Below are 121,896 nucleotides of genomic sequence, written 5' to 3'. Positions count from 1 at the left end.
CTTTCTGAAGTTCCAGGTCAAGGTGGTAACATTAACTTTGAGTCTCCCCTTTAAGAGCTGGGTACGGGGATTTAGGAGTCCTTTTGATTTGCTACTCGTCAGCCCTCATACGTGACTGAGAGGTGATCACATTTCACAAACATCTAACACACCTGGAGCCACCAGTAGTCTCTGGTTACCAGGTTTAAGGTTTTGTGGAAGCCATTGCTGGCATGGTGATGGTAAGGTGTTGTGACAAAGCCAGAGTTATTGGGTACATGTGATTTGCACCAGGATGTGAAGGCACACTCAAACATGCCAACATCCATCTGAGCGTACTTCCTTCCGAGGCCTGAGGTGTTTCTGTTGCAGGGGTTTTGCCTGCTCCTGGGGGAACCAGTCGAGCTGCTGCTCCTTGCGTCATGAAAGTGGAGTTTGAAGATGGTGAAGTTTCAAAGGGTGCAGCAAAAGAATCATGGAAGCCGTTTCACACTGCACCAATAATTGTGGCTTCCTTAATAAGGCCTCGGTCCTCCAAAGATTGTAAAGAGGAGTACCGAAACTGCAAGAAAAGTCATGTCCTCCTCCTCCTTGTCTCCCCCTCCATAAGAAAACAGCATTTCCTGTGTTTGCATCAGCTTCTCAGTAACTATTAAATGAGGAACCTGGCAGCCAATAATTAATATGGTGACAGAGGTTTCAGCAGGTAAAACCCAGGCTGCCAGGGTTCGCTGGGAAGTAAACTTATTACGAATTTAATTAGATTGGCAGTTAAGGTGAAAACAGAGATAATTTGTTGGTAAATATTTTGTCACTCCCACCAAACAGTGGAGGTCTGTTGGTGCTTTAGGATGTGCCCCAGTCCAGGGTGGCCCTGACCTTCTGTAGCCGTTTCAGAGAAAACCTGTGCCTCAGGTTGGTCTGAAGGTGCAATAGCCCAATTTAGCACGCAGTCACTGATTGAGAAGCTAAACAGGAGTTCATTTCGAGGGCAGAGATCCTGAAGGACATGATGCGTATTTACATGGTGCTGTAAGACGGCGGTGGCGGCGGCGGTGGGGGGTGGCGGCGGCGGCTGTGGCGGTGGGTACTGGGGCACCGGTGGCTTGGCGGTACAATGCGGATTCCAGGTGATCATCACAGGGACATAGAGCGATCGCCCCTGTCCATCTCGCCCCACGGGGGGTACCAGGCAAATCCTACTGGGTAGGTCGGGTACGTGGCATATGCAGGGTAGGTCGGATATCCTGGTATTTGAGGTACGTATTCAGTGTACGTCGCCAGGTGAGCTTGGTCTTCTAAATTTGGAATAGAGAGTCGAGGATACTGATTCTGGATGGTGAAATTGTTGGGAGCTCGGCAGTCGTAAGAAACTTGCAGTTTCCACCCCCCTTTTCACTTGGAGAACTTGGGCTCCGTTGGGTGCGACAGTGGGAGTAATGAGCCCATCTTTCACGTTTCGGGCCACAAAATCTCGCAGAGCTGCCATTTCGGGTTCCGACAGTGAGTACACGTGTCCGCTGGGAATACTGTGTGCTCCAGGGATCATTTCTATGCTGGGGTCAACCAGACGGTGGTCTGGGTAGACGTTTTCATCTACTGGAGTGTACACATTCTGGACGTAGTAATACCTCACGGGTTGGTAAACTCTGTATCCTTCCACCGGGTAATAGAATGATGGTTGTGCTGGTGGTGGGAGCTGGGGTGGTATCGGAGAGTACATCCGGCATGGTATCGGCAATATTCGGAATCGAAGACGATCGATCGGGTGCTCCACGTGATGTTGGGATCGTGTGTGCTCAGCCAGCGCACCCCTAGGACGATGGGGAAGAACGGAGACTGAGTCACATCGAATGACAGCACCTCACGGTGATCTCCCAAGTCGACGATCAGGTCGTGCGTTTCATGGACAACTGGGCCCGATGCTATGGGACGTCCATCAATCGCTTCTACAAGTATTGGCCAGTCCTTGACTCTCAGAGGAATGCCATTCTGGGCGACGTATTCGTGATCAATGAAGTTGCCGGAAGCACCAGAATCGATCATGGCTCGGACAAACAGGGTGTGTCTGCCCGGAAGATGAATCTGGAGCATCACTTGCAAGTGTGGCGATGAAGCAGCATCATCTTGTGGGGACCTTATTAATTCCGGCCCGGTCGCTGAAGGTCCCTCTACAGCGGGGCCGGGGAGTTTCCCGCCGGCGAAGCCTTGGAGGCCTTGGCAGGACAGTTGTCGGCGTAGTGACCTCCATTCCCACAGTAGAGGCACAGGTTCAGCTTTCGGCGTCTTTCTTTTTCTTCCTGGGTCAGGCGCATGCGGGCACCTCCCACGGGCTCGGTCGGATCTACCTGGTGGTGGCTGTTGACGTGAGGCATCACCAGCGCACGTGGCGGGGAGCGCGGTTTGCGGGCGGCAGCTGCCCGGGCCAGCCTTCTCTCGATGTGGATGCACTGGCCGATCAGTGCGGAGAGCGACTTGGCGACTTCGAGGCGCGACAGCTCCGATGAATGTGGTCGCTGAGGCCCTCGTGGTACTGGTCAATCAGGCAGGGCTCATTCCAATCCAGGTCCTGTGCGATCATCTGGAAAGCGTTGGAATAGTCGATGACTGACCCCATGGCCTTGGCGCAGACGTCTTGATCTTGCGTTTGGCAGCCTCGCGCCGCTGAGGGTCTTCAAAGACGTGCTTCATTTCGGTCATGAAGGCTGGGTAGTTGTGCATCAGGTAGTGGGATCGCTCGAGCTTGGCGGAGGCCCAGCGGGCAGCACGGCCGGTCATCATGCTTGTCACGAAGCAGACGCGCACGCGATCAACGGAGAAATCTCTGGTGCTCTTTTCCATGAAGAGCTGGCACTGGGCCATGAAGGCACCAGCATGTCTGGGTTTGCCGTCGAACTTCTCGGGAAGGTCTTCTGGGCTCTCCTCCTCGATCGGAGTGGCTGGGGGCGGCAGCGGCTGCAGCTCCGCAGAGCTCAATGTCATCTTCCTCCTCCTCAGGGGCGGGCTCCACCTGCTCGCGGAGGGAGGTGTTCTCCTCTGTGAGTTTCTGTACCTGGTTCTGCAGGTTGTTGTTCTCCTCAGACTGCTTCATGACCTTCTCTCTGAGGTTGTTGATCTCTTCAGAGAGATCCTCCCGCCTTCGCTCGGCCAGGTTGGGGTTGTACTGGCCCCTCTGGCCGCTGCAGGGGGAGCTGGAGGGGGAGGCAGGATCGTTGGGGGGAGGAGGAGGAGGAGGAGGTGGGCAGTCGGGCCCCAGGGTGAGAGGTGGGGTGGGAGGAGACCTCCCAGGTGTAGCTTCACTCCGGTGGGGATGGAGGCCTGGGTCCTGGCCTCCTCTTCCACCCTTTCGCCTTTTGGTTTTCAGAAGCTTTTTGTTTCTGTAAGTGAAGACAGAAGCATAAATTCAACATATACATTTAAAGCACCACAGTACGAAGAAGATTTTATCATTTAAAGTATCTACTAAAGTACTCTAAACACATGCGCATTTAAAGCATCTCTTTGTTCTACTTGCTCACATCAATAGTTAATAAACAGACAAAGCCCTGCAAAAAAGATATTAATCAATAGGACAGTAGATAATGAAAAGCAGCCTACTTTTTGATGTCCAAATGACTTTTTCCTCCTCAGAATCATCTGTTCATCATGATTCAACAACACACAACTGTATCAACAGCACTATTACCTTTACTGACAAATAAAGAATGAGGAGACACTCCAAACAAGAAGTTTATAAGGAGAGAGCAGAGCAAGAAACTTTCAAGCAAAGATTGATAGTGGAAAAGTTACACAAAATAAAGTCAAACTTATAACTGTTTATTATTAGAAAAGTTACCTGAAAAGTTGCTACTATTCCAGCCAATAGAAAACCAAGAAAAAGAAGGGGGGAGGTGAGTTAAAAATCACAATGCCTGTATTCATCAACCTTGGGGGAGAGGGCCACTCTGGCCCACTGTCACGACCCTGATCCACCTCTACAGAGAAGGTAATTAGTCATCAAAACAAACAACAACTGCCACCAAACCAGTGGGATTGTCTAAATTACTTTTCGGACCGTAATTTGATTTCCCAAAGAGAATTCCCTTTGGGACAGAAATGGCAATGAGTAGCAACCTGTGTATATCAGTTTCCCTCCTTATTATGAAGTCAATCAACAAATATCAATTGACGTCTCCTAGGAGTAGCTGGGCTGTAAAATGGGACATTCAAAGAAGCCCAATAATAGTATACCTCAAACTTATAATAAGGATTTAATTAAATAATGCAGGTAAAGCACATAGTGAGTATTCAATAACTGTTAGCTGATATTAATAAAGTTATTAATAAAGAACAGAAACTTTAAATTTCTGTGTGATGAGGCTGCGATTAAAACAGGGAGGGGCTGCAACTATGGCAACCTGGGTATGCAGATCCCACTAAAGATACTAATTTTTTTTTTTTTTTTTTTAAATACTGCGTTGGTCAGACAAATCCAGGGCCTCATTAGACTTTCAGGTCACCAGTGTGTAATCCCAGGTTTTTAAACAAGGTTTGTCAGTACAGCCCCACCCAAAAGTTTGTAATTTAGAGTGGGATAGGTCACTCCTAGCGGGGTGAGTGACTGTGTGTGTGTGGGGGGGAGGGGACGGGGGGTTAAATACCCTAATTATGGGTAGGGTGACAATAAATCACACATATAATAAATCAGCACACAGGGCCTGTGTACTTCCTGGAAATAGGGTTAAATTCATTTACAGTAATTATTTTAACACTGATGATTTTTTTAATGGGCATCAAATTCTCATATTTGGAAAACTCTAGGAAAGTGCTCAAAGTTTAAAATATAATATGTAAAGCAGGCAGACTGCCTATTCACTACATTTTAACTTGGCAGTCCTGGTCACCTGCTCCTCTCTGACCCATCAAGACAAAAAATGGACACCAAATTAATTACGTAAAATAAAGCCACAAAGATAAACGTGTTATTCAGAGAAGTTAGGTGAAAAATAGCTAATGTTTCAACCAATAGTGTACAAGGGAAAAAAAAAAAAAGGTGATGGTAATCAAACATGATGCCTGGTTGTAGAGAAATACCCCTTCCTCCTTCCTGCCTAAGACCCCTCCTCATTCTTTAGGCCCCTCCCCTGCCCCAGCCCTGCCATCCACAGCCATTTTCCCTTATGCCCTGGGCTGTTGGTATGGCCTCTTCAAGGAGTGGCTATACAGCAAGTAGAGTCCTTAAGGACAGAATTACTGTGCCATTTTAATAGTTTTAAATGCTACTTAATTACTTTAATAGCTTAGGCTATGGAAACAACTAATAGTTGACATGCAAGATAAAATCTTCAAGTTTAGAAAAAAATCAGAAGATGTAATTAACACATCATAGCCTGTGACATTGTTTCATTTCCAGCTGCTTAAAGACAATTAATTATATTGGTGACACTCAGAATATGAGGTCACAAAATAATGCAATTTTTATTAATTAAACTTAAAGAGTTTTAATGTCCCATTAAAAAGCAACTAATAAGCGCAGGTCAGCTGACTCAGGTGTCACTTCTGTCATCAAGACACTAATACTTTAAAACCTTAGAAACAAGACTTCTGAAAAGGCATTCACAGCATGGCCTGGAGCAGCGTGACCCAGGTCAGGAAGGTTAACAACCTATATGTCAATCACAGTCACTGGGGTGGGCTTTAATGAGGCCCAGGTCTGATGGTTTTCACATCTGCAAAACACAATAATAGGAGAGAAATAACAATACATTAGGAAATCAGCAAACAATCACTGTATTGTTTATGGAAACAGAAGATCAATAAGAGTTTAAAATTCAAATGCTTTTGGTGACAGGAAGGTAATATAAAGGTGAGAAGAGACTGGAGATAGGAAAACAGGAAGGGGCTGCTGCAACTATTTAACTTGGGGATGCATACCACACCCCTCCCCCCTCCCGCCCCACAATCTTTTAATTCTTGTAAATTTTAAATACAGTGCTGGTCAAAGAAATTCAGGGCCTTTTTTGACCTACGAGATCACCAGTTTGAGGCCCTTAACTTTTACCAATATCAGGCCTAAGGCCTCCACCCGCGGGGTTTGTAATTTTGGGGTGGGAGTCTAAGTCCTCTAAAAGAGTTAACTGCCCAGAACAGAGTCGTTTAACCATTAAAAGTGATAGGGCAGTGGGCAGGCAAGTCAACAGTGTAAGTAAAGTTTACAAATGTTTAAACAGCAATTGGAGCACCAGTTAACATGGGAACAGGAGAACGGTAACTTGATTTGAATATAGGACTACGGCTCCTTAAACAACCCCTTAGTAGAGGCTGGACTGGGGAGGTGGGTCAAGGGGCCCAGTGCCTAAAAGCTGTAAGGACACACAGCATAAAGCTAAGCTCCCTGGGACAGATGCCACCTTTACACATGAAAAAGAGTTCAGTATTACTCTATTTAAGAAGTAAAGACATTTGCTTCATCTTTGACTCTTCACAATGACTTTGAAACTTTCTATCCCCCGCAACCCCCCTACAAACACACCAAAGTGCAACAAAACCCACCATACATTAAACATCACACTAGTAAATGACACTTCATTAAACAGTGCTTAATTGTTTTACATTTGCAAATGTCCACATTTCTTTTTGAGAGCTATGAGTACTATTTGTGAAATGCAAATTCTAATAATATGCACATTTTTCAAACCATTGTTTTTGAACCTCTTTAAAATGCAGACACAAATTCCAAAGAGAAGAGGGGTCAGGGTGGCAAGGTGGGTAAAAGGGGCCTGGGGACTTACTGAATGGTGTAATTATGATTAGCACATGTTATCCATAGATTGTATACTTGTTGGGGGCTGGGGGGAGGGGTGATTGGTGGGGTGTGTGACAGGTTTTTGGGAGCCAGTGCTTCTAAATGCCCCTGTAACAGTCCTGGCTTATGGTTCTAATATATGGAACCAGGTTTTAAAATTTCTTCATTTAGTTAGAAACATAAATAGCGGATTGGCAGTTAGCTATAAATTTGTTTTATATAGATATTTTTAAATGCCAGCTAAAACCTTCAATCTATATTTTCTCATGTAACCACTCTGTTACGTTACACAAATTTTAAATGACAATTACGTACCATTAAATAATCCACTTGCCCCAAATTTAAATAATTAGCTTTTGCTTTTTAGTTTATAAAAAGCTAATTATTTGAGTGTTTTGAATTAATTTAGCTGTTTTGAATTATAATTACTGTTTACATTATTGGAGCTTAAAAATGCTTTTTTTTTTTTTTTCAAGATCCTGTTAAATGAGAGAGAGATAAGGCAAGCAATGTCTTGGACAACCCAGGACAGCAAAACACCATAGGAAATAGCCAGGAGCAAAAAACCAGAAAACAACTGCAGACACCAAGGAAGACACTGAATAAACCAGTTTACTCTGGTCATTTAACACTTATTTAATGAACAGGTGTTCATTAAATTGCGCCTACAATGTGTCAGGCACAATTATGTAGGCAAGTTAGCCAGGGCTAATCCCCTAAAATTCCAAGAAAAAAATCCAGATAAACACCTCATCCTCGCTCAGAGGCCAAGCCAGTAGCACCAACAAAGTCACTTAAAACTCCTGTGAAACAAAGTTCAAGTTGTTCTTTATTTTGTAGCCACCAAAGCATCTGATTCCAGTAGGTCCCACCAAAAAGGGCCACTAGTGTGTCAAAAGAAACTTGAGTTCTTTAGTTTTAAAAAATTAAACTTATTTTAATTTTTTAAGATTTAAAAAATCTTAAAATTTAATGATGTTAAAAGTATTTAAAATGTTTTATTTTTCATTTGCAGCAAAAACATTTAGCTAGATTGCCTTTAGAGGCGCCAGCCACGTCAGCTTGGAAGCACCCTTCATAAGCCACTATCAGGAGTTTAAATTGTGGGATTATGTTATTTAACATATGCAAAGTGCTTATTAATGCCATGTATAATTACTATTGTTGTTAATTGTTCTTATTTATTATTCTTATATTTATTAGACACTGGTGGATAAAAAGCAAAACCGGCGCAGAAGAGAAACCGCAGCAGCGAAACCGCAGGAGAGCTGGGCTGTGCAGCCAGGCGCAGGCAGCGAAGACGCAGGCGCAAAGGAGGGGTACCTGATGGGAGGGGGCTCACACTGCGCAGGCGCAGGTGGGCCCTGGAGAGGTGGGGCCATAGGCCAGCCCAGAAGAGGCTGGTTCAGGGCGGGGCCAAGTTTTGAGAGGTGTGGTCTGGAGGAGCCGCTCCAGAGAAGGGGGGCTCAGAGGGAGGAGGGGTCTAGGGGAACCGCCTCAGAGGAGGCGGGCTCGGGGAGACGCGAGGTCTGGGGAGGCAAGGTCTAGAAGGCGCGCTCCGGGAAGGCGCGCCGCAGAGGAGGCGCGCTCAGAGTAGGTGCTGGGAGGTGCTAAGCCTGTTCTGAGGAGATACTGCAGAGAAGGCGCGCTAGGATGGGCGGGGCAGGTCTGAGACTGGCTGCATGCCTCTCCCAGGATTCCCCCCTCCCCAAGCCCCTCCCACCAGCCTCCAACAGGCAGATTCATTTCATGCAACAAGAGCAATCACCCCCAGATCCAATCCCCCCACCACCACCCCGCGCCTTCCAAGACTAAGCAAACCAACAGTTTCCACAAACTGTTGCTGGACGCCAATTCGCGCCACCACTACAACTATACCGCCACTTCAATCAAGCGCAACTAGGCAAGGCAGCCCGTTCTGCCACCACCAAAAGATTTTTTACGCTCAAGTCAGCGCCCTTCCACTCCACTGCCATAGCAGGAATGGTGTGGGCAGAATGTTAAACACTAATTTTTGCCCAGGGCTCCATTTTGTCTAACAGCACCATCATGCAGAGAACCGTCCTGTAGAAAAACATAGTGGGAGCCATTCCAAAAGGTGTGTAAGAGACAAAGGGTGGGGTTCCTCCAAGAAGACAGAGTAATCTTACTCTTCAGTTCATGTGCGCTTCAGCTTTCTTTGTAGCGCAAAACAGTGCAGCTTGTGTACCTCTGCAGCTATTATTACTTTGTAGTGCATTTTAGGTGTAAATTGTTCCGCAGCTCATGTACCTCTGCGGTTCCTGTGTCTTGTAGCGCAATGAAGCGCTGTTGTGCTAATCGTTATCATTTTTGTAGCGCTGACCTTTCTACAGCTCAGATTTTGTAGCGCATTTAGAGCGCAAACCAGTCATCAGTCTGCGGCTCACATATCGTTGCAGTTCATACTGGTTTTAGCGCAAAGAAGCATCCATCAGTCTGTAGCGCATTGAAGCGCCCATCCGTCCGTAGCGCATTTGAAGCGCTCATCAGTTTGTAGCGCATTTGAAGCGCCAATTAGTTTGTAGTGCACATCACTTTGCAGCGCATTCGCAAATTGGTCTGTGGTTCATGTCCGTCTGCAGCTCATGTTTGTCCACAGCTCATATGTGTCTACAGTCCGTATCTGGACTTAGGTTCTGGAAATCAAAGCCCTGAAGGCTAGGTTTCTCTATGCAGTTTTGGGGCACAGCCAGTGAAGGCGTGACAAGGTGTGCGTGGAGACATTCCGGGCGCTGCTCCATCTCCCGCAGCTCCCAATTAGAAGGGGGAATGAATGTGATCTTAAAAAAAAGAAACATCCTCACCGCATACTCACCACGCGAGGACTCCTCTGCGAAGACACTAAGGACGAGGTCCCACACCTGTGCCAGGCGTGGGCTCCGCTGGGTGCTCGGCAGCCCGGAGTGGCTCCGGACGCGAGCCCGCTCAGCGGACCTTTCGCGAGGCTCGGTGGTCCCTCTTCGCTGGTCTCCTCAGGTCGTAGTCAGGTTTCTTCGACACACACCAACCGAAGTTGAAGCGCGTGTATCGAGAGCGCCGACTGGGAGCCTTATATAGGCTGAACCGAGGAGGGGGGCGCCAAATCCCAGCGTGCTCCGCGGGTTAGGGGGGCGGAGGGGGGGAGCGGGGGCGGAGGGGATGGGGGATGGGGGAGATGGGGGGTGGGGGCGATGGCCATGCTACACTGGCCGCCGCTAGAGGGAGCACGGGATTAAGGAGGGGGTGCAGGATGCTGATGCTGAACTGGCCAAGCTGGGAGGAAAGAAGAAAGGGAGGGGAGGGGAGAATCGAGGACGGCCGGCCTAGGCAGGCCAAGAATGCAATTGCCCTGGTGGTGGGAGCTGGGAGACCCTTGTGCTTGGACGGGACAGTGTCGGGGGACACGCAGGATGAGCCCCGCGACCACTGGCACCTTCTTGCTGACAGGTTAGTGGCCCGCGCGCGACGGGAGGTCCTGGGGCCAACAGGCCGCCGCCTCCCCATCCCCCGCCCGGGTTTTGGGTACCCGGGTGCATTTTCTGGGCATCAGCCCCTCTTGCTGCGGAATCCCCGGTGCACCCCTCCTCCAGGACGCCCCGCACCCCACTTCCCGGGCCCTGTGCGCCCCCTACCAGGCTTGACCCCTGGCCTTTTTTCTCCGCGCCCCCCGCGGGCCCCTCCCTGCCCAGAGGCGCCGAAATTCCATCTCTAATTTCAATTCCCGTTGCTCCCCACCCACCCCCAGCAGTCCTGGTGGTGAACCTCTCCCCATCCCTGCCTCAAAGAGCTGGGGGTCGTTGACCACTTGTGGGGGGGGGGTGGTGGCTCACCCCGCGAATGGGGCTCTGCAGCCCAGAGGCGAGCCGTAGGAAATGGGTGTCAAGCTGCGCCCCCCCTCTACACAAACGCATCTTTTTTTCCTTTTCTTGAATCCGATCTGGAGAGAACACAGAAATGTGCATTTGAAACGCCTAATTCTCCCCTCTTTCTAAGCGAATTTCTCGGCGATGGAAATCTCGTTTTTCTTAGGTTTTTTCCCTGCGGAGCAGGGAAACGGAATCATGAAACGCTAGGAGCCAAACAGGGTGTTGAGGTCAGGGTTAACCTCGGCTGGGGGCCAGAGATGCTGCAAACAGAACGGTTTGCCCCACCAAGTGCACTATTTCGAGAAAGCAAAAAACAATTAGAAACAGCTGTGGATGCCTCCAGTGTAGTTGGCGGGCTTCGGAGGCTCCCAGCTACGGCCTTGTGGTGGTGATTACGAGGTTTACGCAGAGACCTAGATCTCTCTGCAACATTACATTTTTCTAAATCTTGTAGGGTGAATGAATACATTTAGTCACGGTTACCGCACGTTTAATCCTTTGAAGCGTGTTGCCGAGATTCGGCCGCAAATATTTGTGTATATTTATACGTATAAACATTTATTTTACGTTAGAGAAAATTGCAGTGAGTTACAAGACTCTAAAATACTGATGAGGAAGGATGCTGGAAAAAAAGCCTTAACGTGGGTTTCCATTTAAGTGCCTCAAAGTGTTAGGCACTGAGAAAAGGGACAATCGGTTGATAATCTTAGTAAAAGAAGTTTAAAATGAAAAACCAATTGCGTACAACTGAGTGAGGTTCCTGAAACACAGATGAGACACATTTGTATATAAAGGCTAAAACTGAGCATATTTCAGTAACATTGCTACAGATTATTTATACATAGAGGATAGATAAGAATTTGACCCATTGTAGGAGGATAGATAAGAATTTGACCCATTGTAGATGATACGATGGCAGAGATCTCAGTTAAAGCGAGCCTTTCTAGGAGTAAACAAAACTGTAGCACATTTATTGAGATTCTACTTTTTAATCAGAAATAAAATGTTGACTATCAGATATGTGAATGAATGAAGTGCAGATTTCCAACACTGAAAGATATTTTTCTAGGAAGTTGGGTGAACATAATTATACTGTTTAGAAGTGCCTAGTGCCTTTTAATGTTTAGGATGTTCACTCTTTTCTGCAATGTAGAATAATTTCAGGATTTCTTATGTATGCTAGAGTACTGTTTTGGTGACCACCGGATTGTCAAATTCTTAGCATTTTTTAATCCAGGAAAGTTACTTCATCTACTTGTTTGTTAACTGATAGACATTCTTTTTTCTAAAAAATGAAATTAAAAAATAGTGTAGGTGATAGAGAAAATTCAGGTTTAAACATCTATCCCAAGACTTTAAAAGTTTGAACAAGTTTGAACCTATTTGAATTTTTATTTCAAAATGTTAGCCAGGATTTTTTTGGCGGGGGGGGGGGGGGGGTGAAAAAAACCCCAGCTTTAGTATTATCCTTATCATAATAAAAGTAATTCCTATTCGTTGTACAAAATTTAGGGAAGAAAAACTCCAGAAAACTGGAAAAAAAAAATCAAGATCACCTGTAATTTCTTCATCCGGTGATAACCCCAGTAAACATTATGGGCTCTACTTTATCTATGCATATATATGTGCCTAAATAATATACATTTTTCACAGAGTTGCACATGTATAATTTCTAAAAATTGAAAATGGGATCAAATTAATTTCCTCCTTTTTTTCTCTTCAAGGAGCCTTAACTATCTAAATAACATTAAATTTGCAGAGTTTTTTAAAAGGAAATAGTATTAATTACTTTTTCTAATTAAAATTTTAAATGAACAACATTAGTACGCAAATATTTAAAACCAAAGAATAGAGAGTTTTCTCTGATCTCACTATTCTAACATATACATAGTAATCATTTGGTATATTTCCTTGTGTTTTTTATTCTTCTACATATGAAATAATTTTTGCTCAGAAATAGATTTTTCTAAGGAAAAAACAACATCAGTAGATAAGTAGTTTTGATAAAACTTTAATCTAAAGCAACAAAACAATGTTAAACATTAAAACAAAAATACAATGTTAATAGATAAATACTTGAGATAACATGTTACCTAAAACAACAAAACTGCATTTAAAACCACCCCCCCCCAACTTAATAGACAGGCATTTAAAACACTTTCTTGACATTTGTTATCATAAGTGAATTTTGGATTTTCTCAGATATTTGTTTCCATTGTTGTTTGTTTCTTACCCGTTTTGCGCAAGATTACACGCAAAGCAAAAAGAGGTGCTAATGTGCATTATATACTTTATCAAATAATAACTGGGCGTTGTATCTGAACATTTTAATCCATTTTTATGAGAATTTCCTGTGGATCTATGAAGCTGTTGATTTACCACCTGTATTTTAACTTCTAGTGTAGTAGGAAAATTGTATTTCAAAACAAAGTGGGATTTTCACTTGTCAAATATAGCTAGAGTTTCTAATTGGACATTTTACTTATTTAAGACAATTTGCCATGTATCTGTGAAGCTGTTGATTTGCCTTATATGTTTAGCTGAATTTCTTGGGTGGTGGGAAAATGGTATTCCAAGAAAAAAAAGTGAATTTTCACTTGTCAAATAATAACTGGACTTTCTAGTCGGACATTTTATTTATTTTAGATGACAGTTTGCTGTGGCTTATGAATCTGCTGATTTACCACATGCATTTGGCTTACCTTTTAGTATATTAGGAAAAAATTTATTCTAAGCAAAGTAAAATTTTCAGCTGTCAAATATTACCCGGACTTAGTACTTGATCATTTATCCATTTATTATAAGAGTTTGCCATAAATCCAAAAACCTGTTGATTTACCTCATATATTTAGTTTAAATTCTAGTATGGTGGACAAATTGTTTTTCTAAGCAAAGCGGAATTTTCACTTGTCTCTCAGACATTGAAAATTAGCAAGGGACAGTGAGAAAACCGATGAGAGAGAAAAGTAACACGTATCCAGTTTCTAGCACTGGTTTTCACTGATAAAAACCATGCTCCAAACAAAGTGTTGAAGCATTGAAGAAACCCTGACATGTTAAAAAATTCTCAATCAGATATTCAGATTGGTTGGGATTGTAATAAGTGCAATATTTATGGATCACATTTTCTCCAAAATAACCAGCTACTTTGTTTCTTTTTCTTTTTTACTAACTGTCCACACTTACTCTATCTGATCCCTTTTCTTAGAACTTACCATTACATCAGTTCTAAACACCCAAGTGTAAATTCTATTGTTGGTCTTATTTCCTACTCTTAGTATAAAAAAGGACTCTAAATAAATAGATGACATGGGCTTATGTGTCCGTTAGAGATTCTTGGTCTGGAGCTCTGTTTAAGTCCAGAGCTTCACAGAAATATTAACATTGTGATTTTTTTCTTTCTATCCTTTCCAATCTCTCCATCAGAGACAGAGAGACAGGCACGATAGAAAGACAGATAGACATGGGTAGGCAGATAGACAGACGGACAAACATGGACAGATAGACACTTGGGCACACACACATGCATGACATCCAGGCTTTTTCTAAACTTTAGGATCCAGTTCTCCAGTTTGCTATCTCCCTGATTTCTAAAAATATTAAGCCAAAAGCATCAGTGCATAATTCAGAAAAAGAAGCTGGTGTTTCTAAAGATCAACAAGTATTTTTCAGGTTGGTAGAACCAGATAGAGTCTCAGTGCTCTTAAAGTTGTTCCACATGAACTGCTTCCGAACTGCTTCCAAGCAAAATTCTGTCTAAGCAAAATTCAGTTTTTTTAAACAACGTAACTATAGTAAAGACAGTATTGAATAAAAAAACAATCTCCACCGTCTGACACTAGAAGAAACATTTCCATTGATGTTCCTTCCGTTCTAGTCTTTGTTCCATGTGCATATATATTTTTACATGACTATAATTTTTAATATGTGTAGATTTTTTATACTTTGCTTTGAAAGATAAGGGAATCTTGCTTTCAGCTGAGCATTTGTCAAGGCTTTAGGATGCTCTGTGTGTGAGATGCTGTGTTAGACTAGCAGGATTGCTTTGTGAGCATGAGGCAGGCTGAACCAGTACCCACCAGGTGTGGGGTTTACTGGGTTGGGTCTGGAGTGGTCCCTAGTGAAGGATCACAAGCCTTTGCCCTGGGTCTTCTCTTTTCAACATTTTATGGATAACTGTGATGAAGATCTAAGATGCTTGCTTTAAAATCCATGGTTGACTTGAAAAAGGTTAACTGTTACAAATAGATAACAGAATTTAGAGTTAACAAGGTTTAAGTAGGCTGTAGTGCTATTCAAAAATAATATTTTATAGCAGTAAATGCATCATAATTCATTGGTGTGTAAGGAAGGAGGTGACTTTACGTGGTGCAGTTTTTGAGGAAAAGAACAGTTAGTATGAACTGTGGCATAACGTGGCTACAAAATATCAAATTTAGATTCCGATAATAGTGTAGTGTCCATATGTCACAAAAATTAACAGTACTCTGCTCTAATTAACCACATCTGTAGTATTGTGTCCATTTCTGGCTGTCACGTTTAAAGAGAGACATTGACAAAGTAGACAACTTCCAGAACAGTCCGTGGGGATGGTGAGGGGTCTGGCAATCCTGTCATAGGAGGTATCCTCCAAGGGTCTGGAAATGTTTAGCTTGAAGACTAAAAGTAGACAAACTCTCTTCTGTGCTTCAGAAAACAGATCTAGCTGCAGTGGGTGAAAGGTAGAGATGGATTTCAACTTGAGACCTTTCTAACAGTGCAGCTCAGGAAGGGAATCAACTTAACACCTTTACTTGGTCTCTTATTTTAAAGTATCAGAAATATTTACCTTTCTTGTAATGAATATTTAATTTGAAGACCGTGATAACATTTTAGTGTAGGATAGCAAAGATACTTGTGATGGAAACATTTTATATTTTCTGATCAACTATCTAAAAAGAATAGTCCTATGTGTTGCAGGTTGATTTCTTACAACTTGAAAATAGCTGCAACAGGACATTTTAACACATTCTTTCCTCCCTTCTCATTTCATTTCAAACATGAAAATCTGAGAAGTAAAGTTTTATCCCCCCCTGCAAATTATCCTGGCTTTAACTTGCTTCCTAGAGTTGTTCCTTTCCTGGTGTTTCTTGCTTGCTGAGAACGGGCTTCTCTGGCAGAGTGGCTGCAGATGCCTGGGGGGGCGCCCGGGGTTAAGGAGGAGTGGACCGCTGCTGGGCAGCTGAGACCTCAGCTGCTTTAGCCTCTTACTCAGGGGAAATGTGCAGCCATTCTCCCTTCTGCAGTCCCCGCCCCACCCCCACCCCCCCTTTATATGTCCTTGCAATACTTAACAGTTACAATTTTTAACTTTTCAACGAAAATAAAACCTTTCAATCAAAAATAGCTGCTGCTCCTGTGCTCTTTTAACTTCTCTTCCTTTCAAGTTAGCCTCGTTTCTGACCGCCACTCTTAAGTGTTTCAAACACGTCTCGGGACAGATTTTTCTTTCCTCTCCATCTGCCTATTGATTGTTTATTTTGATTATCATCTCTAACTTTGAAAATGTGATTGCTCAAAATTAATTTGTAGAGTATGCACACAGGACCCCACTTCTAAGAAGTGATAACCTGTAACACATCTGACTCCATAGCAACGATTTTTGTGCCCCTGACCCTTGAAAACTAAGACTCTTATGAGAAATGTGAAGAAAGAAGAGAACATTCTTCAGTCATCTTTTTCAACCAACTTTTTCCTGCCTCTTTTACTCCTGCCACTTCTCCCCACACCCAGAACTTTCTCCTCCACTCAAATTGTTAGGTCAGATATATGATCAAGCTAACGCTGACTATGTGAAGTGTATTTTTAATGTTGAACAAGTTTCTCCTCTTCTTATTTTCTCTACCTTTTATAAAAGTGTCGTGCACTTTTGTGGGATAGTAGTAATACACCGGGCAGCTTGTGATGGCTGGGTTCCCAGTTGTTGAAGATGCCACAGGCGTTCCTGAGCTAAGCTCCTATTTCCGAGAGAGAAATGCTCAACGATGAGCGTCTGCCTTGTCAGCGCTCACGCACCTGATCTTCAGGCGGCTACTTGCAATTCCTTGAATGCAATACTTGCTCCTGCTCCTGGGTTTGGGAAGCAAATGAACTCCAACGTTTAAAATTTAAAACTTCAAGAAGTTATCTTAGGAAGTAAATAGGTAGCCTCGAAACATGAGTTGCTGTGCTTAGTAATGTTATATTCTTGCACAAATCAACATATTAGTAAAGCTGAAGTGCTGTTTTCTTCTTGGGTCACTTTGGTAAAATTCTTATTTTTTGTGTCTTCATCTGAGAATTTCTATGCACTATTTATGCAATCGCGGTTTAAATGTGTCTTATCACTTAAAAAGCGCTCATCTTTAGCACGTCTCATTTTCTACTTAATTGCCTTGGGCTAATCAGATTTTTTAGACTAGCTCTTTGGCATTCTGTACCACGGGAATCGCCACGGCATCTGTTGTGACACGGAAGGCAGACTTTTTCTCTTCTGACAAATGAAGCCGCTCATTTCAAAAATGTTTAGGAGTTAGGCAGCTCCAGTGTAAATTCTTTCCCATTCTTTAGCTTTTCACTCATTCATCTGGTCACCACTTTGATTATTATGGAGATTTGGGGTTCACTGTGAATTTGAAAGAAGAGATCACAGTTAATTTTCCTATAGCAGTTAAAGTGAAATATTTTAGTTCCTGATTTCTTCAGCAATAGACGTAGAAGTAAAGCTGATTTTTTTACCTTGGAATGCAGAAGAAGAAAAAATTAGCCCCATGGTTTTTCTTTTTTTTTTTTTCTCCTTAGCAAATTGGTGTTTCTCACTGTGCGGTAAAATGTCAGTGGCTCTTCTGTCCTATGAAAGAGTTAATCAGTGTAGCACCTTTAACATCTTTCATTTTTTTGTAGTTATAGAATTCATTCTAATCAAAGGCCAGTACTGCAGAAGTGGAAACAGAACAGGTTGCTACATGTGTTTATCAAAATTTGAAATGTATGTTATTTTTTGTCTAGCTGTTTAAATTCTAGTTTAGTTTACAAATGTACTCCTTTAAGTGATGAAAAATAAAAATATAAGGACGTTTATTGTAGGATCGATAGTAATAATGAAAAACTAGAAAAAAAAATTGGGTCATCTTACTAATACTTTTTTTATTCATTTATTTTTTGAGTATTGACTGGTTTTGAGACTGTGTTAGGTGGTGGGGAATACACTTTCCTAGCCGTTAGGGAAGTTTTACATTAGCGGGGTTGACAAAGATTAATCAATTAATCACATATAAATGTGCCCTCAGAACTATGATAAGTGCTACAAACACTAGTAGAATTTCTAAGCAGGGGATTTGGCCAGACATGGGGATTAAGGAAGGCTTCTCTGAGAAGGTACTCAGATCTGAAGGTTGAGTAAACGTTACGTGAGGTGAAGAGGAAAGGTATATTTGAGGTCAAAGGAAGAGCTCTGTAGAGGCCCTGGGGCAGGTTGCCCTGGCAAATAGAAGGTGTTGGAAAAAGTCCAGTGATGTTGGAGCCGGGAGGGAAGGGGAACTACAATATGAAAGGAGGCTAGATAGGGGGTCAGGGAGCAAATTTTGCCGGGTCTGTTAGACTACCTTAAAGAGTGTAATCTTCATCCTAAAACCAACGGGAAGTCTTTGGAGGGGTTTAAGCAGGACTTGATCAAATTTGCATTTCAAAAAGAGCCCTTTGGCGGCATTGTGATGAAAGGATTGGAGGGGTCAGGATAGAAGCGGTAGTTCGAAGGCTACTTTAGTAACCCAGAATAGAGATGATGACCTCCCAGGCTAGGGTGGTGATGGGGAAATGAAGATAGGAGGGACATCTTGAGGGGTAAACAGCAATCAGAGTGGGTTGTGGATTGAATTTGGGGTGGAGAGTGACAGGAAATATCAAGGATGATTTCTAGATTTCTGTTGTATTCATGGGAATGAATGGTGATACCATTCTCTTGATGAAGAATGCCAGAAGAGGACCAAACTTTAAGGGAAAAATCAGGAGTCCTAGTTTGGACAGGCTGAGTTTGAGGTGATGATAAATAAATTATGATTGAGCCACACAGCATAAAGCTATGCAGTCTTAAAATGTGATATCATGTCACACGCTCAAGATATATGCTAAAGGAAAAAGTGTAATCACATTATGTAAAGAAAAGTGTGGTGTATGTGTGTGTTTATATGTGTATGTGTATAAACATACGTTTGCATATGCATATGCAGGGAATATGGAAAGATGCAGGGACTATTAAGAGTGGGTACCCTCGGCAGTGGCATTAGGAGGATGGCATTGGAGGGAACTTTTATATTTTATACCCTCCTGGTTATACTATTTGAATGTATTACAATGAAAATGTATGGCTTCTATAATAAAGAAAAATAATGACTGTTTCAAGTAAACACCCATTAGTATATTATTGTTATATTTTTTATTTTGAGCAGAATTTTTTCCTGCAGTTTTGCTTCCCTAACCCAGTAGCTCTTAACCGCTTTGCCTTTTAATCCTTTCCCACTAGATTGCACTATTAGGCTAGATTTCACCGTCTGCGCAGTATTTTGTATTCTACCTTTCGCTAATTTTATTAATTTCAAAACAGTCCAACGTTTTGCAGATGAGGACATTAAATTGTAATGGTGCATGTAACTACTGCATATATTATGTATCCCATTTTCAAGGGTCCCACTGGTGCTCCTTATGCATCTAGTGTTTCTGAGGTAGAATATAGATAGTACCATTTCCGGGCAGTGAAAACCCAGTACGTGCCTTGGTTGGGCTATTTGAGCAAAGGTGTAAAACTCCAAAGAGAAGTGGATAACCCTCCCTTCTCCATGAACTATTCTATCAAACCAACACTTCTTCTTTTATCAGACATTTAATTTTTCATCCAGTTTTGATATATGTAATGCGAAGTCGAATCTTGTGCCCATGCAGTTTTTGCTTTTGTTGCGTTATTTCCTCAGAATAAATACGTAAGAGTTTGTGAGAGTCAGAGAGTACAGATATCAATATAACTTGCTTCTTTTTATTTTATTTTATTTTTATTTTTATTTTATTTTTTTAACATCTCTATTGGAGTATACCTGCTTTACAATGGTGTGTTAGTTTCTGCTTTATAACAAAGTGAATCAGTTATACATATATCCCCATATCTCTTCCCTCTTGCCTCTCCCTCCCTCCCACCCTCCCTATCCCACCCCTCTAGGTGGTCACAGAGCACCGAGCTGATCTCCCTGTGCTATGCGGCTGCTTCCCACTAGCTATCTATTTTACGTTTGGTAGTGTATATATGTCCATGCCACTCTCTCACTTTGTCCCATCTTACCCTTCCCCCTCCCCGTATCCTCAATTATAACTTGCTTCTTATCACACCTGGCTTTTGCAGCTCTCAACCAGTCTGCCTTGGCCGGTACTGGGAATGAAGACGTGCTATGATGCCGTCTTCTTAGCCCTGTGAAGTTTGGGATGGTTGGAGCCCCTGGGCTTCTCCTTCCTCTGGTGAGCAGCTTCTAGCGTTTACTCCACTCTGCCATACAAATATCATTTTTTCATGTGTCTCATGACCGTGAAGAAAAAAAAAAAGGGTGCTATATTCTATAATGCCAACTGTAGTGACAATAGTTTTTTCATTTGAACATCTGTTTTTTTAAAAAAACACATTTAAAGAAATCTAAAATTTCCTTCATATTAAGTGAAGAATAAATGTAATAATAGCTTATATTTTTTGAGAACGTCATTGTGTGCTAAGCACTCTTCTAAGGGTTTTAAGTGTATTATCTCATTTAATACTCACAATGCCTCTATGAAGTGGGCACTGTTCTGGCCCTACCAGATGAGGAAACTGAGGTACAGAGACATTGAATAACTCGCCCAGTGGACAAAAACTGGGATTTTGAACCCAGGCACTCTGTCTCCAGAGATGCTGATTTAAACACTACCTTTCTGTGCTCCCGATTTTTATTTCACTCTAAAGTCTAAAATCTTACCTAGCTTGTGCTAAAATTATAAAATTCTAATAACTTTAAATTATATTAATTACTTACGTTCTGCCCTGCCAGGCTCTTCTGTTTTAACAAAGTTTAGAGGCTTCTCATTCTGGCATTTTCGGTTTGAAGTCTTGCTATTATACTTCTCTTAGGAATATTTTTTTCTGACTCCCTTTGAGGTTGGGGTGGACAGTTCTCCTCAGCAAAGCCATTTTTTTCTCCATAGGTTCCAACTAACCTTTTAGCTTTCCTCTTTTAATGAAGTGTGTGTGTGTGTGTACATACGTACATAACACATAGGATTAATTCCCATGGGTATTGCCTCCTTGCTAGCTGTTTCTAATCCAGCAGTCAGGGAAAACTTATTTTTTTCTAGAAAGAAAAGTAAGCTGAAGAGGACCTACTAGTAATAATAATAATATCTCAAATTACTTAAGAAATATATAGTTCACAGAGTGCTTTCCCATTTAACCATTTGGGGATCGTGTTGATGAGTAGATAACGGGGACTTTGAAGTCAATCAAGAAATGGGTTCAAAATCCAACTCTGCTACTTACTAAACATAATGACCTGGGATAAGCTACATAATTTCCTAAGACTTCTTATCCTCATTGTAAAATGGAAGTAATAATACCTGTTTCACGTAGCGATGATGTAAGGATTGGAATAGTTATGTATAAAACCTTTAGTGCCTTGTACTTACCACTCAAAACTTGGTAGCTAATGATAATGGCAGCTAACATTTTTTAGAGAGAAAAATATAAAAACAAGATTTCAGTATAAGAGACAATTTTAAAAGTATTAAGGAGAGTTGCCTAAAAAGGGGAAGAGAAAATGTAGAGGGCAAGGGAGAGACATAATGACACGGGGAATGATGAGAGAAGGGAAGAGATGTAGGCGACATGAGCTGTCTATCCTATTTATGAAAACAAAGTCTGTGTCCCCTTTGAGTGAAACAGGAAAAGAGACAGATGAAACAGTGGACAGAGAAAGACTTGACAGTTTGGTTCTAAGGTGAGTGTTAATCAGATTATATTTCATCTGGCAGATTCTGCTATTTACTTGGACAGTGATGTCAGACTAAATTATTATTTATTATTTCTATCCCTTGACATTTTGATTAGCTCATCAGCAATCAGTCACTATTCACAGCTCTTCAATTGCTTTTATTAAATAGCAAACCCTTCCCCACTAAGTCAGCAAATTATTCAGGTTTGGGAAAGAGTCATGTCTCTTCAGAGAGTGTTTGCCCCAGGCCAGATGAGATGCAGTCATGCTGCTACAAGACTCCGGATGAATCATGGAACCTTAAGACAAACTTTAAGTATTGAATGGTTTCTAGGGATTTTAAGGACATGCCAGTCACCACTGGATTAATTCAGGCTTTGATGAGTTTTGAGAGGGAGCCTTGAGGAATTGGTTAACTTGTATACCATGCTATGCTAGCTAATTGTGTGAATGTCTTCTTAGTCTGGGCTCTGTAAACACAAGATTCATATTATTCTTTGCTTTTGTGTTTATGAATTAGAGCAAAACTCATATCCAGGTACAACTGTAGCATAGGTATCATGAACCCAATGAGCACAGTGGAGTTCTTTCAGGATTTCTGAGGATGGTCCATTCTCTTTGGAAGGAGTCCAAGAATCAGTCTATACAGGCTGACTTTTTTTCTTTACACACTAGATTTAATCTTAAAAAGTAATGTATAGAATAAATAGTTTCAAAATTTGAGTCATGTTTTCCCATCCTAAGGAAATTTATTCTCATAGAAAAAAAATGGTGTGCTCCTTTTCTAATGAAAATCAAACTTATTAAAATACTACCTTTTTTTCCCAATGAGTATTCTGCATTTGTCAATGTACAGATTACAATAATTTTCATTACAAGAAGTTAGCTAAGTGGATCCATATCTTGGACACACAGTGAAAAATAGATATTTCAGTGTTACTGAGATTTCTCCCTCAAGGTGTGGGACTTGAATGTTTAAGCAGACACATTATCCGTGATGTTGTGTCTTGCCTTTATTGACATTGTCTGGTGAGTAGAGCAGTAAAAAGTTGTCTTTTTATTTAGATTTATTGGACTGTGGTCTTCTGTGGTCAAAGTAGGACTTTAGATGGATCAATATAAACTTTAAAAAAATGAATATCCTCAAAACAATGCCAGCCTTAAAATAGAGCTATATCTGTGAGATGTGTTTAAACTATTTTACCCTGCCTCTATTTTTTAACAACTGAGGCACCAATCAAATTTGCCTTTTGAATTTTGAAATTCTTGTCTGTAAAAGCCAAGTAGGCTGCACTTAACACAGGACCTGGAAAGCTTGAGCAATGATACGTTGGTTCACCCAGCAAGGATGTGCAGTGACATTAAATCTTATGGGTTAGTGAGGTTCTAAAAGCCAGAGTATAAGGAAAAAAATTCCATAGACTTAAGTTACCCTAGTAAATCCTTTAAATTACCGATGAAGTACATTATGTGTAGTTTTGTGTGTATAACTGAACAATAATTCTTATGCACAGCATGGTCTGAGAACCACTGGGCTAGAATAAAGGAAGGAACAAAAGGGGTGCTGTCTGGACACCCAAACCCTTCTTTCTCTATGGTAACTCCCCAGTCCATGGAAAAGTGGAGAATTCTGAAGCGTGCCTGCTTGCCTGCAGGGTTTATTACTCCATTCTGCTGTAGGATCAAGCCTCTATAACCTTCAGACATGTTAACAGATTCTCTTGGTTTTGTATGGATTGAACTAGACAATCTACGTGAAAGCACCTTGCCCAGGACCAGGTGATGTGATGGATTTAAATGTAAATGTTGCTTGTCAGGTCCACATATATACATTGTTTTTTGAAGAGTTGTAGAGAAGAATTTGGCCACTTGCTTCCTGTCTTTCTAGGTTGAGATTTCCCACTGTCCAGCAGTGACTTTCTTGTTCTTGCAAATTGGCTGCATCTGTGGGCCAGTTGGGGATAAGAGAGAGTAAAGTTTTCAGTTATAAGGTTAGCCCTACATTTGTCACATTTGATGTGACTTGGTTGAACATCCTATATACCCTTGGGTTCTGTAGGTCTTCTGTTGGTCTTCTAGAGTTCGTATTTGTGTGTGAGAATCACCTGATGAAACTGTGTAACCCAACTACCTAGATTCTCCATGGTGGAGTCATGAATATGTGTTTTAAATTTTTTTATTTTGTAGTTTTTGGGGTGTGTGAGAATATGTATTTTTAGAGAGCTGCCCAGGTGATTCTTATGTAACTAGCATATTGCCTTTGGAACCCAGCAATTAGGAAAACCCTTGGAGGTGGGATATTTTCCACAAGAGGCCATGAACATTTCTGATCCTATTTTAGCTTAAATTATTTAGGAAATGACTACTGTATTCTTCATCTAGATTTAAAAGGACATAACTTCAGTTCTTAGGTGAATCAACCATTTATTAGGTGAATCAGCCATAAGATTGGTCTTTTAATAGATATAAAATTAGTATACTTAGGTTTACATAATTTAAAAATTCAATACCAACCAAGTCATTTATTCACTTGGGGTGCTAAGGCCTTTGATTTCCACTCCCAGGTATCACTGAAATGATCACCTGAGGTTTTGTTTGATTGTTTATTTTTAATAACTTGGGTTTTGAATTGTATTCTTTTTTTCATTTTGGAAGGGGACTTGGTATTTCTCATAATTTAGTTTAAGTTCAGAATTTTACTCAAAATTCAGTTTGATAAGGAAATAACCATTTCATCTCTGATTTACTAGCGTGAGGAGCCCTTTCAACATTAAGTGTCCTGTACCCCAACAAATGTTTCTCTCTTCACTTGTCCTTACTCTCTGATTCATGAAGTATTTTCTTTATATGCTTGTATAAAGCATATATGCTTTGTATATGCTGTACAATATACAAGTATATGTATATTGTATGTTTCTGCTTGGTCCCACCCATTCTAGTTTTTCTGGGATTGTGTCTCATCATTTATGTTCCTTTTCGTTACACCTAGTCTCTCTCTCTCTCCTTTGTCTTTTCCTCAGCTTATAAACAAAATTTGTTTCCCTACACTAAAATAACCAACCTTTTTCTCTACCTTGCTGCTCCTCAGTCTGCCATATCATTTTATCTCTTTGCTTCCCTATTCTGGCCAGTGTTCTTAAAAGATTAACTCTGTTTGTTGCATCTACGTCTTGGCCTTTTGCTGTCTGGCTTCTACTCTTACCACTTTATTGGAACTCCACTTTCAAGGAGTCACCAATAACTTCTCCCCTTTCACATCTAGCAATCTTTTCTAAGCTCTCATCCTCTTTGACCTTTTTGCAGTAAGTGAGGATGTTGATCACACTCTCCTTTTTGACAACTCTTCCGTTGACATATGTATATGACACTTCAGGCTCAGTTGTCCAACCTCTCTGACCGCCTTGTCTCTTATTTCTTTGCTGAATTATCCTCTGTTTTTTGCTATGTAAATGTATTTATTAACATGTTCTTCTGCCTTTGTTGTCCCTCCCACTTTTTGTGCATTCCTTCTTGCTATATATTTCACCTCCAGAAGCTAGGACAAAACTACGGGGTACACCCTGGGGGATTTGGGAACTGAGCTGAACTCGAAGGGAACATATCTGAGATGGCTAGAGGAAGGGAGAATGAGATGTTGACCCAATGTTGTAGTTAGGAAAATGGTACCTAAATATCAAGTCTGGAAGATAAGGATGAAAAATGGGAGAGTAAGCAGTAAGATTGGTAGTTTGGATGATTGGAAATAGTATAGGCAAATAGGTCAAGAACGTGAATGTGTATCTTCTCCAGATCGTTTTGTACCTGACAGTCTAATGCATGTTACCTGAGAGCATGATCTCTTTAAGGAATTGCACTGGGACTTTGGCTTCAACAGTCATTTCTCTGGTGATGAACTTCAAATCTGCATCCTTGCCTTAGATTCTTCTGTGAACCAGAGTTCTATTTCCATCTTCTTCTTAGGTGGTTTCACCTGGATATCCAACTGGTACCCCACATTTAACATATCCCCAAATAAATTTGTCATCTTTCTCCTGAAATGGACTCCTTTTTGGCATTCCTAATATATCACTGTTCTGTGTCATCCTCGATCAAAACTTCAAAGCCATTATTGATTCTTTTTTTAGCCCACAACCAGCAATTTGAGAAGTACTGTCAGTATCTCTCCCATGATGTTTTGTAACTGGCCCCACCTTTACTCTTCCTTTCTTCAACCCCTGATTATGGGCTGACTGCTACTCTACACTCCAGAGATATCCCCCTATTTAGTATCCACTAACCCTGATTCTGGTCATTGCTGCCAGTGTAATGTTTCCAAAACTCAACTGTAATTTTAAAAGACGTTTTAAACTTATCACAGCATTCCTAGCCAGGGAAAATTGCTTCCCCTCTCAGTGTTATTGTAGCAGCTATGCTTTCTACCACTGTGTGTATATGTGTAATTGCTATACATATACACTATATTATATATTACATGTATATTTTGGTACATGAATTATCAATCCCTATAGATTGTAAGCTCCTTGGAGGGCAGGAACTGTGTCTTTACTTTGTATCCCCATATATTCCTTGTATTGACATGCAACAAATATTTATTGAATGGAATTAAACAGCTCGCTGGGGCTGGAAGGAATCTGATACCAGTTAATACGTAGTAGGTGATTTGTGATAGTCATTTTAATTTGACATTAATTTCATTTTTTGTGCATTTGTTTTATTCTGAAAAGCTTTTTTATTAAGCTGTGCTGATGGCATAAATGGAACAGTTAACTGGAAGACCAAACAGGCCAACAGTTTTATTATCAGCAGAAAAATGACTGCTGGGAAGAAAGATGGTGAGTTTAGGTTGTAAATCTAAATCCCTTTTGGGGAGTCAATTAAATGTCCACTTCCAATAGTCCTTTTGCTTTTTTAGTCATGTGTGGATTTTTTTTTTTTGATAAGTCAATCTGAAAAAAATCAAATTTTGTTTTCCTAATCTTCTAAAACTTCTGATCCTGTGTTCGTAATCCATTATTTTCCAAGTTTTTTTCCTTTGCTGTAGTTTTCCCTTTTTTTTAACCAAAAATAATTCTTGTTTTTAACCTAATGTTGCCCCTTATCCAGTCACTAGCTTGCCACTTATGAAAATTGTCCCAGTGTGGTTATTATAACAATTTATTTATAACATTGAAAAACATTAAGAAGTACATTTAACGTAAATTGTTTAAAAACAGTATTTACATAACCTTAGAAAAATGGTCATAAAATATTTTGGCTAGTTGTGGGTGATTTTTTGAATGATTTTTGTTGCAAAACCAAATTGGTATGTTTGCTATTAACTAATTAGATGGCGTTTGTTTTCTATTGAAAAGATGGCCTGACCCTTGAATGATTGATTGTCCTTCTGAATTTTTCTTCCCTATCTTTAATGTGTTCATTAGCAATATGTCAGGACCTTTGAAATAATGCATTTCATCAGGGAGAAAAAGACTTACTTAATAACCAAAAGATTAGTTGTTTTAAAAATATCAATTATCAATATGAGCTTTCACTTAATATTTCTGGATTATTTGTCTTTATAATCCCTCTTAACTGTACCCTCACCCCTCCCCCCCACACACACAATTTTGGCTATATGTGGTCATGAACAGAACATTAGCAGAACAGTAGCCTAGTTTCCATAACTTTGGGGTAACCAGAATATCTATTAAAAAAAACAACAATTTTAAAATATTTTGAAAAGAGCAGTAATTTTATGTGATAAAATGGCCTTACTGCCATATAAAACTTTCTAGGTATCTTGTAGGAGTGATTCCTGGCTTACCTCATTTTCTTCTTACATTTCTGAGTTGCGGGTCACTGACTTTTTTCCAGCTAGCATCAAATTATTCCTCAGCTAGAATCTTCTACTCCCAGATCTGTTTCACAGTAGGACCAAGGCTCCCAGCATCTCTTCTTCTCTGCTGTCTTTGAAACAAACCCACAAACACCTTTGCATTTTTAAGGAATTTTCATCTCTAATATCTAAAAGAAAACAGAGTTTTATAACAGTAAACTCTCATGAAAAGTTAACAAATAGTTGTTTTCAAAAGCACTAGACTCACTTGTTCTAGGATCTAAGCCCATCGTCCCACAGTCCTTTCCCCACACCCTCCTTAGATATTCTCAAAGGATTTTCTCTGTTTCCTTCAAGGGAATCACCCCTGACTACCTTATCTGGGCTGCTCCTTAATCAGGCTGAGGGCCTTTGGCTTCTTCGGCACATCCACTATTCCTGTTTTCTTTTTATTTTATTTTATTTATTTATGGCTGCGTTGGGTCTTCGTTGCTGCGCACGGGCTCTCTCTAGTTGCGGCGAGCGGGGGCTACTCTTCATTGCAGTGTGCAGGCTTCTCATTGCGGTGGCTCCTCTTGTTGCTGAGCCCCGGCTCTAGGCACATGGGCTTCAGTAGCTGTGGCACGCAGCCTCAGTAGTTGTGGCTCGCGGTCTCTAGAGCGCAGGCTCAGTAGTTGCGGCGCATGGGCTTAGTTGCTCCGTGGCATGTGGTATCTTCCCGGACCAGGGATCGAACCCGTGTCCCCTGCATTGGCAGGCGGATTCTTAACCACGGCACCACCAGGGAAGCCCCTTCCTGTTTTCTAATCTTACCAGTTATGGCCCCAGATGGCCCTCAGTATTGCCATCTGCAATTTACTTCTGTCATCTCCCAGGGATTTGGGACCTGCCCTGATTCCTGCTGCCTCACACGAGATCACTAAAGACCCTTCCTCTGGACTTCACACTATTTTGCACTAAATTGCAGTCTTTCCCTTTTCTTCAGTTTCTTCTTTTTAACGTTGATCCCTAGAATTTCTGTCCTCTTTAAGCGTGTCCCTCCATTCCTATTTGATTTTACATAAAGTTACTCTCTAACCGGCTATCAAGCTCAGCTGAGTCATTTACTATGGTGCTCTTCTTAGTGAAATGTACTATTCCAAGGCCTTTACCATAGCATTCTCTAGAATCTCCATCTCTTCCTTTTTCAAACTTCATGCTCCCTCTGGACCTCAAACTGATTTTCTCCTTGGAACCTGAGCCATAACTGTAGTTCTCAAAATCGAAATGATCAATACATCTTGAGGTAACCAGTTCAGATTATCGCATTCTCTTATTTCCTCAGTTTCTCTTGAACTCATTCTTTAGCTTCTCCCTTCCTGGTCTCCTCCTCTAATTTAAATCCTATCATTATAGTTCTGCATTATTAAAATATCTTACACAGAGTAATGAGTTTACTTAAGTGGGTTGTAATAATGTAATGGACAGCCACCAAATGTATTACCTCATGTTAGCAAATCAACAAAATACGTTAACTACCCTGGGTTCAAGTCCTGGCTCTTCCTCTTACTAGTCCTGTAAGCTTGAACCTGTCATTCAGCCTCTCTGGGTTCAATTTTGTTAACTATAAAATGAAGGACTGAACTTGGTTCTTTGCATGCAAACTCCGATTGATGTTATCTGTCAGGAGTCCTGGACTGAGTAGAATGCTGAGGCCATATCCAAGCAGGAAGTAATGCAATGATTTGTCTCTTAGTAGAGAAGGTTATTTGGCACGCCCTGACAGGATGACATCTAAAGCCCCTTTCAATTGCAGTGTTCTATGAGACCAAGTTTATTGATTACCAATTAAAAATGGTTTGCAACCACTTTCCAGCCGACATTTAAGAAAAAAAAACAACAAAACAAAACAAACACATGATCATTCTATGGAAAAATCAAGATATTTAACTCTAGTATAGAAAAATGGTTTTAGTAAGTGGCTTTGGTTGGGGGGAGGGGAATCTCACAAAGTAACCTTTCTGCTGCTTGTAGAAAAAGATCCAAGTAGTGGTTTCTTTTCTACCTCATGTAAAGAAAAGTGGTCCTATCTCTTAGAGGAGTGAAGTTTTAAAAGGCAATTTAATGCCTTCCCCATGATGAGCTCTACAGCCCAGGTGTGGACTATCTGTGACTGAAATAAAACAATAGCTGACCACTGCCCAATGAATGGCCTTCAGTACTTTGATGTTGAGTAAACTTAAGGGGTGAAGGGCAGACTGCCAAGAAAAGCTTTTGATTCTAAGCCAAGATTTATAAAGCTGGATTGATAAAACACAAGGTAAATTTTAAAGAGGAAAAAAAAAAACCAAAACCAAAACAGGTTGTGTACCTGGCTGCATATTGATGCCTTTCAAACTATTTTTCTACAGACATTATCTGGTTTAGTAATTAAATTTCAATTAGACTATAGAAATAACACATTGAAAAATAAATTAGGAAGGAAACCATAAATATATCAAGCTCTGAAAACGCTGAAATGAGTTCTCTTGGTGCAGAGATATCAAATGGAATTCATCTCTTATAATCAATTCCCATTAATTGGTAGCAGCTTCTTGGAGTGCTGTGTATACAGGGGCTCTGAGCCTCATAAAGAGCTTTTAGCTATTAAAACTATAAAAGAGAAGGCAAGTCTTATTTTTTTCTGTCTGTACTTACAGTTTCTAATTATCAGAGATGATCATATAGTAAAATAAGTTTTCAGCAATTGTATTTTTTGTGTAACTTTCTTTTTAATAATATTCCAGTTCTTTAGCAGGGACGTGGTGTCTCTTCTGTAAATAGGATTTTGAGGAATTGGGATACCTAGTTGCTTAGGCAAAAGTTTATCTTAAAAGCTGTACTAGATAAGTGGCTATTCAGTATTATCTTTGTATTTTAAACATATTTAAAAGTCTTCTTCATCATTCTTATCCAAATTATTTTTCAAATAATACTTACTATTAAGGCAATACTATGAACAGTTGGAAGATACGCACTGTCTTATTAAACTAATTTGCACTCAGTTAAAGCACCCTTGTCATGTTTCCCAATGAGTAGCTTACGTCTTAAAACTGAACATGAGAGGCAAATTAACAAAATTGAAATGCTTTTGGAAATAGGCTTCAGTTTCTTATTAATAAATTACTTATTTTAGTGTGTTATGTTCTTAGGCTGATTTAGCTATTGCTAAGGGTAATAGATCACTTAATCAATAGATCTCTTTGTTTAAATTATGCAGTATATTTCCCACACATCGAATATGTAAGAAATTATTTTATACAGCACATTAAATCCCCTCCTTTTGATTTGACAGTTTGTTTACGTAACATATGGGTTGAATTAAGACTTTCTGTGGTACACTTATTTATTTCTGAATACATTTAATACATAGAGTTTATGTTGCCACCTCCTCAAGTAATGGCTGTCTCCCAATTATAGTAAGATCATCTTTTCAGAAGTATACTGTGTCAACTAAGAGTCAGGAAATACACCACAAAAGGGTCTCTGGGTAGCCAAAATAGATGCAGCAAACGCAGGCTCCTGTTTTTCACACCTAGCAGAGCCCTGCGTGCGTTAAAACAGTACAAATTTGCTCTTACTTTAATACGCAATCCCACCTCACTTGGTAGCCTGGTTTCTAAACCTGCAGCAGATTAATAGCAGCAAATTAGAAGGGATAGAGGAGCTGTTACAGGAAACATATGGATAGCAATGAGAAGTGACAGCTGACAACATGTCTACAGATGAGAAAACAGAAAATCCATAAAACACACAGCCTTAAAAAGCATTAGCAGACGGTGACCCGCTAGTGTACTGGGATGACAAGGCAACCAAACAGTCCATAAGGGCATGATTGTAGTATAGAGGGGAGTGCAATAATTGATGCGCCAAATGATGATCTTATGCCATAGTGAAGAAGGATCGACCGCCGAGTACTTTAGAAAACTCAGCTCTCTAAAATGTTTCCTTCGTTGGGGTTCCTGCTAAACTGAGATTTTACTGTATTCTCTCAAACCGCAAAAATTAGAAAATGATGATGTAAGTGGACCTTTTAAAGTGATTAATTTGTTGATAAAGCATCTATGAGAGAGAGAGAGAGATCACCTTGATGTGAATACTGACAATCCTTTATGACTTCAGAGGAGAGGAGACTCTAAGACTTAAATCTAGCTGAGACTTGTAGGGTGTCACACTCAGCAGCCAGTTTATCTTTATAGTCATGTCCCTGTTCTTGATGCAGAAAAAGGGCTGGGAGGTGTTCTCCGGACTTTTTTGTAGAGAGTGGACTTTGTATGTGCCTGTGCACATGCATATGCTGTTAAAAAAATCATTGTGATAATTGTGGAGTGTTATGCTCTAGATTCGTTAGCAGTGCACCACCACAACCCTTTCAAAATTTGATGTTTACTAAACACATCCAGATTTGCTTTTGTTTTTAAGTAATTGTAAATAAGCACACAAATGTGCACCCTCATATTTTCATCTGTGTTGCTCCCATAGGGAGAGAATTTCAAATGGACTATTAATAAAGGAAGACAGGATGCTATTTAGCTAGCATGAGGTCCCCCACTTTATTGCTACCGCCATCACCTTCTGTTACTTGGTTCTTGGCTCTCTGCTGTCCCATAAGATACATTGTCGAAAATGGTTTGTAGTTTCTATGCCTTATGACTAAAACATACAGGGAACAGTTTTACAGAAAGATTTTGGTAGCATGTTAACAAGGAATATTGGACCTGCATTTAGGGAGGGTGAAATATAACCCCGACCACTTGCCCACATATCCTTTTGTTCTTCTCAACTCAGATATGTAATTTTTCCTTTAAAAAATTCTGTTATTTATGACTACCTGTCTTCAGTTTTTAATCTTTGCAAATCTAGCTACCCTTGAGGTTTGAAGGTGATGTTTTTGACCCCCTGTGGGTTGGACTTTTGGTTTAATTGTTTTGCCCATTAATGGTGATGGATTTGCACGGATTTAGCCACAGACTAGTTTCCAGTTTCATTTGTATCCGGTGGCATGTGTTTGCAGAGGTAATGGATTTGTAGCCCTAGAGGACTGGAGAGCCATGCAATACACAGAGCAGCCAGACCTTGTGACCTCAGCTTGATTAGCATGGCGCTGTTTGCTTGTATATTTCAGAGAATGTTCAGAGATTTTTTTTTTAGCGATGTGTATTTCAGAGATTCTTCAAGTGTTTCAATTTCGTTTTCAAGACTTTCTTTTAGGGAAAACAATATGCTTCAAGCTTACTGTTTGTGAGTACTACCTAGACATATGTGAGTGCAACATGTGTCCACTGTTAAGTAACAGCCTTTTTTGGTGTTAGTGCAAACCCTATCAGTATTGTTTATATCGCTCATGTTTAAAACAAGAGCCCATGACTCTGAATTCTCTGTGTCACTTGTTGCTTTTGAAAGGAAGCTAGGTGTAAATACTGCCCAAATAGCCTCTGTTGAAGAGCTATTTGTTTTGCAAGTAACAAATGGGAAAGGTAAGGTAAAGGGCACTTCTCTAAAATGTTGTATGGGTCCCCATAATTTAAACTGATGCTACAGAAAGGAAGTATTATTTTCACAAACAAAACATAGTGGCTTAGTCATTTTCCATTTCTAGATGATGACTATGTCATACATCGGTATCATGTTTTTCTCAAAGTGAATGGCATACTCTACTTACAGTGAAGCAGGCTTTACTGCAGAGTTGCCAAGGTAACTGACCAGCAAGTATGCAGTTCAGCAGATTGGAGAAAGGCAGTTGTACACATGAATAAAGAAATGTGCATGTCATCTTAAAACCCAGGAGGGCCATGGTAGATTGTGGTTTGGCTCTGTAGATTGTAGAAATGTTTTGTTTGTTTGTTTTTTTATGAAAGCAGAAAGTGAGATGTTCTACGCTAGTCCTTGAAGTGAGGTAATAAGCAGTGACAAGTACCCTCTTATGGTTCTATTTTAGGCCCTACCATTGGCCATATAGAAAATGGAATCATTTCAATATTATTAATATGAACAACCTTTCTTTTTGATTTATAAGCTAGCTTTTACCACCTTATGGCAGCAGAAGCTACGGGAGACTGTTAGTAGTTTATAATGTAAATGGAGGATGGTAACCCATAAACTGCTACACACGTATGAGAATTAATTTAAGTCACAAAACTGAAAATGAAGTAAGTATTATATATATTTAGTCCACAAACATAAGAACTGTGTTTCCCTCTACAGTGCTTTGTATTAGAATGTATTCATCCATTTATAAAATTATTCACATATGCCAGACACCTTCTAGGTGCCGAGAAAATAACAAAGGTAAATAAAGTTCAGTGCTGGACTTAAAGGTGTTTTTAATCTCTAGAAAGAATAAATTGGATAAGCTCCAAAGAGATTCCTTTGAATTATGCAAAACATTCCTGTGCCTTAGATGTAGGATTGTGATCTAGAATATAAACACCTTTCCGTATAGAATGAAATAACTACTCACCAGGAGTTCACAGTTCTCCATAATTTGACTCATCTTCCCAGTTTTCCTCCCCCCTACCAGGATCTAGCATTACTGGCTTAATTCCCTTTCTTGAAAGGGCCCTGCAGTATCCCACTTTTGTATCTTGCACATTTCACCACTGAAATTGCCCATCTCTGAGTTTCAGAATCTTGCTAGTACTTTAAAAGCCATATTGAATTCTACTTCTTATATAAACCTTTCCCAGGTCTTTCCAGCTTCCATTGCTCTTCACCATCTTTCCAGGTCTTGCCAGAGCAGTTTGTCTCTCTGGGGTCATACCTAGTTAGGGGGGTGTTGGTCTCCCAAACCAGATGGTAAGCTCATGAAAGGCAGGGACTGGGTCTCCTTCATCTTCACATTCTCCACAGCACCTAGCATTCAGCGGATGCCATGGAATCCAGCTGGTGAAAAATCTCTAATTCTCATCCTCGCTATTTTTCTGTGATTCACATATTCTTGTTTTTTTGGAACGGGACCATTTTCACAGGTGAGTAAATTCCTCTTGGGTGGAGAATGGGTACTCTAAATGCCATGGGAATGCTTACCAGTGCTAGTACAAAACAAGTCAGGAAAGAACGAGTCTCCCTATGTACCTAGTTTAAACCTAACTTGCCGCTTCCTTCCCTCCATTACCACAGCCTTTGAAGTTGTGTTTTTAGTAGTAAAGCTATGGATACATGAAGCTACAAGCCAAATATTTTAGTTCAGTTCCCCATTTTTGGCAGCCATCCACAGAACTGTAGGGGCAAGTTTTCACAGATAAAGAAACATTTTTGTGGGAGTTCCTATTTTTATGCTGAAAAATTCACTGTCAGTGATTTTGCCATCCAAGGGCTTTCAGTTAGCTGTGAGCCCGGGAGTGAGCGGCCTTGGGTTCTTAAGGTTAATTACTACATTTACAAATACATCAGTGACTAAGAGAAAGAACTTGCCTGATAGGGTTTATCTGTTTAAAAATTGCAGCCAGTAGCCAAACAGGAAGATAGAAAACCAAAAGAGATTGTAGAGGTGACAAGGGTAATGGCAGTAATGTGTTGGTGGAGATGATGATATCAGAGGAAAAGACGATAAGTTGAAACTAATCAAACCAATTTGGTCATTTAAATGTACTCACATCATGTATCGTAAGTAACCAGTAAATCATGAAATCTGCCCCATTTCACTTAAAGAAATGATTTGCGCTGAATTTTATTATATAATTGTTATTGCTTATTTAGGAGGTAGCATAATAGACTAGATTGTATGTGTGAATTATTAAATGTCGAGATTAGGTAAAGTGGAATAAATCACTTCCAGGAAAGATAGGGGGGGAATAACACTCAAAGAAAGAGTATCCAATGCATTTTTATAAGTATCAATATATATGAAAGTCCCCTTACATATATCAATGGTATCATGTAGTCCGATATGCTCTGTCTGGCAAACAGTTAATACGGTGGAGATTGTTACCATTTAAAAATACCTCTTTATACTTTGCTTTGAAAAAAGGAAAAAGAAAAAATATACTGTAGCAATTATATAGCTGGTCAGTTCTCATGATGTATTTTGTTGGTAATAATCTCCATAAAAATTACAAAAGAGATTTCATGGATGTCTTTATTGTTTAATAATAATTTAAAATATTAAATGTGCCTAATTCTGCCTACATAATATTTGAAAAGTCTATAAACACAGCAAGTTGAGAGTTGTTCCATGTTTTGTCCTAAAACCACTCCCCTTTAAAACAAACTTCTTAACCATCTTGCATGTTGCTTCAGTTTTCTCAGAAATTTCTACATAGTGAAACCCTTCTTTACAGTGTAAGTGAATTTTCAAAAGCAGAGCTCATTATTTGTCTTTCTGTCTCTTATCTTCCCTCTTTGTTTTCAGTGTACACTATTTTCTCCAAGGTGCACTCTGATCGGAATGTCTACCCATCTGCAGGTGTCCTCTTTGTTCATGTTTTGGAAAGAGAGTATTTTAAGGGGGAATTTCCACCTTACCCAAAACCTGGTATGTTCTGGTGGGAAAAAAAGTGGTTAATTTACTAAATTTTTCTTTTTGTTCGATGTGCATAATCTAGATGATACATGATCAGATATTACTGACATTATTTGACATGGTCTGGATATGTGATAAATTGATTGTTATAGAATATTTCCCATATTAAGATTAGAAATTTAATTACCGAAGGAAATAATTCATTTTTGAAATTTAAAGAAAGTGTATTTCTGATTTCCTAGTCTTGAGTTTTGTGCTTCTGACAAATGATCTACCTCTATTCTCAGAGAAATAATTATAGATGTACAATTACAGTTTTCCACATTAAGACTTAGAGTCTTACATAGTACATTGATTTTTGGAAAACTATACGTATGTTGTAGAAGAGAATGAAATATGGTATTAAGAAAGAGTTCTCAAAAAAACTTTTACAATATGAGATAATTTTATATAACTTCATAATCATATAATGGAGATTAATTTTTCTTCAAAGTAGTACCAGTTACGAAGTCCTATTTAATTTACTATTGGTTTAAATTACGTTATGTTGGATTGTCACAAATGCCATCAAATGAACGAAGATACAGAAAAAAATAGCAAGAGAAAATACATTGTTATTATGACTCTTACTTAAGTAACAAATAAAAATGAATTTCTGAAAATTACAGCATTAGAATTAATATAAATATTATTTTTGTGGATTATATGATGAATAGCATACCTGAAAACACTCATAAAATATAGTTAAGCATGTTCTCACCAGCATTCAAGAAACAAGGCAGTCTTTTCATCAATTACTTAAAAAATGTTTTCTCACGAGGGGCATTCTATTTTTGCAAAACTATATAGCTAAACCTTGTGAGCAGCAGATTCAACATTGGAGAAGAAAACGTAGTTAAGAGCATAGTTTCTGGAGTCAGCCAGGATTAAATTCTAGTTTCACCACTTAGTATGGCCATGAAGAATTAACATGGAAAATTACATATTTCATCAATAAAATTAGGGCTAATAAGAGTACTACTTTCATTGGTATGTTTGAAAATCAGATGAAATAGTGCCTGTAGAGGCCAGGCACATGCTAATAAAATGACACCATTATTACTGTTTATTATTAATAAATGTCATGTTATTGCAGTTCTTTTGGATTTGGATTTGGATTTTTTCAACTCATCCTCCATTGTTTTTGTTTTGTTTTGTTTTCTCCATTGTTTTTAAATTACATAATTTTTGTTTTGATGACGCTTTTATAATTTTGAAATATCCCTTAAGATGAGTTTGATAGTGCTCAGAGTTTCATGAAAGGAAGGTTTCTCAGAAGAATGAATACATCAACATGAGTAGGGGATTTTCCTGAAAGATAGTTGTCTCATTGGTAGAACTTTTCCACTGCTATGTGACCTCCTCCCCCCAAAAAAGAAAAGGAAATTTACCCCCAAATTGTATGAATATGCTTTCTTTGTTGAATCAGATTTCTAGACTAACTAAACAACCAAAAGGATTTTTTTCTTACATGAGGCCCTAATCCAAATTCCCAGATGGATTTTTTTTTTGGTGTGTATTTAATTTGCTACAAATGTTAAGAAAAAAAATTTTAGACAGACACATTTTTATTGAAACAATCAAAGCAACATGTGAAAATAACTGTCTTATATCTTACTTCTGTGTTTCTTACCTAGGCGAGATTAGTAATGATCCCATAACATTTAACACAAATTTAATGGGTTACCCAGACCGGCCTGGATGGCTTCGATATATCCAAAGGACACCATATAGTGATGGAGTCCTATATGGGTCTCCAACGGCTGAAAATGTGGGGAAACCAACAGTCATTGAGGTAATTTACTTAGAAAGAGCAAAATTATATTCTTGGTTTTTTGTAATTTGAGTTTCAAATGTTGTAATTAAAATTACATGGCAGTGGTTTTCAGTATTTTATGCATGAAAACACACTAGATAACATTTGGAAATGTACCATTCCTTTCTGTTCATCTACAGAGTTTTTTGTTTCAGCTTTTATGTAAAAAAGCGCCATCTAAATTAGTGAAAAAAATTAAAAGGTATTTAAAAGAAATAAATCACTGTGAATTCTATTTAAGAAAATGAACAAAAACTTAAAACACTTATTTTCTCCAAATTTTAATTTCAGATTTCATGTTCATTCAGTCATTAAGGAGACGTCTTTTGAGCCCCTACCATGTGCTGAACATTATGATAGGTGTCGGTGGTAGAAAGATGAGGAGTAGCTGTGCCCTGCCGTGTCTTACAGTTCAGGGGTTGAAGCACTGGAATGGAAACTCAAACTTAGCCAGCACTGACATAACTGTTATAATAAGAAGGTGCTGTTTGATGCAGAGTTACAAGAGGGTAAATAGAAATTCACTAAGTAGAAGGAAGGCTATTTTAGGCAGAAGATGCAGCACATCAAAATCTTGGAGGCATAACCATAACCACATAGTCTTAGAGAACTGCAAGTGTGGCTAGAGGACAGGATGCCCTCCAGAGGGCAAATGATGGGAACGGAGGTGTTGATGTTGGTAGGAGCAGATCTTTGAGGGCTCTGTAAGCCATGCGGATATGTTTGACCTTCACTTTGGGAGTGATGATGGTGCTATAATTAATCAGATTTTTACCAGTACCTAATATCATACCTGGAAGATATTAGAAATTGAAACAATAACAAAAACAATGATGACATCGAACCTTTAATGGGAATTAATTTTTTTTTAATGAATGGATATAAAAGCTAAAAGTGTTTCACTCTTTACTATACCTAACAAAATCAGAATTATAATGGAAATTAATGGCAGGAGAGGCCTACTATAGTTTTATGCTTATATGCCTCTAGGATCTTAAATTGGAATTTAACTCTTCAATTCCATAAAAGCTTACTGGTAGTGATCAGGGCACCAGCCTAGGAACTGCTAGTGGAATTGCCAGGAGTTTGTATATGTCCTGTGTGGCATGTGTTCTACCACCAAAAATTTGCAGAATTTCTGCAGATTCTCAGGAGATTACATGCTTTGAGTTTTTCTCCAAAGTTTTAGTCAGCCGTGGACTCTGGATATGAGCTTCCAGGCTGGCTGAGAGAAGGTGTTTCTTCATTTGAACTGAGGTTTGTATTAACATGACATTTCAGTGATTTCTATCTATAAATCTGCTTTCTTAAGGCAATGTTGATATAAGATAGAAATATATGTAGATATAAGAAAGAAAGTTATTTGGAGTTATTGTCAGAATAATTTTTAAAATATTCAGTAAAGTTATAAAAGAAATATATAAATGTAAGTCACCACCTTGCTAGATTAAAAAAGAAAAACACAATCACCTTGAAGATTCAGAGAAAGCATTTAATAAAATTCAACACCTATTCTTTTTTTCTTTTTTTAATTTTATTTATTTATTTATTTATTTTTGGCTGTGTTGGGTCTTCGTTTCTGTGCAAGGGCTTTCTCTAGTTGCGGCAAGTGGGGGCCACTCTTCATTATGGTGCACGGGCCTTTCCCTATCGCGGCCTCTCTTGTTGCGGAGCACAGGCTCCAGATGCGCAAGCTCAGTAATTGTGGCCTAGTTGCTCCGCGGCATGTGGGATCTTCCCAGACCAGGGCTTGAACCCGTGTCCTCTGCATTGGCAGGCAGATTCTCAACCACTGCTCCACCAGGGAAGCCCCAACACCTATTCTTGATAAGAAAAAAATAGCTCTTAGCAAACTAGGAATATAAGTGAACTTCCTTAACCTAATAGGTTATTTATCAAAAATAATAGCAAACATCATTTTTTAATGGGAAAACACTAGAGGAATTCCATTTAAATTCAGGAACAAAACAAGAATGACCCCCTGTATCACATCTATTACAGAATATATTAGAAGTCCTATCCAGTGCAGTAAAGAAAGAAAAAGAAATTTATAACTATTCGAAAGGAAGAAATGGAATAGTCAATGATATAAAGAGTCTATAGGCTATTAAAATCTTCAGAAAGCCTAGCAGTAAGCTATGGGATCAATATAAAAGATTTAGTTATATTTATTCATTAAATAACAAGTACTGAGAAAAATACATGATTTTAAAAGATACCATTTTTTTAGTAGCAACAAAATTATAATGTACTTGGAATAAATCTAACAGAAGGTATGCAAGTTCTGTATGGGAAAAATTATAAAACTTTGTTGATACTAAAGAATGCCTATATAAATGAAAAGATAGTTCATTCAGGGATAGGAGGACTGAAAATCATGAAAGCATCACTTTCCCCCTAATTGATCTATAGATTCAATGCAGTTCCAATAAAAAAATCTCAGTAGGTTATTTCATGGAACTTGGCAACTAATTCTAAAATTTATAAAGAAGATAGTAAAGCAAAATCAAGACATGCTTAAAGAAGAATAAAAAGGGGAAAGATTTCTTTCCTTTCCAGATAGCAAGATTTATTGTAAATATGTAGTAATCAATCGTAAGTTTGTATTGATACAGGGATAGACAAATTAACCAATGAATAAAATAGGGAGCCCAGAGACAGATCCATCTACATAAAGAACAATGATATATGTCTAAAGAGGTGGTGCCAGAGATCACAGATTAGGGAAAAGGAGGTCAATTTATTGACTGGTGCTCAGCCATATGGCAAACATAAAATTAGATTCTTACTTCACAGGAAATACAAAACTCATGTCTAGGTAGATTAAGGATTTAGCAAAAATTTAAACTATTATATAAAACTGTAGAGGAGTATCTTTCTGAGTTTTGGGGCGGGAAAGATACCTTAACACCTAAATTTTTTTATTTAAGAGAAAAGATTGATAAATTTTACCATATTAAACTTGTGAACTTCTGTTCATCAAAAGAAAACATTAAAGAAAAGACAACCCACAAGCTGGAAGATGATATTTTAAATATATATAGCTGACTAATGATAAGTATGTAAAATATAAAAAAGGACTTCTACAATTTCAATAAGAAAAAGACATGAACAGACATTTCACCAAAGAGGAGACATCAGTGCCATTTAAGTAAAGAAAATTACTCTCATCAGTAAGGAGGAATATTCAAATTAAAACCACAGTGAGAATTTTATCCTCAGTAAAGGTCATTGCAGTGGATGTGGGTTGGAAAACGGAATATTTCACATAGCTGAGTATCACCGTACCCTATGATCTAATAGTCCCACTTCCAGATATGCACTTAAACAAGTGCAGGGAATTCCCTTACGGTCCAGTGGTTTAAGACTTGGTGCTTTCACTGCTGTGGCCCGGGTTCAATCCCTGGTCGGGGAACTAGGATCCTGCAAGCCACGCAGCATGGCCAAAAAAAAAAAGAAAAAGAAAAAGAAACACTTGCAAATGTCCACCCAAAGGCATGCACAATCATGTTCATTGAGCAATGTTTGTATAGGAAAACACTGGAAACCCACAAACCAATTGAGATCCAGAAGTCCAGCAGCAAGAGAATAGATAAATTGTGGAGTATTCACACAGTGAACATTTATAGCAGCAATGAACTTAAGCTTGCCTGGCAACATGAATGAATGTTTTTAACGTAATGTTGAAAAAAACCAAACAAACCCCAGAAGACTGCATACAGTTTACTATTTTTGTAGGCGCTCAAAAAACAGAAAAATGGACAATATATTTTAAGCATATATGCATGGATAATAAAACTATATTTAAAATGGATGGGATGATAAACACAAAATCCAAAATGGTTACTCTGGTTGGAGAGAGGCAAGAGGCTAGGATAGGAGAGAAACACATGTGTTGAGCCAGGATTCACAGGGGTGCATTATACCTTACTACCAACATACAATGTTATGAATATGTATCAGATAGTATCTAAAAAGATGATGAGGGCTTCCCTGATGGCGCAGTGGTTGAGAATCTGCCTGCCAGTGCAGAGGACACGGGTTCAAGCCCTGGTCCAGGAAGATCCCACATGCCGAGGAGCAACTAAGCCCGTGCACCACAACTACTGAGCCCGAGCTCTAGAGCCCACGTGCCACGCCTACTGAAGCCTGTGCACCTAGAGCCCGTGCTCCACAACAAGAGAAGCCACCACAATGAGAAGCCCGCGCACTGCAACGAAGAGTAGCGCTCCCTCGCCACAACTAGAGAAAGCCCAAGTGCAGCAACAAAGACCCAATGCAGCCAATTAATTAATTAAAATTTAAAAAAAGATTATGAAAACTTAGCATCTCTTTCATCTAACACAAGTATTGATTTATCTGTAAATAACTCATTTCTACATCCATATATAGTAACATAACATTTTCAGTGTTTAAAAATATTCTATTAATAATATAGTCAAAAGATTTTGCATATCTTAAACTAATATTTAATCATATATATCCACTAATTAATTTATTCAGTAGCTACTTATTAAGCATCTAAAATAGATCAGCCACTATTTTAGAAATAAGGGATCAGAAAGTGCACAAACATGCATACCTCTTTGCTATGAAGGGCTTCACATCATCATGATAAGTAGAATTCTATTGAGGATATTACAGTATTTAAATATCTCATTAGAAGTCATAGAAGAATTGCATTCTGTTATAGCTGTTAAAATTAAGCATTAAATATAAATTCAGATAATAAAATTCTTCTTCCTGATTCATGAAAGGTTCTTCACTCTCTTGTGTAGCCTCTGATTTAAAAACACTTACTAGAATTTATGAAATTTACAATAATGAAATTTATGATAATTATGGGAAGGCTAGCCAGAAAAATATTGCCATTAATTTGAAAATGTTTAACCTTTTTTTCTGAGCATTAGCTTTGAGATATTATAACAAATAGTATCTAGTATTTTTTTTCCACTGAGAATATTACTAAATTTTTTGCAGGGTAAACTTTTAAAATCATGCGGATTCCCAAATGTTTTTGCATTTCTTCATTTGCTTGTGAACAATAATGCCTCGTTAATTTTAATGACTAGTCTTAATTTTAGTGTTCATTGTGAACCTAATTGACCACATGTCCCAACAGAGAGCAGCAAAGAAGTCATTAAATCCAAAAGAAATTTGACAAATTGTGGAGAGATAAGTGCTTTTATCTTTGTGGAATAATACACGTTTCAGAATATGTACTTTGAAATATTGTTAAAGGTTTGGAATTTTTTATTCCAAAATTCTGATTTTCACTGTTCTCTCAAATAATATTTCTGATGAGTGTAATGTATTTTATTTAAAGCTCATATGTGATGCTATTAAAATCTTTGATACTTGTTTTTAAATATGCAAGATATTTCTTTTCAGTTTGCGTCAGTTTTGTCTTTTTTGTCTCAGTGTCAACTACAGCTGCAGTTACTGCCAGAAGGCTAGTGCTGGGATGCTAAGACTTTTACACAATCATTTGGGGTTTTTTTGAGGTACTGCAGGCCTGTCTGAGTGATTTAATATCTGTTATAAAGTTAATTATTCCTTGATTTTTGAAGCCATATCCTGTTGTTGGCCTTTGCTTTGTTTGTTGTTTGCAGTGGCTGTTTCTGAATTGACTTTGATGTAAGTTCATTGGCTCTGCAAACATTTACTAATATTTGACTCTGCGAAGGGATTGATTTGTGTTTTTGAGCATTTGCCATCAGCTTCTCAGACTGTGATCCTCACTGCTATACTCCCATTGTGAGATATGATTTCCAAAGGGTTCGTGACATTTCTTGACTGGTTGGTGTGCAGTTTAGTACTGAATGCAAACAACACAGAGACGTGCTTGTTTTAAAGTGTACTTTCTGGTATGATCCTTAAGCTCCATTTAAAAGTACACAAATATATGGTTTTGGCTTTTTTGAAATTTTAGAACAGCTCTGGTAATTCGTAATGGTTAATCCATTTACTAATGATGCATCTGTGTTGCTACTGGCACTTAACAGTCTTCTATAAAAGGGTTTTTCTGATTTTAACTTGTTGTTTTAGCATGTTAAATAGACCTAATTATCTATTTTCCCACAATATTGCTAAAAGCTCTGAGTTCTTGTCCAGAGAAGGAATATTTTGTAAGTATATAAACAAATAATGAAAATGGAAAGAACGACAATTTGTTTTCATTTTGTCCTTAATGAATTTCGTTTTCCAAATAACATTTTACTTCTTTTTTTTTTTGTAACAAGATGAGTTTAATAGTTATTTCATATCAAAAAATAGAATTTTACTTCTTTAATATGACTTTCTTTTTCTAATAGATAACTGCCTACAATAGGCGTACCTTTGAGACTGCAAGGCATAATTTGATAATTAATATAATGTCAGCAGAAGGTAGGTATGGAAAAATATGTTGCTGATTGTTTCCTTATTTGCAAGAAGTATTTCATTATATTTTATATGTATGTAAAACATAGTTAAGGATTTTAAAGCACCACATACCTACTATAACTAATGAAATAGTAAAATGTAGAAAACTAAGCAATATTTAACTCATTATAAAATATCATGACGTGTTTTGGTGCTGAAAACCTGAGGATAGGGAGCCAAATATAGAGGCCACTTATTTTCTCCAGGCCTTGGTTAAATCATCTGTAAAGTGAGACTAAGAATACTATTTCTCTCATAAGTCTGAGGTAAGGATGCCATCATTTAAATCTCAAAATGTGCTTGACATAGGGCTGATCATAGAATGCATGATTGGTATTATTTTACTTTAAAACCTATCATCGGTGGTAGTGTAGTTGTATATGATGATAAAGAGTTGTTGATGGACAGAAATAAACCATAATTTGTGTCACAGTCTCCTTTCTAAATAGCTAATCATGCATCTGTAATTGCTGGAGTCCAACAACAATTTATCATTACACATGCTTGAATTGTAAGTGATGCCTAAGGGTTTAGAAGGTTAGGGACACAGGAGAGATTCCAAGAATTACACTCTCAAATATTCTGATCCTGTTTTGGCATTCAATGGGAAAAATACATACCACTAAACACTTTGTGGTTAAAGTTTATAAATCATGGGATACTATACCAGATATCATTTATGAGGGTGACAGGAGAAGAACTGATATAGCATTTTTCCCCCCAAAACAGTAAAACAGTTGTGCATCCTGGATAGGAAAATTCTTACTTCTATTTACTGGTACGATTGGAAACAAATAAGCAAACACAACACATTTTATCAGAGCCTACTAATTTGGAATTCGTAATAATTCAGTAAAGGCTGAGTTAAAAATTACCTTTACACTATATGAAAGAAAGCAATTTCGATAGAATTGATAATGCAGTACATAATTGGGGAGAAGATTGCTGGAAGGTTTTGAAACCCTTAACATGAGTTTTTTTCCCAGGCATTTTAGCTGTAATAATTGCAGACAACAAATGTGCTAGTTGAAAATTTAAAATGGCCTTCATATATGAAAAGAAAGTCCAAGTACCAGTTCCTTTGGCCTGGACAGAAGACTCTCTACCCACTTTTCCACTTCCCAAGGGCTTTTGGAAGGTATTCATGTTTGGATCAAGGAGATTTTTATTCTTGACTCCAGTTGTAATTGGGTACTTGCATCCAGTCCAAGCTGTCCTTGTAGAATTTGGAATACCTTTAATGAGCAGAATGGTTGCGAAGTTCTCTTTCTCCTTGGGAATCCATCAGTTTAGTTATATACTTCCATTGCAGTGGGCTCGGACCACTAACCTCACTATTATGCTCTCAGAGGGACTCAAAACCCTTTGTCAGGTATGGGAGCCCCTACAAACTGAAAGATAGCCTGGTCTACAGTTTTGAACCTCTTCCTTCTCAAGTCTGGTCTCAGTCCTGTCAATACAGAGTACACAGGCATCTGTCAGTACAGAGTACATGGGTCCACACACGTGTACTCAATAGGTAGTACACATGTGGGGACCCATGTTCAAGCAGATACTAATGTAAGACTGTTAGATGACTGAAGGATTGAAAGTTGGCATTAGGGACTATTCATTTAAATCAGGGTTGAGGGAGCACGAGTACGTGGGTTTTGAAAGCCTCCTTTTACATCAGGGTCAGTGGCCCAAACTCTGAAAATCAGTGCACCAAATGGCAGGCATGTTTCCTTGCTTGTGTCGATGGAATGCATGTGGACACTAGGACGTACATCTTTGAGCATGGCCTGTACACATGCCATTTCTCCCAGATAAGGTTAGGAAAGAAGTAACAAGGGTTGAATATCCGGAGAACCGTGCTCAGTGCAACTCCCTGCCCAGCAGTCTCCCTCTCTGGGAGACCTAATGGGAAATCTGTCATGTAGAATCGTACAGCATGGAGCTCAAGGAGAGTACATAGAGTGATTCTCTAAATTGGGTTTAGTGCCTCAGAGGCCTGCCACCAATCTGTTGGCCTACTGTTCCCTTGGCCTCTGTGATATCCAAATATAGCAGGCACGGGATTTCCCCAAAGTTAGAAAGCTACTGTGACTCATCTCTGGGAGGCCTGGCAGCAGCACTTGGCCCGGTAGACGGCAGGCAGCTGCACAGCCCGGAGCCTCGGAGGGCGTGGCAGCCGCAAGTCTCAGAAAGGAGCCACGGAGGGTCACATGGATTAGGGAAAGCCAAGTCACAGTTCTCCAAGGAGTGGCACTGATAATAAGGAAAAAGTTTTGCACGCTTTTTTTAGAAAAATTTCACTGAATGAAATTAATAGATGATAGACTTCTAGCATACCCAAAAACTATACTTGGTATTATTTATAAATATTATTTATTGCCAAGAAACTGTTCTTCATGACATTTTTCTGCATGACTGTTTCTCAGTGTGGGGAAAAAATGTAGCATGATTAAGCTCCTGTTTATCTGTATAAAACAGGAAATGTATCAGTATAAAACAGGAAACTTATCTACATAAAAGAGAATAAACATAGCATATTTTAGAAGATTGCAGATGGGCTATACATCAAACAAATCTAACAAAATCATAAGCAGAATAAATTACAGGGTAGGGGATGAGTAAAGAGCCTTCTGTGATTAGGGCTTTGAAAAACTTAGTCGTTAGGGAGAGACACCACACTCCAGAAAACTCGCCTGAAAACTCGAAAGCCAGAATATCTCCTTGACTTCATCTCTGGCATCAAATGTCCTTTAATATTAAAGAGGTTGAGAGCTTGATAATAAATGAAGTCATCAAGGTTTCAGTTATTTATCGTATAATTTTAGTTTTTTGTTTATTAAATAAGAATGGAATAGTATATGAGATAATAATAGTATAAGAAATAAGAACATATAGTACATGAGTTTTAATGAAATAAGTCAGAGGATATACATAATATAATTATTGTTGGGGACTTTAAATCTGTGTATAGTCCAGACATATTTTTTTTCCTTTTAAGTAAAGGGCAGAATCCAAGTAATTGTGCATATTATTGTAAGAATTGCTAAAGTTTACCATTTTCTCAGTTCTTACTCTATATTGGGAGCTCCACTGAACACTTTATATATACAGTCTCTTTTAGCTTAGATAAAAATCATATGAGGTAAATTCAAATGATCGAAAGATCAGCTTCCCTTTCTGAAAGTATGGAGAAAAATACAAGTCCCTGCTTACCTTCTGGTTGTGAGTGTTAAATACGGTAATTCACCTCTTTCCCTTAGGTTGGCCTGCCTCATAGTAAGTATTCAAAAAAAGTAGCCTTTATTCTTACAGAAGTATTACTAACAAAAAGAAAGCTATCCTCTGTCTTAACAGAACAACCAGAATACAGGAAATGATAGTTTGTAATTGAAGAGTAACATTTGAGAAGCTGAAATAAATTATATTTATTTAAAGTTTCTTATATTGAGAGTCTGAATGGGACATTGGGTTGGTATAAAATATTCATTTTGGCATCTTTAGAGGGAAATTACTGATGAGACATTGGGGAGGGAAAAAGCTAACTAAATCTCTAACAATGTGAGATATGGAATTTCATGAGAAATTTAAAATATTATTTCTCTAGAATATTTAATTATGGAGTGATCCAAAGAATGAAATAGCTATGATTTCAGAGTTCTCATTGAAAATACAATCAATATTTATTTTAGTAAAATGTGACATTTCAGCATGCTCCAAAAAGATCAGTAATACTGCAAATTAAAAATATGGTTTTCCATATCATGTATAAGCAACCCACAAGCAAGTATAGATATTTTGCCATGTCTTCTCTATTTAGAAAGGATGGTGCTGTGTTCTTCAGCTTCCTCCTTTGTTCAAATGGGAAATAGCACTACCTAGGATTGTAATGATTAAATTAAACAATGTATTTGAAGATCTGTCAGCTTGAAAACACTACAAGTACAAAATACTTTTCTAAGTTCTGGAAATGCTCCTTCTACCTGGGTACATTGACAGGACAAGGAGGCTGGCAGGTCACTGGCAAGTTAGCGACAGATTTGAGATTTGACATTTTTTTCTTTTCCTTTTTATTTTTTTTTCTCTAATTGTGAATTGCCCTGCTGTCCCTTAGATTTGATTGCATTGTAGATAAAATTCTGGGTCTAATGTACGTCGTGTTTTTAGATATATCTTCTGTTATATAGAAAGCCTTTAAAGTCAGTAATAATATTGTTCCCCAAAGCCAGGATTGTGACAGAAATCAACAAATCTCAAATTGTTCTTTTGTTTCCCTTTCAAAAGACTACTTCATTAAAGATATGCATACCCTTTTTCACCAAAATTAGACTTCCCGTTACCATATCAAGCAGAATTCTTCATTAAAAATATGAACGTAGAAGAAATGTTGGCCAGCGAGGTTCTCGGAGACTTTCTTGGGGCCGTGAAAAATGTGTGGCAGCCAGAGCGTCTGAACGCCATAAACATCACATCAGCTCTAGACAGGGGCGGCAGGGTTCCGCTTCCCATCAATGACATGAAGGAGGGGTAAGCAGACTTGCCTTAAGTATGGATTTTTAAATATGGTGATCTTATCAAACTTATTATAGATGGAAGGTGGCCTATTGCATTTTTCTTTTTAATAAGAAATAGTTATTGTAAAGATATGAAAAAACTAGCAATTTTCTGTATTGACAAAGAGATTGCATTAATGGTTCTTTACATCTGATGTTCCAGGTCCTGTGAAATCTAATTGTAGATCAGGATCCACATCATAAATTACAGCACTAAGTCTTTTGTACCTTCCATAGAGAAGCTGTTTATTTAGGGTCCTGAATTTCAAAGGAAATTGATGCCCCAGTTATCAGCTGCAGAAGGACGCACAGACTGCTGTAACTTTATTCTAGGAAACTATTTCTTCGCCTTTAACATTCTTTCCACCATGTGGCGGTGATTGATGGCTGGGGTGGATTTGAAACCCATTCCTAAAGCCTGGCCTTGTCACTCACAAGCTGGGTGACACTGGGCAAACTGCTGCACTCCTCTGGGCTTCAACTTCCTCATCTGCTCCAATGGGGACTATACTCTCTCCCTCATGGTTGTAATGATTAAACGAGACAATGCATTTGAAAGGGACTTGTCTATTCTCAAGCATTCCAGATACAGAGTATGACTTACGTTCTTCTTTTTTTTTTTTTTTAATTATTTATTTATGGCTGTGTTGGGTCTTCGTTTCTGTGCGAGGGCTTTCTCTAGTTGTGGCAAGCGGGGGCCACTCCTCATCGCGGTGCACGGGCCTCTCACTATCGCGGCCTCTTTTCTTGTGGAGCACAGGCTCCAGACGCGCAGGCTCAGTAATTGTGGCTCACGGGCCTAGCTGCTCCGCGGCATGTGGGATCTTCCCAGACCAGGGCTCGAACCCGTGTCCCCTGCATTGACAGTCAGATTCTTAACCACTGCGCCACCAGGGAAGCCCTGACTTACATTCTTGTAGAGGTTATGAAACACTCCTTATGCCTGGGTACATTGACAGATCGAATGTCAATGTCAAATGAAATTTTGCTGTTTAATTTCTGTTCTGTAAGTTGAGGCAGATCTGCCTTTTTTAAAAACCAATCCTATAGAAGTGCGAGATATGGAATAAATCACATTTTATGTAGCATGTCCTTTTCCAGCTCTTCCTTTATCCATATTCTTGGTAACATTTATAGAGATGATATCTGGAATTAACTGGAATATCTGGGTTAATAAGAATCAAATTTAAGGGGAACTTTAAAGGAGAACTTTGTTGGAGATAAGGGAAAAGATCACAAATGGACATAGATGAGGTATGAACGAGTAGTCCAAAGGGGGATAAAGGATAAGCAGTGAGCTGCAAAGTCCAAGTTACAAATTTCAGAATTAAATTGTACCTTGTACGGTACAATGATGGATTTTGAAGTCAGTCAAGCACACATAGAAGTGCTTGGAGGAAAATAGTTGCTTTATCGCTTGCCTATCTGCTGGTTGGCTTTCTCTATGAAAACATAATTCTGGAGCTTAAAATTTTACTTGAGAGGTACGACATGGATCTCTTTCCCAATGAGTAATTAAAGGAGGGCCATAGAAGGAGATGAACAGGGGTATCTCCCCTGAAGACATTCTCCAAATGTGGAATCTTTTCAACAGTTTTTTAAGGTAATGTGTTCCACAGTGATTGTTAAATCAATGACCAAAAGATGCTGGAGGAAACAACATGAAAACCAGGTATTGGTAGAGTTTCCCATAGTTGTGCTTTCTTCTGGGCTCACCGCTTCTCTAACCAGTAGTGTAGACCCCACCTGTAGAGGCACTTTAAGAAACAACTAGACTAAATTGAACTAACAACTCTCTAAACCAAACTCTGACCTAAAACAGTGCTGCACAACTATGTGTAGCCTGAGAATTGCCAGTAGAGCTTTATGAAAAATATACCTAGGTTCCTGGCCTCTGATTCCCCCTAGAGATTCTGGATCTTTGAGTCTAGGGCTGGGCCTGAGCATGTGACTCTAAATTAAGAACAGAATTTTTTGTCCTACAAGTACTTGTTGGAGAATTCAGTCATTAGCTGATTGACCCCCAACACCTGCTAGCAGGAGGCATGTGCTGTCAGTCCCATGGCATTTATTTGGACCCTGTTGTCTCAGATCCTTTCCCAACTTGAAATGCTTTCCATGAGTTTTAATTTAATGTTAAGCCGCAACCTTTACAGAGTATTCATATGATAAGTCTTTTAAAATAGAATTTCTATAAATTGTACCCAGTGCCAACTCTGTTACTCCAGTGTCCCTATATGTGCACCAATGAAATAAGATCCTACTTGAGTACGATTGCAGGAGAAAAATTTGTCCCTGGGAATGATTTTGCATATTTTCTTTGGTTGTTACATAATGTCAAGGTAACAAAAATAGGGGTTTTTTTTAACCCTGTTGCCTTAAATTTAGAAATAAATCCAGTGCTTAACTCATCTCTTGTGCCTTCCTTTCTTTTTAATGGTGTATTTCATGGTTCTTAATTCACTTAACAAAACTTTTTGCCTCTGTACTTTCTTTTGAAAATAACATGGACTATAAATCTCTTTAAAAATGAAATATTGAAAAGATTGAGGGTGGGATCAGAGATGCAGAGGAATTGCATCCCTTTATTTTCTAAAATTTTGTTTAAAAATATATTTATACACTTCAGAAGTATTAATTAAACACCTAATAACCGTGTTCTGCTTAATATTTTGCATCAGTCTCAGTCTCTGATTAAAAAAAAAAAAACTCCTTGAAAGTATTTCCTGTTACGCACGGCAGCCACAATTTACTAACTGCAAACTTTGCCATGTTACCCAAACCGACAGCAGAAGGCAAAGAGGAGCTCTCAGTAGTAGACCCTCAGAGTAAACCAACAGCCCTTCCACGGCCCAAAGTGCCATTAAATGTCAGTCATCAAGCACCCCCTCTACAGCCTCCCAGCTCCTCATCCTTCTTTTTTTTTTTTAAAAAAAAAAGCAAGATTTTTTTTAATACTTTTTTTTTTTAATTAATTTATTTATCTTTGGCTGTGTTGGGTATTCGTTTCTGTGTGAGGACTTTCTCCAGTTGCGGCGAGCGGGGGCCACTCTTCATCGCGGTGCGCGGGCCTCTTACTGTTGCGGCCTCTCCCGTTGCGGAGCACGGGCTCCAGACGCGCAGGCTCAGTAGTTGTGGCGCACGGGCTTCGTTGCTCCGTGGCATGTGGGATCTTCCCGGACCAGGGCTCGAACCCGTGTCCGTGCATCGGCAGGCAGACTCTCAACCACTGCGCCACCAGGGAAGCCCCTCCTCATCTTTCTTGATGTGCATTTTTTTCATCTCTGCCGACCTCACTGATAGCCTTTAAACTTCTTCTAAATCTAACAGAAAACAATTATAAAGATTTCCTTCAAAGTGAGTAAGCTCCTGCAAAGGAACCCTAAACCTCCTGAAAAGATTCCCTTTCGCTTTCCAGACCCATAACCTCAGGGCGACTGTGCTCTCTCTGGGTGTGGTCTTAGGGCTGTTTTGCTCTTGACACTGAGCCAGAGGCTAAGGACTCATGGATGCATTTAGCCTGGGATAAAGCTGGTGGAAAGAGGGGCAGGTTCATGTTTCATTCTGGGCATGGCGTAGCTGCCAGCTCAGGGTGAGTGATGCGGTGTAAATGGTAGTTATGAAGGGAATGATGGGGTGTGAGGATTAAAGAATATACTCACTTTTCATAAGAGATTGTCAAACCTACCACCGGTTCCTCTGGTTACCAAAGCCTGTGGATCTATCCTCAGTCAACAACAGAGGATCCTAGTTTATTCCCTAGACAATCTCACAAAGTACTCCCTCTAATGAATTGTCTGCTTTTTGCCCTGTAAAGGGCTCAGGGAGAAGTTACACTTGAAGAAGAGAATGTAAGTCAAAGGCTGCCAAAGACTGCTCTGATGCAAGGTCATGGTCCTAGGCCAGTCCGTAGTGCTCTGCTGAATCTGTCCCCATGTTTGGTGATTTACAAGATAGTCTTTAATTCTTAAATAACGTGCCTCCTATATTTTTGATGCAGCTATTCTTTCTTTTAGGGAATGATGGTGATATGAGATTGGAATTTTTGGAAAAAAGCCTTAATAAAGTAAAAATTGGAAGCCAATATTAGTCAATTTTTATAAGTATAAAAATAAATAAATTTTAAAAATCAATGCAACTCTACGTCTAAACTATATGTCTATAACTATATTTCTTTAATATCTATTCTTCTAAGTTCTAGGCATAGATTCATTTTTTTCTTTCATAGTTTAACATTTATTAAGTATTTTTTATGGGGGAATAATGTATTAGTCTCTAGGGTAGAGTGATTTTAAAGAATGCAGTCTATGCTCACATCTATTAGGGACCAGGCAAGTAATCAGATGGTTAGAAAGCAGTGTTACACCTATCACAGTTGAGGTATTCACGGAGATGGCTCCTCTCCCACTTCTGGTCCATGTCAAAGCGTTCATAGAGGAGATGAAGCCTGATCTGAGTTTAAAATACGAGTACAAATTAACCAGCTCAAAAAATGAGAGAGCGAGAGTATAGGCAGAGGGACAGCTTGGGCAAAATCCATTAGGTAGGAGGAAGCCTGGTCAATCTGGAAACCTACTTCGTGTGGAAATGGGGGACAGGGATCCAGAAATGATAATGACCAAAGAGGCAAAGACCAGACCATGTAAGGCCTTGTACACCTGGAAGAATTGTTTGGATTTTTATCTTGAAGCACTAGGGACCTTTGAAGAAAATGGTTTATATTAAAATTTTCATTTTAGCAAGTAGGCCTGCTAAGCCCTACCACATGGCTGAAAGAATAGACCAAACCTAAATGCCTCCTTTCTGCAAGCAGGAAAATCCTCCCACAAAAAACTCCAGAAAGGTCTGAGCCTTGTGTGCCAGTTCCCTCTTCTGTTAAGATAATTCATCCCTTCTCCAGTAAAGATGAGTAGCAAGCAGTAGAACTAGAGTCCAGAAGTGACCTTATTCTTTGTTTTATTTCTTATTCTGAATTAGATTCTTTAGTTTTATTTCTTGTTTATTTTTCATCTTATTTTTTGATGGACTGATATGCACAGAACAAAGAAACAGGGTGGAACAGAGAGGCAGGAATCATGAGGCATTTTCTTTTAAGAGCTCAAGAGTTCCCAGGCAGCATGTAGCATATGTGGACACTTTCTTCTCTAAACTGTCCCTTGTCTCCTATATACATAAAATAAGGAATAAAATACATTCATGACTTGGACAATTAGGTAAAAAAAATGCAATCATTGGATCTGTTTATCTGGCTGTTGCTGGAAAAAAACAGAGTTCTAACTTAAATTTTTTTTTTTTTATAAATTTATTTTATTTTATTTATTTTTATTTTTGGCTGTGTTGGGTCTTCGTTGCTGTGTGCGGGCTTTCTCTAGTTGCGGCGAGCGGGGGGCTACTCTTTGTTGCGGTGCGCGGGCTTCTCATTGTGATGGCTTCTCTTGTTGGGAGCACGGGCTCTACACACGCGGGCTTCAGTAGTTGTGGCACACGGGCTCAGCAGTTGTGGCTCGCGGGCTCTAGAGCACAGGCTCAGTAGTTGTGGCGCACGGGCTTAGTTGCTCCGTAGCATGTGGGATCTTCCCGGACCAGGGCTCAAACCCGTGTCTCCTGCATTGGCAGGCGGTTGCTTAACCACTGCGCCACCAGGGAAGCCCCTGACTTAAATTTTTTACCTGTAACGCAGTTCTCCACCTTGTATGTGTAAAGGACTCAGTAAATGCGTTTTACCTCAAGAGAAATTGAGTTGTTCAAATTGGAAGAAAAGATCCTTCGTAAGGAACAAATTTTATTCAGAGTACCCAATGCCTAAGATTGTGAGTCACCATGTTTTGTTAACATTGCTTGAGAGCCTTGAACTTGATAATATGCTCCCATCCCATCTGTTTACATATATTTGAAAGTTTGAAAACATGTGGCTATGGTCATAAAGGTAAAGATCATCCTCCTTTCACTTCATAAAAATTTTAAATTTCTGCCTATCAAAAAGCTAGCCTATCAAAAAAGCTGCAAATCAAAAAAAGCTGCATGTCAAAGATCTGGGAAAACAGCAGATTATGAAAAGTGTATTTTAGCATGTATAGCATAGAATTATAATTGTTATACATGGCCTCGTACAAAATTATTTTTTTAAAAAGCCAACATGTTGAAACTTACTGGCTGTATAAAAGAAACAATAAATACACTTTTTTTGACTTACAAGGCAAATCCAATATCTACTTCTCTTGAGTAGTGTGTTTGCATTTTATTTATTAACTTATTTATTTTTCCAGTTTTATTGTGATATAATTGACGATATAACATTGGATAAGTTTACGGTGTACAGCATCAAGATTTGATATAAGTATATACTGCAAAATGATCACCACAATAATTTTAGTTAACATCCATCACCCCACATAGATACAATTTTTTTTTCTTGTGATGAGAACTTTTAAGAACTACTCTCTTAGCAACTTTCAAACATACAGTTGCTTCTGTTTTTAAACTGGTATCATTCATTCTGCAGATAGGCTCCCTGAGAATGGTGAGAGAGACTGGGTTCAAGGAGAACAATCAAGGGGCTGTTGCTTCACTCGCTGTGGAAAGTGACAGTGACTAGAGCTGGGGTGGTAGCAGTGGGATGGAACAAAGTGGACAGGTGTGTATGAGAGTTCTTTCAGGGTAAATGTCAGAGACTGATGATAGATTGAATATGTAGGGAAAAGGACAGGAGTCAAAGATGATGGTGCTTGAGCATCTGGCCATGCCAATCACCAAGAGAGAAGATGATGGAAGGAGCAACAGGTGGAGGTGGGGTGGGGTGATGATGAGCTCAGTTCGGAACATATTAAGTTTGTGAAGCTTCTGGATCATCCAAGTAGAGAAGAAAGTAGTTTGGCAGTATGTGTCAACTGTCATAAAAATGTTTCCACTTCTAGGCATCTCTTTTAAGATAGTAACATTAAAGAATATGCACAGAGATAGTCTTTACAATATTATTTATAACATCAAAAAATGAGAAGCAACTTACGTGTCCAACTCTGAAATAATTACTGAATAAATCATGTGCACTTAAAAATTATACTTCTATAAAAATATAATTACAAAGACTGTACAATATGGTAAATGCTTATGACGCATTAAGTGAAAAAGCAGGATACAAAATTATATTTTAGAGGTTGATTGCAATTAGGCTAAAATATATGCACTTGAAAAGTATTCTGCAAGGTACATTGGAAAATGAAAATCGTGATCTTGGTAATAGAAATTAATTGTTTTTATATCCCATGTTTTATGTAATGTTTTTATATTGCTTTTATAATTTGAGGGAAAAAATAAAACATTTCAAAGCACCCAAAATGTATGCTTATGCCTATTTATGTTACCTTGAAGTGAATTAATTTAAAATCTTACTAATTATAAATGCAAATCAATGTTATGTAAAAGCAAGAGAACTTCTAACAGTTTTTAAAATATTTATTTTATTTCTGTATTTACAAATATATTTCACAGTTATCAAGGAAAAATATGGTCTTTGCTAAGCAGTTAATAAGGGGATAGAAATTGGCTTTATATGAAGCTTAAGAGTTAACAAATTGTTGTAAATGGAATATATTTCTTTTTTTAAAATTTTTATTGTAGTGTAGTTGATTTACAATGTTGTGTTAGTTTCTGCTGCACAGCAAAGTGAATCAGTTATACATATACATATATCCACTCTTTTTTAGATTCGTTTCCCACATAGGTCATTACAGAGTATTGAGAAGAGTTCCCTGTGCTATACAGTTGGCCCTTATTAGTTATCTACTTTTTATATACTAGTGTATATATGTCAATCCCAATCTCCCAGTTTATCCCTTCCCCCCACCCCATCCCCTTTCCCCCTTGGTAACCATAGCTTGTTTTCTACATCTGTGACTCTTTTTCCGTTTTGTAAATAAATTCATTTGTACCATTTTTTTAGATTCCACATATAAATGATATCATATGATATTTGTCTTTATCTGTATGACTTACTTCACTCAGTATGACAATCTCTAGGTCCATCCATGTTGCTGCAAATGGCATTATTTTGTTCTTTTTTATGGCTGAGTAATATTCCTGTAAATGGAATGTGTTTCTATTCACTAATCATCAAAATTCTTTACCAGTGGTTTCTTATATCTCCTTTTTCTGAACTTACAAATGTTTAACTTGATTTTAAATTTCAATCCATTATATACTATTTGTCTCCCAAAGACACCATAATTTTTAAAAAATCTTTCAAATTAAGTCCAAATATAAAATTGACATAAAGAGCAACCAAATGAATCTGTGTAATGGTACTCTGGGACACAGTTGTCAATTAAGGGTGTGACTTCATACTTACATACCTTTGAATTTTTGTGCCATACTTTTATTTCATTTCATATTTTTTAAAAAAACAGCTTTATTGAGATATACTTTACATACCATACAATTCACCTATTTAAAGTATATATAACTCAATGGATTTAGTTTATTGACAAAGTTGTACAGTCATTACCACAGTCAATTTTAGAGCATTTTTATCCTCCCAACACTCCCCTCTCACACCCATTAACAGTCACCACCACCACAATCCCCAGCCCTAGGCAACCACAATTTATTTACTTGCTATCTATAAATTTGCATATTCTGGACATTTCATATCAATGGAGTCATACAATATGTGGTCTTTTGTGACCAACTTCTGTCACTTAGCATATTGTTTTCAAGGTTCATCCATGTTGTAGCATGTACAGTACTTCATTCCATTTTATGGCTGAGTAAAGTATGGATATTTTACTTTTTATCCATTCATTAGTTGATGAGCATTTGGATTGTTTCCACTTTTTGACTATTAAGAAGAATGTTGCTGTGAACATTTATGTACAAGCTTTTTGATAGGCATATATTTAAGTTTCTCTTAGGGTATATACTTAGGAGTGGAATTGCTGAGATATATGGTAACTCTGTATTTAACCTCTTGAACTGCCAGGCTGTCTTCCAAGCAGTTGCACCATTTTCCATTCCCACCAGCAGAGTAGGAGAGTTCCAGTTTCTCCCCATCCTCGCTAGCACTTCCTATTGTCTGTCTTTTTCACTGTAGCCATTCTAATGGGTGTGAAGTGGTACTCATTGTGGTTTTGATTTCTATTTTGCTGATGGCTAATGATGTTGAGCATCTTTTCATGCACTTATTGGACATTTGTATATCTTCTTTGGAGAAATATCAGTTCAGATCCTTTGTCATTCTGAAATTGGATTATTTGTCTCTTTGTTATGGAATTGTTAGAGTCTTTTATATGTTATAGGTATAAGTCCCTTATTAGACATATGACTTGTAAAGATTTTCTTTTGTTCTTTGGGTTGCCTTTTCACTTTCTTGATGATGTCCTTTGAAGCACAAAATTTTAAAATTTGATAGAATCCAATGTATCTATTTTTTCCTGTTATTGCTGGAACTTTTGGTGTCATATCTAAGAAACTGTTGCCTAATTCACGGTCATTAAAATTTGTGTCTGCTTTCTTCTCAGAGTTTAATAGTTTTAGCTCATACATTTAAGTCTTTGATTTTTTTTTGAGTAAATTTTTATATGGTGTGAGATGGGGGTCCACCTTCTTTTTTTTGCCTGTGGATATCCAGTTTTTCTGGTACCATTTGTTGTAAAGACTATTCTTTCCCCCATTGAATTGTCTTGGCACCTGTGACAAAACCAATTTACTAAAGATTTTATTTTTGGACCCTGAATTCTGTTCCACTGATCTACATGCCAAGCCTTTACGGTAGTACCACACTGTCTTCATTACTATTGCTTTATAGTAAGTTTTGAAATTGGTAATTGTGAGTCTTCCAACTTTGTTTTTCTTTTTCAAGAATTTTGTGTGTTGGTGGGTCCCTTGAATTTCCATATGAATTTTAAGATCAGTTTGTCAATTTCTGCAAAGAAGACAGCTGGAATTTTGATGGGTTTATTCCATTTTGTAAGTAGTTATAGCATTGTCATTAGGAAAAGAAATAATATTTATTTAATTTCCTGGTTTTCCCTTTTCTTTTGAAAAAACCTATGAAATTCCTACCTTCTTAAGCTGCTCCAAGATTATTTCAATGCTATTATCACTGTCTTCACTTTTATTGTGAAACTCTTACTGGCAAATTGAATAGAGTTCTTTTCCCCTAGTTGCCAAGATACACATCAAGAAAATACATTTTGTTTGCCTAATTTGTATTTACCAAACAATAGTTTTTCTTTTATATTAGCTTCTTAAAGATTGAGGGACCTTATAATGAGGAACCTAACAGTAGGGGTCTCTGCAGTAGGAAAGCTGATGGACAAAGCTCTTAGGTAGAATAGAGAAGTCTGCCTACAGCTCCACACCTCCAGGATGTAATATCACAATCTTATTAAAATGAAATCAGATGAAGATTTATTACTGATAATTATTTTAGTGATAATGTTATTTTCTAAACAGTTTACTTTAAGAATATTTTTGAATGTAGTCTACCAAATATTGTAATCGAAATATGATACATGATTATTTTGAATTAAATAGGGTGAAAAAATTTTTAGAAATTAACAGAGAATCAAGAGAGTGTCTCGTACACCAAAGCACCCAGTAAATATTGGTTGAATAAAGGAAAGAATGAAAAGAAGCCCCTACATGAATCACTGCTTTAAAAGCCCAGGCCACTACCTTAGGGATGATTGTAGATAATCCCTCAATTCAAAAGGATAAATCCTGCTTTCAGGGTAGATTGTTTTTCAGTGTTTCCAATTTTCTTAAAGGATAACCTGAGTGTTTCACATTTTTGCAGCGTTTATGTCATGGTTGGTGCCGATGTCCCATTTTCTTCTTGTTTACGAGAAGTTGAAAATCCGCAGAATCAATTGAGATGCAGTCAAGAAATGGAGCCTGTAATAACATGTGATAAAAAATTTCGTACTCAATTTCACATCGACTGGTGCAAAATTTCGTTGGTGAGTTTTTATTTTGTTTTTGCAAATGTAATTAGAAGTGATGTGGCTGGAGATAGCATTTGACTAAAACCTGAATTACTTTTAGGAACAAATCCTGGGTTTACTTTGTTAACTGCCGTTGACTTCCCTTGACTTTAAGGATTTGGCAAGTCCGTTGAAAGTGCATCCATTTAAGAAATAGTACCTCCACTTTTGTACTCAGTCTACTCTTGATTAGTTGTGGGGGCCAGATTAGCTTGGCTGGTGGTCCAAGTGTTCCCCCTGGACATCCAGGTGGCTGCTAAGTCAAGATAGATTTTGGAGTCAGTGTGACATGTGCAGGAAGCCTCAGATACGCTGCCACTGTCCCACTTGGGAAGGGGAGACCGGAGTGCAATCACAAATCTGAAATAAAGCAATATTGTGCTATGATTCAATGTCCTAGAAACGCAGATGGGAGGGAGAGACCAAGGAATAAAAGGAAAAGCAGAGGAGAGTTAGACTCTTACCCCCAGCCCCATAAATATTAAATATTTCTTTCAAATCACTTTTTTAATAGCATGCTCAAAGACTTAGGAACATATGGGTAAGATTTCCTATATATGAAAGGTATATATGATATTTTATATTAATTTTTTTGATCCTCCTTTCTGGAAGATAGGGAAGTTGTTTCACTTCTTTAGCGACCTTTAGATTTAACTTCTGTCAACTCTTGATGATTGGTGGTGAGTGAATTAGGTCTAAGTTTAAAGTTGACATTTGAACAAATATCAACACATAAACACAACTGTCACTTCATGTCTTAGAGAACCAGCGGCAGGACTTTTCCCAGGTCCAGGACGGGAGAACATACCGCTTACACTGCGGCACTTAGCACCTGTGGCCCTTGGCCCCAGGCTCCTCTTTCCATGTCGCTCGTGTCTTAGGGAAATAATGCTCTTTCCCTGTCTTCTCAAATCAAGTAAAATTATTCAGATGCTGTGGTTTATGTGTACTGTCGATGAATATTGAATTTACAAAGCTCAATATTTCAGTCATCGTGCTAACCATACAAGGGTGCAAAAGACTGAGTGGCTGCAATCATGACTTAAATAGATGCCTCTCACCAGAGCCAGTAGACAGCGGGCCCTGACAACACCATTTTATTTGTGCTTGTGCTGTACAGTGTTCATGTTTAGGAAAATTATCTAATTTCTAAAGGTTTAAAAATGACTTCTGCTTTGAAGATTTTAATTTCTGTGGTAAGACTCCATAAAGAGAAAGGTTGGGAATTTTCGTTTTTTTCTTTTACTTGTATTTATTTATAGGTCACATCTTACCACAGAAGATTTCAGGAGGTTTAAATTAAAGGGTCAGACAATAAACATACTATATAAAATATAAAAGAACTGGAAAATCAGGACCTAAACTTTACCAAAACATAAGCCGAAGGGCAAGTTTGACAATAAGCCTCCTAATGTCCCGGATTAAATGAGGAAATTCATCTGTTATTTGGTTCTCATTCTTAAAGGAGGCAGAGCATCAATTCCTTGGCAGAAGATAGAGTTTTTACTAGCACTGTATCATTAACAAAATTCTTCAAGTGGAGGTGTATGGGAGAGGATACTGAGAAATGCCACAGATAATTCTCCCCCAACATTTTTTTAAGGGGCGAGCAAATGTAGTAACGAGTTTCACATGGCTATTTTTGTAGTGGCCTTCAGTAAAAACCTTAGCATAATTAAATACAACATAGTGAAAGCAGTTCAATTACTGTGGAGGTAAATTAATATAGTCCAAGTGTTGTACATTTTTTGAGCCTGGAATAGAATTTATTGAAACTGTAGCATTGGATGGGTTACCTGTTCCTTAAACTATCTTTCCTAAAAACTACTTCTGTCAGCTGGATGGCAGAAAGATCAAGGTTGTAGTCACTTAGAAATTGTCTCTCTCTCTCTTTTTTTTTTTCTCTTTTACTAACCTTAGAAACCATACTCACATACTGGTTGTCAGCCAGTTCACAGTTTGTAACATCTGCACTAGAGGTTTGTCACTAGGAAACAAGGAATATACAGAGTGGTGTGAAGGACTTCTGCTTTGGAGGAAGTAAACTGAAAAAGAACAACTGTACACACACACACCTACACATGCACACATATTTGTTATATTTGTATACATTTATGTATGTATATATGTTGTGGGAAGGACCTAGAAAGTAGGCCAATATACACCCTTTAATTTATTACTTTTATGCATTACTTCTTCCTAGTTTCCATAAATAATTGCAAGTTCAAGGTGATAAAGTAATTGGAAAAGGTTGCTTTTTAGAAATTAGTCAAAGACTGTCTTGATATGTCTAGATCTTAAACTCTCATAATGTTTGCAACTATTAATTTGATGTGTAATTGTCTTCTTTTGTGTCAGGTTGATAAAACAAAGCAAGTGTCCACCTATCAGGAAGTGATTCGTGGAGAAGGGATTTTACCTGATGGTGGAGAATACAAACCCCCTTCCGATTCTTTGAAAAGCAGAGACTATTACACGGATTTCCTAATTACACTGGCTGTGCCCTCGGCAGTAGCATTGGTCCTTTTTCTAATACTTGCTTATATCATGTGCTGCCGACGGGAAGGAGTGTGAGTACTTTAAAGCACTAATAAAAAAATTATAGAGCTACTAAGATAACGTATAAGATTCCATTAAATGCCAAGTTTCATTTAGTGCATAAAACACTTTATAAATGAATTGAAATTGTGTTCAAGTCAAACTACAGTACTTTATTCCTTTAAAATGAAGTAAAATAGTTTTGAGTCTAGTAAATTAAATTAGAGGTTATAATTACTTTATTCAAAAATTATTAAGGCTAGATGTAAATTCTTGCAGGCAAAACAGTCCCAAGAATAACTGAGGCTAGATATTTTGGTTATACAAGCCATCCTGTGTAAGCAGAGACTGCGGAATCTATTGACATGGTAATTGCACTTTAAATAAATAAATTGTCTCAGTCAGTTTGATCAGAAATGATGGTCAGAATTTTTCTTGAAATTGTTCTGCTATCAAACAGGGCGATACCACCTAAATGTTTAAAGGTATATATAGATATATTAAAACTTAGGAGTAAATTAATGAAAATAAGATGATAATTTGAGTAATGAGTCTTCAGTTCATGAATAGTTAGTACTTTCTGGATATCTATGTCAATTAAAATAATCTCCCGAGATTATCTGGAAGTCAGGGTAACAAAACAAAGGATAAAAAATTAATAAAGCAGCAAGTAACAAATTCTTCCATTTTTACATGTAGCCTGATTTCATTATGTCATAGAACTTATTTCCAAGAGCTTGATTCTTAATCTCCATTTTTTTTTTTTTCATTTTTTTCTGTGCGTTTCTCACCAGTATTCCATCTCTGTATGTGTACTCATCCAAGTAATGTCATAAACCTGGTGGCAAATGCTGCCTGGTTGCGTTTAATAGTAACAGTGTCAGCATTTCCACCTCATGCAAGATCCATGAGCATATAGTCTTAATGTTCCAAATATCAATGCTATTATTTAATTCATAAATTTTGTTTTGTTTCTAGGGAAAAGAGAAACATGCAAACACCAGAGTAAGTGTCTTCTTTCCTGTTATTTTCTTTATCATTTCTTTTTCATTTCTCAGTTGCTCGTCATGCCCCATACATGTGTGTCATGCTTTTTTTATTTTCCATTCATCATCTTTCATAGTTTATTTCATAAACGTGAAAGCTGCTTTCTAAATAGAGATATTTAGGAGGGGTGAGACTAAAAATAAAAAGCGTGTGGAAACTAAGATTCTATAGATAAAAATTAAAACTAAAATATTTCAGATTCAGAATATTAACTTGCCATTTATATTATGTGATTTCCCAATCTGCATTTCGATAAACCAGAGAACAGATGAAAAGACCTTTCATACACGTTTTCCTGAATCTACAGTAATAACCTACCATAAAATGAAACTTATGTGAGTATTTATAAATGCCCCATCAGAAGCAACAATATAAAAGCCATGGTAGTTTTATCTTAATCGTAGAAATTAAATAGAATAGTAGTTTGCTGCCTAGGGCTGTAATAGTAACACAATGCTTTATAGCTTAGTTTAATGAGAGATGCATTTATTTAAAAATTAGTTTCTAATTTTCAGTTTTGTTATGTTAAAAGTATATGAAATGTGTCTTTTTCTGAAATAACTTGTAGAATGCCCAAAGTTAAATAATGTCTTCTTATTTTAAAAAGAAAAAAAGATTTCGTAACTTTTTCAAACTGATGACCTGTGGGGCTAATATGTGATCTTAAATATATGTGGTTTTATTTCTTTTTGACCTAGCATCCAACTGGTCCATCATAGTGCTATTCAGAAATCTACCAAAGAACTTCGTGACATGTCCAAGAATAGAGAGATAGCATGGCCCCTGTCAACACTTCCTGTGTTTCACCCTGTGACTGGGGAAATCATACCTCCTCTACACGCAGACAGTTATGAGAGCACTAATATGCCGTTGATGCAAACACAGCAGTAAGTATCCACTTGGAACCGTAATTATTATTACCATTATTATTTTTAAAATTTTTATTTATTTTTGGCTGCGTTGGGTCTTCGTTGCTGCGCGTGGCATTTCTCTAGTTGTGGCGAGCTGGGGCTGCTCTTCATTGTGGTGTGCGGGCTTATTGTGGTGGCTTCTCTTGTTGCAGAGCACGGGCTCTAGGCATGCGGGCTTCAGTAGTTGTGGCACGTGGGCTCAGTAGTTGTGGCTCGTGGGCTGTAGAGCACAGGCTCAGTAGTTGTGGCGCATGGGCTTAGTTGCTCCGCGGCATGTGGGATCTTCCTGGACCAGGGCTCAAACCCGTGTCCCCTGCATTGGCAGGCAGATTCTTGACCACTGCGCCACCAGGGAAGCCCCTGGAACTGTAATTATTAATGCATGATTATATCTACTTAATGTCTTTCAAGACCAGACGTCTTCACTGTTGTTGCATTTGTTTATTTGTTTATAACTGGAGGAGAAAATAGCAAAATACTGGTAGTGTAGATCCCAACCCCATGGTGCTAATCCAAATAAATAGAATTACTTTCAGGAAATGCTTTTTTTCCGTCACTAATCCAAACAAGATGACATTCACCTTAATATTTAAGCAATTGGCACTGCTAATAAACTAACATGCTTGCTCAAAGATGAGTTAATTGTGAAAAGAGAGGCATGTCCTAAAGCATAACAAATGGATTATTTTTTAGAACTATTAGAATTGTTTGGTTCTGTTAACCTATTGTTTTTAATGTTATTACCACAGATCTATTTAATCTAAATTTTTTGCCTCAGGGTTTTCAGCATTTTTTTTGTTTGTTTGTTTGTTTTTTGTCATTTGCTTATATATCAAAATGAGTAGTTCCAATTTTGGCTAGAAACACAATTTATTAGTACAGACCTTCTCTGTAGTGCTAGAAGGACTATGGTTAGAAAGCCTGGAAGAGGCCTTTGTAAGGGGTAGGTGTGGAGGAGATTGGTTGAGGAGATTGGCCAGTTGCTCTTGAGAACCCATGTTATATGTCTAGAAGCTCGGTTTTGGTGTAAGGGAACTGTAGGTAAAAGTGTCATTTATTTCTAAGAACATGGCTGTTCTTTTCTTTTTTAACCATATGTTAAAATGGGTTAAATTCAGTTTCCCCAAGGAAGTCACAGTTTGCTTTTGAGACCCTCCTCCTTTTCAGTTTACTTTTGTAAATACAATGGATATACAAAACAATCTGGCCCTCTCACCCCAACACACACACACACACACACACACACACACACACACACACACACACACACAAATGTTAGGATATGATATAAAAGTAACCTCTTCCTGATTAAAGATTTATTTGGGAGCCATATCGGGTACATTTTCCCATTGCAAATGCTTATTTTGCAACTGTGTGAAGTGCGTGTGGTAATTTGAAGTTAAACAGTAATTAATATGAGTAGTATAGACAGACTATAAGTTTGTCCAAAATACTTTGGCAATCTAAAAATATTGTGAAGGCGCGCCCAGCTAGCTCGGTAGAGCATGAGACTCTTAAAAGTATTATGAATATTTTCCTGAAGTCCTCTAACAACACGTACTTACTGTTGGACAGACCAAGGTATGTGTTTGTGTGCATGTATGTGTGTGTGTGTTTGTGTGTAATTGATTCAAGTTCCATTAGCAGTAGGGAAAATTGCATACATTTAAAATTTTGAGTTTTCGAAACAATATTCTATCAGGGATGTAAATATTAAAGTCTCACAAAATTGAGTTGTACTGAATGGAACTGATGGATTTCTATGTCCTCTGATGGTTAGAGGGTCATCATGAAACCTACTTTACCAGGATTATTAGATACTGATGAGAAAAATCAGGAAAATTTCAAGAATATTGTAATAGTTCACAATTTAGCAATCTCTCCTGTCTTCTTTTAGATGAAAATTATGAACAGCCTTATCATTCATTTTCAAAATGAAAATAATTAAAGAATTCTTTAAGGCTTCCATTTCTTATATTCTTTACCCAAGAATGCTAGTGAAATGTCGATATTTATTCAAAGGTTGATATATATTTTCAAAAATGAAATGGTCAAATACATTTGAGAAACAGGATATTTTGGTTTTTGTGTTTAAACTACAAGAGTTCTCAGAGCCTTTAGTGTGTTGATATGCTCTGTGAAAAGCATGGAAAAGGTTAGAAGAGGTAACTCTATTTAAAGAACACAGTTTAGGAAATCTTCTATTGACAAAATAACAATGCTATCAAATTTTAGAGGAGAGGAATATTCATTATAATGAATAGGGGAACATGAATATGTTTTTAAGTCAATAAAACTTTAAGGGAGGAAAAAAAGCCTGGGTCACTTTTTAGATGTGCTTTCTAACCATATTTGTTGGGAATAAGGATAACTCTTTAAATTTTATTTTGACTCTATGTTACTGGGACTTTGCAGTTTTGCTACTAATATACAAGCAAAATAAAATTTCCTATCTAGTTTATAACTAAATGCATCTTCCTGGTCCTTCCATAACCCCATCAAGACTGTCCTTATGTTGATCAGATCTCTCTGTTTGCAAATGCAATAGGTTATTTTATTGAACTTACAATTTGACCATACATGTATTTTTAAGTCCAGAAAACCTTTATATTATTCAGATTTCTGCTAATGGAAAAAGTCCATTAACTAGCACTTCTATATAAATAGGGTACATAGATAATTGACGATGTTCACAATGATTATTCTGAGGCACTGCAAGATCATCAAGTGCGTCTAACTCATCAGAGGAAAATTAAATTACATTCAATGTAGTTTCAGTGTTGAGTGTATATTATCTTTCTTTTATTCTTGGAAATGGATAATATGTGCACGGTCTCTATGGTAACTCCCTATAAGCCAGAATATGTGATTAACCTCATTTTCCAACCATGCCAGGTAATAGAGAATTTATTGTTTCAGGTTCATTCACAAATGTCCTTTACGCAAATTCAGCTTTTACTCCTTCCCTGTTTTTGAAGGTTTATTTCAGCCCAAGTACACACATACATAAATATTTTGGTCATTTGGATCGAACTGAATTCTCAATGTTAAAATGAGATATTCGATGAGGTATCACAGTACTTGATAACCAGGTATATCCTTGGATAATGCTGCCTGTTATTTATTAAATAACCCTTTCTAAAAGGGCATGCATCTTCACATATTCATACTAACTGTACTGAATTTATCATTCATAAATAATGTGGCTAGCTACATTATTTTGTGTTTATTCTTCAGACTTGACATCAGAAATATTCAGGCATAATAGGGCTGAAAGTTTATGTTGGCTTCTAAGTAAGACTCAAGAACATTTAAAGCTTTCCTTCAAAGCTGCATAGAAATTTGTTTGGGTCTTTTAAACAAGTCAGTCCACGAGGTATAGTGAACCTCGTAACAGCGAGGTCTAGAGAACTCGTAACAGTTGTGTAATGGGAGGCTGCCACAGTTATTTATCAATTACACAGTAATCTTTTCTTTTTGGTAGAATGCTTCATAGGACTCCAGACTGGCACCTTAAATTAGACAGTAAAAAAATGTTTAATCATTTGCAGATGATAAAATCGAGATATGGATAAGAGACCTAAATTAGGTCAAAACTGAGATTAGGTTATTTACCAATCTTGATATCAAGTCAGGGATAGATAATGTGGTCATTGACCTCAAAGGATTTCTGGTTCAGGTTATGGGCAAGGTGATTGAACAGATAGTGGAAAGGGAAACTGGAGCAGGCCCAGGAGACGGGACACCTGCTTGAACAGATAGTGGAAAGGTAAACTGGAGCAGGCCCAGGAGACGGGACACCTGCTAGAAAGGGGGGATTTCATTTTGTACAGTGTTCCTTCTACTTTTCAGATTAGAGAGACAATATAGACAGACTTTTAAAATTATCACATAATATAAAAATATAAAGCAAATTTAGTTTGATCTTTGCTAACGTATTTATTGTTTCATAAACTTTTTAATTTTGGAATGATTTTCAAGCTACAGAAAAGTTACAAAGATAATACAGAGTTCCCAGAGATTCCCCCACCCCATTTCTCCCATCGTTAACATTGTACAGTCCCGGAGTACGTTTGTCACAACTAAGAAACCAACATTGGTGCTTTACTATCAACCAGACTTCAGATTTTTTTTTTTTTTTTCAGATTTCGCTAGTTTTCCCCCCCAATGTCCTTCTTCTGCTCCAAGATTCTGTCTAGGACACAATAATTGGCATATCTCTTTAGTCTCTTCTGCTCTAGGCAGTTTCTTAGACCGTCCTGCTTCCCGTGACCTTGACAGTCTTGAGGAACACTAGCCATGTCTTCTGTAGAGTGTCCCCCATCCCATAGTATAGTCAGGCTGTCTGCATCTGTACTTAATCTGTTATCTTTGTAGCTCAGTGAATACGTGTTACCATTAATAGGAAGAAGAATTTTTGCCTCTATAGGCAGTCCCCTGACTTATTGCAATTCATTGCTAGAAATCACATTCTAAAGTAATTCTTAAAAGTAAATTTGCTTTGCCCAAAGAATCACTGTTGTGATTAGAGGTTACATTTTTGACCAAAGATGTAACATCAAAAATATAATACAGATTTGACTGATGTACTTCAAAGATAAGCTTTTGTAATGATTTAAATTAAGAAAGTCAAATTTCAAGGCATAGAAGTTTAGGTCCTAAAAGGAATGTTGAGAGATAGTTAGTAGTCTAGCCTGGTTATTCCCAAACCAAGTTGCACGTTACACTCCCCTGTGAGGCTTTTGCAATACAGATCCCAGGGCCCTACTTCTGGGAGTTTGGAAGCTGGTGGACGTATGTATTATGGTGGAGCAGGAAAAAAACATTGGGAATCCCAGCTTTAAATACTTAAAGAACCTACGTTTTAGGATTCAGTATTTCTAGTATTTCTGTTGTGGAGGGAGGGGGGGAAGTTTTAAAAGGGGAACAGTTTCTCCTAATTCCCCCTGAGGGGTCTGTGCAAAAGAAAACGTGAAAGGGGACAGTCCAGAGTGTTGGGCTTTGTGCCTCTAGACTTTCACACTTCCTTAAACTGCCGAGGAGGATGGTGTGGAGAAGTGAGAGATTTGTGCTGATTAGAAAATGATATCTGAATGGGACAGAGAAACGGTAAACCTTGAAAAGATAAAAACCACCTGGAAACTGTGCTCATTTTGCGATTTCATGTGAAGCATTGACTGGAGGATCCCAAATATTCAATTTTCTAAAAAATAATTTATTCTTTAATTTGTAGTGTATTATGTGGTCTTTTAGGGGGTAGATCTGCCTGTTCATTATTCTTTTTTTTTAATCCCAACATCAGTATCAATTGATTTTTCCTGAGTGGGAGGCATCTTCAGTGAGGAATTTATATAAGGAATAATAGGGGAAAGTACCCAAACATTTTCTAGGAAGATTTTAATTGGCTATACAAAAATTTTCCTTGTTCATTATACTAAACATAACACTTAATCCAGGGTGATTGGGTCTCCCTCAAGACAGGAAGTAGGTTGTGTTTAATCTTTTGCAAATTAACAAGTATAAAAGTAGAGTTAAGTCTTCTAATTATAGATATTTAGTAACTAATCATTTTAGCTTTTATCTAAAGTATTTTTCCATTTGTCTTCCCTTGGGTAATAGTGAGAACCAGCTTCATGGTAAAATTCCATAAATAAAAAATTAGGTTTCAATGAAAGTTAGTATCAGTTGAAGAGACTGTTTTGGGAGATCAAGATAATGATTTCCTGTTGACAGGAAGTGTCAGTGGAGCAGCCAAGGATATTTCAGAGCCATTGACTTTTTTAAAAAATTCAGCGAGTATACACTAAAAGTGATAGATACAGTATCTCTCTGATGGATTTTGGTTCTAGAGATTTGGACTCCTTCAGTTTAAAGCTGTGGTAGGCTTGCTTTCAGCTTTATAAAAGTAGGGAAAAAAAACCTAAAATAAATTAATTTCTCCTTTCTTCTTTATATTCCATGTATATTCTACATTGATTTTAATTAAAATTAGATCTTGAAATTTAAAATTGTGGTGATGTTTCCAGTTTCTTTGTGTCCTTCCTTCCTTCTTTGAGCAAAATAATGGCCTGGTTCCTTAGTAAAAGTAGTCATAGGGTCCAAATCAGCATTTTTGTAGAAAAAATTTTGTAGAAAATTCAAGGTTTGGGTAATGTCAATTTTGCTGATAATTGAGAAGTTCCAAAAAGATATTACTATTTCTTATTGTTAAATGAATCCATACTAATTCAAAAGAAGTGTTTTGTGTTCCACATAACTAAACTAATGTCATTTGTTTTCAACTCTGGCACGGATTCTGTGGCCTTATACAAATCACTTAACCTTTCTTTGCTTTTGAGTCTTCAAGCAAGTAGGAATATAATGGGTTGATAATCATCAACCTTACTCATAGAATTACTCTACAGGATATCCAAGAATGTCAAATTACTTTAAAATGGTTGCACAAATAATAAATAATTGTGTACTCCCCCAAATCACTTATTTATTAATTTGCAAGTTATTACCTTTGCTTTCTTAAAGGATAGAGTTTGTGCAATAGCTAATTTACATAATTTTCTATTTAAATGCCTGTAGTTAATGGTAGTAAAAATAGAAAAAAATTAATGCTAATAATTTAGAGGATTATAGGTTTTGTAAATCTTTTTTCTACATAATTCAGTTTACGCATAATAATCTTTCCACCAGTCCACTAATAAGTTAATTATTCTAAATAGTTTGATGACTTTATAAAGGTCCTTTCTTTGAAGGATTATAGGACTTCTGTTTGAAGTCAACCCCGACTCTCCTGTCTAATTGCCTTTAGCAGCCTGCCTTCACCAAAGATAGAAGCGTTTCCATTTTCTTACTGCAGTTTCTGCTCAACTATAGCAAAGTCAGATGTGGGCATTTTTCCAGTATGCCTGAAGCAGCACTCTTATGAGGTACCTTCCTTCAACCTTTAAATGGAATACATGCTTCAAATATGCCCATCATAGGTATATTAACACTCACAGGCTCACTTGTAGCCACAAGTTTGGTCAACCGCAAAATCAGTCATGTGTGCGCACCTTGGAGACTCTGGGGATGTTGAATCTCCACATATTTTTTTGCTGAGCACCTTGTTGCGCACATTGTACTTGTATGTAACTCATCTGAGTTTCAGTTGAAGTTGTGAGGAGCACATGTACATTGTTCAAACTTAACAAACTTAATTGGGACACTCACTGCAGATACTTGTAAATCCCTAAACCAGTGTAATACACACAATTGCTCATACTTCTCCAGATTTCTTGCTCATTTGTGTGTGGCACTTTCTCAACTAACCATTTCTCTTCAAACCTAACCAAGGCCATTGCTGTTTAGAAAGTTGTAGCAAAAGAGGGGAAAAAAACAACGAAGGCTAGAGAAGAAATGACAGGGTGTAGATTGACTTTGATCCGTGGTTTTAAAACTGTGTTCCACAGAAGGGTCAGGTGGGCTGGCCAGTGAGAGAGGGGGGTCCAGCTACTTCATTCACAGATTGATTTTGAATTTGGTTATCCTGATCTAGGGCTTTTGAAAGGCTTTCTTTGTCCTCTTTGGTATCTTTATTTTGTCAAAATGTATTGATTTAATCCATTAATAAGCCAGGTAGAGCTAGAGATGATAGGAAATGAGGACGTGTGTGTGTGTGTGTGTGTGTGTGTGTGCATGCGTGCAAACGCAAGGTGTGCTGTATTCGTTTCTAATGTAGAATAGACCCAAAGTAGTTGTACCTGAGAAGTTAAAAGAAAACTCATATCTCCCTCCCAAATGTCCATGAAATTGCATTTTGACTTTGGTAGTAAAGATGTTTGTTCACCCGTCTTTAAATCTGTAACTTAATTTCCTTTCTGTGGTTTGTAAATTAATCTTTTTACTTTCGTGATCAAAAGCACTATAAATACATTGTGTGAAATACTGAAAGAATAAACAAACCAAGGAAAATACTCTCGGAGACCACACAAGGATAAGTAGGGCTGATAGGGAATAGCAAAAAAAGAATGTAATTATTGAGATGAATTATTAAGTAACTTCCTCAAATTGAATTAGAATTGATTTTATTTCCTTAACCATATATTTTAAAAGGAACTCAAACTTAAAAAAAAAATCACTTGAAGTCATTAACATTCCTATGGATTAGTTTAAGAGTTTGAACAGTATTTAGTATGTACTGTTTTCCAGTTTAGATCATTGTATTTGGAGCATAATATTTGCCTGGCTGAAATGATTCAGATCAACGGTTTTCAAACTTTGTTTCTTGGAGGTTTCTTACCAATGCCTTAGGGGCCAGCATGTGAGGCAAAGGAAACAAAGCAGGCGGGATTCCTGGCTCCCTTGTTTCAACCCGGGCAACCTCACATTTATCTCTTTTGTACATCAAGAGTTCTGCCTAAGATTTCAATTAAAAGGAATTCCACTGCTGAAGAGAAACAAAAAACCTTGAAAATCCCTGGCTTGGATCAAGCCCTACTCTGTTGCAAGTGGCTGACTCCTAGAATTTCTTCCACACAGAATCTAAATTGTATATTTTTGTAAACTAATTTTCATATCAAAATCTGAAAATGAATGGGTGAATATGAGTGTTAATAAACATGTGTATTATGTGAATCTTTGTAAGTATCTTCATTTTTGCATGTATTCATCCAAACATAATTTATTGCTTGCTTACTTCTAGGGATACTAAACAAAATAGGAAGGTTCTTACTGTTAAGGCCCTTTGGGGCAATTAACCATCATGTGAGGAGAAATACAATGACAGTCAGCTTGTGTATGAAAGCCTGCTCAGTGGTAACCTAATTGGGGAAGAGGTGCTTAGAGAGTGAGGAGGCATAGAAGAGGTGGTACTTGAGATGTTACTTTTTTAATTAAAAATAATAAGTTAAATATTTTAATTAACGTTCCTTGTGGGATATTTTTAAATTATAGGAGTAATATGAGTCCACTGTAACAAATTTTGGGTTGAGTTTGCAAGGATAACTGGGAGCTGGTTGGGGGCAAGAGATGATAGTGGCCATGGTGGCGGTGATTCTGTTTCAAGAAGTTCAGGGAGGGCTCCACATAGGAACCAGATACATTGATGGCCTTCCAGATCACACTAAGAAACTTGAAACTTAATTTGCAGTAGGTATAAGGAAATAATGAAATGTGTTCATTTGAATGACATAATCAGGTTTGTGTCTCAGAAGATCATCTGACAGCAATGTGCACAGTGGATTATAAGGGAGCAAGAATGGGAATGAGGAAATAATTCAGATCAGTTGCAGAGATCCAAATGAGAAATGATGATGGCTTCAACCAAGGTAGCAGTGGAGATGGGGAAGACGCAACAGATTCAAAGGAGATTGAGGAGAATCATGAAGGATTCCCAAGTGATTCATTGTAGAAACTGAACGAGAGGGAAGAGTCAATGATGACTTCCATATTTTGACTGGTGCAGTTGGGTGGATAGCCAGTGTCATTCCCTGGGATTTGGATGGAGGAGCACAGGTTTGGCACAGTGAATGAGGATGGTAATATATGTTGTTCTATGAGTGTGTATATGTGTTCTAGACCTGGATCTGAAAGTGTACAGGTTACAGACACAAGCCCTGGAGTCCTATGTTCTCATCTTTATCCACCACTTCCTGGCTACGTAGCCTTGGACTTCCAAGCCTATTTCCTCATCTGTCAATTGAGAAAAATAATACCTACCTCCTATGTTGTTGTGAGGTAGAGTATAACATGTAGTAGAAACTCCATGAATATTATCAAATATTGTTATTATTCATCTTCCTCAGACCTCAGTTTCCTCATCCATAAACTTATGAGAGGTGGGGGGCTGTGTTTGTGCTGGATCAGATGATTTCTGGGGTCTTTCCAGCTATAAAGTTTTTCATTCTAATGTGTCTGCTCTCTGTTAACATGTGTGTGGACAAATACAGTTTTACTAAAGGATGTTAATCATTTCTAGGAACTTGCCACATCAGACTCAGATTCCCCAACAGCAGACTACGGGTGAGTATGAAAAGTAATAAGTTCATGTTTATGAACGGAGCTAATAGATCAAAAGATAATTATACTACTAGATAATTTATGAAGCTTTAGCTTCACCAAGTAAGGCAAAACAGTTGTGTCATTCCTTAATCAGAGTTAGAACCTCAGAATAATAGCTTAGATCATTGTGTAGATTGGCATAAGAGTGATAAACACAGGGTAAATGATCTTACAGCAAAAGCATCCATGGAGGTCCTGGCTAATTAAGGAAGACTGAATAAAATCCCCTTCCTTCAGTGAAGCTCCCTATTCTTCCCCTTGGTATGAAAGATTCTTAGCTTGGATGCTTCCAGGATTTGTCTCAGTAAGTGAGCAGCTTGAAACTGACTCTTACAAAAGGAAACCATTGTGACTAATCACTGAGGCTTCAGGGGGATAAATGAGAAATGGTTGGTCTGGTTTTAATGCCGTTTAAAAAGCTCTTATAACATGACCGCTGACAACAAGATGGCGGGCAATTCTCCCTGGACTATTCTGTTTCCCTAAGACTTGCTTTCTTTAAGTTTATTTCTTTCAAGTGTCCCTAAAAAATTTCCACAGCCAATTATTTCATTCATCTCTGTACCAAGTAGATAACTTATTCATGATTGTTTTCTAATTAGTGGTTGATTCCTAGTTCTAATTGCCGAGCAACCAGTAATGCCTTTGTAGCTCTTTTGGAAAAGCCAGAGAAGTTTTAAAAATGTAAGTTGGATGTGGAATTCTGAGTATGAATAGTGGTATTGTGGTAGGGAAGCTATTAAGTAAGTCTCATAAAAACTTTAGGCACATATAGAAAATTACTGCATGTTTTCATTCAAAAAATTATCTTCTCTATTACTGCTTTCGGGAATTTAAGGAGATTTTCGTTTGACAACTTTTCAAAGATTTGAGGCAAGTATAATGAAGTTGTTCATCAGATTTTAATTATGAAAAAACGTATATAAGAATTTCCCCCACAATCTTGATTGCTTGTTTTAATTAAATGCTAACGTGTTTCAACAAGACTGTTCAGTATATTAATGCAGTGGTGCTACTGTGTGAGCATTCAGGAGATTAATGAAGGAACAAACTGCTGTAAATATGTGTTGTCTAAAGAGCAAAGAAATAAATGAATCCCTACTACCACTAATTTCATGACTTTTTTTAAAGAGGTAAAATTTTAAAAGAATATTTCTTCAATGGAAATGCTAGAACTTCTTCCTCATTAACCTCATAGACTTCCATTTCTCCTAAGATGTCTTACCTCTGATTCTTAATTATTTCAGACAAGGAGTGAAGGAAGACAATATCTAGAAAAATAGTAAATAGTTCTTTCGAATACTTAAAAAATCTAGATTTTACTTCTCCCCCCTCCCATTGGGAGAAATAAGGAAACCTAAGTAGATGATGTTAGGGAGATTTACCTAATAGTTGTATAAATTTTTAGCAAGTAGACTTGTTAGCTTGCTACAGTTTAGTAATAGGCACCGTTTCCAAATACAAAGACAATTTCTGCCTGAGCAAATGTTATAAGAGCCAAAGAATTTCCCTAGGGGGATTTTAGGTTGTTCAACATAATTTTCTAAGTTATTTTTCTAAGACAGGTTTTGGGGAAAAAGCATTTTGCTTGAGTCAGGAAAGCTTTCCTCTCCTTTTTAGTTAACACTTATAGCCTATTACCTTCTTGTTTTCTTATATTTTTCTGTAATTTTCTGTATTATTGACTAAAGTACACTGTATCTTCTTGGTTGTTTTCTTCTTGTTCTTGTTTTCGATGAGTCCCCAAAGTACCTAAGTGGTAAAGGGAGAGAGACCAGCCTGGCATCTTTTATAATTATGATATTAGATTTTTGTGTTTCTGCCTCTGATAAATGTAACACCAAATAGTCGTACCTCCTGAAGCGAAGAGCTAAATGGGCAGGTTACATTCCTTATTCTCATTCTGTTCATGTGAATGAAAAAATGAAGTTTGTTTCTCAATTTATAAGTTATTCCATTCTGTCTGTACATGCATGGATTCAGTGCTATGTATGTATTTTCATGGGCACAACAGCTTTGCTGTCCCTCTATCCTGGTTATCCTAGTATCGCAAAGAGGCAACAACATTTGTGCAGGATTTTCATAATTTGTTTTTTCCAAGTACCTCAAAGCACTATGCTAATGTCACAGTTTTCTTTATGAAGGTAATTTAAGCACAGGGTTTGTCCCATGGATATCAAGTCATTTTGTTTGCAGCTTGCTATATGGAATTTGTCAAGGGAGGGTATATTTTGAAGTTTGTTTTCTTTAGTTAGTTGTTTTCTTTTAAAAGATGATCAGAAGTTTAAGAAATGAACTAGCTGCTGGGCTTGTAATCCTGGACTTAAGCACTAGCTGAGATAATAGAGCAGTTAAGAGCTGACAATAGCACTACCGTTTGGACCAGGCCCAAGCCATTAGTTTTGATGCCCCTTCAGGTTTTCTCATTTTCTCTGCCCTTCCAAACCACATGATATTTTCTAAAGAGCCACGATTAAAAGGTACAGTCATACGTCCTGCAGTCAAACTCATTCTTTTTGTTTATTGTGGGAGGAATTTTCAGGCCGTGCCTTTTGAGAAATACAAAACATTGTAGCTTTGACCCAAGAAGGAGAGGACTAACTTAGAATTTCCTTTTTTTTTGAAAACCAAATGCAGAGAAATAATGCAACATAATTATTTTAAATTATGTTAAGAAGATAGAAAATTACGCCTTGCAGTAATTCGTTTTGCTCCAAATCTAAAAGTGTCCATGCTTAACTCATGCCCATATTCATTCTTACACATTGCAGGTAAATGGTATCCCTGAAGAAAGAAAACTAACCGAAGCAATGAATTTGTAATCAGACAATATAGCACTTATATCTTATTTTTTCTCTCTTCCAATAATGCATGAGCTTTTCTGACATATGGTATGCATGTTGACAGTATCAAGTATATACCAAATAATACAATATAACATTCATTTTACTAATGTATTTTTTTTGGTACTTAAGGCATTTTTGACAATTTGTAAAACATTGATGACTTTATATTTGTTACAATAAAAAGTGATCTTTAAAATAAATATTATTAATGAAGTCTGGCAAAATTTACTTCAGAAAGTATTTGATTGCCTCCTGTGTAGTAGGAATCTTTCATTGCTAGGAACATGTTCGCATGTTCATTCTTTATTTAATGAGATTTTTATTAGGCACTTCCTGTAATGTATAAAATGTCTATGCTTCTGTGTTCCAAGTGAGCTACCCATTTACTTAATACGTTTATCCTTGTGGCCTGTAAAGCTTGTTCTTTTATATACCACTTGTTGGAGTGCTTTAGAGTAAATGTGGCCCTTTGGATTGTGGATCTGATGATCCCCAGTTCATGAAGGGCAGCCCAGACTGCATACTTAACCTGACTCTATAATCAGATATTTGGTTTTAGAAGCACGCCAGGAGTTGTTACTCAAAAAGGGAATAGTTACCTGCTGATGGTGACATGAATTAGCTCCAAAACCCCAGGCTTCCCTGTGGTAACACTACTTTTAAGGCTTAGCAGAGTTTCCTTATACCATGTTGGTATACGTGCTTCATGCGTCTTGGACGCTACTGGATCAATGTGGTCATCAGGCCAAGTAGCAGGCCGCTTTTGTTGCAGACTAGAAAACCTTCTCTTAATCTGCTCTGGGCAGATTTCTGTGTTACCTATTAATTGGTCAGAGGATACACAAATGCTATGCAGATCTGATTCCAGAATCCAAGAAGGTTCCCTGTTAGTGTTGTGTACAACTTGTCTTCCACTTCGGGGAAATAGTCTACCATGTCCTTGACACTGAAACTCCCCCTCCCAGCCACACCTTCCTGGGACTTAACAGAGGATGTGGGATCTTTGATTTTTTAAAGATTTACCTCATATTCCTTTCCAAGACAGCTAGGGTATTGCCACTTGCCATTCTCCTGGATTGATCAGCTTGAGGTTATAAAAGTATTGGGTCAGGGCCGTGTGCTAGGAGAAAGGAAATGTTGCCACAACTCCCGGCGACTAGACTGTGGCACAGGGCGGAGAGTTAACAAACTGTTGCTCCTGCCAGATGAAATCAAACTATTCCTGGTAGTCCAAATGAGCAGGAACAAAGTAATACAGGATCCACAAATCAGGAACTGCAGATCAGGAGTCAGGAACTTTATTCATCTGTTCTAGGAAAGAGTCTACTGTGGGGATTGGAAAATGCAGTTGGACTTAGCATCAGTTTTCACACTGACCATATTGAGGAATTGAATGGGGATAAGAATCATTGGCCAGCATCTCACAAATCTTTGATAATTGCCTTAATCTCTGCAATTCCCTCCAAACAAGTGATTTTGCCTCTGACTTAATATTTCAATAGGGAAGAAGGTCCAAATAGCTTGCCCAGTGGTTGTTGCTACCTTAATAGCCCTTACTTTATGGGTAAAAATATGTGGAGATTCTGCCCCATGCTGAGGATTTCTGTCCCAGCTAAGCACCCTCATAGACGGCAAATGAGTACATGGTGAGTTTGGGGTCCCAATGGTGAACTTAAATTAGAACACCTTTTTTCAGTAAGCTGTTGCCCTAAAAAACCAGTTGCAATGGTTGTCTGCACTTTCAGGAACTCATGAAAACTCAGCTCTAGATTCCAAATATCCCCTAAAAGTTTGTGACTTTTCTTTTTTCCATGGCCCCTCAATAAATGATGACCTCTCTTTGGGGAAGTTCACATCTGTAGGTCTACACCAATGATAGAAGAGAGCATTAGGTTAAAATGTTAAGGCTAAATTTGAGGCTAAGAGAGTACTTAGAGAATAATTAAGTAGAAAACAACATCAAGGCTGGAGCCTCCGAGTACAGATATAGCATGTAGGTGGGGTGTGTGACCTCTGGGATCAGTGGTCCAAGATTTGAGCTCTTGCTTCCCATGTCCTGACTATACCCAATTGAGGGGATGGATCAAAACTTTCAAGCAAACCATTCTAAGATGAAGCAGCCTCACAAATTTGCATTTTGGCATTTCTTATGGAACACTCTTCTAGCTGCTTATCTATTGTACACCCAATATGTTAGTATGAGTCGTCATGTTCTGAGGACATTGTGGTGGACCAAACGAAACACAGGCTCTGCCTTCATGCAGTTTACATTCTAGTAGGAAAGACAGACATTCATTGAGTTGTCATACAAATAAATGTCAAATTGCAACTGTGATAAATACTATGAGGAAAAGTCATTGGTGCTATAAAAGCTTATCACAGGGGGATGTGACCTGGTCATCAGGGTCACAAAAGATTTCCTAAGGAAGTTTGCTAGCAAAAGGATGAGTAGAAATTGATAAGATGAAGTGGAGTAAAAAAGAGTATTTGAGGCAGAGAGAAGAGCATTGCTAAGTCCTTTTGGGAGAAGAGTTCCTGTTGAGTGTAGGAGTTTACCGGAAAGTTCAGTGCAGCCAGAGTATGGAGTATAGGGAGGAGGTGTTGGGAAAGTGAGACCCAAGATAACGGGTAGGACCAAACCATGCATGACTTTAAAGGCAAAAGCATTTTAAGAACGAAGGATGGTGATGTGGTCATACTTTGCATTTTTGTACAATCAATCCAGCTGTAATATAGAGAAGAGATAGAGGAGGTGGGCAGAGTGTGAGTGGATAGACCAGCTAGGAGGCTATTGTAGATATAACTGGAGAAATAACTTTGGTGGTAGAAGAGATGGAGAGAAATGGAGAGATTCAAGAGCTATTCAGAAACATAGGCAGAACACTCCATGACATAAATCACAGCAAGATCCTTTTTGACCCACCTCCTAGAGAAATGGAAATAAAAACAAACATACAAAAGAGCTATTTAGGAGGTGAAAAACAGCAGTTGTTGGTACATTGGATACTTTGGAAATGGTGTTAAGGAAAAGAAAGGGGCTAATTCTGATGGGAGGGTGTCAAATGGTAGTGCTGCCCATTGTTATAAGAGATACTGGATAAGAACCAGGATTGAGGAAAACAGTATGAGTTCAGTTGTACATAAGGTGAACTTGAAGTGCCCTTGAGAAAACCGAGAGACATAGGCTGTTGGATACATGAATTTGAAGCTCAGAGTAGAGGTCTGGGCTGGTGATATGATTGGTAAGTCATCTGGGTATACATAGTCATTGATGCCTTGAAAGTTGATGAGAAATCTGGTCCTTGGTATGTCACCTGAACACTCGTGAATCAGCTACATTTTGTGTTACAGTTATTCCTCCAATGGCTAGCAAAAGAGTAGGGTACGTAAAGTTGAGTGTTTGCCAGAATCTAATGGACAGAGAAAGGCAGGGATGGTATTTTATTCACATTTCACAAAATTAAAATGTAATATTACTTACATTTTTATTGAAACCTTACTATGTTATTAATAAATCTGAAGTTTTACAAGGTTGTTCATGGGCTGCAAGGGTTTCTGTGGTTAGATCATCTCACTTTACATTCCATTAGTAGGCTGCAGTTCATCTTAGGTAATTTATCATGTAGTTTTCATATTGGTGTTTATATTTTTTTAAACTGTGACAGCCATAGCAGCGTGCTGCTTAGATCTTCCTTCAGGAAAGAATTTGCCATTCAGCTGCAAGGAGAGCAGTTAACTGACAGCTTCCAGTCTTAGCACCTTCAGGATCTGCCTTTGGCCTCTGAACAGAGAAACTTCCTGGGCAGGCACCCTTCAGCCATGACTGAGCATGGTCTGAGTCCTAGGGTCTGGGACTCCTCTGATGGGAAATCTTTTCTCTGGACCTTTCTATTGGGTTGGCTGTGACTTTGTCAGATGTGCACTGTGGTCGGATGACCTTTTTGCTCAATCCAGCTTCCGCTCCACCCCTTTTCCTTTCAGAGGTGTCAGATCGCCATCATGGGTTGAAGATTTTCCTTGCTCAATTCTGCTTCCTTCCCCTCTTATCTTTCACAGCTTTGGCCCCAATAAACCTTTGCACTTGCAATTCCATTTCAGCATCTATTTTCCAGAGGCTCCAATGGATCTCTATAGTATTGCTTTACATTCCCAATCACAAATGTGGATCAATGGTTCAAAAATGGTTCACTGAAGAAGAAAACTGACAACAATAAGCACACTATACCAATAGGTACATGTACTATAATTCAAAATAATGCCATGAACATAAGGAATGATTAGGGCTCCGACTGCAAATATAGAATATATGTCTCTATGTATGAGAATACATGATTTTGAGTGAGGATTTTACATAAAAGAAGCCCAAACAGAAAAGTGCTTATCTTAAAAAAGTAGATTTTATTGGATCAGAAATCTGTTCCCTAGTACCTCAGTAACTAGTTTGCTGTCTGTTTTTGCATCATTTTCAAACAATATGTAATTCCTTTTTAATAAAACAATTGGGAATGAAATTGATTGCTTTTATAGATAAATTCATGAAAGGTAGCAGTACCACAGAAGTATTGAATTAGTTTGGGTCCCGCCAGAATAGCTCGTTCATTTGGGAGGTAACCCCAGGAAGCCAGAGTATAGAAGCAGAAAGAGTGAGGAGGTCAGAAGGAAAGACAGTGAAGGTTATGTCATGGATCTGGCTATTATTCTGGAAAGCAGAACTTGGTCCTACTGCGGATTCTGTAATGAACTATGTAGCATAAACCTCAGAATTTTCCCTCCATGTGACAGAAGGTTTACTCTTTCATTCACTGACTCACATACTTGTGGGCTCTGGCTGTGAGTAGGCTGGGTGAGATCTTGGTGCTCTGGAGAAAAACCAGGGGCAGAGAAGCTCAGAGATGCTATGGACACTTGAGATGAGAAAGAAAGAAAGAAAACGAAAGAAAGCTGAATAAGCTATTAGCAAAATATGTTGATCAAGGAGCAGTGCTGGATTTTGTATAGTATTGTTGACATACAATGTTTAAAGGCAATTACTATCACTTGTATTTATTAGCTGACATTTCAGTCTGCAGTGAGATGAAATCATTGACGTACAGCATACAAGTCGACTTGTGATATACGTGAGATTCATATATAAGGAAGAATGGCTTGATGACTTTTTTGCTCCATCATTGGAGTCTCATGCCGTGAGAGGACTGATTTTCATTTAGGGAAAAATTATGTTGTGAGCTGTGTTGATGCGAAAAATATATCCCTGAAATCACACTGGCTTAACACAATGAAAGTTTACTGCTCACTCATATCACAGTACAGTGCAACTATGTCAGCCTTCCTCCATCTTGTATGCTATATGATTTGGAATACATGATATCCAGGATTTCTATGGAAAAGGAAATTAAAGCTGAAAGGTCATGTTGGTTGTTTTTTTTTTTTTTAAATTAATTAATTTATTCTTGGCTGCGTTGGGTCTTTGTTGCTGCGTGTGGGCTTTCTCTAGTTGTGTTCTCTAGTTGCTGCGAACAGGGGCTACTCTTCGTTGTGGTGCACGGGCTTCTCATTGCAGTGGCTTCTCTTGTTGCGGATCACAGTCTCTAGGCGTGCGGGCTTCAGTAGTTGTGGCTTGCGGGCTCTGGAGTGCAGGCTCAGCAGCTGTGGCGCATGGGCTTAGTTGCTCCGTGGCATGTGAGATCTTCCCAGACAAGGGCTCGAACCCATGTTCCCTGCATTGGCAGGCGGTTTCTCAACCACTGCATCACCAGGGAAGCCCATGTTGGTTGTTTTTAAGAGATGGGCTTGGAAATGGCATCTCTCACTCTTATCTACGCTCTGGTGGTTGGTAATGTTTTATTACCCAGACATAATTGCCATGGACGCTAGGAAATGTAGTCTTCCTGTGTACTCAGGAAGAAAAAGTGGTGAACACAAGCATTGTCCCACAGATGTGGACTGGACAAAACATGTGATTGGTGCTTGTGGACTAATAGCTGTATGTGAAAATGAAGGACATAATTATGCAAATAAGTAGTTCTGTCATCCTCAATGACCTAAGTTGTCAGATAGAATTTTTAATTCAGTGGAATTAAAAACAAAAGAGAAAGTGCCTAGATATAATAATCGAGCTAAATAAACACATTTTGGAGAAATGCTGCATTGAATTCTTGTAGAAAAATATATGATTTTAAGGTTACAGTCCCTTGTCTGCTATTTCCAAATCCAAAGATCTCGAATTTTTTCACAGCTTCATAGAAAATCCATTTAATGATAGAACTTGACCTGAACAAAAATGAGGATACTTATATTATCTTTCTTAATCCTACTTGGTATGACTTTTTGCTATAGAAAGTTTAACATTTATTACAGGGTATTGCCCTTACCTTACTGAATACGTTATATAATATAAGGAACATACCTTACATTAATTGCACTTACAGAATCTTAAAACAATTGAGTATTAAAATATACCTGTTCTCAAGAGTTTTCAGTAATGTATTGTGGACTTATGTTAGTAATTTTATAAATAATATATTTAATGACTTTTATATGACAAGCTTCTTTTTATTTACCTAAATTTGGGCATCCATGTGTGTGCCAAAAGCAAATTAAGTGCTAAAACAATGAGGTAAGATTGAGATAAATTGGTCTAACAGAATAATATATCCCGGTTCCTTTTTTTTCCCCAAACCATCTCAAAATTTCTTATTGGATTTAGTATCAGGTCATTTTATTCATTCATGCAGTGAATATTTATTTAGAACCTGTTATGTTCTAGGCACTGAATTACGTTTGGTAAATAAAACAGACATAATGTGTTATGAAAGACAATAAACAAAGTCTAGTACAATGTCTGGCACTAGTTGGCGCTAAATAAATATTTGTTGAAGGAATTAATCTAATGTCAATAAGTAAAGGCTGTGAAGGTTAAAGGAGTGTTGTAATAGGGACTGGAGAAGGGAGCTGCTTAGATTAAATGATCAGAATAGGTCTATCTTAAGAGAAAACACTTAAGATAAAATTGGAAAGATGACCACATGTCAGTCACCCTTAGCAATTTTGTCAGATGGAATAGCATGAGCGTGGACCCAAAACACCTTCTTGTGCCAGAAAATTTTTAAATGTCCAAAGAATAATGGAGGTTTACCAAAAGAATTCAGGAGCCAGCTAGAAGGGGCTCACACTGGCCAAATATAAGACAATTTGGGTAACAAAATAAGTATAGTAATGTATTATAAACTGTAGATAAGAGTCCCTGAATCTATACTGATATAAATGAATGAATGCATGCATGCATGAATGAATAAATGCTTCCTTACAGTAGAATATCAACTAATGTAGAAGATATGATGGAATTAGCAAATCATCATTTTGCAACCACCATGGAGAAAACTGTTTAACACAAGAATCATAAATAGATAATTAAGTAGAAACTAAGATCTGGGTACTAGATATTCTAGAGTGTCATTGCTTCTAAGTCCTCCCAATGAACAGAGCTAGAAAATATATAGATGTATATATGTACACACACACATCTTCTATCTCTACAGTAATATAGGATATTTACATAGACTCAAAATATCTCTGTACAGTGTAATGATTAATTACTGTTTTAGTTTCCTAAAGCTGCTATAATAAGATATCATAATCTGGGTGGCTTAAAACAACAGAATTTACTGTCTCACAGTTCTGGAAGCTAGCAGTCTGAAATCAACATGTCAGCAGGGCCCTGCTTTCTCTGCAACCTTAGAGGAGAATCCTTCCTTGTCTTTTCCTAGTTTCTGGGGGTTTGCTGGGCATCTTGGCATTCCTTCGCTTGCAGTGGCAGCCCTTCTATCTCTGTCATCACATGGCCTTCTCTCCCTGTGTGTCTGTGTCTCTGTATCTCTTCTATTCTTCTCAGAAGGACACCAACCAAATTGGATTAAGGGCTGACTCTATTTCAGTGTGACTTCTTAACTATTACAACAACCTTATTTCCAAATAAATTAACTTCTGAGGTACTGGGAGTTAGGACTTCAACATATCCTTTTATTTCCCCATGTTTAATGTATTTATATTGCCAAAATACTTTCAAAGAAGGTAATGTTTTCAATTTACACCCTAACCTATGCAAAGACAGGTTGTCAAAGATGACAAAAGTAATAATATTCATTGCTGGTACTGGTGGTTCTATTTAATACTTCTTTGATTATCACTAAAGATGAACATTTTTTACATAGTGTTGTGGCCATCCTGTTTTTTTCTTCTTACTGCAGTAACAAAAACCACACATAACGTCAAATTTACCATCTTAACCATATTTAAGTGTACAGTTCAGTAATGTTAACTGTATTCACGTTGTTGTGCAACAGATCTCTAGAACTTTGTCATCTTGCAAAATTGAAACTGTATACTTGTTAAACACTAATTTCTCCTCCCCCTTGTCTCAGTCCTTGGCATCTACCTTTCTACTTTCTATGATTTTTGACTACTTCAGCTACTTCATGTGAGTGGAATCATATAGGATCTGTCCTTTTATAACTGGCTTATTTCAATTAGCATAATGTCCTTGAAGTTCATCCATGTGGTAGCATATGACAGGATTTCCTTTTTTTAAGGTGGCATAATATTTCATTGTGTATCTATATCACATTCCTTTATCCATTCATCTGTTGATAGACATTTGGTTTGCTTCTACCGCTTGGCTATTGTAAATAATGAAGCAGTGATCATGGGTGTGTAAATATCTCTTCAACATCCTGCTTTGATCAACATATCTTAACAATTACCTTGGCGAAAAACAGTAACTTTACTGTAAAGAAACCTGGAAAACACTACTTTAACCAAGCAATCAAAGGTACCATCAGTAATGGGACAAGTTGATGCTACATGCCTCCTGTTATAATGCATCAAACGAACCACCATTTCTGTGATATTTCTGCCAAAAATGCATATCCTAAATCAAACAAGAAGAAACATTTGATAATACCAAACTGAGAGACATTCTACAAAATAACTGGCCTTATTTTTCAAAAACATCAAGCTCATGGAGCTATAGACTGAGGAACTACAGATTAAAAGAAACTAGAGACATTACAACCAAATGCAATGTGTGATCTTGAGCTGGAATTCTCAGCTCTTTTAGAAATAAATTGTATACATAGAGAGATAGATATATAGATAGAAATAAAAAATCAAGTGTGATAAAATATTAACATTTGATAACTTTAAGTATATGGTACTAGTTGTACTATATTTAAAACGTTTTGCAAGTCTGAAATTATCTCAAAATAAAAATTCTTAAAAATAGCACTCTAACAAAAATATTAAGAATGGATAAAAGGGCAAGGAGTTAATGCAGAGGAAAGAAGAGCAACTTTTGAGAAATAGGATGAGGAAGAAAAAACGGATAGAACTATTTGTCTTTGAGAAATATTTTGTACATAAAATTGATAGGATTTGTTGATGGCTTGGAAATGTGGGGAAAGGAGGAATGAAAATAATTTCCAGAGTTATGGCCTTAGTTCCTGGGTATATTTTTGATCTATTTACTGAGTTTGAGAAGGCTGAGCAAAGAATATATATCAAGGATAAAACCAAGAGTTTAGTTCTGAACTTTTTTTTTCCTAGTTACAAAGGCCAACTCTTACTAGGGCAAAGAGCAAGGTAGACGTGCAATCTGAGGAATTTTCTATGCCATTTGCCAAATTTTCGTGTATATAAGTTTGTGGTAAGCCTCTGAAACAAATTTTATTGGCTCCAACAGACAGTATTAGTAAAACGTTAACTGGACATGTATACTAATGCACGGTAATGTCTATATCAGTGCAGAGTGTTCAAAGGTTCTGTCATGGATACAGATAATGAAGTCCAGGGTTCTTGTTTCAGGTGAATGTGTAACACAGGGCTATCTTAGACAAACCTAAAGGAGAACAAACACATTTCAAAATACAGTTATGGCCTAACTTACCTGTGGTGATTCCTCATCTCTGAAAATTATTGAAAAATTGAAATGAATAATTAAAATTGCTTCCTCCTGTGTTCAGAGATCTGAATGTTGAGATTGTGAACTCCCAGGCCAAGCCAAATAGTCAGGGTCATTGAGATAGAAGAATTCTTTATTGACTGCACATGGAATTTCTAGTGAGACATAACAGTGTCATTGGTGCTACATCTTTATAGTTGATAATCATGGATTAGACATGTGAGGTCTTTCTTAAAATAGCTTGGATCTATTTTGTTGACAAATTCTGCATCAGAGTGACTCACAAGCCTACTTGGTGAGAAATATTCTATTTTGTGAGAAATGCCAAGTGCCTAAAAATTTTTAAATTGGATGGAAGATGTATCCTTCAACTAGATTATGCTAAGCAGCTTATGTCTTGATGTGTCATTTATCTACTGCTACAGTTCTGCTGTGTAACAAATTACCCCCAAAATAATAAGCATTTTTTAGCTCACTTTGGGTCAACCATTTAAGCTGGGTTTTATTAGAAGTTTCTTTCAGTCTCAGTTAAATTTCCTCATGTGTCGTGGAGTTGACTACTGATCTAGGGTGGCCTCAACTGGTATGGTGGGAAAACGTGGTTTCCTCCAGGTTTATTTCATTTAATTGGGCTGGCATGGGCATGTTCTCATAGCATGGCAGAAACACAAAAGGGTTATCAGAAAATGTGCATCTTCTTTCAAGCCACTCTTTGTGACACCGTTGCTAATATGTCATTGATCAAAACAAGTAAACTGACTGAGCCCTAAATCAGAGTAGGAGAAGAATATAAGATTACAGGCATACTAAATATGGGGCAGCTATTAACTGGGGCCATTAATTCAATCAATCTACCATAGTCTGCACACTGGCCCTGATTGTTTATGTTCCTTCCACATGCAAAATACACTAAACCCCTTTCAAGACTCCAAATTCTCATCCAAACACAGCAACAGACTTAAAGTACAAGATTTTATGATCTACATCAGGTTCAGATGCTTCTCTTTGTGTATGGTCTCTCTTGATATGGAGACTTATACTAAACTATGAGTAATTTGCCTCATTCCCACAAATCCACATAGAATGATGAGATAGGTACTTGTTAAATAAATAGATACTTTTTTTTTTTTAATTATTTTATTTATTTATTTATTTTTGACTGTGTTGGGTTTTTCGTTTCTGTGCGAGGGCTCTCTCCAGTTGTGGCAAGTGGGGGCCACTCTTCATCGTGGTGCGCGGGCCTCTCACTATCGCGGCCCCCCCTGTTGCGGAGCACAGGCTCCAGACGCGCAGGCTCAGCAGTCGTGGCCCACGGGCCCAGCCGCTCCGCGGCACGTGGGATCCTCCCAGACCAGGGCTCGAACCCGTGTCCCCTGCATCGGCAGGCGGGCTCTCAACCACTGCGCCACCAGGGAAGCCCGATACTTTTTAAAAGAGGGAAGCATTGGAGATGTATAACAGTCATTGATTTGTTTTCAATTGCTATATAGAAATTATCACAAACTTAACAGCTTAGAACAACACAAATGTGTTATCTCACAGTTTCCATGGGTCAAGTGTCTGGGTATGGATTAAGTGAGTCCTCTGTGTAGGGTCTCACCAGGCTGAAGTCAAGGTGTTGTCCTGAGCTATGATCTCATTTGAGACTCAGAGTGCTATTCCAAGCTCACTGGTTGTTGGAAGAATTCAATTCCTTGTGGTTATAGTATTGAAGTCCCTGCTCTCTTGGTGGCTATAGGCTGGAGACAATTCTCACTTCCTAGACATTGCTCTCAGTTCCTTGCCGTGTAGCCTCTTGCATAGTTCACAGCGTGGTATCTCCTTTTTCAAGGTCAGCAGGAGAATCTCTCTCATTTTGAATCTCTCCCTTTAGGAATGGCTCAGTCACTCTTTTAAGGGTTTACTTAATTAGGCCAGACTTGGGGACAATCTCTTTTTAATGAACTCGAAGTCAACTGATTAATAACCTAATCACACCCTTTTCTTAGTCCCTTCTATACTCAATGAGAGGGCGTTATACAGGGTATAATTATACCAAAAGTTTGAATAGTGGAAGCTATCTCAGAATTCTGCCTATCACAGTCCTTCCTCTGATTCCCAAAGATTCACGTCCTTTCCAAACATTTGCCCCTTTCCTAGGGGCAATGTTCCCAGGAGTATCATCCTATTATGGCATCTGCTCAAAGTAAAAAAATCTCATCATCTAAGTTTGAATTTCATGATATTATCGGCTCAAAGTCCAAAACCTCATTGTCAAACATTACTTAAATCAGATGCAGATAGGCTCCTGGATGTCATCTGTTAAGTGAAGTTCATGAAGTCTGATTTCTCTTAACCTGTGAACCTGTGATACTAAAGAACAAGTTTTTCCCCCTAACATACCTTGGCTACAATGGTGAGAGAAGTATAGGATAATAGTTATAAACATTCTGGTTCAAAAGGGGGAGAAAATGGTAGATAAAAAGGAAACATTGATCCACAACAGCTCTGAAATCCAGTTGGGCAACTGTTTTTTTCCTAGATTAGGTTTCAGGGCTTGGGAATAATCTTACGTGACTCTTGGTTCCATCCTCTGAGTCATTCTTTCTTTTTCATGAAAGGTAGCATGTATTATCATCCTGCTTCCTGCCAGTAGATTTTGGGGGTGGGTGAGAGGTATTAAACAACTTCCTTTAATTTGTACGTTTGCCATCATTTTCAGTCCCAGCTGCCAGAGTTTCCATTGGAATGATTTTCTCAAGAACTTAATGGGCTTTCCATGGATCTCACTGAGATCAACTTCAGTAGACAAAAGCCACATCCCTAGATTTTTTGAAGATAATTCCTTCTCTATCTTTGCCTCCTGCTGAGATGGCAGAGGGACAGCACCTTTATGTTTCTTAGAGGCCCTCTGGTTTGATTGGGAAGATCTGGGAGGCACACCCTTAATCTCTTGCCATGGTCATTCATGTGACTGAATAAATTAAATTTAAAAAATTTTAATTATTTATTTATTTATTTTAGGATAGCAAAGGGAGGCGGTGTACTGTGTAGGAGAGCACAAGACTTGGAAGTAGACACATGAGTTTAACTCTTTTTGTTTTTGGCCCACCCCGTCACTAGCTGTGTGAGCTTCTGTGAAATAGGCTGTGGGTCTCTGTGTCCTCAGCTGTAAAAGGGGCAGGATGAGCATCCTCTAGGGTGAGGAGGGAGGATGATTTCATGTAGTGGTTAAGAGTATAGACATTGGAACCTGGTTCCCTGAGTTCATATCCCAGCTCAGCCACCTATTAGCCATGTGACTTCAGTTTTCTTACCTGAAGGGACAAATTCCAACAAACAAAAGCCCAGGACCAGATGGCTTCACAGGCAAAATCTATCAAACATTTAGAGAAGATCTAACACCTATCCTTCTCAAACTCTTCCAAAATATAGCAGAGGGAGGAACACTCCCAAACTCATTCTACGAGGCCACCATCACCCTGATACCAAAACCAGACAAAGATGTCACAAAAAAAGAAAACTGCAGGCCAATATCACTGATGAACATAGATGCAAAAATCCTCAACAAAATACTAGCAAACAGAATCCAACAGCACATTAAAAGGATCATACACCATGATCAAGTGGGGTTTATCCCAGGAATACAAGGATTCTTCAATATATGCAAATCAAATCAATCAATGTGATACACCATATTACCAAACTGAAGGAGAAAAACCATATGATCATCTCAATAGATGCAGAAAAAGCTTTCGACAAAATTCAACACCAATTTATGATAAAAACTCTCCAGAAAGTAGGCATAGAGGGAACTTACCTCAACATAATAAAGGCCATTTATGACAAACCCACAGCCAACATTGTTCTCAATGGTGAAAAACTGAAACAATTTCCTCTAAAATCAGTAACAAGACAAGGATGCCCACTCTCACCACTGTTATTCAACATAGTTTTGGAAGTTTTAGCCACAGCAATTAGAGAAGAAAAAGAAATAAAAGGAATCCAAATCAGAAAAGAAGAAGTAAAGCTGTCACTGTTTGCAGATGACATGATACTATACATACAGAATCCTAAAGATGCTACCAGAAAACTACTAGAGCTAATCAATGAATTTGGTGAAGTAGCAGGATACAAAATTAATGCACAGAAATCTCTTGCATTCCTATACACTAACGATGAAAAATCTGAAAGAGAAATTAAGGAAACACTGCTATTTACCATTGCAACAAAAAGAATAAAATACCTAAGAATAAACCTACCTAAGGAGACAAAAGACCTGTATGCAGAAAACCATAAGACACTGAGGAAGGAAATTAAAGATGATACAAGTAGATGGAGAGATATACCATGTTCTTGGATTGGAAGAATCAACATTGTGAAAATGACTATACTACCCAAAGCAATCTACAGATTCAATGCAATCCCTATCAAACTCCAATGGCATTTTTCACAGAACTAGAACAAAAAATCTCACAATTTGTATGGAAACACAAAAGACCCTGAATAGCCAAAGCAATCTTGAGAAAGAAAAACAGAGCTGGAGGAATCAGGCTCCCTGACTTCAGACTATCCTACAGACTACAGTGATCAAGACAGTATGGTACTAGCACAAAAACAGAAGTATAGATCAATGGAACAGGATAGAAAGCCCAGAGATAAACCCACACACATATGGTCACCTTATCTTTGATAAAGGAGGCAAGAATTATACAATGGAGAAAAGACAGCCTCTTCAATAAGTGGTGCTGGGAAAAATGGACAGCTACATGTAAAAGAATGAAATTAGAACACTTCCTAACACCATACACAAAAATAAACTCAAAATGGATTAAAGACCTAAATGTAAGGCCAGACACTATAAAACTCTTACAGGAAAACATAGGCAGAACACTCTTTGACATAAATCACTGCAAGATCCTTTTTGATCCACCTCCTAGAGAATTGGAAATAAAAACAAAAATAAACAATTGGGACCTAATGAAACTTAAAAGCTTTTGCACAGCAAAGGAAACCATAAACAAGATGAAAAGACAGCCCTCAGAATGGGAGAAAATATTTGCAAACGAAGCAACTGCCAAAGGATTAATGTCCAAAATATACAAGCAGCTCAAACAGCTCTATATCAAAAACACAAACAACCCAATCCAAAAAGTCAGAAGATCTAAATAGACATTTCTCCAAAGAAGATATACAGATTGCCAACAAACACATGAAAGGATGCTCAACATCACTAATCATTAGAGAAATGCAAATCAAAACTACAATGTGGTATCACCTCACACCAGTCAGAATGGCCATCAGCAAAAAATCTACAAATGATAAATGCTGGAGAGGGTATGGAGAAAAGGGAACTGTTGGTGGGAATGTAAATTGATACAGCCACTATGGAGAACAGTATGGAGGTTCCTTAAAAAACTAAAAATAGAACTACCATACTACCCAGCAATCCCACTACTGGGCATATACCCTGAGAAAACCATAATTCAAAAAGAGACATGCACCACAATGTTCATTGCAGTTCTATTTACAATATCCAGGACATGGAAGCAACCTAGGTGTCCATCGACAGATGAATGAATAAAGAAGATGTGGCACATATATACAATGGAATATTGCTGAGCCATAAAAAGAAACGAAATTGAGTTATTTGTAGTGACGTGGATAAACCTAGAGTCTGTCATACTGAGTGAAGGAAGTCAGAAAGAGAAAAACAAATATCGTATAGTAACACATATATATGTAATGTTAAAAAAAAAAAAAAAGGGTCTGATGAACCTAGGGGCAGGACAGGAATAAAGACGCAGATGTAGAGAATGGACCTGAGGACATGGGGAGGGGGAAGGGTAAGCTGGGATGAAGCGAGAGAGTAGCATTGACATATATACATTACCAAATGTAAAATAGATAGCTAGTGGGAAGCAGCTGCATAGCACAGGGAGATCAGCTCGGTACTTTGTGACCACCTAGAGGGGTGGGATAGGGAGGGTGGGAGGGAGACACAAGAGGGAGGGGATATGGGGATATAAGTATACGTATAGCTGATTCACTTTGTTATACAGCAGAAATGAACACAACATTATAAAGCAATTATACTCCAATAAAGATGTTAAAAAAAAATTCCAGAAGTCATAAAGGAAAAGACTGACAAAATCTTATATGTATATAAAACATCTACAAAGCAAAAACACCATAAGGAAAGCAAGAGACAGACTGAGAAAAAGTATCTGTATCTTATAGAAAAGGGCTACTCTCCCAAACGTGTAAAGAATTCCTTGAAGTCGGTAAGAAAAGGACCAACAATAGATAAATGAGCAAACAGTATAGGCAAAGTATTCACAGAAATGGAATTAGTAACTGCTTTTAAATATATGACAGGATGCAATCTGATAACACACTCCATCGGGGGTGTGGGCTGTAGGAGACAAGCACTGATGCATTGTTGGTTGGAAGTATAAATTGCTAGGATCCCTAAGGAAAGCAATCTTGCTGTAAATATGAAAATTAAAAATGCCTATACCCTATGACCCAGTAATCCCACATCTGGGAACTTATATATAGATTCATACTGGTGGAAAATGACCTTATAAATAAGTCTATTCACTGTAGTATTATTTGTAATAGCAATTGGTTGGAACAAATTAATAAGAATGGTGGATCAATATGGGAATCAATAAAGGAATGGTAGATTGCTGTTGCCATATAACCCTATGCAGGGGTAATAAGCAGTGGGGAAACTATACACTGATAGGGAAAGATCTCCAAGGAATATTGCTAAGTGAAAAAAAAAGTACAGAAACCTGGATAGGGTAGTATATTTTACGTTAAAGAAATGGGAATATATATTTCTTTGTGCTGTATAAAGGGACTTTGTAAGAATACATGAAAAGCTAGTGAAAGTGGTTACATATACTGGGGGAGTAGCAGTCATGAGAATTAGGCAGATGACAGACTGTGGAGGAAAAATAAAACTTTTAATATTTTTTGATTTTTGAACCATCTAAATATGTTCCCTATTCAAAAATAAATACATGAAAATAAATAATGAACGAAGTTGACCTTGAGAGAAGATGCTAGAGGACACGGCTGGCACCAGTATACATTCCTATTTCTGTTATCTCCACATATCTCCCCTGGTATTTTAAAGACGAGCAGAATGCTGAGAGAGAGGCTTACCAATCCTCTGGTGTCTTCTTTCTGATCTCTCCTTATAACTCCATTGGTATTTTCAAAGCTAGCACCTTGCCAAAAATGAAGTGTACACATGCTTCATGCGGGAAGTGATGGGCAATTTTAATTTTTGTTCCAATAATATGCCTGTTCCTTTTACATGTCCCCACTCAGATAAAATTAGAACTCTGAGGAAAGAAAGATAACCACGGGTCTGGTAAAAGCAGGATATCAAAGGTTTAAATCTGTAGAAAAGAAAAAAAATTGGACGACTGCAATATGTTAGAAAAGAAAAATCAATCACAACAATAAAGATTAATAAAATAATATAAAACAGGATAAAAGTAGTAAGACTAAAATTACAGTTAGCAGAATAAATAGGAAAGTGTAAAACCCCTCTGGCAATATCTGGCGTACAGCTATTCTGTCTGGTTAATTCAGAGTGCAAATTTAAATAGTAACTGGCAGGGGACAGTGGGTTAAGGGAAACATTCTCTCTGCATCTTGAAAACCAGAAGAACCATCGTCGTGCCGCACCAGGATGAGTGGTGTGTGAGGGGTAGAGACCGGCCAAGGTGCTCCTCAGGAACAAACTTGGAATTTGCTCTTAATCACAAACAGATGGGCCATTGAGGACCCAAGTTTCTGCTCCATATAGCACAGACTCAATAATTTTATTCTGTAGAATGTTTAAGGAAGGCGTAACCAAAAGCCCACTGTGGCACGTTGGAAAAAATACAAAAAGGAAAAACTCAATAAATCTCCCATAGAATGACCTGCTTTGAGCACTGTTGCTTCCTGATGTACCCTCCAAGTTAAACTATTTATGTAATGTAGCCAAAGTAACGGAATGTAGTGATGTGCCACATGAAATCATAAACTACAAACCAGCCATCAGTTGGAGAAAACCTTGCTTTAAAAAAATAAAATTGTAAAAGTTTTTTATATAAGAATATTAAAAACAGGTCTACTCATTTTTAAAATATTTTTTTCAATTTGCCTTTTAATTTATTTATGGCATTTCTTTTGACCAAGAGTTCTTTTTTATAAATGAGTATCCCAACCCTATGCATTTTGTTTTCTTCTTTTGGGTATATGTTTAAGCTATTCTTTCTGTATCAGAGATTAGATTAAAATTAAGTTGTATTTTTTCCCCTCCTTTCCTTGCTGATTTAAAATTCTGTGTTCACTATATTATGAATTGTCCTGTATATAAGACTCTATTCCCAACTTTTTCTTCTGCTCCTTTGATGTAGCCCGTGAATTTAGTTGTAATTTTCTGGGTTTCTTTATTACTGTTGAGTACAACTACTTCCCTCATTATTCTTTGTGGTGGCCACGGAGGTGTGCCGCTCAGATCTCCCCTCAAAACACATGAACCAGCATGTAAGAAGAGGAGTCACCATTTTGGAAGGGACAAAGGATCCGAATCAGCAATAGGAGGTGGGGCTGATTGTACACTATGGCGGATGGAAAGAATGTGTGTGCAACCCAGCCTAATAAGAGTATGATTACCAAGAACGCAGACCCTTCCAGAAGGAGAGTTTGGATCACAACTCCAGGTAAGCCACGGAGAGCTGCATGGCTGGGGGCAAAAGGGATTTAGAATTGGCAGTGGAGGAGGGAGGTGTGAGCACCAGTTGTGGCCCGAAGGCTAACTGCAGATGCAAGGACTGTATTTTGTCCTATTCACCTCTCTTTTGAAAATTTATCTTTAGAAAAAGTGGCCCGTGGAAATCATGTAGGACAAATTTCCTGGAAATGTGTGGATATGGAGTCATGTCCAACACCAGGGGTGAACTGTGATGGCTGTGGAGGTGCCCTGTTCACATCTCCCTTCAAGAGAGCCTGAGGTGAAGAAGGCCATAGTGGACAGTCTGCAGATACGGCACCTTTGCACCTGCCTCATTGTTCAGGCTGAGGTCTCCATCTCCCTGGGCTGCCCCCAGCCAACAACAAGCATGGTGGGTGTCCATTAGCCGAGCGATTCCCCTCTGACACAGGACTCCTCTGAATGGGTGATCCTTGCTCCTGGTCTCCTCAACAGCCTGCCTGAGACTTCTCAGGGTTTCATGCACTCCGCAGCTCCACTTACCCAAATTTCTATCCTTTCCCCTTTCCTTTCACAGGTATCACAAATGCATCATGGTTTGAGGGAAAGAGATTAATAAAAATGACATAAATTTTGAGCTTGAACATTTTTATGTAAAAAATTATAATCAGTCAAAATAGAAGACAAATGGCAACCAGGGAAAGTATTTGCAAAACTAGACAAAAGGTTGTCACCCTATTATACGATGAATGCTTACAGATTACCGAGAGAAAGGCAAGCTTTTAGTTCTATATGGTTAAAGGAAAAGAATAAGCACTTTATTAAGAAAAAAATTGAAAACTGAAAATAAATAATTATGACTTGATTCTCTTATCGGCCCAACCATCAAAAAAAAACACCCAACAAAAACACCTTCCCTCAAAGAATTCTTGAGCTATATATGAGTTTACCAGAGCTTAAATATGATCTTCTCAGAGAGGCCTTTTCTGACCTTTGTATGGAAGAGGCCTCTTTAACACTGACTCCTTTTAAAAAATATGGAAAAGGGAATAAGGAGGGAAGTAGTGTAACCTCCTATCTTGAGTGGTCTACTCAACACCTCCTCCAAGGGCCAGGTTCTTCTTACTCCTCTCTTCTCTGCCAAGGGTCACTCCTCACTTTGACACAGACTACAGATGGGGAATTCATGGGTTGGAGTTCCTCTAAAGATAATATTGCTATTTCTCTCAAGGCCCCTGTGTGTAGGGTGGGGGTTGAGCTTGGGGCAGACCTTACTCTCCTTTCAATCAACATCATATCAGGTCGTTAGGGGGTCTTAAAATTTTTCTGAAGGGCCAGGAAAACTAAAGCCACAAGAAACAGAGGAATCTTCCTGAATCCTCCAGCATCCTCTGGGATACAGGAAAAAGGGGGCAGTTGAGGCTACATTCTAGTGGGGAGACAGCATCTGATTTATGGTTTACACCTGGCCAGGGCCAGATGCCGTCAGAGCAGTAGCATAACGATGTTACAGTGAGTAGCAAGTATCCACAGAAGAGGTCAAGCAAGTATCCACAGAAGAGGTCAAGCAAGTACCCACAGAAGAGGTCGCTGCCCTTTCCTGAGGGCGAATGTATACCAACATCTTGAGGCTGTGGCCTGGCATCTGGTCCTCAGAGCAGTAACCTCCAGAAGGGAAACAGAACTGGGAGTTAGGAAAGGAACCAGCACAGATACCACTAGAATTTTTGGTAATTAAAAAAAAAAAGAAACAGTACTGGCTGAGGAGGAAGAAATAATGTAGAGGGAACAGGAGGAGAACTCTCAGCCTTGTTTTTATGAAGAGTTAGACGGAGAGCTGTGAACATTTTGTGGAACATTTTATGAGCTACACTGGGTATGCCTCTATTGCTATCCTGGGTGGTATGGTCTGAAGACAGTTATGACCACCACACTGCCTTGTTCGAAGAAAGGACATAGGATGGCTTACAGGGCTGGGCAAAGTATAGTCAGATAACATCATTTGAAGTAGATGAGAGGGAAAAAGGGGCCAAGAATGAGGCTAATATAGATAACGGAGACCAAAGTGCCCTGTATTCTGGGATGGAGCACAAATTTAGCTCTAGTTTTTTATCAGCATATTTGAAAAGCCAACTCACAGTGTCCATAAGATAGTAGCAAATGAACTAACTGTTCAGGAGAAGCACAAACATCCACTGCTGAGGCCAGAATGAAATAACTCTTGAGAGTCCATATAAAGGGGCCATTGTCTAACATAATCAACAACATTCTTACAGTGACATGATGATAAGTTTCATGTAATGGTTTTGTAGAGTGTCCTGCAATGCTGACCAAGGGCTTCAAACCAAAGACAAATCCTGGGGGTACAGAAGGAGGATACTGCACCGGTGGTCTTTGCTGGGTGCTTGCCTGACTTAATTCTGAGGTACATTTTAAAGGATCTGAGGAAGTGGTAAAAACCAAATCTTTAATATTCCTTTACACATTTGGCCCAAGCCAAACCCAGAGCTGATAGATATTAGATAGCTGAAAGTTCAAAACTGGATATCCTACACCTGGAGTTCTACTATTCCAGAGATCTAGGGAAAAAGTAGTAGCACAATAGGATATCGAGTAAGTGTAGGAGCGACACCTTTTGGGATAATTTAAGAGTCTAATAATCAGGAGTTTCTGAGGGAGTACTCTAAAGCTTGGCCAAGATTCTCTTGAGAAAAAAAGAATGGAATATGCACTCTCAGACAGATGGGCCATTTAGGTTCCAAATTTCTGCTCAATATAACCTAGTCTTAATTAATATTAGTCTGGAAAATGTGTAAGAAAGGCAAACTAAATATAGTGGCCATTAAAATTAATCCTGCCCTCCCTCAACTCCCAAAAAACATCCATAGAAAGCCTAGCTTTGAGTACTGTGATTTCCTGATGTTCTTCCAAGTTAAATTATTTGTGTAATGTACATCAAGGTATCTGAATGAAGTGACCTTCTGTCTAGAATTAATCAGGAACCAACTGAAATTTGGAAAATATCTTGGTTTTTCAAAACTTTAAGAGCTCTATATATACACAGGACATTAAATTTTTGTCAAATACTCATGTTCTAAAATTTTCTGGCTTGTATTTTTTCTATTAATATCCTTTGGCATATTGGTTTTAAATTTTTATGTAATGGGATGTAACAATTCTATTTTATCTTTTGTTTCGTTCTTAGTAGATCTTTTCTCATCTTGAAATATTTACTTGTAATAGGGAAGAACCTTTGTATTCTATTACAAGTGAATCACTAAAGGGATGTTGCCTATAAGCTTAAATTATACATAATGGCCCATATCTGGGAACCCTGCCTCCCAGGTAATACGCATTTAGCTAAAATACCTTTGTTTAGCTCAAAGGAAACATCCTGACCAGGCCCACCTGTGAACAGCTGCAGGAAGGAATAAATTAACACCTGCCCTCTGGGTTCTGACCAGAACCAGGACTTTAACCCCTCCCCTTTCAGTATAAAAGAAGCCTGAATTCTGACTTGGGGAAGATGGTTCTTTGGGACACTAGCCCACCATGTTCTCTGTCTGCTGGCGTTCCAAAAATTTCGCTATTCCTTGCCCCAAGAGCTCATCTCTTGACTTATTGGCCTGTCGTGCGGTGAGCAGCACAAGCTTGGACTTAGTTAACAAATTTTGACAAAGCTAGCCAGGAGCCTTGCTGCTGGTGGGCAGCAATCCCCAGTTGGGGAATTTTCAGGTAAGGCCCTAGCAGCTGCCAGGACCACTTGTCCTGAGGGTCTTCCCTTCAAAATTCCCCGAAATGGAACTGGCTGACCCAGGGCTTGGCAGTTGGAGCAAGGAATCGACATCTGGAAGCTGAGGGGCTCAGTACAGTAGGGTAAGTCACTCTGGTTTGTACAGCCGGAAACTCTTTTTCCTCTATTTGGGGCTTTTTCCTCTGGAATGAGCCAATTTGTTTTGTATTTGAGTGAAGTACCCTGTTGGAGAGAGAAAATAGTTCTTGGACTTTTACCCGATTTGTGAACAAGTTTGTTTGTTTCTTTGAATGCTAGCATCTGTGTGCACCGTTTGTGTTTTGTTTGTCTTGTATTTCTGTCTTTAAAAAATGGGGAATGTTTCAACTACTCCTAAAGCAGTTCTCTGAAGCATGTTTTGGATAAGTGATGTGATTACAGCTCTGAACCCATGACTGAGAGGAAGATTTTTTATTGTAATGATGTGTGGCCACAGTACCTGTTAGGATCTCTACAAGGGGTTTAGGCTGGGTTACCTTGGGACACTGTGCACCATGTACTGTCACCCTTGTTGTGTCAAGTACATCGTTTGTGGTCTCCTGTGTTGTTGGTCTGGATCCAACAGCTCTCCAAGGAGTCACATTGCCTTGGGATTAAGTTGATGTTTCTTGTGATATGTAAAACCCCGAGACCAAACTTGAGGGTTTGTTTAGGGTTTTCTGTTTGTTCTTCTGGTTTTTCATTTCATTTTGTCTTGGTACCGTTTCTCTATTTACAGACTGATGTCAATGGAGGAAAGGAACAACAACAACAAAAAACCTGTCTGTTCTTGTCTGAAAGCAGGATATTCTCAGGGAGAAAAAGTTTCCACTGGGTTCCTAAAATCACCAAAATCACCATTCCAAAATTCAGCCTGGTTGGCTAATGTCAAGGGAAAAGGGCATTCTTTTAACGGTTAGAGGTGATCAATTGCTATTTATGGTTTTACAGTGGGCTTTGAATGGCTCTATAGCTGTTCTGTGAGGGAGCGGGGAAGAATGATGATCCCCTGTGTGCAGCATTTGTGCTGTTACATCAGGGTGAGGAAAAGGCAGACAGTTGTCACCTTTATGGTAAAAGAAACCAAGGGAAAATCTGTCATACAGGACGAAAATAAAGGGAATGAGGCTGAGGATATGTTGCCCCAACCTCTGGCGGAGCTGACTGTCCCAGCTGCTCCAGCCGTTATACTAATATATCCACCCCTTCCACCGCCTCCTGTTCTGACCCAGCCCCAGTTCCCGATGCTGGGGATCAGGAAGTGGTCGGACTGGCTCCACCTCCTTACAGGGGCAACTAGAAAATCCTGTGTTAGTTCCTTGGGCACAGGGACCTAGTCTGGTGTTCCCATCTAAGACCTCCACAAGGCACTCAGTTTGAACCAGGAGCCACTTCTGGAGCAGGGCAATTTCCCTTGTGCCGATATCCTGTAGGAGGCCTTAATGCAGATGGCAACCAGCTGGGTTTCCATGGATCCGTAGTCCTTTCTCCACCTCAGACTTGTTTAACTGGAAAGATCGCAACCCTCCTTAGAGGGAGAATATGCTTACAGGAGATGAAAGAAGAATGGTCATTGATAAGACCAGGGAAGAAGAGTACCATCTCCACCTAATAGACTCAAATGGTACACCTGAAGCCCACTTGGCAGTACCCACAGCTGAGCCAAATTGGGACCCCAGTGAGTGAGGAATGCTCTTATATGAGCTCTACCGTAAGTGCATCTTGGCAGGGCTTTGAAAAGGGGTACCAAAGCAAGAGTTTGAACAAAACTCAAGAAATTCAGCAAAAACCAAATGAAGACTCCTCTTTTTTTTTTTTTTTTTTTTGAGAAAAGCCAGCATAAAAGCACTTGTATTGCAATAATAAAACTTGAAACATATGTAGTGCAGGGGGTGGGGATAGGGGTGGGGGAATAGGCATCAATTTCTCTCACCAAATCACCACACAGGGCAGCAAAGGTGAGAGGGGGGAGGGAGAAGCCAGGAAACTCTGAGATCAGCAGGGGGAGCTGAGCATCAAAAACCAGGAGATGCTGAAGCTGTGATGGCCAACATCACTTTCTTAAGACGATGGGACTTGTCATGATGGCTGGGCTTCCGTGGGTGTTAAGTGTCTACAAACAGCACCCTCAATTTAACTTTCAATTACAGTTTTTAAAATTTAGGAAGTGGACCTTGTATAGCTGTGAGATTACAAGAGTCCTGAATATCCATTAGAAAAATCACAGGATGGGGAAAAAAAAAAAAAAAAAACCAGGCCATGAAGAAGGTTTCAGAGGTCCCTGATGGCCTGGGGACAGATACCTGTAGTGTCCACCATCTCAGTGAAAACGATCTGCTGTCAAAAGGCAGAGGGTTTAAGGGGAGGGCAGGGGTGGGGCAGTGGAGGCATTGGGCATCCCATTTTAGTTTTGGGTAGGGCTTCTAATTCAACCCAAGGACATCTCTCAACTTGGAGAATAATTCGGCCCTTAAAAGCGCCTCAAATCTGGCATGGCTTTGCAGCGCAGGAGCAGCAAGAAGGTTTAATATATAATAGATAAAACTTTCATCCAAAAAAATAAAATAGATTCTTGCACACACCCCACCCCCACCCCATGCACCAATTCCTGTTCTAAAGTTAATCCATAACTTGTGCTGTTAATACTTGACAAATACTTAAGTGGAAACCTAGATCCAAATGACTGAAACTCAATCTTCACCCCAAAACAAAAACAAACTAAAATGAGTAACTTGAGGTTTATGGCATATAGTTCAGGTTAACGTACATGCGAGGAGAAAAGGGAAGAGCAAAGCTGGTGACAGAACACATTCAGTCAGGGAAGATGTTTATACAAAGAGTGTAGTGGAACATCAGGAAAAGCTCCCTGCAGACTCACTGTGTGCATCTGGAGGCACCAGATCCTTCCATGGCACATCCAAGGATGGGGAGCCATTCCTGTCATTCCAGTTTTAGAGGCTCCACTGGCACCGTAGGCATAGTCTGGGGAGATAGCTTGGCTCTGTGACCCACACTCACCTGGGCAACCCCTTCTTCCCAGCCTCAGACCACCTCCTGCTTGCCCAGCACAAACTTAAAGGGCTTGTTTCTGTCCCGGGAGGAATCGAATTTCTTTCCATCTTCAAGCATCCCTGTGTCATGCACCATGCAGGTCTGGCTGCACTTCAGGAAGGTGCGCCGGACCCTGGGGGAGATGGTCTCCACCTGCACTCCCATGGCAGCGGGGCGGCAGACACTTGGCAGGTGACCGGTGCCACAGGCTGTGTGGACCGAGTGAGATGGCAGCGGTTCCACTGGTCTGCCTCTCTGAATTTCTGGAAAGGATTTATCAGGCCTACGGACGCTATACTGATGCAGATCCCAAGGCCCCTGAAAATATGAGAATGGTAAATTTGATCTTTTTTTGGGCAAAGTGCCTCAGATATCAGGAGAAATTTGCAAAAATTAAATGGTGCATTTGGAGTGAACACTTCTCAATTGGTAGATGTTGCTTTTAAAGTGTTCAACAACAGGGAACAATGACAGAAAAAGGAAATCGCAAAGTGAAATGCCACTTTTCTTTTTCTTTTTTTCTGTTACTTTTTAAAATTGAAGTATACTTGGTTTACAGTGTTGTAAATGTTTTCAGGTGTACAGCAGTGATTCAGTTATACTTCTATATATCTATTCTTTTTCAGATTCTTTTCCCTTGTAGGTTATTACAAAATATTAAGTATAGTTCCCTGTGCTATACAGTAGGTCCTTGTTGGTTATCTTATATATAGTAGTGTGTATATGTTAATTCCATCCTCCTAATTTATCCCTCCCCCTCCCCTTTCCCTTTGGTAACCATAAGTTTGTTTTCTATGTCTGTGGGTCTATTTCTGTGTTGTATATAAGTCCATTTGCATCTTTTTTTTTCAGATTCTACATATAAGTGATATCATATGATATTTGTCTTTCTCTGTTTTACATCACGTAGTATGATGATCTCTAGGTCCTTCCATGTTGCCGCAAATGGCATTATTTCATTGTATTTTTATGGCTGAGTAACAGTCCATTGTGTATATATATCACAACTACTTTATTCATTCATCTGTCAATGGGCATTTAGGTTGCTTCCATGTCCTGGCTATTGTAAATAGTGCTGCAGTGAACACTGGGGTGCATGTATCTTTTCGAATTATAGTTTTCTCAGGATATATGCCCTGGAGTGGGATTGCAGAATCATATGGTAGTTCTATTTTTAGTTTTTTAAGGAACCTCCATACTGTTCTCTACAGTGGCTATACCAATTTGCATTCCCACCAACAGTTGTAGGAGGGTTCTTTTTTTCTCCACACCCTCTCCAGCATTTATTATTTGTAGACTTTTCAATGATGGCCATTCTGACCAGTGTGAGGTGATGCCTCATTATAGTTTTGATTTGCATTTCTCTAAGACTTAGCGAATTTGAGCATCTTTTCATGTGCCTTTTGGCCATCTGTATATCTTCTTTGGCAAAATGTCTTTTTAGGTCTTCTGCCCATTTTTTTTTTTTGCAATTGACAAAGAAATTTAGTTATTTCTGAGATATACATTTTAAAGTAATAACTAGAATTATGACTTATAACATTATACCAGAACATATAAGGTTTTTAGAAATTTCATGTAATGTCTGAAACATTTATATTAACATATTTCCATACAAATAACCCAATGAAAGTTTAGTATTAGTTGTTTGGTTTGTTTGTTTTTTTATACTGCAGGTTCTTATTAGTCATCAGTTTTATACACATCAGTGTATACATGTCAATCCCAATCGCCCAATTCAGCACACCACCATCCCCACCCCACCGCAGTTTTCCCCCCTTGGTGTCCATATGCCTGCTCTCTACATCTGTGTCTCAACTTCTGCCCTGCAAACCGGCTCATCTGTACCATTTTTCTAGGTTCCACATACATGCATTAATATACGATATTTGTTTTTCTCTTTCTGACTTACTTCACTCTGTATGACAGTCTCTAGATCCATCCACGTCTCAACAAATGACTCAATTTCATTCCTTTTTATGGCTGAGTAGTATTACATTGTATATATGTGCCACAACCTCTTTATCCATTCGTCTGTTGCTGGGCATTTAGGTTGCTTCCATGACCTGGCTATTGTAAATAGTGCTGCAGTGAACATTGGGGTGCATGTGTCTTTTTGAATTATCGTTTTCTCTGGGTATATGCCAAGTAGTGGGATTGCTGGGTCATATGGTAGTTCCATTTTTAGTTTTTTAAGGAACCTCCATACTGTTCTCCATAGTGGCTGTATCAATTTACATTCCCACCGACAGTGCAAGAGGGTTCCCTTTTCTCCACACCCTCTCCAGCATTTGTTGTCTGTAGATTTTCTGATGATGCCCATTCTAACGGGTGTGAGGTGATACCTCATTGTAGTTTTGATTTGCATTTCTCTAATGATTAGTGATGTTGAGCATCTTTTCATGTGCTTCTTGGCCATCTGTATGTCTTCTTTGGAGAAATGTCTATTTAGGTCTTCTGCCCATTTTTGGATTGGGTTGTTTGTTTCTTTAATATTGAGCTGAATGAGCTGTTTATATATTTTGGAGATTAATCCTTTGTCCGTTGATTCGTTTGCAAATATTTTCTCCCATTCTGAGGGTTGTCTTTTCGTCTTGTTTATGGTTTCCTTTGCTGTGCAAAAGCTTTGAAGTTTCATTAGGTCCCATTTGTTTATTTATTTATTTATTTTATTTTATTTATTTATGGCTGTGTTGGGTCTTCGTTTCTGTGCGAGGGCTTTCTCCAGCTGCGGCAAGCGGGGGCCACTCTTCATCGCGGTGCGCGGGCCTCTCACTATCGCAGCCTCTCTTGTTGCGGAGCACAGGCTCCAGACGCGCAGGCTCAGCAATTGTGGCTCATGGGCCCAGCCGCTCCGCGGCATGCGGGATCCTCCCAGACCAGGGCTCGAACTCGTGTCCCCTGCACTGGCAGGCAGACTCCCAACCACTGCACCACCAGGGAAGCCCCCATTTGTTTATTTTTGTTTTTATTTCCATTACTCTAGGAGGTGGATCAAAAAAGATCTTGCTGTGATTTATGTCAAAGAGTGTCCTTCCTATGTTTTCCTCTAATTTATAGTGTCCGGTCTTGCATTTAGGGCTCGAATCCATTTTGAGTTTATTTTTGTGTATGGTGTTAGGGAGTGTTCTGATTTCATTCTTTTACATGTAGCTGTCCAGTTTTCCCAGCACCACTTATTGAAGAGACTGTCTTTTCTGCATTGTATATCTTTGCCTCATTTGTCATAGATTAGTTGACATTTTTTGATTGGGTTTTCTTGTTTAGTTGTATGAGCTGCTTGTGTATTTTGGAAATATATCATTTGCAAATATTTTCTCCCAGTCCACAGGTTGTCTTTTAGTTGTGTTTGTAGTTTCCTTTGCTGTGCAAAAGCTTATAAGCTTGATTAGGTCCCATTTGTTTATTCTTACTTTTATTTTTATTGTCTTTGGAGACTGACTGACCTAAGAAAATATTGGTATGATTTATGTCATAATGTTTTGCCTATGTTCTCTTCTAGGAGTTTTATGGTGTCATGTCTTATATTTAAGTCTTTAAGCCATTTTGAGTTTATTTTTGTATATGGTGTGAGGGTGTGTTCTAACTTCATTGATTTACATGTGGCTGTCTAGCTTTTCCAACACTTGCTGAAGAGACCCTTTTTTCTCCATTGTCTATTCTTGCCACCTTTGTTGAAGGTTAGTTGATTGTAGGTGTGTTGGTTTATTTCTGGGCTCTCTATTCTGTTCCATTGATCCATATGTCTGTTTTTGTCCAGTACAATGCGGTTTTGATTACTGTAGCTTTGTGCTATTGTCTGAAGTCTGGGAGGGTTATGCCTCCTGCTTCTTTTCTTTTTCCTCAGGATTGCTTTGGTAGTTCTGGGTCTTTTACGGTTCCATGTAAATTTTAGTAACCTAGTTCTGTGAAAAACGTCATGGGTAATTTGCTAGAGCTCACATTAAATCTGTAGATTGCTTTGGGTAGTATGGCCAATTTAACAATATTATTTCTTCCAATCCAAGAGCATGGGATATCTTTCCATTTCTTGGAATCATCTTCAGTTTCCTTACTGTTTTACAGTTCTCAATATATAAATCTTTCCCCTCCTTGGTCAGGTTTATTCCTAAGTATTTTATTTTTTTGACGTGATTTTAAAAGGAATTTTTTTTTTTTGTTTGTTTGTTTTACTTTCCCTTTCTGATATTTCATTGTTAGTGTAAAGAAATGCAACCGATTTCTGTATGTTAATCTTGTATCCTGCTACCTTGCTGAATTTGTTTATCAGTTCTAGTAGTTTTTGTGTGGAGTCTTTAAGGTTTTCTATATATAATATCATGTCATCTGCATATAATGACAATTTTACCTCTTCTCTTCCAGTTTGGATATGTTTTTATTTCTTGTCTGTTTGCTGTGACTAGGACTTCCAATACTATGTTGAATAGAAGTGATGAGAGTGGGCATCCTTGTCTTGTTCCAGATTTTAGCAAGAAGGCTTTCAGCTTTCCACCACTGAGTATTATGTTGGCTGTGGGTTTGTTATAAATGGCCTTTATTATGTTGAGATATGTTCCCTCTATAAGGAGGGAAGAGCTTTTTTTTTTTTAACCATAAATCGATGTTGAATTTTATCAAATGCTTTTTCTGCATCTATTGAGATAATCATGTGGTTTTTTTGTCTTTTCTTTTGTTGATGTGGGGTAGCACATTGATTTGTGTTGAACCATCCTTGTGGCACTGGGATGAATCCAACTTGATTGTAGTGTATGATTTTTATGTGTTGTTGGATTTGGTCTGCTAATATTTTGTTGAGAATTTTTGCATCTATATTCATCAAAGATATTGGCTTGTAATTTTCTTTTTTGGTATTGTCTGTCTGTTTTTTGTATCAGGGTGATGGTGGCTTCATAGAATGACTTTGGGAGTGTTCCCTCTTCAATCTTTAGGAAGAGTTCGAGAAGGCTCAGAATAAGTTCTTTGTATGTTTAGTAGAATTCCCCAGTGAAGCCATCTGGTCCTGGACTTTTGTTTACAGGGAGTTTTTTTTTTTTTTTTTTTTTTTTTTTAATTACAGATTGTATTTCACTTCTAGTGATTGATCTGTTCAAATTATCTATTTCTTTTTGATTCACTTTTGATGAGCTGTGTGTTTCTAGAAACTTATCCATTTCTCCTAGACTGTCCAACTTCTTGGCATATAATTGTTCAAAATTTTTCATAGTATTCTGTTATTTTTTTATTTTTTTTGTATTTCTGTGGTATCGGTTATTTCTCCTCTTTCATTTCTTACTTTGTTTATTTGGGTCCTCTTTTCTTCTTGGTGAGTCTGGCCAGAGGTTTGTTGATTTTTGTTTACCCTTTCAAGGAACTAGCTCTTGATTTTATGGATTTTTTTTTCTATTTTTAAATCTCTATTTTATTTCCTCTCTGATCTTTATTTCCTTCCTTTTGTTTACTTTAGAAAAAGAGTGGCAAAACCTAATTACTTTAGGTGGTAGGTTAGGTTGTTTATTTGAGATTTTTCTTGTTTTTTGAAGAATGCCTGCATTGCTATTAACTTCCCTCTTAGGACTGCTTTTGCTACATCCCATAGATTTTGTATTGTTGTGTTTTCATTGTAATTTGTCTAAAGGTATTTTTAAATTTCCTCTTTGATTTCATCATTGAGCCATTGGTTTTTTTAGTAGCATGTTGTTTGGTTTCCATGTAATTATTTTTTTCCTCATTTCTCCTTCTGTGGTTTATTTCTAGTTTCATGCCATTGTGTTCAGAAAAGATGCTTGAAATAATTTCTATCCTTAAATTTGTTGAGGCTTGTTTTGTGTCCTAGTATGTGGTCAATCCTAGAGAATGTTTCTTATGCATTTGAAAAGAATGTGTATATATCCAAAAAAAATCTGAAATGTCTTAATTGATATTTTTAAGTCTAACTATTCTATTGTGTAATTTAATATCTTTGTTGCCCTATGGGTTTTCTGTCTGGAAGATCTGTCCATTGATGTGAGTAGGGTGTTAAAGTCTCCTATATTATTGTATTCCTGTCAACTTCTCCCTTTATGTTTGTTAATCTTGCTGAGTAGAGTATTAATAAATATTATCACTTAGAATAGAAAGTGAGAATTTCTCAGACAAGCAAGAACTAAAAGAATACAGCAATACTAAACATATCCTAAAGGAAATATTGAAAGGTCTTCTCTAAATAGAAAAGAAGCAAGAACCTATAGGAAAGAGAAAATAACAATTGGAAAGTAAATCACTTAAATAAGCCAGTATACAGATTTAAAAAGAAAATCAAAAAAGTTTTTTTTGGAAGCAATGATAACTACAATGAAGAGCAAAAGGAAAACATGAAAATGTAAAAGAGGACAGCAAAATCATAAAATTTGGGGGGAGGAGAGTAAGAAAATGTACTTTTGTTTTTTAGAATGTGTTTGAGCCTATAGGACTACCAGTCTAAAGCAAATAGATATAGTAATGGGTTAACATACTTGAAAAGCAGGGTTACCACAAATCAAAAACATACAATAGATTCACAAAAACCGAAAAGAAAACACAAGCGTAATACAAAATAAAACTATCATCAAACCACAAAAGGGAAAACAAAGAAAGGAACAAAGAAGAAATACAAAATCAACTGGAAAACAAGATATATATTTATTGCCATTTTAAATCTATCAATAATTACTTTAAATGTCAATGGACTAAATGCTCCAATCAAGAATGGCAGATTTGATTAAAAAAAATAAAACAGGAGCCTACAATATGCTGCTTACAAGAGACCCACTTTAGGGCAAAGGACACATAGATTGAAAGTGAGGGGGTAGAAAAAGATACTTCAGGCTAACAAATGACAAGAAAGCAGGGGTAGCGACACTCATATCAGACAAAATAGACTTTAAAACAAAGGCCATAAAGAAAGATAAAGAAGGACACTATATAGTGATAAAAGGATCAATACAAGAAGAGGATATTACATTCATTAACATATGCACCCAACATAGGAGCACCTAAATACGTAAAACAAATATTAACAGAAATGCCACTCTTCTGGTAGTGGCATTGGATTCCTGGGAGGCGAGTAACCTGAAGAGAGGTAAGCCACCACTGGGGAAGGAACAATGCGCTTACTGTAAGGAGGAAGGACGTTGGATTGCCATAGGCTAAAACATAAGAACAATAAAAGACGGGAGCCTCTCATATGGTAGAAAGAGAGGGACACTCTGATCAATGAAGAGGCCCAGGGGCTCCCTTGGACTTGAGGCACCTAATTCCAATTTCCCGATAGGAGTCCTGGGGAATGAGCTGATTGACTTTCTGATAGATACGGGTGCAACATACTCTGTGGTAGACATAAAAGTGGCACAGAAAACATCTCAATCCGTCCTGGTCACGGGAGTATCTGGAGGAGTACGAAAGCATTCATTCTTACAACCTCTAGAATGCCAACTAGGGGACCTCACCCCGAAACAAAAATTCTTATATATGTCAGAGTTTCCAATCCCTCTTTTGGGCCAAGATCTCCTTTGTAGAAAAGGACAAAGAGAGGGCCAAAGAATGGGGTTTCACTCTTGATCACACCTTGCTTGGCTGGAAATGTAGTGCACGAGGAATTGTTTTGATCCCTGAGACACTCTTGGACACTGGGCTGCAGCACATTCATAATAGTACCCATTATGAGAGAGATGCCACCTTACAATGGACTAAAAAGTATATAATGGGGTCTAACCTACAAAAGATCATCCAGCAAGTCACTCAAAGTTGTATGATTTGTGCTTAAAAATAACCCGAAGACTGCTGTCAGACCTCCCCAGATGGGGACTCAACACAAAGGAACCTGCCTCACCGAGGATTGGCAGATAGACTTTACTCAAATGCCTTGAGCTGCAGGAAATTTCAGATACCTGCTAGTGTTTGGATACTTTTTCAGGATGGGTGGAGGCATATCCCACCCAGACAGAAAAAGCCTCCGAAGTGGTTAAAGTCCTCCTTACGGAAATTATTCCCTGATTTAGATTCCCTAACACCCTTCAAAGTGACAATAGGACTGCTTTTGTCTCCAGTATAATCAAACAGATATCTAAAGCATTGCAAATTAATTGGAAACTATGTTCATCCTGGAGGCCACAATCAATAGGAAAAACCGAGAAATTGAATCATCCATTAAAAAGGAGCATTGCTAAGATGTCAAGAGACTAATTTAACTTGGGATAAGGCCTTGCCAGTTGCCCTGATATGGATCAGAGTGGCTCCCAGAAGCAGGCTTAAATTAAGCCCCTTTGAAATATTGTATGGTAGACCATTCCAGGTGTCTGCTGGGTGGGAGAATCCATAAATGCTCTAAAGACCTAGCAGTTGTCTATTATGTTAAAACTTTGGGCACTATACTAACCCCTGTTCATGAATTTGCCTCCAACCGGTCTGCCTATCCAACTGAAGTAGCCTTACATCCTTTCCAACCTGGAGACTGAGTCCTCCTTAAAACTTGGAGAGAACAATGGCCTGAACATCAGCTGGCTGCAAGGTGGACAGGACCACACGTGGTATTACTTACCACACATTCATCTGTCAAGTTAGCTGGAGTACCACACATTCATCTGTCAAGTGAGCTGGAGTAAAACCATGGATTCATCACACTCAGATAAAAGCAGCACCACTATCATCCGAAAATGACCCAACTTCTGAGAGGCCTGGAGAGCAATGGGTTTGTGAGCTCTTAGAAGACTTAAGGTTGCTCTTTAAAAAAAGAGAAGTATTGATTATAATTTCACTGTTGCTAGGGAAGGGTCAGCCCATTTAATTTTGTCCAAATAAATAGCACAGGAATTTATACATATTGGGAACAGGAACCAAAACCCCAAGTTCAATTAAATTAGACAATAAAGTGCTAAGGGGTTTAATCAGTTTCAAATAATTGTAGATAAAAAAGGAAGGAGGATTGTACTACTGACTAAAAGACTCTAAGGAATATTTCCCGTCCAAGGTTCATCAATTCCATTTTGTAATCACCTCTTCGTCACCCCTGTTCAACAGCAATTAGAGAGGTCTTCGTCCCTTTTCCCCCAGGATTGGGGAATGGATCATTGACAGTGGGAAATTGTAATAGGGAAGAACCTTTGTATTCTATTACAAGTTAATCACTAGAGGGATGTTGCCTATAAGCTTAAATTACACATAATGGCCTATCTCTGGGAACCCTGCCTCCCAGGTAATGAGCATTAAACTAATATACCTTTGTTTAGCTTACAGGAAACATCCTGACTAGGCCCACCTGCGAACAGCTGCAGGAAAGAAGGAAGTTAACACATCCCTTCCAGAGTCTGGCCAGAACCAGGATTTTACCGCCCCCCCCCCCACCCCTTTTAGTACTGATATAAAAGAAGCCTGAATTCTAACTCAGAGAAGGTGGTTCTTTGGGACACTAGTTCATCATCTTAGTCTTCTCAGTCTCTCTGAATAAACTCGCTATTCCTTGCCCTGAGTCGCCCTGTTGTGCAGTGAGTAGTATGAGCTTGGACTTGGTAATACACAAGTTCTTATTTCTAGTTCTTATTTTGAATGTCCTTAAACCCTTTAACCATCTTAAATATCTTCTAGTATATGGAGTAAGAAAGGGAATTTACTGCCCCCACTCCCATAATTAAGCAATTGTCTGAGGACCATTTAAAGACTATGTCTATCTTTCCTTAGTAATGTGAAATCAAATATTACCTTACTCTAATTGTTGGAATTAAAATGTTTTTGTTTCATATTCGGTCAATCTATATATTCTTGCATCTATCCCACACTGATAACTGTAGCTTAATGTGTCTATACATCCAATTGTACAAGTCCTACCCCTTTCATTACTCTATTTAAATTCTTTTTTGGATAGCCATGCCCATGTATTACTTCTCTATAGTTTCCATTTTAAATTTTGTAGTCTCTAAGTGCTCCAGCTCTGTGTCCCTTGTGTGCGAATGTGTTTTTTTATTTTTTTTAAACATCTTTATTGAAGTATAATTGCCTTACAATGGTGTGTTAGCTTCTGCTTTATAACAAAGTGAATCAGTTATACATATACAATATGTTCCCATTTCTCTTCCCTCTTGCATCTCCCTCCCTCCCACCCTCCCCATCCCACCCCTCTAGGTGGTCACAAAGCACCGAGCTGATCTCCCTGTGCTATGCGGCTGCTTCTCACTAGCTATCTATTTTACATTTGGTAGTGTATATATGTCCATGACACTCTCTCACCCTGTCACATCTCACCCCACCCCCTCCCCATATCCTCAAGTCCATTCTCTGGTAGGTCTGTGTCTTTATTCCCGTCTTGCCACTAGGTTCTTCATGGCCTTTTTTTTCCCTTAGATTCCGTATATATGTGTTAGCATACTGTATTTGTTTTTCTCTTTCTGACTTACTTCACTCTGTATGACAGACTCTAACTCCATCCACCTCATTACAAATACCTCCATTTCATTTCTTTTTATGGCTGAGTAATATTCCATTGTATATATGTGCCACATCTTCTTTATCCATTCATCTGTCGATGGACATTTAGGTTGCTTCCATGTCCTGGCTATTGTAAATAGAGCTGCAATGAACATTTTGGTACATGACTCTTTTTGACCTATGGTTTTCTCAGGGTATATGCCCAGTAGTGGGATTGCTGGGTCGTATGGTAGTTCTATTTGTAGTTTTTTAAGGAACCTCCATACTGTTCTCCATAGTGGCTGTATCAATTTACATTCCCACCAACAGTGCAAGAGTGTTCCCTTTCCTCCACACCCTCTCCAGCATTTATTGTTTCTAGATTTTTTGATGATGGCCATTCTGACCAGTGTGAGATGATATCTCATTGTAGTTTTGATTTGCATTTCTCTAATGATTAATGATGTTGAGCATTCTTTCATGTGTCTGTAGGCCATCTGTATATCTTCTTTGGAGAAATGTCTATTTAGGTCTTCTGCCCATTTTTGGATTGGGTTGTTCGTTTTTTTGTTATTGAGCTGCATGAGCTGCTTGTAAATCTTGGAGATTAATCCTTTGTCAGTTGCTTCATTTGCAAATATTTTCTCCCATTCTGATGGTTGTCTTTTGGTCTTGTTTATGGTTTCCTTTGCTGTGCAAAAGCTTTTAAGTTTCATTAGGTCCCATTTGTTTATTTGTGTTCTTATTTCCATTTCTCTGGGAGCTGGGTCAAAAAGAATCTTGCTGTGATGTATGTCATAGAGTGTTCTGCCTATGTTTTCCTCTAAGAGTTTGATAGTGTCTGCCCTTACACTTAGGTCTTTAATCCATTTTGAGTTTATTTTTGTGCATGGTGTCAGGGAGTGTTCTAATTTCATACTTTTACATGTAGCTGTCCAATTTTCCCAGCACCACTTATTGAAGAGGCTGTCTTTTCTCCACTGTATATGCTTGCCTCCTTTATCAAAGATAAGGTGACCATATGTGTGTGGGTTTATCTCTGGGCTTTCTATCCTGTTCCATTGATCTATATTTCTGTTTTTGTGCCAGTACCAAACTGTCTTGATTACTGAAGCTTTGTAATATAGTCTGAAGTCAGGGAGCCTGATTCCCCCAGCTCCATTTTTCGTTCTCAAGATTGCTTTGGCTATTCGGGGTCTTTTGTGTTTCCATACAAATTGTGAAATGTTTTGTTCTAGTTCTGTGAAAAATGCCAGTGGTAGTTTGATAGGGATTGCATTGAATCTGTAGATTGCTTTGGGTAGTATAGTCATTTTCACAATGTTGATTCTTCCAATCCAGGAACATGGTATATCTCTCCATCTATTTGTATCATCTTTGATTTCTTTCATCAGTGTCTTATAATTTTCTGTATACAGGTCTTTTGTCTCCTTAGGTAGGTTTATTCCTAGATATTTTATTCTTTTTGTTGCAATGGTAAACGGGAGTGTTTTCTTAATTTCACTTTCAGATTTTTCGTCATTAGTGTATAGAAATGCAAGAGATTTCTGTGCATTAATTTTGTATCCTGCTACTTTACCAAATTCATTGATTAGCTCTAGGAGTTTTCTGGTAGCATCTTTAGGATTCTCTATGTATAGTATCATGTCATCTGCAAATAATGACAGCTTTACTTCTTCTTTTCCGATTTGGATTCCTTTTATTTCTTTGTCTTCTCTGATTGCTGTGGCCAACACTTCCAAAACTATGTTGAATAACAGTGATGAGAGTCGGCAACCTTGTCTTGTTCCTGATCTTAGTGGAAATGGTTTCAGTTTTTCACCATTGAGGACAATGTTGGCTGTGGGTTTGTCATATATGGCCTTTATTATGTTGAGGAAAGTTCCCTCTATTCCTACTTTCTGCAGGGCTTTTATCATAAATGGGTGTTGAATTTTGTCGAAAGCTTTCTCTGCATCTATTGAGATGATCATATGGTTTTTCTCCTTCAATTTGTTAATATGGTGTATCACATTGATTGATTTGCGTATGTTGAAGAATCCTTGCATTCCTGGGATAAACCCCACTTGATCATGGTGTATGATCCTTTTAATGTGCTGTTGGATTCTGTTTGCTAGTATTTTGTTGAGGATTTTTGCATCTATGTTCATCAGTGATATTGGCCTGTAGTTTTCTTTCTTTGTGACATCTTTGTCTGGTTTTGGTATCAGGGTGATGGTGGCCTCGTAGAATGAGTTTGGGAGTGTTCCTCCCTCTGCAATATTTTGGAAGAGTTTGAGAAGGATAGGTGTTAGCTCTTCTCTAAATGTTTGATAGAATTCGCCTGTGAAGCCATCTGGTCCTGGGCTTTTGTTTGTTGGAAGGTTTTTAATCACAGTTTCAATTTCAGTGCTTGTGATTGGTCTGTTCATATTTTCTATTTCTTCCTGGTTCAGTCTCGGCAGTTTGTGCATTTCTAAGAATCTGTCCATTTCTTCCAGGTTGTCCATTTTATTGGCATAGAGTTGCTTGTAGTAATCTCTCATGATCGTTTGTATTTCTGCAGTGTCAGTGGTTACTTCTCCTTTTTCATTTCTAATTCTATTGATTTGAGTCTTCTCCCTTTTTCTCTTGATGAGTCTGGCTAATGGTTTATCAATTTTGTTTATCTTCTCAAAGAACCAGCTTTTAGTTTTATTGATTTTTGCTATTGTTTCCTTCATTTCTTTTTCATTTATTTCTGATCTGATCTTTATGATTTCTTTCCTTCTGCTGGCTTTGGGGGTTTTTTGTTCTTCTTTCTCTAATTGCTTTAGGTGCAAGGTTAGGTTGTTTATTCGAGATGTTTCCTGTTTCTTGAGGTAGGCTTGTATTGCTATAAACTTCCCTCTTAGCACTGCTTTTGCTGCGTCCCATAGGTTTTGGGTCATCGTATCTCCATTGTCATTTGTTTCTAGGTATTTTTTGATTTCCCCTTTGATTTCTTCAGTAATCACTTCGTTATTAAGTAGTGTATTGTGTAGCCTCCATGTGTTTGTATTTTTTACACATCTTTTCCTGTAATTGATATCTAGTCTCATAGCGTTGTGGTCGGAAAAGATACTTGATACGATTTCAATTTTCTTAAATTTACCAAGGCTTGATTTGTGACCCAAGATATGATCTATCCTGGAGAATGTTCCATGAGCACTTGAGAAAAATGTGTATTCTGTTGTTTTTGGGTGGAATGTCCTATAAATATCAATTAAGTCCATCTTGTTTAATGTATCATTTAAAGCTTGTGTTTCCTTATTTATTTTCATTTTGGATGATCTGTCCATTGGTGAAAGTGGGGTGTTAAAGTCCCCTACTATGATTGTGTTGCTGTCGATTTCCCCTTTTATGGCTGTTAGTATTTGCCTTATGTATTGAGGTGCTCCTATGTTGGGTGCATAAATATTTACAATTGTTATACCTTCCTCTTGGATCGATCCCTTGATCATTATATAGTGTCCTTCTTTGTCTCTTATAATATTCTTTATTTTAAAGTCTATTTTGTCTGATATGAGAATTGCTACTCCAGCTTTCTTTTGATTTCCATTTGCATGGAATATCTTTTTCCATCCCCTCACTTTCAGTCTGTATGTGTCTCTAGGTCTGAAGTGGGTCTCTTGTAGACAGCATATATATGGGTCTTGTTTTTGTATCCATTCAGCCAGCCTGTGTCTTTTGGTGGGAGCATTTAATCCATTTACATTCAAGGTAATTATCGATATGTATGTTCCTATTCCCATTTTCTTAAATGTTTTGGGTTTGTTATTGTAGGTGTTTTCCTTCTCTTGTGTTTCTTGCCTAGAGAAGTTCCTTTAGCATTTGTTGTAAAGCTGGTTTGGTGGTGCTGAACTCTCTCAGCTTTTGCTTGTCTGTAAAGGTTTTAATTTCTCCATCAAATCTGAATGAGATCCTTGCTGGGTAGAGTAATCTTGGTTGTAGGTTTTTCTCCTTCATGACTTTAAGTATATCCTGCCACTCCCTTCTGGCTTGCAGAGTTTCTGCTGAAAGATCAGCTGTTAACCTTATGGGGATTCCCTTGTGTGTTATTTGTTTTTTTTCCCTTGCTGCTTTTAATATGTTTTCCTTATATTTAATTTTTGACAGTTTGATTAATATGTGTCTTGGCGTGTTTCTCCTTGGGTTTATCCTGTATGAGACTCTCTGTGCTTCCAGGACTTGGTTAACTCTTTCCTTTCCCATATTAGGGAAGTTTTCAACTATAATCTCTTCAAATATTTTCTCAGTCCCTTTCTTTTTCTCTTCTTCTTCTGGGACCCCTATAATTCGAATGTTGGTGCGTTTAATGTTGTCCCAGAGGTCTCTGAGACTGTCCTCAGTTCTTTTCATTCTTTTTTCTTTATCCTGCTCTGCAGTAGTTATTTCCACCATTTTATCTTCCAGGTCACTTATCCTTTCTTCTGCCTCAGTTATTCTGCTATTGATCCCATCTAGAGTATTTTTAATTTCATTTATTGTGTTTTTCATCGTTGCTTGGTTCCTCTTTAGTTCTTCTACATCCTTGTTAAATGTTTCTTGCATTTTGTCTATTCTATTTGCAAGATTTTGGATCATCCTTACTATCATTATTCTGAATTCTTTTCAGGTAGACTACCTATTTCCTCTTCATTTGTTAAGTCTGGTGTGTTTTGACCCTGTTCCTTCATCTGCTGTGTGTTTTTCTGTTGTCTCATTTTGCTTATCTTACTGTGTTTGGGGTCTCCTTTTCACAGGCTGCAGGTTCGTAGTTCCCGTTGTTTTTGGTATCTGTCCCCAGTGGCTAAGGTTGGTTCAGTGGGTTGTGTAGGCTTCGTGGTGGAGGGAACTAGTGCCTGAGTTCTGGTGGATGAGGCTGGATCTTGTCTTTCTGGTGGGCACGTGCACGTCTGGTGGTGTATTTTGGGGTGTCTGTGGCCTTATTATGATTTTAGGCAGCCTCTCTGCTAATGGATGGGGCTGTGTTCCTGTCTTGCTAGTTGTTTGGCATAGGGTGTTCAGCACTGTAGCTTGCTGGTCATTGAGTGATGCTGGGTCTTGATGTTGAGATGGAGATCTCTGAGAGATTTTTGCCGTTTGGTATTACATGGAGCTGGGAGGTCTCTTGTGGACCAGTGTCCTGAAGTTGGCTCTCCCACCTCAGAGGTACGGCCCTGATGCCTGGCTGGAGCACCAAGAGCCTTTCGTCCACACGGCTCAGAGTAAAAGGGAGAAAAAATAGAAAGAAAGAAAGAAAGAGGCTATAATATAGTGAAGTAAAATAAAGCTATTATAAAGCAAAGCTATACAGACAAAATCTCACCCAGAAGCATATACATATACACTCACAAAAAAAGGAAAAGGGGAAAAAATTAATATATCCTGCTCCCAAAGTCCACCTCCTGAATTTGGGATGATTCGTTGTCTATTCAGGTATTCAACAGATGCAGGCACATCAAGTTGTTTGTGGAGTTTTAATCCACTGCTTCTGATGCTACTGGGAGAGATTTCCCCTTCTCTTCTCTGTTCGCACAGCTCCCAGGGTTCAGCTTTGGATTTGGACCCGCCTCTGCATGTAGGTCGCTTGAGGGTGTCTGTTCCCCGCCCAGACAGGACGGGGTTAAAGGAGCAGCTGCTTCGGGGGCTCTGGCTCACCCAGGCCGCGGGGAGGGAGGGGTATAGAGGAGGCGGGGCGAGCCTGCGGCGTCAGAGGCCGGCGTGACATTGCAGCAGCCTGAGGCGCGCAGTGCGTTCTCCCGGGGAAGTTGTCCCTGGATCACGGGACCCTGGCAGTGGCGGGCTGCACAGGCTCCCGGGAGGGGCGGTGTGGAGAGTGACCTGTGCTCGCACACAGGATCTTTGGAGGTGGCAGCAGCAGCCCCAGCGTCTCACGCCCGTCTCTGGGGTCCGCGCTGATAACCGTGGCTCGCGCCTGTCTCTGGATTCTGCGCTGTTAGCCGCGGCTCGCACCCGCCTCTGGGGTCCGCGCTGATAGCCGCGGCTCGCGCCAGTCTCTGGACTTCGTTTAGGCGGCGCTCTGAATCCCCTCTCCTTGTGCGCCACGAAACAAAGAAGCAAGAAAAAGTCTCTTGCCTCTTCGGCAGCTGCAGACTTTTTCCCTGTCTCCCTCCCAGCCAGCTGTGGTGCGCTAACCCCTTCAGGCTGTGTTCACGCTGCCAACCCCAGTCCTCTCCCTGCAATCCGACCAAAGCCCGAGCCTCAGCTCCCAGCCCCGCCCGCCCCGGCGGCTGAGCAGACAAGCCTCTCGGGCTGGTGAGTGCTGCTCGGCGCCGATCCTCTGTGCGGGAGTCTCTCCGCTTTCTCCTCTGCGCCCCTGTTGCTGTGGGGTCCGCGCTGATAGCCGCGGCTCGCGCCCGTCTCTGGAGTTCGTTTAGGCGGCGCTCTGAATCCCCTCTCCTCGCGCACCAGGAAACAAAGAGGGAAGAAAAAGTCTCTTGCCTCTTCGGCAGCTGCAGACTTTTTCCCGGACTCCCTCCCGGCTAGCTGTGGTGCACTAACTCCTTCAGGCTGTGTTCACGCCGCCAACCCCAGCCCTCTCCCTGGGATCCAACCGAAGCCCGAGCCTCAGCTCCCAGCCCTGCCCGCCCCGGCGGGTGAGCAGACAAGCCTCTTGGGCTGGTGAGTGCTGCTTGGCGCCGAGCCTCCGTGCGGGAATCTCTCTGCTTTGCCCTCCGCACCCCTGTTGCTGCGCTCTCCTCCGTGGCTCTGAAGCATCCCCCCTCTGCCACCCGCAGTCTCTGCCCGTGAAGGTCCTTCCTAGTGCGTGGAAATCTTTCCTCCTTCACAGCTCCCTCCCACTAGTGCAGGTGCCGTCCCTATTCTTTTGTCTCTGTTATTTCTTTTTTCTTTTGCCCTACCCAAGTACGGGGGGAGTTTCTTGCCTTTTGGGAGGTCTGACGTTTTCTGCCAGCGTTCAGTGGGTGTTCTGTAGGAGCAGTTCCACGTGTAGATGTATTTCTACTGTATCTGTGGGAAGGAAGGTGATCTCCGCGTCTTACTCTTCCGCCATCTTCTCCCCCATCCCAGAAAGTGGTTTCTTCTGCGAATGTGTTTTGAAAGTGCTGGACCCCTTGGCCTTCAACTAAATGTTTTTCCATAATTTTTTTCTCTCTTAGTGATAGTGTTCCTAGGTGGGGGTGAGATGGAAGGAGGTAAGGTAAGGAAAATGTGGGTTCTTAGTTCTAGTTTACTCTTTCTATACCAGAGATGGCTGTCACTATTTTTCTCCTGAATTACTTAATTAAAACTAATCTTGCCACTCCAAACATTAATATCTAATCTAGTCTCATAGAGGAGGGTCTAATCCTTTTATTAGCAGGACCTTGACCCTATGACTTATCAGGCAAAACAAAACAAAACATACTGACCTAGTTATGAAAAAGCTATGGTCAAAAGTCAAGAACTTTGACTAGATAGAAAATAGAATAAAGAAGTTTAAGAATAAAAAACAAAAAAACCCCCCAAAAAACACAAGTGCCAGATAGAGAATCAAACCTTTTTATTTTTAATGTATGAGGGCGTAAGCCTTTAATATAACATAAACATTTATAATATCGGAGATATTTTAAATTAGAAAATGGAAAATTTTTTCTTTCTTGGTTTACCTTGAATTTGGAAAAAGAATCTTGGGTACTGTTCTTTACTAAGATGTAAAGTGTCAGATATTTCCATTATGATGCTCAGTAAAATTTTATCTTTGAATCCTTTAAAGACAAAGTATTTCATTTTATCCTGTTTCATAGTCCCCAAAATTCTTCATAATGGATAAAATACCTGTATAATAGCTTTTATATTTTAGAACAACTATTCCTAGTGTTACATAGAATTCAGGTATTCCAAAATTTTGTCATATTTAGATTCTGGTACCATATTGAATGGCAGCCATATAAATTCCACTTTTTTCTCATATCTCATTTTTAATATCACTATTAACATGAAAAGGTAAAACATATAGCACTTTTACATTTTATAAGATTTAAAACCAGAAAAAGTTTTCTAGAATTTAGTCGTCAACCCTATAATTTTGGGAATGTAGTTGCCAATCGTTCCTTCTCTGGAAACCATTTTTAGCATAAGAAAATGAACCAGAATAAACGTTGCCAAATACATTTCCCCAAATCACAATTATCCTGAGAATGAACAAATTGAGTCATATATTCAATCAGTTTTCAATGTCTTTGCAGAAAAATGTTCAAACTGGTAAGACAGATTGAACTGCCAGTCAAAATTGACCATCTTTATTTCAGTCTTTGAAATTAGGCTAATGGTCATTTTCTCTTGAATTATGTAAAAAATTTAATCTCTTTCAATAGTTCTAAAGATCTCTAAGTACAATGCCATCTAACCTCCTGTCATATAGCAGGCTCCCATATGGTACATCCAATCTATCAAACAAAACACTGACCTGTCTATAAGATAACCCACAAAACACTTCCAGTTTATGATATCAATGGCTGTATCCAGAATGTATTCTATTTTAAAAATTTAGCATAAAGCCATTCCCAGGGAATGAAATGAGTGGACTTAAGTTCCATGCCCTTGCAAAACATCATTAATTTCAGTCTCATTTTGTAAGTCCACGGATCATCACAATAGCACTTTCTGTTATCATACTAATTAACTTTATTAATATTAGCCTATATCAAACTTTAAGATCTCCTCAATCAAATCAGTAAATCATTTTCTTATAATGAACATGACATAGGTATGTTTCTGAGTCCGTTACATTAGAATTCTCAGTGTAAGCAAAATATAATTAACTAGGTGGTTTGCTGATATCTGGGCTCTCAACTGCAGTAGAAAATGTCACAAATTACACTTTTCATAAACTTCCTCTATAAGTTCTCAGCCATATCTTGATATACCAAGGGAGATAAGTTTTCCTAGTTAGCCTTCTATTTTCAAAA

At 38.5% G+C, this 121,896-nt stretch overlaps 2 protein-coding genes across 8 annotated transcripts; one reads left to right on the top strand and one right to left on the bottom strand.

The window, feature by feature from the left end:
• Positions 1–872: 872 nt before the first annotated feature.
• On the bottom strand, positions 873–9,846 carry PEG10 (paternally expressed 10). Its single transcript, XM_036863984.1, is given in 10 exon segments — positions 873–1,041; positions 1,043–1,162; positions 1,165–1,368; positions 1,370–1,710; positions 1,713–2,177; positions 2,180–2,485; positions 2,488–2,608; positions 2,611–2,922; positions 2,924–3,356; positions 9,589–9,846. Coding segments are annotated over 10 exon segments (2,349 nt in total). The 5' UTR covers positions 9,594–9,846; the 3' UTR covers positions 873–999.
• A 158-nt stretch (positions 9,847–10,004) lies between these two features.
• SGCE (sarcoglycan epsilon) lies at positions 10,005–77,313 on the top strand. 7 transcript variants are annotated; one of them, XM_036864444.1, is made up of 13 exons: positions 10,038–10,210; positions 26,369–26,476; positions 35,828–35,950; positions 37,615–37,772; positions 44,108–44,180; positions 48,536–48,734; positions 59,553–59,715; positions 62,098–62,309; positions 63,256–63,282; positions 64,023–64,211; positions 74,185–74,228; positions 75,106–75,140; positions 77,039–77,313. In XM_036864444.1, exons 1-13 carry the CDS (start codon positions 10,102–10,104, stop codon positions 77,087–77,089), a joined length of 1,491 nt encoding a protein of 496 aa, XP_036720339.1. In that variant the 5' UTR covers positions 10,038–10,101; the 3' UTR covers positions 77,090–77,313. The 7 variants fall into 7 exon arrangements, with proteins under 7 accessions (XP_036720344.1, XP_036720339.1, XP_036720342.1 ...); XM_036864447.1 differs by lacking the exon at positions 26,369–26,476; XM_036864445.1 differs by lacking the exon at positions 63,256–63,282.
• The last annotated feature ends 44,583 nt before the right edge of the window (positions 77,314–121,896 follow it).

This window comes from Balaenoptera musculus, chromosome 9, assembly GCF_009873245.2.
Source record: "Balaenoptera musculus isolate JJ_BM4_2016_0621 chromosome 9, mBalMus1.pri.v3, whole genome shotgun sequence".
NCBI classification, from domain to species: domain Eukaryota; kingdom Metazoa; phylum Chordata; class Mammalia; order Artiodactyla; family Balaenopteridae; genus Balaenoptera; species Balaenoptera musculus.
Note: the sequence above shows the minus strand (reverse complement) of the source record. Positions and strands in the feature narration are given on the sequence as shown.

Excerpts from the sequence above, each read along its gene's own strand:
- SGCE (XM_036864444.1), top strand. The coding sequence starts at position 10,102 with ATGCAATTGCCCTGGTGGTGGGAGCTGGGAGACCCTTGTGCTTGGACG. Across the intron at positions 37,773-44,107 it reads GGAAACCAACAGTCATTGAG|ATAACTGCCTACAATAGGCG; the intron begins GTAATTTACTTA and ends TTTTTCTAATAG. Across the intron at positions 63,283-64,022 it reads AGAAACATGCAAACACCAGA|CATCCAACTGGTCCATCATA; the intron begins GTAAGTGTCTTC and ends TTTTTGACCTAG.